Here is a 109,829-nt window from a genome sequence, read left to right on the forward strand (position 1 = left end):
AGAAGAATAATGGCATGGCGCACACTCTTGAAGTTTTGCCATACAGAATAAACTCACTGAGCTTTCCTTGAGTAAGATTCAGCGCATGAGGCCAGTTCAAACAAAGCTTCGATGGAACACTTGTAGTTACACAGCCGTTTGGCTGCAAATGGAGACACAGAACAGAAAAGTCTTGTCTCACACAACCTGCCTGCTTCCTTGTTTGCTATGGACCCTCTCCTTCAGGCCCATGCTTCTTCAGATGCAAGCTACTTTCTTCCAGGTTTGTTTTTAAAACTTAAAAAAGCTGGATACAAAGTCTGTGCAGAAGAACAGCAGAGGAACAAAAGCAGCTTGCACAAGTGACATTTTTGAACTTTAAAAGCAAGCAGAAGGGAAAGAGTTAAGCAGCCTCTCTCCCTACCATCCTTCTTGTGCTCAAATCCAGCCTGCTGTGGGGGTTTTGTTTGGTTTTTTGGTTTTTTTAAAAGGAGGAAATAATCATAGAACTCCATTTAACCTGTTGTTTGAGGTGCTAATACTGAAAGAAATGTTAGCTAATTCTCATGACACAATAGGGCAGGGTTTGTTTTCTTTGGAAGGTGCTCTGTGTCTTAGTGGGAGCCCAAAATAACTAATCAGAAATTTGTTCTAGAGGGAAAGGTGGGGATTTCAAAACATTCAACGGCAGCCAAGTTGCCAGGAGTACATGCAAATGAACTACATTCATGCTCTGAAACTACATATACTAAATAGATCAATGTATAGATCAAATAGATCAAAGTACACAAGAGTCCTCCTTTGCATCCTCAACTCTTTGCAACCTCACTGACCCTCTTTCACACACTGAAGTACAGCCACTCCTCATCAAAGCCTGTGCTTGAAACCTTATGTTTGAAGCTTTCGTTAAAATCTTGTGAAGTTGGCTTTGAGCAGTCCTAGTTATTTTGCAATGAGACTAGAGTAACAGGATCTGGTTTTGTTTTTTAAACTTACCTTTATTCAGACCCAATACAATTGCTACGTTTGGTTGTGGTGTAATGACCACAGGAGAATTTTACAACCTTGATTTCACATGCAGAGCGTGTCATTTGGATCACATGGAGAAAGCTGGAATTTAGCATCCCAGAGCAAATCGCCAAAGACTGGGCTTCACCATGTGAATCTCTCACTATGGGAAGGCACATTTGTAAACATATTCACCAGACCTGTACCTGTGGTGAGCAAGAATCTCCCCATCCCCTGGAAAGGCAGATTAACAACAACAAAAAGTGTGTTATATTCTTCTTTTTCTAAGTTGAGGCAATAACTGAGGAACATGGGTATATATGGGAAGACAAGGTAGTCATAGAGTATGTTACTTTTGCAAGCTGTTTTCCAAGGCTGGCATTGACCACGTGGAATCAACATACATTTGTGGCAATTGTTCAGATCCATTAAAAGCCATACAGCCATTTGATAATGAGGTATGGATTGCATTCTGTGTTTCTATCCCTTTCTGGCATGGCCATGTCAGAGGGGAAGCAAAAGCAAGTCAGGATTCACAGCTGTCTGAAGGAAAAGGCAGTTGTGTTTACAAATACAGTCTCGAGTCACCAGTGTTGACTGTGGCTCCAGCCCTCAAAGCACATAAGAGCTCCTATCCACTTTTCAGTGTATCTCCACTGAGGTTTTTGTGGTAAGCCATGAGAAGTGTTCCTAGAGTTACACTATCTAACCACACTTGTGTTATCCCAGCATGGCTGTGGTTTGGTCTTCAAATAATCTCAGAAATCAGCAAACATCATCGTACCTTGCATGACCCCTAAGCATAATGAATACTACTGGATGAAAGCAAGCAATAGTTTAAAACTGTGATTCACATCATTCATCTGAGCGCTGATTCAGCATTGCAGTTAAGTATTTCTACATCCAGGTCAGTCCTGCCCACCTAGCAGTTTGAAAGCACATCAAAGTGCAAGTAGATAAATAGGTACCACTCTGGCGGGAAGGTAAATAGCATTTCCGTGTGCTGCTCTGGTTCGCCAGAAGCAGCTTAGTCATGCTGGCTACATGACCCGGAAGCTGTACGCCGGCTTCCTCAGCCTTTAACACGAGATGAGCGCCGCAACCCCAGAGTCGGACACGACTGGACCTAATGGTCAGGGGTCCCTTTACCTTTACCTTTTACATCCAGGTCAGACTCCCAATATACACAACCAAGAAGTGGTGTAGAGGGCAAATAAAGAATGGTCCTTGGGCTTTAAAGGGACCTAACGCTGGAATCCAAATGTCACACTACATGTATAGGCTGCATCAACTGTTGTGCAAAAAAGCATCGCTACTGATTTTCTCCCCACCAACAATATTCAATGGTGGAATGTGTTTTGCTAAGTTAGGCTGCAGGAAACACACAACTAATAAGATACTTCAGCATCTGATCTGCCTGGCTTGTTACACTCACTAAGCCTCTGAGCAAATTGGTATCTTCTTTTTCATCAGTCACCAGTCATCAGTCACACATGTCCAGTTATTCCATACTGAAAATATTACATTGTTTAAATTCGTTTTTAAAAAGTGGTGGTTTACTGAATTATCAGTGGCACTCACTTTGTGTCCTGTCAACTATGTTACCCCATCCTGAATAGGATGACAACTAATATAATGATGAAAAATTACATCATAGCTTCATACTGTGGGCTACTTGACTGTAGCTACAGTGGCAACTCCTGAGGGATGTGGACAACCTATCCCATTAAATCGCATATATCCATGGCTACCACCAGCATAAATCAATGTAGATTTGAACGTGCATCCAAATGCAGATGCCATCTAGCTGCTCCATACTTTCAGTGAGATGTGCATTAGGAAAGCACACACAGATGAGCATCCAAATCAGCATCTGACTTCAGATACTCTCTTCTACTCCATCTCTTTTAACAGGATGTATATTTGGATACAGCTTGTGTAAGAGTTTCTATATCCTTTTGCTCTTCAAAATAATGTGTGCAAGAATTTGTGCTTGCAATCACCAATAATTTTTTGTATTTATCTTGCATTTATTAATTGATAGATTTATATACCAATGGATATATGAAAAATAAATCAGATAGAATCATACACAATTGTTCACACCAGTAGACTATGATACTCAGGACAGAAATCATGGCATCTCTAATAGAGAGCTGAAAACCACATTGGCCCAAAACTTGAGCTTTTCAGCTCATAGGAAATAATTTCTAGATGTCATTCCGTACCTTGATGTTTGTTATATCTTATATACACACTCTTGCATATCAAAGATTAAGACTTCGTTCTTCCCAAACTTTTCAACCTTTGCAAGACCAACATATTGATGGTGATACCCTTTCATTCCTTCCATTCTCAGCCCCAGCATGTTCTTCTATACAATCCCCAGTGTTCCACGAATACAGCGAAGCTCCCAGTGAACAGGAATGTAGGGGGGGAATCCCAGCTGACTCTTACCTTGTGGCAGGATGGGCAAGCTGTTGCCTCCAGTTGTTGCCAGGCTCCAACTCCCATCATCCCTGAATAGTGACCATGCTGGCTGGGACTGATGGGAGCTGGAGTCCAACAACATCTGGAGGTCAACAACATTCTCATCCCAGTCTTAAAAAGTAAAGTATTGTTTATTTACTCTTACACACACACACACACACACACACACACACAGAGAGAGAGAGAGAGAGAGAGAGAGAGAGAGAGAGAGAGAGAGATGCTTTAAGTATAAGGAATCCATTCCCATTTAGTTGAGTGGAATCAGGATTTTGCTGTTTAAATATTTTTCCTCTCTTGGGCTATGCAAATATAAAGTTGTCCTTAGCAACCTAAGATTAAAATATGGTTCAGAGTCCTTTTTTTAAACAAAACAAAACAAAAAACATGATGATCTACTATTTCCAGTAATCATTCCCTTTTTTTCTAAGCAACCCTTACATTGGAAATTCTTAATGATAAAAACAATATTCTCGGTGATTAAAATACACTTGTGATTATTTATGAAAACACAAAATGATTACCAGTGTTTCTTCCTAATATTTCCAGGCTTAAAAAATGTATTTGGTGAATGGATTTATTAAAAGCATGCATATACATAAATAATACACAGTGAGTTAAAAGTTTGCCATGTCGCTTAGGTCCTGTGTTTCCAATCCACAGAGCAATAAAATCAGTTAATATAGAAGGTTATAAGGGGGTTTAGAGAAATGCACCACTCACTTGGCTACCACACCCAAAAGCCATGTCCTTCACTGTCTGATATATTTGGGATACATCAGAAGGGGCCCTATGTATATGCACTGACAAAATTCCATTGGGGAGATCCTGGTTGGTCTGGGCCCTGCACCCCTTGTAGAATGATAAAGGTTCACAGAGATCATATAATTACTGAAGGGACCTTGGATGCCATCTAATCCAAAGTTCTTCAGTCTTGAATCCCCAGATGTAGTTAGACTACAACTGCCAGGACATAACATTTCCTGCATGTGGCTGATCTTCTCATTGGCACCACCTCTCCCTAATATACTTTGGGTTAGCTTTACCTCAGTCTACGAATGGAATCCGAATGGTGGAAGGGCACCGGCAGCGGGAGGCCTCATTATGGAACGCACACCTCAACTTAAGAACGGCTTTGGTTTAAGAACGGACTTCAGGAACGGATTAAGTTCGTAAACCGAGGTACCACTGTATTTCCTTAAATAAAACAATGGGGAGTAGAACCATTGAAATGAATGGCCAAACTTAGTAACAGTTATTATTATCAATGTCTACTCTGATTAAAACAAAGTTGAATACCAGCCCAAGGGGTGACAGTTCTAGAATGAAGCTCATAGGCCTACTGTGTATATTAGGGGAATCTGAGTACAAAAATGAATATATTAGGAGAAAAATTCATTTCAGATTCAACTTTTTCGAAGATTATGAAGAACATTGGACCCAATTCAATGAAGCCTCATCATGCACCTGGCCGAATGGGGGTGGGGAGAGAGAAACCAACCCCATGCAAGCCTGACTTGCGAAAACTGTAGTATTTATTAATCCATCTTTTGTCATTACTGTAGACAAGCACACTGACAAGAGGCGATGAAGTATTTTTCAATTTGCATGGCTGCATTAAAAGGAAAGGTGATTAATTGCACAGAGGTCTTGGTGTGAGAGTCATTACTCAAAAAGGAAACACCCAGGAAGAAATCTATGACTGCATGAAAAAAGGGAGGGAGTCAACATGCAAGAGGTGCAGTCATGGGGCAAAATATTATACCTTTCCTAACTAGCCAAAACCACAATAAGTGGCTGATTTAAAAAAAAATAAAAACCTTTTGAAAAGAATTCCGAAAGTAACTGTATGTACATTGTGGTTACTTCCCAGACAATACTGTACATTACTAAAGAAAAGTTACTTCCTGAGGTTTAAGAAGGAGAACTCTTCAAGTTACGGAATGCAGACATACATCATGTCTGTAGAGATTGAGGCGGGGGGAGATCAAATGTAATATTTTCTTTCAACACAGACAACTGCTTTGAGATTTTCCACCCAGACAGCCTTGAAAACTGCCTGCAGCCTTTGCCAATTACTACTGACAAATACCACTTGGTCCTGAGTGATGTTTTAAGTGAAATAAAACAGTGAGGAAAACTGAACATGATGAAAGGGCTCCTTCTCTTTTCTTCCCCCCCGCCCTTTCCTAAGAGGCGACTACAAGTTATATATTCACAAGGAAAGGTATATGCTTCCTATCCATGACAAATTCCATATGAAGTCAAGAGCCGAGGCAAACTTTGTTTGACAGTAAGAGGAAAGGAAGACTGAACTCATTTTCTTGACTTCTAAAACATATATTCTTTTAATTTTAAACAAAGGAAGAGAAGCTAATACAGTCCCCCTGTTCAACATCATTCTTCACAATATCAGGGCTCTAATGGGGTAAACCGATTCCTTAGTGTGTGTGTGTGTGTGTGTGTGTGTGTGTGTGTAGGATGCATGCAGGATCTTTGCCATACAGACTCTCAATACTTTTAGCATTATAAAATGCTTTGAACACAACAAACCAGCAGCCATTTTAAGAGGCTTAATTATCACGGGCAACTAAAATAAAGATACAGATATAGAAGTAGTACAACTCCTCAAATTGTACATGAACCTTTGTTTGCCACCGGGAATGAGATGTCCTGTGCTTTATTCAAAATCACAACACTTAAAACAAGCAGGAATTAAGGTTTCTTTGCCAAACTAAACAGCCACTATGCCAATCAACACTTGCTACTGCACCCATATATTCAAATATTCATCACTACTCATTTCTTTCTACTATTTCACTTTAGAATAGACTGTTCTAAACAAGAATAATACTTTATTCTATTCTCTCTCACACACAAAAACACAACCCTTAGCCTGCTGCTTGCAGCTTTTATTACCAGGAAGGGGAATCAGATGTCATTAATCCCAGTTTAGCTGATCCTTGGGCATGAAAATACAAACCTCTGCTGGTCAATATAGCACAACCAATTGCTCCTAAATAGCAGCATAAGAAAACAAAACACATCCTGAACCTTAGGAAGATTCTGTGGACTAAACATGTTAACAAACAGGCATGGGTGTGCAAAACCACACACCACACATCCCTTGTATGAGGGACTTGTGGAAATTCACAGCAATGTGTTCTTGTGAAGGTCAGTATTATAACTAACTGGGTATACAAGATCAATGGGTTATTGGTTTTCAAGCTCTGTTGCTGGGATTCCTCCAAAGGTTATCAACATGTTCTCAATGGGAAGATCAGTGATGGTATACATGCTTCCCTGAGATAACTTACTTGCTGCTTCCAACCTGAAGGCAAAAGTGAAGTTTTGTGTGCATGCTATATATAGCAAAGCCAACATCTTGAGTGAACTCACTTCTCTCAGCAGTCACATACAAAAGAATTTCCTCAATAAGTCAAGGTGCAAAAGGTTTCTAGGTTGGTAAAATATTTGAAAATTACTGATTACAGGTTGGAAGCAGCAAATTTACTTGTTTGTAAATAAAAGTGTTTATATACAGGCATTTCATCAAATATCAGCTTGGCATACAACAAAAGGTATACAACAAAGTGCCACTAAAAACCTGTAAATCCTTAAAATGACTGGCTAAGGCTTCTGAATGACAAGAATTTTAAATACGTCAAAAAGCAGGACAAGATGGCAAAATAGCCCTCTTCTGTTGGGACTCTCAGCTGACATATATTGCCCTGGAAACGATAGGCATCTTAATTAGTAGCTACAGGTGCATCTATCCTGCAAGAGCTACCTGGGCAGCCTTCATAAACCTCATGACCTCCACATGTTTTGAACCACATCATCCCTAGGCAACATGGCTGTGTTGGCTTAGGTTGATGGGAGGACATTAGGTGATCATTTTGCTGAAACCCCCAGTGCTATCCAATTGTCTAATTTGGTATTTACAGATTCTTTCATGAGCCCCTGGACAAAAAAAGAACAACTGTAATTTATGTTCTAGGATTTTCTGCAGACATTCTCACTACTTTTCATTATCACAAAGCTGAAGTGCTGTCATGAACTGGCAGGACAATGGGGAGGAGGAAAAGGAGGAAAGGGTGTAGCCAGGACTGAGACACACTGGGGCAAGCTGGGGGAGGAGAAGTTGGTATAGAAAGTACTCACTGGTTGACAGAAGATGGCAAGGGGATGGGGGTTGGTGCACAGGAACCCATCACCAGAGCCAAAGGGGCCCCATGTCTCCATGAACACGACAGGCTCTGAGGCATAAGGAGCAGCAGGAGGTACACTCTAGGAGGCTGATGCAGGCACAGGCCCACAACCCAGCTCCCTAACTGGCCAGGTGGAGCTTGCTAGCTCTGGGAGACAGTATGTGATTCCTCGGCTGGAGTGGGCTTGGAGCAGCTAAGGATCACATGACTTGTCAAGCCCAGATGCTGCAATCAGCATGCAAAGTATTCAAGGGAAGCAGAGCTGAGGGACTGTGTCTGCTTAACTGCCCACGTTGATTGACAGTTGGATACACCAGGATCTCTATGGGATATGGGACATGTGGATTGACCCTGGACTGGAGACTTGACACGCTGACTTGCCGCCAGGTAGGCCAGGGGTTCAGGACAAGCAACAATATTTAGGACTTGGATTTTTAAGAGCTGGAAGGCTCTTCTATCAAAATTTAACCCCCAGTGTGTTTGGGTAACTGGAAATGTTGTCCAGTGAACAAGCATTTAAACTTTCTCACTCTTCCAAAACCTCAAAGAGCTATTACGGTTGCATGCTGCAATTCCCTGCCAAGACCATTAATGGTCAATTTAACTGGACTCCACTGGAAAGAATTGCAGACCCCTGTGATGAAAGCTATCAGGAATCACTATCATGTTGTGCTTTATTGCAAATATTATATAATGCCATTAGGAAGGATTTGAACCTCCCGCTTTTAAAGCAGTTGCCTGGTAGACTGATGGGCATTATGCCAGAATTCATTTGAAGGGGGAGGATAAGTAGATAACCAGAAGGGCAGCCTTTTTAAGGTTGGTCATGAAGTTGAGAGCTCAGATCATCTCACAGTGAACTTTAGATGTATGTAACATTTTGTATGTCTTGTTTGCATTATGCTTCATGTGATGTTTAACATTCCATGTTGTCTGGAGTCTGTTACTTTACAATGAGCCCATATAAATAAATCCAATCTGACCTGACCAACCCCTAGTGCTGTCTACTTTTTTTGGGGGGGGACTTAATATGCTGTTCACTTATTAAATTGGGCAAACAATTCTCTTTGAAGAGGTTTCAAGAAATACATTTTTGCCTTATTTTTTCTTGAATGGCAAAAGTCAGTGAAGAACTTCACTAGTGAAAGAACAAATATATTTTCAAGCATTGTTCTTTTTAAAAAATTAGTACAGTAATAAACTTTCGGTAAAGGGTAGTTTCCACTGCAGTATACATGTGCCCTCTAGTGCACTGCTATGTAAACAGCAGTGGTTTTTCAGAAATTGACTTGCCAATGCCTTCTGCATTTGTCTTGAGTTTAGCACATTGCTTCCTTTGTGAGCAAGGCAAGCATGCTTTAAGTACATGGCTTCCTCCCCCTTCCAAGAATGCTGGGAACTGTAATTTGTTGAAGGTGCTGAAAGTTGTAGCTGTGATGGGTGAACAGAGTTCTCAGGATGGTGGGGGTGATTTAAATGTTTGGTGTGCATGTGACATGGTGAAGGTCGACATGTCTTGCAATTACTCCTTTTAAAAAGGTTTGTTTCTTATGGCTTGTGAGGAAGACGACACCATGATTTAACTGACATAGTAGCTAAAAACAAAACCAAGCTATTAGTAATAGTTTCTTCTGCATATTCAATGGGCAAGATGTTTATTCACTTTTGCAATGCTTTTGCAACCTAAGATGCTATGCATAATCTTCAGCAGCAGTGCTGAGGCTGGGACAGCAATTTGCTGAAGACCAGGGTCACTGTGGCTGAACTTTAGAATCATAGAATTGTAGAGTTGGAAAGGACCACAGGGTCATCTACTCCAACTGCCTGCAATGCAGGAATATTTTGCCCAACATGGGGCTCGAACCCATGACCCTGAGATTTAAGGGTCCCACTGCCGTGCTGACTCTGTGTATATATTCAAGCAAAAAATATAAAACACCTAAAGCTATTTGATTTACATTTTTCACCATATATTGGAATAAATAACAAGCTTCATCAAAATGCCTTTCGTCAGTACCCCCAACCTACTAGGACAGTCCAGGACAGACCCACCCTCAAGCGGGGTGAGCAGAGCTGTCTTTAGCCGGGGGTGCAAGGGGTGCAGGGCACCTGGGTGCCGAATTCTGGGGGGCTCCAAGCACCCACCGCTGAAGCTGCCTAAGCTGTTAACTATCTACCTGTTATGAAATAATAATTTTGATCAAGCTAGAAAAACAAAATACATATATACCTAGGTATTACCAAAATGTATACCTCCTGTTTCACTAAAGGACTTTCGACTTCGTGCGCTCATTTACCAAAGACGCGCCACGCCAGCAGCGGCGCTTGTCAGACGTGGGGGTGCTGGGCAGATCTTTGCACCCCGGCACTGCATATGCTAAAGACTCCCCTGGGGTGAGGGGGCCATTTTTCACAGGTAAGCGGTCACTCAGCTGTTGTCATATGTCACAAAGGAAATGCACTCCAAGTGCTCTGCTGATTCCTCCATTCTAGCCCTTTCAATTAACCTTGTGCTGCTTTCCCTGTCAAAAGCATAAACCACACTCAGCTCAACCACAGCAGTTGTATTTGTGGCCAAAATTTAGAAGGAAATTTAGAAGGTGCAGAATGCAAGTTCTGCTTACAGAGGGACAATTGGATGCACACTGTAAGATTCCCAACCGTTTCTCTGCAGCCACAGCTGTACCTGCCCCACATACGGCATCAGGTGAGAGGCAAGTCAGCAGGGTTGTGGGGGGGGGGGAACCCCGGCAAGCCCAATTAGTCCCGCTGGCAAGAAACAGCATCATTAAAAGGCCCCAGACCTGGGCCACTGGCAAGGGACAGGTTTCTTTGCCCTACAAAGGAAGATTCATTCTACGTTCTGATCAGAGACATACTTGCATTGACCCAGTGTCAGCCAAGCAGATAGCAGAACACTGGCTCCTGCGATATTACTTTTTCCTTGAATCATTCAGCCTCCGCTCTGATCCTGTCTTGTTTCTTCAGCCACACAGTCCAACTTTAAGGAGAGTGTAGACAAACAAACTTCGCAGCTTAATTGCTTCGGCTGACTTTTGCATTCATCTCTCCGCACCACCAACATCACCCACCCACCCACCCCACCTACAGCATACCTTTCAGAATTCCAATATGGCCAGCAGCACCCTTAAGCAACAAATAAGGACAGGGATTAAATTCATGCTGTGACAATAAAATTCAGCCCACAACGTCCATTTAAACTGCTTTTATGCTTATCAAACTATCTTTAAGGTTCTCCTGGCTGCACATTTCAACCATAAAATGCTAGGAATTTGTGTGCGCCATTAGCACAAAAGCAAAAATAGCCCCAGGTGGATGTGAAGCATAGCCTATGTTTACAGACCCTGTAACAGGTCCAGCCTGCATTTAGTTTGCAATTAAAGCAAGCTAGGCATGTTTCACTTTGCAGCAGGGCTAACCTTTTCTTCCATTCTCCCAGTTTATCGTCTCCATCTACACTCATAGATGCACCATGCTGCAAATTGCTTCATATAATTCATGCTGTAAAAAAAATAGTCCCTTTCTTCTAACGTGGCTTCATATTTCTAAGGAATATTTCACTTCTAAGAAAGAGTGAATCCTTAAAGACATCACTTACAGATCTTTTCCCCTTAGTGTCATCTTTTGACATTTCATTCATAATGTACTTAAAAGCTTTAATTAACAGAGTTTGAAAGTTGATACTATCTTATCTTTTCCTGAATAGACAGGTCTAAAAGCACTAACGCAAGATGAATGATTCCCACATTTTATAGCTGAAGCTGGGAAACTAAAAACCATTCTAATGATAGCTGTAAAATGATATCAAGGGAGCTTCTGAGATCACCACCCTCCCCCTTTTTTCATGAGTACCTGACTAGTAATAACCAGCAGGGGGAATAAAGCACAGTGCCTTCCATTGGCATAACAGTGTAGAAGGCATATGCTCTTTCCTGTAACTTTATTGTAGCTAACACAATTGTTTTGCTGTTAAATTTAAATAATGCGCTAAAGTGAAATGTAACAGCATCGCACGACGTATCACTCCTCTTGGCCTTTTAAAAAAATATGTAGTTGCGAAAAAAATGCTAAGTACCAGAAAAATTCTTAGCTATGCAATATGCTAGCTGCTTCATGATCCCTTCCGGGATAAATAATGCTAAAAAAGAGTAAAATCTGTCTTTGCTGGGGAGGTTTGTTAAGCCTTATAAACAGATGGAGAAAAGTCAGGTTACTAAGCAGCTCAGATGAATTCCTCAGACACAGGAATTATGAACAGATTGCGTAAAAGGAAAATTGCCATATTGTTAAGGATGCCCTGCTCTCAAAACTAACAATTCAACCTGGTTCATGGGAATCCTAACACAAATTCTGAAATTCACCCTCCCACATGAATCCAGGAGTTTTGCTCATCTTCCAAGTCCCTTCTTACTGTCTTGCTTCTGATGGAGGTTTGGCTGCTGGGGATAAAAAGGCCTCTTTTTATCATGGTCTCCCCACTGGCAAGTGCAGCTGACCCCCCACACCATTGTCCACTTTTAAAACTGTCTTGTTCCTCCCCACCCCCACCACCATTAATGGTAACTCTTAGGATTAACTCGCCAATAAATAAATAAATATTTTATTATTTATACCCAGTCCATCTGTTGCCCCAGTCACTCCGGGCAGCTTCCAACACATATAATCATTATCATAAATTATTGCTTTGCTTTCTCTTCCAGTGTTTTCACAGCCGCTGATATATCCAACAAGTAAGATAAGTCCAAACAAGCAGTATCACTGTGTGATTTTAAGTCTGTACTCCACATTCCTTCTTTCGTTTTGCTGGTTGAAATCCAAAAGTCGTATTTGTACAGTCGCCATTTTCTTCTTTATTATATTTCGTATATTTTCCACTTTTAAAAGTCCCGATCTGCACCAAGTTATAAATCTTTGGAGGTTAGCCGTCTCACTTATAAATCGTCACGTAAAAAGAAAAAGAAATGCAGCCTTGTCCCTCCTACGATCTCACGTTGCAGTCCGGGCATAATTCTAACTGCGTCATTTCTTGGCAGTCAACCAAATTCTTCCAATTAAAGTCCGTCAATGTCCAAGGGATTCATTTCATACTTCACACATTTATAGATTATAGTTCATATATTCTCCTCCATATTCAGTTTTTCAATCATTCAAATCTCACTTGTTATATAAACGTTGGGTCTTCTGGGGGGTATTTGCCCAATATAAAATCATACAATCACATAGTCCAGGGCTCCTCCCCCCCTTCTGTCCCGTTTCACATATTTCACATACCGATAGTCGTAAATTCTCATCCTCTTCTTTTCAAACAGTGGCTGGATTCTTTAGCAAAATACTTTCTCCTCTTTCGTTTGAAGCATGCCCAAGGCAACTCACTAATTTATATTTCTTAGCGTTGGGAATCCCGGACGGACAGGCCGGTCGCAGGAGTGCCGAACCTCAGGGGGGCTATCTGCCCTGACTCCCCTGCCCATTTTCCCGAAGGGTCAGAGCAGGTTTTGGAGCACCGTGGGCGAGCTGCCCTTCCCACATGCCTGGGAAGGTTGGGAGGCTGCATACTCCCAAAACAGCCTCAAAATTCCCCATGGAGGTCGGGAGCAGATGGAATTCCGACCATACCAGTCCGTGCCGGAAGCGGAAGCCCAAACACAAAAATCCTGATACAGGGCTGCCTTCAGATGTCTTCTAAGAGTTGCAGTGTTATTTATCTCCTTGACATCTGATGGAAGGGCGTTCCACAGGGCTGGCGCCAACACCAAGAAGGCCCTCTGCCTGGTTCCCTGTAACCTCACTTCTTGCAGTGAGGGAACCGCCAGAAGGCCCTCAGAGATGGACCTCAGTGTCCAGGCAGAATGATGGGGGTGGAGACGCTCCTTCAGGTATACAGGGCAAGGCTGTTTAGGGTTTTAATAGTCAGCACAAACACTTTGAATTGTGCTCAGAAACATACTGGAAGCCAGTACAGATCCTTTAGGACTGGTGTTATATGGTCCACTACACACCAGGTTTTCTATTGTGTGATGCAACTCTGTTCCAAGGAGGTCAGATTGTGGTGGAATGTAAATGCTGAAGAATCTCCGCTGACATTTGCAAGATCTTTAGGTCTTCTGTACGCAGTGCCTCAACCAAAGTTAGCTGGCTTGCAAGATGCTGGCAATCACTTTTTAACAGAGAAATCTGAAAAGTGAAAAGGTAAAAAGATCATTAATAAAATCCTATTGGCTAGAGAGGCCTGGGGGGGGGGGGCTTTTGTCCCCACCTATGGTCTAAGGTTCCCCACCTATGTGTGATGGGAGTGCAGAGAACCAGTATTCATGGCTCCTGCACAATTACACAATTATCCATTGAAAACTGTAAAAGCCAAAACAAAATAAAAAATAAATAAATTCCTTCCAGTAGCACCTTAGAGACCAACTAAGTTTGTTCTTGGTATGAGCTTTCGTGTGCATGCACACTTCTTCAGATACATGCATGCACACGAAAGCTCATACCAAGAACAAACGTAGTTGGTCTCTAAGGTGCTACTGGAAGGAATTTTATTTTTATTTTGTTTCGACTATGGCAGACCAACACAGCTACCTACCTGTAACTGTAAAAGCCAAGTTACAGATCATAGATTGAGAATAACATTCTTGATGGAAATCCATTAGCTAGAGGTATGGTGGGCTCTCCCCCTTGCTGGAAATGTACAAGCAGAGGCTAGACAGCCATCTACTAGGGATGTTCTAACTCTGGATTTCTTGCATCAATGAGGAGGAAGATCTACACTGCCAAGAAGGCCCCTTGCAACTTCCTTATTATTATTTGCATTTCCTTGTCACTTACTACAAAAATGTCTCAAAGTGCTTAGGATTATAGAAGCACACATACAAATATATATATGTGTGTGTGTGTGAACTTAAATTAAAATAATTCTATGATACTGTTTTCTATACAAACTGAACCATCTTCATTTCCGAGTGTTAAGGTGGTATGACAGAAATCAGTGTGCAGGATTTTCAGTCTTTTGGGGATCCTATTGCTCTTAAATGCAAGTAGGAAAGGGGTTTTTCCCCACGTGAGTTTCACCTCCAGCCCTTGTGTTTCAGCAGGCTAATTCATTCAAATAGATACCTTCTGAAGGGCATGCTGGGTCTCCTCTGTCAATGACATACATATTTTTGTTGCGAGATCCAAACTCTTCTTTTCATTCCTCTTTGAAATTACATTGCCAAGCAGCACTTTCTTCCAGGAAGTACTACAGTCAGTAAATGTAAACACATTTCAGGTATTTTGCTTCTGATCCAGCCATCAGACAGCTAAACGAAGTCCAACAATGGCATTCAAGAAATGCAACTTTTGCATTAATGGTCATTTTCAGCAAACATTTGCTACTTACAATTGGTCTGCTTCGAGACATAGCAGCTTGAGAGCCGTAAGAAGTCTCCAAGATGGCCCATCCCAGTCAAATGTCAGATTACTAGAGACAAAAAATAACAAATCATTTTTAAAAGAATCTATATCAAACATATTTTATAATAGCAGCCTTGTACCCAGCACCACTTGGGAATTCTAAGCAGCTATAAAACTTAGTGCAGTTTTGAAAAGTTCAGTCCAGCCTCTTGAGTCAAAATAGCAGCATCCAATTGTACCCTAACTTGGAAGAAAACCTGCTCCTTGTCCTCATGCAAAATATGGTTATGGTATGTCCAAAGTGAACGGGCAACTTTCCAAAATATGTAGTACGTACTGCATACGTAATGTGTATGACACACACATTTATTAATATTAATATAATTTATAAAAGGGTTTTACTTGATTATATTTTATCCAATTTTTGTCTAAAGTTTAACCATGGGAGCCACCCACTGATCAAAACATCCTAACCTATCTTCTTTGTTGACCTGAAGTTATAAACTAAAATCACAGGAGGGAGGCTATTGCGTCCCAAGATGCATATGCGTACTTAACTCTAAAAGGTTGTTTTCTTGTAAAATTGAAAGTTTCGTATGCCTCTGCTTATCTTCTGGAAGGATATATTTGAGTAAGGTTTCTGAAGAAAAAAAAAGTTTAAAGCAAACAAGTTATGAGAGTTACAGTAACAAAGAAGCACTTTTAACTATTAGCATTTCTGCTGAAAATATTTTAGGAAACAAAGCCAAGAACACATTCACTCTCACTTGTGGCTGGGTGCTCACACAATTTTATCATGACTGACTGACTTGATTGGCGTAGGGGGAATCTAGAAACACACATGTGCTGTGGTCGCTCAACTAGGAGGAAAAGCAGGTTTTCCTTTCCCCAAAAATGGTCATGTCCACACCATACATTTAAAACACTCTTAAAAGTCACTTTAACCTACAAAGCTATTCCTACTGATCACATCCACACAATACATTTAAATGGCTCTTTATAATAGTCATGGATTTCTCAAAATAATCCTGGGAACTGTAGTTTGTTAAAGGTTCCTGACAGCGTATTTCTGTGGCAAGCAAACTACAGTTCCCATTATTATTTTGAGAAATCCATGACTATTATAAAGAGCCATTTAAATGTATCGTGTGGATGTGATCAGTGGGAGGGAGAAGGAAATTGTGTTTGTTTAAAATGAATGTATTTTGATGGAATAGAATATGATCATTTTGTGGATGGTTTGGCAGGGGGTGTACTTTGAGTTGCCTTGTCTTTTGAGGCTAAAAGCCTTCCCAACACACACTGACATGACTGAGATACCATTCCATCAGAAAAACTTCAAAGAGATTTGCATAAAGCAATGTTAAAGAAAATGCTGATAAAATCAAACTTTAAACACAAGTACCGTAGACATAATAAAAATTTATCAGCCGAAGATACAATCTACAGTTTAAAAACAAACATGCACAATAAAATTATGCGTCTGGGTAGGCTTGCCTCCCCCCACCCACCTCCCAAAAAACCTATATAAAACAAGTGGCTCCAGCCTAGATGTGGAGAGTTGGAAATGAAAAAACCAAAACAAAATGCAAAACCCTAGAAAAGAAAAACCAAGGAAAACTGAAAACAAGCTGGCTATTTAAAAGCACAATAAAAAGATGGGGAATCTGCCTACAGCTTAGATTTTCCCTGCCAGCCTTAACCAGAGTGTGTGGGGGTTGTTATTATTTAATTGATTTACAATCCAAGTTGAAGCAACAACATTAGCTGCAAAATATAATAGCTGACCGCAAAGAGCACACGGCACACAAATACCAAAGTATTAAACAGAGTGTAAAAACCAGCAGCTAAAACTTAAAAGGAGAAACAGATGCTGAGTGGTAGAACCAATTCCATAGCTAAGCCAAGATGACCATTAGCACTAACAGCAGAGTGCTAGGATAATGTGTGTACCAGAATAATGTCAGCTCTCAACAACAAAGGATGATGGCATCCCCTTCAGCGATCAAAATTCGCCTGGCACATTTTGCACCTAGCTATCGACCACTTGCAATCAAGTGAAGATGGCCGGGTACCAGGATGATGGCTGACATCTCCACCACCTGGAGGTGCATGTCTGGGGATCCTTGGATCTGTTTTCACACACTAGCAACACATCCTGTCTAATTCTGTTATATTTCATTGGCACAATCAGAATGAATTTCAGGAACAAAAAAGTTGCATCGAAAAATACGGCTTTTGAGCCATCTGGCCCAAAAATGGCAACTTGGCATTCCATTTTCATGACTAATCCTGGTTTAAGGAACCATTTGGCACCTAACTTTTATGTCCCGAGTTTCTAACTCTGACCCCCATCATTCCCAGAGCTATAAGCCAGGGGTGGGCAGACTTTGGAGATGTGATACTGCCACTAATAGTTACAAGTAAAGGACAACCTCACTGTGGTCTTATCATTATTTTACTACACCAGGCACGTCCAACAGGTGGGTCATGATGTACTGGTAGATCATCGGACGTCTGCGGTAGATCACTAGTACATCATTGGCTCCGCCCAAAGAAGCTGAACAACTGTGGCTCCCCTAAAAAAAGCTCTGAAAAAACTCAACAACTTTGACCTGAACCCCCCAAAAATGGGTCTTCCTCATTCCTGAAAAAAAGCTCAACAACTTTGACCTGAACCCCCTAAAAGGGAGTAGATCACTGCCAGTTTTTAACTCTGTGAGTAGATCGCAGTCTCTTGGGAGTTGGCCACCCCTGTACTACACAATGCATTGCTCTGGTTGCTTTTCAAAGGCAGCCCTGCCCAAGACTTGCAAGGTGAACTGAAGTCAGGCAGCTACAGTGCAGAGCTAGTTGCAAGTGGGAGCTGGAACCCTTACAAAATGGTAGTGGAATAATAAGCTCCACCCACTAAATGGCAGGTTGGCCCTGTCCTAAGCCTCCAGTAAAACTGCATCACCCATCAATGTCAAGATCAAATCTCAAATTTACCTGTCCCAACATGCACACTGCTGTGTGGATTAGAGTTTGCAACAAAACCATATTCGAGAAGCAGGCGCTGATTATCATGTGGGCCATAACAAATAAATACTTCTTTGTATTTTTGACAGCCTGAAAGTGTTCTTATTTCATAACACTTTGTCTTCTCATTAAATGCAGCTTTCACCTTGGAGGAGGAGGAGAGAATAACGCAGTTTTATCTGAAAAGAAAGTTCATGAGAAGAGAACAGACCAAGCCTAAAATGTTTCAAGCTATTTGTAAACCACTCTTCTTCCCAACACCAAGGACAACAGAAAATATGAACATGTGGAAATGGCAAATTTAAATGCCAGTTGGAGGAAATGTTTAATGTTTGGTGTCCATCTCTTGTGTGCCACAAACGGCGCCTTCACATCTTACTCACGTGGAGCGTCCCTGTGTGGTGCAAGGGAATTATGACCGCAGCTCCTGGCCCATGCATTGAACATGGATGTCTACAAAAAGGCAGCTATGTGTGAACTCCTGCATAGGAACTCCATACAATCACAACTACCACCACCCCAATACACACACAATTTTGAGTATAAGCAGCTGTTCATGCAAAGGTGTATTTTTGCCAATGCTAACACACAACATGTGGCCATGCCCAGGAGGGTCCAACGAGTTGGTAAGTTGTCTGCCCTGGATGGGGTTGTGTATTCCCTGGAGGAGCAGGTGCAGAGTTTGGGGTGCTCCTAGATCCAGCTGGGTCACTGGAGGTACAGGCATCCTCAGTGGCTAGGAGTGCCTTTCTTACTAACTTCTATTGGCAAGACAGCTGCAGCCGTTACTGGGTCAGGTTAGCTCGACCACAGTTGTGCATGCATTTGTAGCCTCACGGTCAGTTTACTGCAGTGTGCTCCATGTGCCCCTGGGGTTGGTCTGGGGGCTACAGCTGGTGCAGAACACAACTTCTATCACCCCTGAGCGATGGGGCAGATTGCAATTGTAGTTCAAAACAAGTGGAGTGCACCAGGTTGGGGAAGGTTGATCTACTTCATAGTCAAAGCAGAACATTAAACACAATGAGCCTTACAACAATTAAAGTACTATAGTCAGCAGAATGATGGATGGCCCTTTTTGCCTTTTACCTGGGCTTTGGCAGAACACACGGATTAATTTGGGAAAGTATTAAAAGTGGATTTTTTTGTGCGGAACACAGAGAGGAGTAATGAAAGGAGGCATGGCTGGCTGGAACCGTTGGCACTGCACAGTTCAGTTCCTATTGTTCATGCCAATCTCCCACCCACATATTCTAGAAACCTGGCTTCAATGACCTTACCTGGACAGCTGGATTGTGATTTAACAGATCCAAGTAAGGGGCCAAGGCGTATGTATTTGACTCCATAGAAAAACAGTCCCCCTGAGAATGTTTCATATACACTGTCCTGGTATTAACGGTGCACCAGGCCCACCGAAAGGCACTATAGTTAAAGACAGATGCTACGTCTTCAGAAAACAGAGGCTGTAAGGAGAAGAAAAATGGCTGGGACGAAACAAACAGCTCCTGGACCCGTTTTCTTTGCTCACGGGCTTTTCTTCTTAAGGGCTCAGGGAAAATGTTCACTGTTTCTTGCTCCAAACAAACAGGGCAGGTATATGTTTCAGGTAGGAGATCCAGGTATGGCTTCCACAGAGATTCCTCCTTGCAAGCACACTTTTCTGCTATTAAAAATGTACACAGTGCTGCCAAAGGAGAAATGGGGGGTCTCCATCTAAAGGTAGAAGAAAACATGAGAACCACAAACACTCCTTACTACATTCCTATAGCTTTAAATGACACAGAAAGCTGCTCAGGTAGCATTAAGACTTACTTACGTCACCATCGCCCATGCAAATGCTATGGACGCAGCACAGAGTAGGGACAGCCAAGATGGCACCTTCCAGATGTTGCAGACTTTGTGACTCTCAAATGCCCCAGACAGGGTGGCCCCAAAGATCAGGGATAATGGGAGATGTAGTCCACAGTATCTAGAGGGCACTACATTGACTACTCCTGCTCCAGAGTAAGCAAATTAACCAGAGGATCCAGTTTGTCCATATGTGATGGATGGGCCTTGGGGTCATCCTCATGGACACCCAGAAGCCAGTCATGGCTGGGCAGAGTGTCAACCACTCAGGAGGCGGTGGAGAGTTAAAAGACGGAAAGTTTAACTGTCAGGTCTTAAATAGGGCTTAGGGTGTGGTTGATTTCAGAAAGGGTTTGGCTGGGGATTAGCTGGGCTTGCTGTAAAAAAGACTCAAGATGCTTTATGCTGAATAAATATTTCATATTTCATTTAATCAAGGGGAATATTATATAAGCAGCTGAAGAGGAGAGGACAGAGGGTGAAGAAAGAGCGGGGGGGGGCTCTTCACATCCTCTGGATCCCCTAGGAAACTCAGCAAACCTGCTGCACCTGGAATTGGGTGTGGAGAATGGGACATGGCTGTGGGCAGCCTGAGGAAGTACCATCCACCTTGGGTCTGCCCATAAAAGGAAGCCTAGAGTGAGAGACTAGGGTGATGTCTGTGGCTTCCAGGAACTCTTCTCATTGTGAGACTTTTGGGGGTGAGCTGAGAGTTTGTTTGAACCATGGGTGAGAACCTGGAGCCTGAGAGGGAGGAAGTGTCAGAAGGAAAATGAACCGATATTCTTGATGTTTATATATTAGCAACTTTGTTTTCAAATAACATTTTTATATCCAACTGTATTTTTGTGATGTTTTGTTTAAGTCGTCTGTTGTTGCTTCAGTTTTTTGTACACCACAGATATTTTTATTATGTCCTGCAAATATTTTGCAAGAGCATAAATAAAGAGATAGAAACCAAATAAAACCAAATTGGAGTCAATGATTTTTAATCACTTCAGTCTTGTTCATCTGCTAGCACCTTAGGATACAATTCTATAACTACCTACCTGAGTGCAAGTCCTACTGAAATCAATGGGGTTTGTTTCTAAGTAGACTATAAGGGCAAGGACATTTGCAGCACATTCCTACCCGGGGCTAGTCAGAAGTATGTCCCACTGTGTCCAATAGAGCTTACACTCCAAAGTAAGCATGTATGAGGTTGCAACCAGTTTTTGTTCTGAAGTAAAATACTTTTTATGCTTCTATTAGTTTTTATTGTTTTGAAAGTTTAGCATATATGCTGATCAATAATTCTAGAGAAAAAGAAGCAGGGAAAGGGTAATTTTATTTTTAATTTCCATTAGCTTTCCCTTGCTTGTTTTTCCTTATTACAGTGGTACCTCAAGTTAAGTACGCTTCAGGTTAAGTACGCTTCAGGTTAAGAACTCCGCAAAGAACAGAAATCATGCTCTGGCAATGCAGCAGCAGCATTAGCTAAATTGGTGCTTCAGGTTAAGTACACTTCAGGTTAAGTACAGACCTCCAGAACGAATTAAGTACTTAACCCGAGGTACCACTGTAGATATCATTATAAAAATATTGTGCAATACAATGCTATGCATGTTTCTTCAAAAGTCTTGTTTGCTGGCTAGAGTATATTTCCATGTTGAGTGCATTTAGGGTTGTGGCCTAAATATTTGAATTTCCTGCGGACATACTTTATTTCACTGTTCTTTTCATATATGTGTCTTCAAATATATAGCATCAAATAACTTCTCTATCTGCATGGCTATGCTGAAAGCGATGGCAATGGTTCTGATAAGAAAACGTACAGAGGAATGCTAAGAGTAGGTTCAAGGGAGAGCTAGGAATTCTTGATAGACAGAATACAAAATTGTATTAAGGGATTGTAAACTTACTTTATGATGTATTCTCCAAGGTAGCTGCTAAGGACAGTATCAGTGGTGAGCAAGCATTTTTCAGGCAATGAAATAATCAGCTCTTCTGCCTATGATTTTTAAAAAAGAAAGATATCAGAGTTAACATACACCCAAATATAATTTGCAATAAGAAATGTCAAAATACACACATAATTAGCACTATTGGGTCATTGCACTGATGAATCCAAGAAAAAAATATTATGGCCGGTCTGCAGCTTAACAAAGGGCATTAACTTCAAAGAGGCATTTTCCCCCAAAAGACTGAAAGTTGTCACTTGAAACAAGACAAGCACTGGACACTTCAGATACAGGCTATATTACTCAATGGAGTGTTGAAAGATTAGTAGCCCTGGTTATAAATCATTGGCAACAAAGAAATATATTTCTGTTCTGATTAATAGTTGAGTAAAAATTAGATGAACTATACAGTTTTTAATTGGTTGTCAGCACCTTTCTCCAGTTCTTTAGAAGTTATATTTAGCCATGAATGTATGAATTGAAAGTCGAAACTTCTATTCTGATTTTTATTGTGGTCAAACCATCACAAGATTACCTCAATTTTGTTAATTTCACATGCTGAGTATTTCTAGCAAATTGACTACTAGGAGCTGACCACCTCTTATGCCAAATATTTCATAGGAAGTGGTAGATACCAGCTTTTACCACCTGGGGGAGCAAAATCATTCACAAGAAATTGTTCCACAACAAAAATGATGTTAAGAAACTGGCCATACACCAATCTACAAAGCTCAGAAATAATTGGTTTAAAATGGTTGTTCTGTTTACCACCCACTTCAGAATTTGAGCCTGTGAATCCAGTATAGTCTAGTGCAAAGGCAGCTTTAAGACAGTTGTTAATACTATACACAATGTTACAATGGGCGGGGGTAGAGGGAGAGATCTCATATTTTCAATCTGGCCCAGAAGTTGTGCACCAGCCTCTTCTTTGGAATACAAACCTGAAGAGCTTTTGTGGTCATCAATCCTCTTCCTGTCTCTAAAAGACAAAAGAGAGAAAGCTGCAATGAAATTGACTCATGGGCTCTCCAGAAACTTGCAAATGGTTGTTAACTGGTGGTCCAAGAAAAGAAACGGGGCCGGGGGGGGGCCAAGAATTTAGAAGTGGTTTATATGTTCACTACCACTAGGTTCCCCAGAGATATGCAGTCTTAATTATTTCATTATCTGACTTATGAAGCACCTCAAAGCAATTTGACATTACAAGAAAAGCATGTACTGTATAAAACAATTCCATACATAGGCATACTGCATATATAAATAGACTGCTCAGGCCTCAAGGAAACAAGGCAGAAGGAGGGGAAGAAAGAAGAGTTTTAGAAAGCATAAAAACTCATGGAAGGTTTAATCAGAGTTATAAATAGGGCATGGAAGCTCCTGCCTTCAAACTTTTGCCCCAGAGGGCGACATCCCAGCTCTCCCCAGATCAGCTGTAGTTTCAAACACAAACAAAACACTCAAATACAGCTGCAGTTTGTCAGAAAAGTCTTATATCATTACCTGAAAATTGTGCTGGCCGTAATTTATTATCTTCATAGCCTCTTTCTTTCAACCATTTCTTTAGAAGCACATATTCGTCTTTGTGGCTAAGATTTACTGAAATCATTACACAGAAATTATTGTGCTATGGCATTCTTTCATTAATGCTGATTCACCAAAAGATGTTTTTCACAGCAACGTAACTACTATACATGCAAATCACAACACTGGGGAAAAAAATGGATGCCATGAAAGTACTTTGGCTTAGAGCACGGGTGTCAAACACAAGGCCTGGGGGCCTAATCCGGCCCGCCAGACCTCGTCATGTGGCCCGCGCGCGCCTCCCTCCCTCCCGCCGCCCGCACCGGGGAGGGAGGGCGCGCGCGCTCACTGCACGCACGCAAACACACGCGCACAGGCGCGCGCACACAGAGCAACCTCCTTCCCCTTCCCCCTGATCACGTGCCCCACTGCTGCCGGGACGGTCACCAGCACCACCCCCTCCCTGCATCTACACACACACATACACACACAGAGAGAGAGAGAGAGAGCTGCGCAGCTGGCCTCTCTTGTTCCGTCCGCAGCCGGCACAGGCGCTTCCCCTCCGGGAGCCTCGCGGAGAAAGAGGCGCCGCAGCGGGGAGGAAGAGAGAAGTAGCAGCCGGCGCCGATCTCCTCCTCCTGTTTCGCCACCGGCGGAGGATCCTTCTCCTTCCTGCTCCTCTTTCCTGCCACCACCGCCTGGAGGTAGCTTTTCTCCTTGGCGTTGCCGGTCGGCTCTCCTCCCTTTCCCCGCGCGCCCTTGCGCCGCTCCCTCAGGGGGCCATGGGGCTCCTGTCGCAGGGCTCCCCGCTGAGCTGGGAGAAGACACAGCGCCACGCGGAGCACGTGCGCAAACACGGCATCCTCCAGTTCCTGCACATCTACCGGGCGGTGGGCGAGAGGCACAAGGACGTGCTCAAGTGGGGCGACGAGGTGAGTGAGGGCCGGGGAGATGGAGCTGAAGACCTGATGGATCCAAGAAGCTGCCTTCCTTCCTTTCCTCTCCTCTCCTCTCCTTCCTTCTTTATTTTTTTCTCTCTCTTCTTTCTTTCGTCCACCCACCATGGCACGCTTTTGCTGCTGCTGCTTCAACTTCAACACAACAACCTTGGGAGGTAGACTGCTGGCGGCCCTGCCCTCGCCCAACACCACTGCACGGTGCACATGTTCATAGCTGTCAACTTTTCCCTTTTCTTGCGAGGAATCCAATTCGGAATAAGGGAATTTCCCTTTTAAAAAGGGAAAAGTTGACAGCTATGCATGTTGCATGGGGAGCGAGTTTACTGGGCGTCGACGGGGTTTGCCCTGAGGAAAAAGTTTGGGGTTGTTATGGTTGTTATTGTTATTTGTTAAATTTGTTTGCTGCACAACATACATAATAAAGCAAACCAATAAGACACACACACACACATGGGTTCCCTTGCACCCCCAATTCTGCTGGTTCACACTCAACCGAGACCATTTTTTGCAGTGTGAAACCTGTGTCACCTTGGAAAGCCACAAGCACATCTGATTTAAAGCTTGTGTCTCACATTCGGTTTCAGAAGTGGTTTAAAAGGCTTGTATAGCATCACTTATGAAAATGCCCTTCAGCTTCCCTCCTGCATGTAACAGATTGCTTTGTGCCTGGGTCTTCTCACATGGTGACTATTCAGTAGGCATGGTGCTTGTTTACTAATTAATGGGTTTGTATATGCTAGTCCTATCAGAAGGGCCATGATTTACACCAGTGCCACCATGCTCTCCTTTCACCCCAAGTTAAAATGATTGAAGTAGTGCACGGAGTGGACACATAGTCCTACAGATAAAACCGGCCCTTTGAGGGTGACCAAACTGCTGATGCGGCCCCCGATGAATTTGAGTTTGACACCCCTGGCTTAGAGGAATAAGCAGAGTAACTTGGCAGTACAGTAGCAGGACTGCGCTCCTCCCTGATAAAACTAATGTATCAATGTTACTCTATACACAGATAAAAATAGGGGGTAGGAATTCCATCTTCCTACCTGCACTGTTCAATGTGCATTGGGGTTCACTAATCACTTAAGCTGCAATCCTTAGCACACCAGACATCGGAGTACATCCGACTGAACACAGTGAGGCTCGCTGCTCAGAAAACATGTACAAGAGCGTATTGTTACACTGTGTTGGCTCAACGGCTTTTATGAACATTAACCGCAGTTACAATACTGAATTAACTGTTCCCCAACCCCCCTCTCATAAGCCAGTGTTGTTTTCCCATGTCACTGGTAAAAAAATCCAGTAACAATATGGTTTGTAAGAATGTAGATCGGCTTTCCAAAAGCATTTGCCCTCCAAATGTTTTGTATTACAAATCCCATTAAGTTGTATTGGCTGAGGTTAAACATCTTCCACTTGGGGAAGGCTATGCTAAATGATGGGATCCTACATCTCAAAGCATTCGTTGGCCCAGCATGTGTTAAGATAGGTCTTTAGGTAACTTTGTAACCTTCATTTTTAGACTTTGTTTAGCTTTCCGAGGTTTGAGGGTGACTTAATAATAAAAGGCCTTGAAACAAACAAACAAACAAAAAGAAATTACCACCACATAAAGACAAACTTCTCGATTGTTTTCTTTGCCTCTTTCGACATGTTCGACCTTTACTCTTCTTCATGTTAATCAAAGGCCTTCAGACTCTGTACATCACACTCTGCATGGAAACAAAATGCATTTCTTACAGTAGTTTTTTCAGTTGCTATAGATACAAAAACGTTTTGCCCCATGATAACGTTGGGAAGAAACTTTCATGGCCAACACACTCATAGATGGCTTACCATGAAAAACACCAAATGTGCAAAGAAACAAGGAACAAAAATCTCATCCTCTTGCATCCACTGAACTAACTCATTTTGGAACAGACCAATAATAGCCGACTAGCTTGCTGCATGGCTATCTTCATATTGCCAAGACAGAGTCATTGGTAGGCTTTGGTGACCCCACAAGGTTTGAAGAAATACCAAAAAAAAAAAAAACCCTCACAACTATTGTGGGGAAGAGGTTTTAAGGGGGTGGGTGAGGAGGGAAAAACAGAAAACAGCCAATAAACACAGACCGTGTAAATGCAAGTCACATAATAAATCAATAATATTTTGTTTGTTCTTGTAGGATTGAAAGGGGGCAACTGACAGGCCACTGCAGAAAGAAGAACTAGAGACAGCCTTCCTATGAGGACTCTTAGGTTGCTAACCATTATTGGGGGGGGGGAATCCATCAATATGGGGGGGTTGTAAAGAAGCAGAAGCAAATCGTCATTTACTATTCCCTCATTTCATTACCATCATAAACACACGAAGACCAATCCTATATATTATATAACAGTGCTTTTTTTCTATTTGAAAAAGTGTTTAGGTACTCTCATTTTGACTCAAGAGAATCACCATTTTATAGTTCAAATCGGGGAAAATAAGTACAGTACATGGGCAAAAGTACAAAGATTCACAAAATGTTTAGGGGTATAAAAAGCACTGCATCCAACAGAGCTCCCGCCTATGTAAAAACAGCGCATGGCCAATGCTGCAACACAGAGCGACGCAGCCACCCGAAAGTCTGCAGGGACGTCTGCATTGCGATTTGCTGCCTCCCTAAGGAACAAGCCGCATGGCATCTCAGCGCACCGGCAACTTCACTCACCGAGCTCCCCGCAGCCCCACGCGCCCCTTAGCGGTCGCCGCGCTTCTCTCTTCCGCTGCCACCGCCCCCACACTCTCGCGGGCTCCTTTCCCAGGCTGCGAGGGACCGGAAGAGGCGGGCCTTGTCCTTTCACGGACGCCGCCTGTCAGCCAATCCCCTGGCGATTCGAGAGAAAGGTTCGAAAGAGCGCCGCTTCCCATTGGGCGGAGAATAAAAAGGCGCACGCTTTCCTCCTTCTCCCCAGCGGCTGCGTCGTCGATTCTGGTGGGGTCCCAGCTTAGAACAGGCGCAACTCTTGAAAGCGCCTCCTCCAGATCTAGTGGGAGGTCGAGCAGCTTTGCAGCAGCCTGGTTTCCACAAAGGTCTTTCGCGCTAATCCTGTATTATAACGTTTGTTTTCCTAACCTGTAGCCGCGGATCGGCACTAAGGAATTTGGACCGCAGTTGTCGCTTGGTGGTATTGGCACCTCTGGATCCTAATACATTCAGCGAGTGCGTCGGTTATATGCTGGGTGTGGCTACTAGGAAGGCTGCAGCCGGGCAATTCTGCTCTGCTCTAGAGAGCATTTTACAGTCCTTCCCTTATTCCTTTTTCTGGACTGATCTAGGATGCAGCGTCACGGTAGGGAGTGGCTTGTAGGCTGTACAGTGACGCGAGAAGTTCCCTTGACCCTGAGTCTTCTTTCTTTGTAGTCTTCTTCTTTCTTTGTAGTCAGCTATCTGTTCTATGTTTCGAGTTACGCCACTGAGAGATGTGCTTTTGACAAGAATGGGTACAAAGTGATAACACTAGAAAGCATGTTGCCAGCTTCGTACTTTCGGCTTCCCCTCCTGCATTGCAGGACTGCATTTGTAGCTGAAAGGTCTTTTCCTTCCCCCTTCGTTTGGCCTCCCTGTTCACGCTTAGGTTACCCCCATTGCAAGGTTATGGTGATCTAAAGCAGTGCTTCCCAAACCTTTGGGGGCCACTGCTCCCTTGGTTGTATAAACACATCCTCAATGCACACTGCCCTGCACTGTGAAAAGCATTTTTTCAGAAAAGCGGTTTGCAGGATCCATTAAGGAAGATAACACAGTAAAACTCAAAACAGTAAAAAATAAATAACATATTAATTGAAAATCTAATCCAAACTAGTTTAATTCAACAACAAAGTGGATGAAGATGCAGTGATGCCAGTATGATAGTCGTTTACACCTCCAGTGCCACTCCTGCTACCCACTTGCCTCTTTGCACACACACAACACCCCATAGATACAGCCCACTTTGGAAACCACTAATTTAAAGTGTAGATGGGATTAATGTTGACTCATGGCACAGGGTATGCCTGTCTACTCAGAAGCAAGGCCCACTCTGTTCAGTAAGACTTACACCTAGGTAGGTATTATAAGATTGCAACTAAAGTGACGTACCACTTTATTATTTCTTAGCTTTTCAAGCAGCTTACAAGGGGTAATTTATAGCACCAAAATCACACAAAATTAAAATAAAAGCCATTCAATGCTATTGTTGCAAAAGGTTTGATAGAATCACCTTTTTAGCAGTGAATAAATTAACCATCTCATTCTTTTTGATATTAATGTTCCTTTTGAGTTACTTTCAAATTTGCTTGGCAGGGAGAATGTCTAGTACTCCAGTAGCTGTGGTGACTGGCTCCAACAAAGGCATTGGGCTGGCCATCGTACGGGCTCTATGCAAGCAGTTTTCTGGGGATGTTTACCTGACAGCCCGGGATGTGGAACGGGGCAAGGAGGCAGTGGCCAAGCTGCAGGAAGAAGGGCTGAAGCCCCAGTTCCACCAGCTGGACATCACTGATCTGCAGAGTATTCAAACCCTCCGTGATTTCTTGAAGGAGAAGTATGGAGGATTAAATGTGCTGGTCAACAATGCAGGGATTGCTTTCAAAGGTAAAATGCTAGGAGAGGCATATATCTCGGAAACTGGAATGTTACATATTTGTTCTGAATTATAACATAAACAAGTAACATATACACTGGTTGTATGATACATTTATAGTCTTTGGCTGCAATCATGCAGTCTGGCTGCAGGTTAACTCTACTTCAGGTTCCAGCCTTTGTCATTTTCTCTCTTGGTGAGTGGATGTGTCACTTTCTGGTACTTCCTCACTTTAATTGCCCAGTTACCTGCGCTATGAACAGGTTGCTAGGAAGAATTATCCAGAGTAATAGGCAGAGCAATTCTAATTGCCAGCCGCAGAGTGTGGTGGAGCAGCATAGCCATACCCACAGTGCTTCTGCTCATGCAGGCTGGGATAGAAGTTGAGGGGAGCAGGGAAAAAGTCTAAACTGGCATAGCAATCAGGTCCAGTGCCATATAGTGACAGGAGAGGCACTGGATCCTGGTCCGACTCAGCCCCGTCGCTAGTAAGGCTTTTTGTGGGACATCAGCTGTAGGAATCCTGTCAGTGGTACTTCCAGTGGGTTGATTTAGGGAAGCTTTTAATGTTTAATAGATTATTGTATTTTAACATTTTGTTGGAAGCCACCCAGAGTGGCTGGGGAAACCCAACCAGATGGGTGGGGTATAAATATTATTATTATTATTATTATTATTATTATTATTATTATTAAGCTCTGTGCTGGAAGAGGGAGGCTGGTGCCATATCAAGGGCTGGGGCTGGCCGAGCTGTATTGGACCAGGTGGACCTCTGCTTCAGCCAAACCCCCTTTCTCCCCCAGTGTGTCAGATGGGAGAAGGGGTTGGATTGCAACTTAAGGTTCTCTAGCTTCTGCTACTTGAAATACACATTTTGATAAGATCTCAGTTGACTCATTAAATCATTTTAGATTCAATTTTTAAAAGTTCATTTAAAGCCTCACTGAGCCATTTCCTAACAATGGTGATTGGAAACTGTATTTTGGCATAATGCTGTGATTACTAATAAAACCTATTTAAGTATTATTGTGTGATCATCTTTCCAGTTCACTTTTGGGTGGACCCCCTCTAGTACTTTAATTGTAATGGTGTGCCATATCTTCTGGATATAATATTTTTCCCCATAAACTGTTTATTTGTTTTATTGATGTTTAATCTCACCCTTTAAAAAGAAATGTTTCTAACGAATATTCAAAATAACTCTAAACTAATGAAGGAACAAAAGCAGGTTTTTACAAAGTTTATATTTTCATAATGTCCATTCCGATTTTTGTTTGGTTTCTCCCTGCCATCCGGCAAAAAGTTGCAGATACAACTCCATTTGCTATACAAGCGGAAGTCACACTGCGAACAAACTTTTTTGCAACGAGGGATGTTTGCAGAGAATTGCTACCACTGATGAAACCTAATGGTAAGTGCACCACACTGACTTTAGGGGGAAATACATTAGGATTTAGGGCTGTAAATACACACTTACCTGAGATCAAGGCCTATTGAACTCAACATGAGGTGGAGTGGAGGGTGTAACCAGTGGTATAAGGCAACAAGCTTAACTAAGGCTAGTTTCTTCTCCTTCACATTTTCCCTTTTAATAGGCAGAGTGGTGAATGTATCTAGCATGTGTGGGGCTTCAGCATTGTCCAAATGCAGCCAAGATCTGCAGCAGAAGTTTCGGAGTGACACAATCACTGAAGAGGAACTAGTGAAACTCATGAAAAAATTTGTAGAAGACACCAAGAAGGGAGTGCATGAGAAGGAAGGTTGGCCAAATACAGCTTATGGCGTGTCCAAAACCGGATTAACAGTTCTGTCCAGGATTCAAGCAAGGCGTCTGAATGAGACAAGGAAAGGTGATGGTATTCTCCTGAATGCCTGTTGCCCTGGGTGGGTCAGGACTGACATGGCAGGTCCCAGAGCCCCAAAATCTCCTGATGAGGGAGCTGAGACTCCAGTGTATTTGGCCCTTTTACCCCCTGGTGCTGATGGGCCTCACGGCCAGTATGTTAGTGAAAAGAAAGTGCAGACGTGGTAGTTGTTCAGTGTATACTGAATAATGCATTTGTATTGTTACTACTAGCTTGATTACTAGCAGTAATAATGCAAATGCAGAAGTGGGGTCTTCCACTGGGATCTGCTGTAACAGTCGTGGCAATCTCCCATGCAAGGGAAGAAAGTGTTTCATAAATGCATCATATTGTCTGTTAAGTGCCTGTGCAAATAACTATTTTGGTTTGCTATGTGCATGTGCCAATTTGTGAGCATCTTTTTGCTACATTTGCTCGTCCTTGGATTTGGGAAGCTGTCTTGGCTTAATATGTATTTTCCAGCTATTTTGAATTATTTTTGTTTCACAATGTGTAAAAACCATTTGCTTTTTGAATTTTAAAATGTGTATACATGATTTTCTCTCTTGTGCAAGGCTGTTTTATTTAATACAGAAATCAAGCCATTACAGCCTTTACTGCAAATATGAACGCATGAAATCAGTAAAATGGACATGATGGCTTAGCAAATTTAATTTGGGCTGCTCTTGTGGGGAGGGTGCACATGGGCTGTATAAAGAGAACCAATTTGCACTCTTAAGCCCCTAGAAACAATGTACCCCACTGTTAGCATGGTGGAACATATCCTCCAAGATCAGAAAAACACAAAGGATTGTTATAATACATTATATAATTGTTAGAAAATAAAAGTTGAATACTTTCTCTGTAAAAGGATCTCTTAACACCCGTGCAAATGAAACTGAAACTAATATTCATGGATCTTTGTTTTTGATTAATAAAAATGTCTTCTGAACAATGTACATGCATGCAATTTTCATATGTTTGATGATAAAGCACATATTTAAAAATAAAAGGCTTGTCCATGTTTATCTCTGTTTTTTTGTTATATTTTAAGGGGTCTGCATAAAAGCAGAAGGGGAGAGATGCACTTACCCTGTTTTGTTTTGTTTTGTTTTGTTTTGTTTTGTTTTGTAAAAATTATACAAGTGATGGGAGAAATTGTGTTTTCTACATATAAATGATCTTATGAATGCCATATTATACAGACCCATCTCAGGGACAATGGAAACACTACCTGTGGGAATAATTTCACCTGCAGTGCTATACCTTCTTCTCCTGCTCAGTGCCAATAGACTGGAATGATTTTTTAAAAAACCAATACTTTTTGATTAATTAATTTTAATTTTTAATCTTGAGAATCATATCTAGTATGCTCATAGGAATCACTTCTCCAAGTACTTGCCAAAACAGTACCATCCACACACAAGAAATAAGTAGCAGTTACCTTGGAGAAAACCTAAGATTTGCGAAAGTGGGCTGGGCTGGAGGGCTCAGTGGAGAAAATAGCCTAATGGGAACTTACCCTAAATGGACATAATGCTGACTGTTGGAATGGAGGTGGGGACTGGAATCCTGAAGTGGAATAGTCCATGCTTGAACATTTAGCTGCAGATCCTACTTCCCAAGCAATGAAATGCAGAAGCATGTTTTGTTCGTTTTGGTAAGCCTCCTTTTCTAGACTAATCAGATCTGCCAGATCACTTTCAAAAAATAGAATCACACACCCCCAAACTTAATCAGAAACACGTTCCTCTTTTATTATACGCTGATGGCGCTGTCTTGCTATTATTAACGAGCTTGGGTTTGAAATGTCTTATACTTTCCCTAACCCTCTACTGTGAAATTAACAAACTCTCTATAAATTATGAGAAGACAAAAAATTTGGTCTTCTCTAATGGCTGGAAATTAGAGAAATGGAAAATAAGAGAGCAAGAAATCCAACAAGTGAAGATGTATAGATATCTGGGAATTCTAGTCCAGAGCAATTTAGGGTGGTCTATCCATCGCACAAATGCTATAAAACAGGCAAAGTGTACCTCATCAGTAGTTACTCGTTTTTATTATCAGAATGCAGGAGGCAATGGAAGACAGGAGTGCTTGGCATGCTCTGGTCCATGGGGTCATGAAAAGTCATACGCAACTAAACAACTGCTGGGCTGCCCTCCCAGTCCCTTTGGGCACCACCTATGGCTGCTTCTGCTAGTACAAGATTAAACACCCAATTTTCAGCAATCGTACCACCACCCACTCGCCCCACAGCCCTCTGTGCCATGTCCTGAGTAGTGTGGTGTAGTGGTTAAGAGCGGTAGACTCGTAATCTGGGGGAACCAGGTTCACGTCTCTGCTCCTCCACATGCAGCTGCTGGGTGACCTTGGGCTAGTCACACTTCTCTGAAGTCTCTCAGCCCCACTCACCTCACAGAGTGTTTGTTGTGGGGGAGGAAGGGAAAGGAGAATGTTAGCCGCTTTGAGACTCCTTCGGGTAGTGATAAAGCGGGATATCAAATCCAAATCCAAACTCTTCCAACACTTTTGTGGAAGATCTGGCAACTTTCAGCAGCACAGGGGCTGCAGTGAAATAAGGAGATGAGCTTGGATGAGCAGAAATGCTTTCCATAATCTCAACTCTTCTGCTCATGTAATTTTATTTTCTCCTCATTTTAGTTACAGTACTTCTCTATAGGTTTCCCTTTCCTGACTTCCTCTGTTGCTTCATGACAGATTTCAACTTCTTCTAGCCGCTAATCAACCTTATGGCCTTGGTGCTTCTTTGTTCCTTCTCTATTCTCCTTAGCCTCTTGGTTTGCCAACCACAAACCCTTCCTTTGTGCTAGTTCCTGTCTCCAAGGTTTATTTCTTGTGCTAACTTCTTCCCTAAGTAATTATTTTGTATTTTTATGTTGTGAACCACCCTGTGATCTTCAGATGAAGGGTGGTGTACAAATTTAATAAATAATAATAAACTCATTCTCTCTCTTCCATTGTCCTTGGTCTGCCCCCAACAACACCACTTTCTTTCTATGCCTAGGCTAATGCGTGCGCTCTCTCTTTCTTCTTTTTACTTTCTTCAACCTTTGCAAAGTTTTGACACTCCCTCCAATTCCTCATTCCCTTCTTTTCTTATTTTTTAAAAATAAAACCCAATACAAGTTCCTGTTTTCAGGTTCACCACTAAAAAAAATAAAAATAATAGTGAGCCTGCAAGCAGGAACTTACATTGGGTTTTGTTGTTGTTGTTGTTTACAGCACCAAGCACATATTAGCCACATTATAAATGATGACTTATAATGAATTTGACACATGATATGAACGGTACCATTTTTTAGCTTGTTTACGCATAAGTCTGAACACGGGCGCAAACTATTTTTACACATCTTCGAGTGTTTGTGTGAAGAGTGTGCACTTGTTGAGTTACAGCTTGTGTGTGCCGCTACACGGGTTGTACACAAGCTGAATGTAACTTGCAAACACCCCTATTACAAGCACATTTAATTTAAGAAATGATCCACTTTGAACTCAGTGGGATTTATTTCTAAGTAAACGTAAGGCTGTGGAAAGTGCTTCTCCCTTCCCTCTTCCTGAGGGCATACTTGCAAACATAAAAGCTGCTTTTAGGTTTGTACATGTCTCTTCTCCCATACACAGATAATACTCCTGAATGTGGAATGTGTTACCTAACTTCAGACTGTTGTATAAACAAACAAGAGGGCACAAAGCTAATGCTCAGAGGAGCAGATTTACTTTGCATCTGTTTTGTTTCAGATTCTCCTATAGGCTACATTCTAATATTCCCCCTCCTCCTGAAATGCTCGAGGCTCTATACAGCTGCCAGGAAAGGCGGGCCTCCAGCCTTTCCACCATAGCAACCTTGTCGTGCTTGCTCTGTGCAAGGGAAGGAGGAAGAGAGTCAACAGCAGGCGCTGCACAGAATCAGCCGGGTAAGTTCTTGTTCTTTTTCTTTGATTGCGTGAACCTGCTCAATTCTGTTGATAATCTAAAAAAAAACAAAAACAAAAAAACAGGGTGGATTATCGCCTCCCTATGCCTCTGTAAGTTGCAGAATAAAATAATGTGTAAAATAATGTTCAAAGGTCGGGAAGAGCCAATAGGCACCTCCTGGGAATGGAGGTTTCAAAGCAATACTCCAAACCACATGCTCCAAATCAGGCAGTCCTTCATCTTTGCAATCCAGTGAAGTTGCCACTCCATGTGTCTGGCAAATTGGCTTCAGACCAAAAAAACACAATAAATTCACAGGTTGTTTTTTTAAAGGTGCCACAAGATTTTTTTTGTGTTTGCTGCAAAAAAACATGTTTATGGAATTACTCCAGCAAATTGTTTTTGAAGTTTTCTTGCTGATTATGCTGTGCTATCCCAGAGTAAATGCTTTCAGGTAGCACAATAATGCTGTGATGTTCTGACGCCATACAGAAAACATGCTCGGTTATGTGGATGTTTCTTCCTAAGGTGTCTCCCGTCCTACCTGATCAGAATCCGCTTGGCAGAGAGGATGTCTAAGAGCATTCCAGTGGCTGTGGTGACTGGCTCCAACAAAGGCATTGGGCTGGCCATCGTGCGGGCTCTATGCAAGCAGTTCACTGGGGATGTTTACCTGACAGCCCGGGATGTGGAACGGGGCAAGGAGGCAGTGGCCAAGCTGCAGGAAGAAGGGCTGAAGCCACAGTTCCACCAGCTGGACATAAATGACCTGCAGAGTATCCAAACCCTACGCGATTTCTTGAAGGAGAAGTATGGAGGATTAAATGTGCTGGTCAACAATGCAGGGATTGCTTTCAAAGGTAAAAACAGTGTTCAGTTTCTAGAAAGAAAGTATACAGGGATCAGGTCTGCCTGGGAGCACCACAGTCTGATATAAAAATTATCCTGTTGGTCCCTGATGAGTGGGAAGTTGAACTCACTGCAGTTACTTGGTGGTCAGGAAATGTTCACTCACCTTATTTCATATATTCTGGGGCTGAGCCTAGGGCTAAGAACAGATGCTGAACTGAGCCCTCTGACCCAAATTAAGTACTGGGTAAAAGTACTTTTAACAGTGTACATTGGACCCAGTGCAGTAGTTAAATATTTGCCACACTGCTTGTGACTTTCATGGGTGCTGCTCCTTCCTGCAGCTCAGGGCAGCTTCATACATTACTGTTTTCCAACACAGAAAATGCATCAATAGGACTAAGCATGAGAGCTGCATGTAAAAAATCCAGTGTACCAATCTTGCATATGAGTACAGTGGTACCTCTGGTTACAGACGCCTCGGGTTACAAACACTTCGGCTTACAAACTCTGCTAACCCGTAAGTAGGACCTCGGGTTGAGAACTTTCCCCCAGGATCAGGGGCGTTGCTGGGGAGGGGCGGTGGGGGCGGTACGCCCTCAGTGACAGGGTGAGCAGCGGCGGGTGGGGGTGACAAGCGGCGGCCCCTCCCGCCACTCCCACGCGCCGCTGCTCCCTCCGTCACCCCGGGAGCAGCAGCACACGGATGGGGTGCTTCCCCCGCTTTTTTCGGCGGGGGGGTCGACCAGCGAGGGGGGGTGTCACGCTTGTCACCCCCTCATCGCTGGTCACCACCCCCCGCCGAAAAAAACCGCGGGGGGGCCGGGAAAGGAAGCAGAGCAGGCGCGTTTAAGCGCCGCTCTGCTTCTTTTTCCCCTTTCCGCCGCTTTTTTTCGGCGGGGGGGGGACCAGCGAGGGGGGGTGTCACGCTTGTCACCCCCTCCTCGCTGGTCACCACCCCCCGCCGAAAAAAAGCCTCGGAAAGGGGGAAATCCCCCCTTTCTGCATACACGTGCGTCGTGATGTCATGATGACGTCACGACGCACGTGTCGTGCCCCTCCCCCAGGGGGGTGCCTCTGCGCTGCCGCCGCCCCCAGCAGCGCAGAGGCTAGCGACGCCACTGCCCAGGATGAGAACGTAAATAGTGCGCCGGCAGCACAGCGAGGCCCCATTAGCGAAAGCGTGCCTCAGGTTAAGAACGGTTTCGGGTTAAGAACAGACCTCCAGAACGAATTAAGTTCGTAACCCGAGGTACCACTGTATTCACTGCATGTACACATGTGCAACTTTGTGTCTGATGAGCTACACTTGAACCTATGTTTCTTAATACATGAGAAAATCTTTTGCACGCAGCAAAGGATAATCTGTGATGGAAAACTGCAAAACATATACAATTAATGTTTGATAAAAATGCAATTTGCTTCTTGCATTTCCTGTGGAAACTATAATCAGATTAGTTAGACAAGCAAACAGTCATTCAGAAAAGGTACTTTGCAGTTTGATTATTGGTTTGTTGCAGAGACAGAAACAGCTAAATTTTTGTTAGTGATCTTTCTCATTATACAATACATAACTGTCACATGCAGGAAGTAAGTAATGAAAAACACAGGGTACCTGGTGGATAGCTGGCAACTATCTATTATTATTACTAATTAGCAGTAGTAATAGTAATTCTGAATGAGAGGTGATACTTTTAGCCTGCTCTTAACCTCATTCTTGCACACAGAAACCATGCGTACACAGACATAAAATCAATTGCACTTATCAACAAGGCAAATATAATTTCATGTTCTACAACATAAATGAAAATTATTCCATCTAGATTTAATGTGGGTTTGTGTGTTATTGTTATTTTGTAATTGAAACATCTGGACACAATAAAATATATGTCATTCCCTCTCTTGGCATGTACAAGCAGCCAGAACTGCGGCAAACAATGCTAACTCAAGTGAATGCAGATGGTGTGGGAGCTTTGTACACCTTCAAAATGTTTTAAAAATTGTATGACATCCTAGACAGTTTTGCCGTGTGTGTTTGTGACAGCCACCCTAGGTCTTGTGCCATCTGGGAAGAGGATGTTCCCGGCTAGCATAGAGTGCACCCCTCTACTCAGCCTAGTCTCCCCCTTTAAACAATAGGTACCACCACACAAGGTGTAAATTATTTCCACAAGGCTGTCCTTTATCAGCCGGCCTCCCAATTTCCCTGGGGTCTCCTCGAAGCCTCGTAAGGTAGTGTGGTATTCTATTTTCTAAGCTTGAGGGTGTTAAAAATAAGCCAAGACCACACAGGGTTATGAAACAAGTTCTAAAGTTTACTAAAACAGGAAAAATGTGGAGATGTAAGAAAAAGATATGCAGTGCAAAAGTTACAGAAAAGCAATATATTCCCTTTAAAGCAAAATGGATTAAATCACCACCTACTTTCCCTGGACTAAACAGTCCCTTAATCCAGATTTACAAAGTTTTTCCTTATCAGGTTGAGTTCCACATTGAACTGCCCATCTCCTACTTTTACATTGTTATGAGTTGGGAGGAGGGGAGGCTGTATGCCTGAGCCCCTCTTCTAATTACTGGATCCAGCACATTTTCAGTTACTGAAATGGCTCGCTAATGAGTCATTATGGGAAGGGAGTGGCTCTGTGCCAGAGGGCCAGGGTGGAGGTTTGAGTGATACGGGTTAGAAGCTGGATGCAAAAGCTGCAGGCTGGAAAGTCAGAGAGAAAGCGAGGCCTGATTTCTGCTGGAATCCAAGGCTGTGGCTGCGGGAGAAGCAAAGCTCTCTTAGGGCATTAATGCTATAAACCCCTCCATTGCCTCTTGGGCTTGCCAATCAGGTCGGCAGTTCAAATCTGCACAACAGGGTGAGCTCCCATTGCTCTGTCCCAGCTTCTGCCAACCTAGAAGTTCGAAAGCACACCAGTCCAGTGCAAGTAGATAAATAGGTACCACTGCGGCGGGAAGGTAAACGGCGTTTTTGTGCGCTCTGGCACTCCTCATGGTGCCCCAGTAGCGGTATAGTCATGACCCAGAAAGCTGTCTGTGGACAAACGCCAGCTCCCTTGGACTGAAGCGAGATGAGCGCCGCAACCCCATAGTTGCATTTGACTGGTCTTAACCATCCAGGGGTCCTTTACCTTTACCTATGTATATATACTGTATATCATAAAGACATCACAGCCTCTGCCATGCTTTATTCCAAAAGGAAACATGAACCCTGCATAGGCGCCTGAACCCCTGGAATCTTGCACTACTCAGAGATTGGGGTGGTGTGCAATAATACAGATTCCTGTCAATCACATGAAGCACCTTAGTCAGAGATGAGGCAACTCTCACATACCAAACAGTTTTAATTAACTTGATATTTGAGCCTTGAGGTATTTGCTAGGTTTCCATGTTAACCCTATAATCCCCCAAACAAGCAGACAGGTTATCAAAATAGTAAAATATACAACCGCTGGCTGGGGGTTGATAGGATAGTCTAAAAAAAAATCTGGAGGGCACCAGGTTGGTGAAGGCTGTAGTAAGGTATAGGTGGAGTTTTCAATAATGTTACAGCTGCACAATGTAATTTCAACTAACGCTGACCATAAGTGGGCTATGTTGTTTGCCTTTTTAGTGTATGTACTGGAAAGACTGTATGCATTTGTATCTTAATGCATGTTTTTGTATTTCCATTTTCTTTGCCCAATAAAAAGTGGAGGACCCCGCACCGTTTCCTACACAAGCAGAAGTGTCCATGAAAACGAACTTCTTTGCAACCAGAAATATTTGCAATGAGTTATTACCACTTATTAAACCACAAGGTGAGCTTTGCATTTTCATCCTGCAGGGGTAAATATTGTATTTTTAAACAGTCACAACCCATCCTGGGACCTTATAGTAGGGCAGGTAGGAAATCAAAATGAATAATTATCAATAACAACAGACAAACAGATAGACAGACAGACCAACTGAGCTTTTCAAGTCTGATCATGTTCTTTACACCCATCGTGTAAAGAGGATAGGATAGAACTCTTTGTGTAGTACATGAGACAAGAGACAAATAGAAGCTAAACTAAGCCAGATAGGGCTTAGTGACGTTCATCACATGGATTTATTGAAGAAGAAGGGAGGGGAGAATAAAACTGGATTTGTTTTCTGCTCTGTGTGATACAATATTGTAAAATCAGCAGCCTCTCAGATGATTCATATTTCTAGCTATTTCGAGAAGCTAGGGAAATTACTGGCATAATACTGCACTATTGATCAACTCTGAGTAACTGCTGCATTTTATCTTGAAGTGTCCAAACATTGTATACATTGATTTTTTTCTGCGTACCCTTGAGTACCCATCCCCAGAAAAAAGCACTGTGTGTATGTGTTAAATGCCACTGTGAAAACCTTCAGAGCTATTAAACTCAAATTACACAGTATATATATTTTAGATTTTCTGTCAACCGTTTCTTAGAAAGGTTTCTGTTCTCGTGTATGCAACTTGCTTATGATTTATTCTTCATGATTTACCGGTACTTACTGTATGACACTTACTATTTCTACTTGCTCTGCAGAGTATTGGGTTGTACGCAATCATGGGCGTAGCCGGGGGGGGGCAGGGGGTAGCAGCTCCCCTAAAACAATGCAAATAAATACAAATCTGAGGTTCTGCCCCCCCTAACAAAAATCCTGGCTACACCCATGTACCCAACGTTAGTGTTACTCAGTGGGGACCCATTATAAATACAGTAATTGGCTTGCCTAACTTAGGTCTGCCCAGTATGTCTACTTTGAGAGCAACTGAGTTGGATATGGTCCATTGGTTATTGTGGAATTGTCATTTTTTTGTCACAGGAAGGGTAGTGAATGTCTCCAGTGTCATGAGTGCCCGGGCCTTGGCCATGTGCAGCCCAGAACTGCAGCAGAAGTTTCGAAGTGACACTATCACTGAAGAGGAACTAGTGAAACTCATGGAAAAATTTGTAGAAGACACCAAGAAGGGAGTGCATGAGAAGGAGGGTTGGCCAAATACAGCTTATGGCGTGTCCAAAATCGGGGTAACGGTTTTGTCCAGAATTCAAGCAAGGCGCCTAAATGAGACAAGGAAAAGTGATGGTATTCTCCTGAATGCCTGTTGCCCTGGGTGGGTCAGAACTGACATGGCAGGTCCTAAAGCACCAAAATCTCCTGATGAGGGAGCCGAGACTCCAGTGTATTTGGCCCTTTTACCCCCGGGAGCCGATGGGCCCCACGGGCAGTTTGTTAGTGACAAAACGGTTCAACCTTGGTGAATTTTGGCATGTGCCCAATTTCATGGAGCTCCATTCTAGTTGAGATCAGACAGGCTCCTGCTCCCTACTGAGCCTCCAGTGCCTACTGAAGACTAATTTTATTCCAGCAGGCATTTTAGTTGTAGTTTTTGTTTATAGTTATAACTGATTTTTATTTTTTGTATTCTTTGTAAATCACTTAAAAGGCTATTGTAGTAAAGTGCTATATAAATTGTTTTAATAATAACTAATAAATAAAATAACTGGAGCTTATCTGCCATATTGCAGCTGGCTCTTAATAAGTAGAGCTCTTGATAAGAGGAGGATGGATGGGGAAAAAATTAACCTTCCTTGTTGCTCTGTGGTTAGTTACAATCACAATACTACTCTGTACAACTTCATACGTAAGGAAACATGTGCATCTCTCACACACACATACACAAATGCCTCCTGTTGCTACTCCCATGTGGTGTGTTCACCCTAGTGCTGCCTTCATCCTTAATTTAAAAAAAATAGAGATGCTGGGTGTTTAAATGAGGGCCCATGCCCTGTAACCCTAGATTAATAGCTGCCAGCTGTAATTATTCCATGTGGAGGAAAATACAGACATAGCTAACATAGTTAAACAAAATAAAATAAAGATCTCTGTCATATGAGCCCTTGCATTGAAAACCAGCTGCTGGCTAAAATGACACCCTATAATTAACCTCTTAATTCCTACTATTTTGTTATATTCCCTCCTGTAAAAAAAAGAAGTGGAGCCAAAAGCTTGCTGTTCCTTCTTTTACATCTCTATTACTTGTAAGAAAATGAGAATGCAAAATCACTTTGCAGGAGAAATTAAATGCAATTATATTGGTATGGCTAACCTATTCTATATATGTAACTCTGAATCAGGCAAACCATATTTTACATGAACTTTTGTGAGATTTGAATAAATTGTGAACTGTTACAATGACCTGCTTATTTAGAGCTTCTTAACATCATGATTAAAGTTTTTTTAATTAGTTTACTTTTTTAATATTCTTTGTTTCAAAGCCAAGTTACCGTATGATCAACAAACCAATCACAAACCCAGCTATCCATGTCCCTAAAGATTGAATCACCCACTACCATGATCAGAAAAGGAAACCAGAACTGCTGCGTTGGGAGAAACAGGCGAGCTTTCCAGAGAAGCCCCCACCAGAATACAGTACTTCCCATCTCACTGATCTGTTCAAGCAACTGGAGCAGATTTTCAGGATCAAAGCTGTTGGTGGAACAAAGATTGTCGAGTGGGATGCAATTATGTCCTATGAAGGTCTCATCTATGAACCTCCCTGAGGTCCAGGACTGATTTGCACCGAGTACACCACCCCTGATTCTGTGCACCAGGAAGACATGCAACATTCCGTGCTACACTGGATAGCTCCCCCACCTCTGCTGGCATTCTACCAGCAGATATTGTTGTTGAGCGAGTTAATTTACTTGGGAACCTGGGGTTTGTAAGTTCATTAAGGGGAGGGACACAGTAGTCTGCCCTGTTGCTGAACTCGTTTGGCTGCTTTACTCACTTTGGCTCGAGGCTCAGCTCTGACACTTGGGCATGCAGAAATGCATATTCAGCCTAGTCTCTATTAGGTTGTTCTACATTTGTAGCCCTGGCTAAATTCCTCCAGCTGCTAACGCAGGAGGTCCTCATTTGAAAATCACAGAGAGCTGCTGCTCAGCTACTAGTTTCATCCAATCCTAGTGAGCAGGTATATGAAAGGTGTGTTAGGTTAATATACTTACAGTGTGTGCGTGTTATTTCTGAGCAATGAATCATTCAAGGGATACAGCAGTCAGGCAAGGTTCAGCTCACTGGAGGCTGAGTTTTTTTTTTTTTTTGCAATATATGGTTTATTTATAAAGTGGTTTACAAAAAACCCAAAAGTATCTCTAAAAATCTACAACCATAGTTTAAAACATACAAGTCCACTGTAGTAGTAGTAGTAGTAGTAATACTACTACAAAGGGAAATCCAAATTCTTCCCCCACCCCTAAAGCACAATCCTCAATTTTGCCAATAGTGAAAATCGGGTAACATTTGCTCTTCTTGTGGAAATAGCTGCCCACATGCCCCAAACAGGAAAAGCCAATGGCGGATAGCACCGAGTAGTGACTGAGCGGAGAAAACATAGCATGGAAATATTTCATCGGGCCACCCACTGATGGCTGGGGAAATAATGGAATGTGTGGACAGCAACATGTCAGTCATACGTAGATAAAAATTAGACCCGAGTGACCTGTTTTTCAACATAAAGCCCCCTCTAAACACCTTTACAACCAAAAGCCAAAGAGTTGAAAAGGATCGCTAACCTTCATTTCCCAACCTTTCAACAGTATCATTTCGATTTTTTTGCAGGATCCAGCCTTTCACAATGGATCCAGGGGCTCAGATTAAGCCCCTCTTTTAATTACGAGATTGGCATTTCCCAAACTGCCCGCAGCAGCCCAACCTGCTCCGAGATTAGTGCCACTGTTGTTGTTCAGCCGTGTCCGACTCTTTGTGACCCCATGGACCAGAGCACGCCAAGCACGCCTATCTTTCACTGCCTCCCGCAGTTTGGCCAAACTCATGCTAGTCGCTTCGAGGACACTGTCCAACCATCTCATCCTCTGTCGTCCCCTTCTCCTTGTGCCATCCATCTTTCCCAACATCAGGGTTATTAGTGCCACACTCGAACCAAAACAACCCTGCAGTCTCCGCTTCTGCCAGCAGGTGGAGCTAGAGACGTGCCCCAACGCGCGATGTTGGGATGCACCATCTCATCTGGGCGGAGTGGGGGTGGGCAGCTGCGCTTTTGAGTCCGGCTTAAACATCGCCAAGGCGAGCTGTCCACGCTAAAGCGGCTGAGAAGGCGATAACGGGGACGAGGCGAGGCTCCGCGCCACTTTACAGAAAAAGCGGGGTCCTGTAAATCTTGCTGTCAACATTCTTTCCCCCCCCCCGCGCGCGCTTCGAAATGGTACTTCCCCATCCGGCAAAGGCAGGGGGAGTGTGCGAAGAGGAGGCGTAGCAGCCCGGCCGCCATGGCGACGGGAGATTCCGCCCCCGCCCTTCCTTGTAGTCCCTGGCGCCCGCCTCGGCCCCGCCCAGCCGCGGGACACGTCGCAAGCGAAGGAAGCGGCCGGGGAGGCTCAGCGAAGCTGCAGCGGCGACGCGCGCACTTCCTCCGCGGTGGGAGCAGCAGCAAGCAGCAGCAGCAGCCAGCGCGACGCCTCTGCCGCCGCCGCCGCCTGCCCTTCTTCATTTGGTGAGTGGGGAAGATGGAGGACAAAGTGCTGCTGCATTGAAGAGGTCCAGCCTGTCAGTGCTTCCTCCTTCTGCTCCCTTTTCTTCATAGGACGGCTAGGGGGGACGGGGACCCTTATTCCCTCCACGCAGGGGCCACTTTGCTCTCCGACCAATGAAGTGCAGATGGGGAGAGGGGGAAACAAAGCAAATGGAAACAAACCCTTTTTCTCCCTTAAGCATCCCTTCAGGATCTCTCTATATATTTCTCAAATGGTGCTTATCCCTGATTTCACCCGAGGAGGGAAAAAGGTGGAAGCCAGCGCTCTCCCTCGCTTCTCCACATTAGGCAGGCGTAGAAATGTAGAGGGCATAAACACGTGTTTGTTTGTTTGTTTACGTGTTTTGCAGTGCCTGCGATTCTACAGGTTGTCTGTATCCTGCTGCCCGCCCCCCTCTCGGGTGCTTCTGCAGCTGCCTGGTATGTTGCTGCTGCTGCTGGAGAACAGCTGTTGGGTTGTGTTTGCTATGTAGGAGCAGCAGCCTGTCAAAGGCGAGAAGAGGGAGGGGAGGAGGAAAAGCTGTTTTGCTGCATAATCGATGCTGTATCTTTCCCCACCTCGCCTTATTTGCACACCATTGTCTGAATAATCTGGTAGAGCTGAAATGAAGGGGGTGGGTGGGATGATTTGAGAGAAGCACTGATTTTAGCACCAGTAAACAGGCTCGATAGAACAGGTTTGGCTTCCGCAGGACAATGCATCACTGCCAAACGCTGCAGTCTTTCCCTGTCTGTAAGCAAAATGGAGAGAAATAGAGGGCATTGTAACCATATTTACATGAATGGTCTATTGTCCCCGTTCTATGAGTCTTGTGTGCGCTTTGACCAGAAGTTGGTCAGGTTGCTGTTTTTCTTTTAGTGCAGTTTGTTTTATTCTGTACAGTATTTCTTTTTTCACTCCTTGATATTTTTTCCAGAATAAGTTCCTAATTGTCCTGTGTTTTTTGTTCATTTTCAAGGCTGTCATACTTGGATAACTAACCCTCAAAGCACTATGTGTATAGTAGGCTGCAGAAGCTGGGATTTCTGTATTAGACATTAGCCATGGTTCCCAAACCTTTAGTGGCCTTTTAAAAATAAGAATTTTAGCAGTGCAGTTTTACATGATGTAGTGCACCATTTGATTCAAGAGGTTATGATTGATGAAGGTTTTCCCTTCTCACTTACTGATTGAGGCGTAGGGACTATATCCAAGATATAAGCTGGCAGTGGGTGAGTTGCCAGGCTAACAGTGATTGGCAACACTCTTAATGAGGGTTTTGAAAACCAGACTTCAAGTTTAGTGTATGCAAAGAGCCATCAAATTTCAGTGACAGAATATATACCTATAGAGTAGTACCTCGGGTTACAAACACCTACAAACACTTTGGTTAACAGACTCCACTAACTCGGAAGTAGTACCTCGGGTTAAGAACTTTGTCCCAGGATGAGAACAGAAATCACATGGTGGCAGTGGGAGGCCCCATTAGCTGAAGTGGTACCTCAGGTTAAGAACGGTTTCAGGTTAAGAACGGACCTCCGGAACAAATTAAGTTTGTAACCAGAGGTACCACTGTAATTTGGATTAGGGGGCAGATCTGATCACTTTATTTCTTCTGCACATTTCTGATAATAGAGGTTGTTTGTCCTTGCAGCCCTTGACCAGGAATATTTCTGCCAGCTTCGCAGGAGGTGTTGATAAGAATGCAGCTGCTTAGAGGGACTTCTACTAGACTAGAGTCTGCATCGGCTAGTGAAATAGGCTAGTAAAATGAGAAAAATAGCAGCTGTACATTTTGTCTCATATCTCAGTTCCTTGACTGCTAGAAGCTTACTCTTTTTAAAAAGATGATAGCTGGTCACCTGGGGCTCATGCTGTGTGGGACAATTCACCTCCACACACACAGATACTTTTGCTGGTGATCTTTCTTCAAACTGGTTTCTGGGAGGCCATTAGGGTTTCCAAATAGCGGTTCTGAATACTGAGTTGATCTTGTCTCTTTTGTGGCCTTTTTTGACTGTGTCTTTCCCTTATTAAACTCCCCTGCCACCATAAAGTCATGGCCATTTGCTTGAAACATACACAACACTTTCTCTCATGGTTATTCAAATGTGGCACATACAACAACATTTTCTACGTGGTTGATAGTAATGAAAGCTGCTGAAAGGCCCAGCATGTAGATTTTATTGACTATTAAAATATACGGCCCATATTCAACAAGGACATTGCACTTGCAGAAGCCAGGACAAGGCCTTCTGCTAGCACAATGGGATTTCCCTTGAGAGAACCCTTAGAACAGTGTGCAGGGGAAGGAGAGAGGGCGTATTGTTACATATGGTAAGCAAAAATGCTGTCACCGATGGAAAGATACCCTTAGCCCTACAGCAAATACAGGCCATAGCTTCTAAAGTCATATGATAAGAATGGCCGGTATGTTTCTCCAATATCCCCCACTAAATAATATAGCATACTGAGCAGCTTTCTTAATCTAAGAAAGCAACTCCTTCTATCTACATTTGCTTTTGCCTTCATAAAGAGTTAATTGTTAACTTGCTCACTGAGGCTTGCGGGAAAGTGTTCTGTTCCTGTTTACATCTGCCTCTGTGAATTAAAACATATCTCAGTTTCCTGACAGATGGACAAAATAATAATCACTACATTTATTTCATTAAATGTTAAGTAAATGAAAACATAGTATAAGAAGCAATATATACAGTTAAGTTTGGCAAACCTATTAAACCAAGTCAGGCTTCCTCAACCTCTGCCTTCCAGATGTTTTGAGACTACAATTCCCATCATCCCTGACCACTGGTCCTGCTAGCTAGGGATCATGGACTCTCATCTGGACTACAACATCATCTGGAGGGCCACAGGCTAGCCACACCTGCTTCATTTTCAATAAATGCCTAAAACATATTTTCTTTTAGTAGTGAAGAGTGTACTGTTAGACCCTAATGACAGGCTTGCCATATATAATTATGGATTCCTTTCCATTGCTGCTGATTAAAATGTTTGATATACAACATAGCATATATACTGCCTTTTCCTATTATGTTTGTTAATTTAATCCCAAAATATGGTTTGTAATTATGTGCATGAAAAGGTTTGGGTGGCAGGCTCGTGTGCGCGCCCTGCCTCGAGTTGTCATATTGTCCAAACTGTACAAACCATTGCTTACTTGTTCGCCAAAATCAGTCCTTGACTTGTAGGCAAACTGTGATTTACCCCAGTTCAGACAAAATGGCAAGTTATCGTTTCCTGAGAATCCGGAAACAAGTGCCGAAATCATGTGCATGAAGTGGTAGAGAGTCCACACAAACCTGAGGCTCTTTGAAACTGAACTACAGCCTCAAAGCAGTGGAATCACATTTTTTGGTAGAATTTAATTCAGCAAGAAGAGCATTAAATCAGCTAATCTTGTGTGTTTAGTGACCCTCATTAAGGATAACCGCATACACATTTCACAAATAATGAGTACAGTATATAAAATGCCATTAAGATCTGATCAGAGTTTGTTTTTGTTTCTGTTTCCAAGAACATTTTGGCTATGAAAATTTAAAATGGATCCTGAAGAGCAGGAGCTGCTTGGTGATTATAGATACAGAAATTATTCTTCAGCAATTGATAAAGCTTTAAGGAACTTTGAATCATCGAGTGAATGGGCAGATCTTATATCTTCTCTTGGTAAACTTAACAAGGTACAGTATCTGGTTTTGTTTTTGTTTTTTTGCTGTTCTTACTGTTGTTCAAATAAATAAAAATGATTTTTTAATAGCACATAATGACAGCTAGTAGATAGGTTTACAGTTTGTATATCATTCTGACAAGCTGTTGATAAGCAGATTCTGGATGGTATTGTAGTGCAAAAGGCAATTGCAAAATGAAACAAACCAATTTTTACAGAAGTACAAAAAGCAGCTGCAAAAGATAGTTTGCAGGGACAGATAGTGGCAGAGCAATAAAACCCTCCATGCTGGATTGTGTGGACAACTATGCCTCCAAAAATCTAGTTGATTCTCTCAAAATTGTAGCTTCTTTGAAATTTCCTAAGTTATGAATTGCTGTGAGACAACTTCCCATATCAGTGACGTGAGTTAACAGTGTTTTTTTTTTACCCTTTGTAGTGTGACAACTTTGAAGAATGCTTGGTCACTTTTCTGTTGTGGTTTGAATGCTTTGTGATTGAACCAAGTTACACATATAACAGCAAAATTCTCACTTCGTATTTCATATCACTAAGGAGCTCAGCTTTGTTGCCATCTTAAGTGTACCACTCAGTGAAGTGGGGGAGGGAGTCTCAGGGTCAAACACCAATTTCGGGCCCTCTGGGCCTTTCTATATGGCCCTCAGCTCTCCCCAGCCATATCCCTGTCCTGCCTTGATTTACACGCTCAATTATTAATATTTTTTGCCTGGCTAGAATGTGTCCTTAAGCTTGGATAATGCTTCTTGTTTGCCTGGATGTAAGATACAAGAAGGGTGTGTGAGTATGTGTAGAAACTGCCGGTAGTTTACTGTACAAAAGTAAAATTCATGTTCATTGCTCTGCCTCCTTTAGCCTCTGGCACTGCCTACCACAGGCATGTGCCACCTTGCAGAAGGTTATCCAAAAAGGAATGTGGCACTCGGGATTAAAAAGGTTCTTCATCCCTGCCTTAGCACTTTGACTCCAAAAAAGCATCATTCTGGATGCAACTGTGCAAAGCAAGGGCTTATAGTAGTTAAACAGTAGCATATATAAGCTATCTTCATAAACAGAATATGTGCTTATGCCAGAGGTGGGGAATCTCTACCCTGCAAGCCTAATTAGGCCTGGTGCTGGTCCAGATTTGACCCATGAAAGAATTTGTCAGAAACCACTCCTACCTAGGTACATACAGGTATGCAGCTAGAAAGGAACTGTCAGGATCTTAAAGAGAGCTCCTGATTCTTTCTTTGTAAGAGAAGCTTCCTATCAACACCAGTCAGTTGGGATCAGCCACCCTGGGGAGTTCCCTGTCTGCAGCTCCCTAGTGCATCCAAGAGAGTTGGGGAAAACGATTCACAGTGCTTTCAATCCAAGCCATTTCCTGTGCAGAGGGGGAAATGCCCTGTTTAAAACAGAGCATTTCTCTCTCTCCAGAGCAAGCCCTTTTGAAGGCACTCTCCCAGGTCCTTCCAGCTGAATAACACCTGTCAAAGCTCAAAGGAAGTCTGTGTAACTCCCAGTTGGTGGTTATGGCAACCCATTCTGAAGATGCATTTTCCGTGCCAATCACCTGCTGTCATTACGATGCAAGATGATGGCTCTGTTGACCTTGATCCTCTGTCTAGTTATGCACATGGAACCTGCTTCCACTTTTTCACTCGGTGCCAGTAGCTGAGAGGCTTGCGTCCAACCAGCTTACCAAATACTGTAGATCACTTCATCTTCCTTCGTGCTGGGATAAGCTTCATCCCAGGGAAGGCAAAATCTTTTAAGAGTTCTCTCTCCAGGGACCCTGGTGTTCTTCAGTCTTCATGCGATATCTCCTGAGACAAATTCTCCAACCCTAATTCGGTGTGCTCCCCTTCCTACCTCCTTTCCCCCCATTGTTTCCTACCCTTCTTCTATCTTTGACTTGATTTTGATCCAGCTGTGTACCTAAGGGGAATGTACAGCCTCCTGCTCCCCTTTCAACCCATCTCTTCCTTTCCCCAACTAAGGGGTCTCAAGGGAAATGTGTTGCCTTCCTTTAGAGACTGAAGGGAACCTTTTAAAACCTTGCTTACTTTCAGTTTCCCATCATTGCCTTTGCCTGCATGACACTTGTTTCTGTAGAGTAAAACCATGACCCATAATTCAAAATGAAAAGTTCCCGTTAGCTCTGGTAAATCAGTTGTTGCGATTAACTCCTAGGTCACTGTGAGGCCTTAAGAAAAGACTTCCACACGTTCCATTTTCCCCTGAAACAGGGAAATATCTGTGCTTCCTTTTTTCTGTCTCCATAGTAATTCCTCTAGTTTCACTGTTCCCTGCCCTGTCCCAAACTTCATTTCATTTTCAGCTTGAGTTAGTCCCAAGGGAATTAGGTCTCCCATGCAGCCTGACAGTTCGGTTCCCACCCCCCACCCCCTCTGAACCACTTGAGAATTGCTGAAGGTCTTGGCCAGGCATAGGCAAACTCGGCCCTACAGTTGTAGTTTTGGGACTACAATTCCCATCATCCCTGACCACTGGTCCTTTTAGCTAGGGATCATGGGAGTTGTAGTCCCAAAACATCTGGAGTGCCGAGTTTCCCTGTGCCTGGTCTTGGCAGACCACTTAATGAGTTTTCTGCCTGTTGCAGCAATTGCAGCTTCATAGAATTCAAATGGTAAGTTGTACAATGTAAGAAGCAATAAAAATACAATGCAATTAAAAATCAGTATGAATCTTCAGTATGATGGATGTGCTGTCTTTCATATTCAACCACAAATTCAGACTAGGTCTGGGCAATATATCAGTATATCACTGAGTGAAACCGCCATCCCGCTCTGCCCTCATGCTACAGAGGGAAAAACAAGCTGTATCGGCAAGATGCCAATACAGCTTGTTCCTCCTTCTGCATCTTTAAACTGCTCGACTGAGGACGTTCCCTCCCCGCAGCTGAGCAGCGCAAACAAGCTGCATTGTCCCAGCTCACAAGCCTGGGTGAAACCACCTCACCTCTGGAGGTGAGAGCTGGGGCAGTTTCACCCAGTGTCTCACAGGCAGAGGCCAATGCAGCTTGATTTTTCAACATCACGGTATATTGGCTGGTGAAACACTGCGATGTTGAAAAGCTGGTATTGCCTAGCCCTAATTCACCTGAAATTTAGCTCATGGAACACTGGGGGTCCATGGACCACAGCTTAGGAAACCCTGGTTTAGGCTATGCTTTGCTTGCACATTCCTCAATACCTGTTTGTTCCACAGATGCATACTTACTAATCTTTTCGTTGTTTTGCAATGACCTATATCAGGGGTGGGAAACTGGATCCAGAAAGTGTGCTGGATTGTTTATCTTCCCCAGTCCCTTTGGGTGTGGCTAGAGGTGCCTGCCCCAGTGACATCAAGTGCCCCAAGTGGGCCAAGGCAGTATCTGGGGTAATGAGGTGGTGCCATATTACCATCCTTCTGACAAAAGCATTGCTGCCACTTACCTAAATGGTGCAGGGTAGGTCAGGGTGGCAGGAATGTAGAGACTGCACAGGCACATTGGTGGGAGCGCCAGATTGGCACTCCTGGTGCACCCTTGTAGCCCTGACTTCACAAGCAATCTGCCCCATCTCCTCACAATCCTGATAAGCTGCAGCTCTTGAGAGGTCAGTGGTGTGGCACCGCACAGACCAATCCCAGTTTACTCTGTAATCCTGTAGACTTTGAGCTTGGTCTGAGTTAACAGGCATGTGCAAAAACATTTGTAGTAGCTAATCCTAATAGCGGGCTGATAGTCCTAAAATATATTTGTTGATCAGTCAGTGAGTTTTTATACAAATTGTATTGATTGACTGTTGGTAATTTTTGAATCGGGATTGAATCCTTTTGTAGATGAATTACACGTATTTATAGCAGGCATCATCTTAGACATATTCCCTCCTATATGCTTGCCAGCTGCAAGTTTTATAACAGCATATATAAAATATTTAAAAAAAATCTTTGCCATATCTCACTTTCTCCATTGCCACTGTGAATGTGCATACGCCAGCTCCTATTGCTTTCTTTTCTTCACTGTTGTTTCTTGAAATTTTCTGTAACAATTATACCACGACCTTCTTATCTATTTTTAATATGGGCTTTTATGTACTGACTATTCACGTTGGTGTGGGAATGGTAGCATTTTCTTCTTATTGGCAATGGAGTAGAAGCATGCAGAGCAACTCTTATTCATGGCCACAGCATATGTTATACAACAGATGCATGTAACAGTCTCTTGGTTTTGTGTGAGTATGTTTAATGAAGAACAGCTCTGGGAGGTTACAAGTTACGGTAAGTAGAGGAACAGCAGGGGAAAGGAACTGCTTAACATCCCCATCTTTGGAGAGAGAAAAAGAAATTAACATTGGGGACCATACTCAGCTAGTTTGTTCTTTGCTTCTTCAGTTGAAACTACTCTGTAGCTGCTAGGCACTGGCATAACACAACAGGAAAACCTTGGAAAATAAGAAGTTTTTTCTTTGAAATGTTCGCTGGAATGTGATCCATTTGCTTAGAACATGGGTATTTGTGGCACATAAATGCAGTGGTCAAGGCAGAATGATTACTTGCAAATTAATCTTAGTTTGAGATACACACTTAATTTATATGTGCCAAGCAAAGCAGTACTAGCTTGTAACTCCTTTGCTTAAATGTGCATTAATATTCTTTCCCCCATCTGCTTCAAACTTGCATGTGTAGGGGGTTTTTCTTGTCTTTTTCTGCTGCAGGTAGTAAATCACATGCTGAGCTTCTGGGTCTTAAATGTTCCGTTGGTGTTACGGGCAGTTATTGTAATTGGTCTTAATTAGTTTTAATGGTATAAACTAAGTTCTCAACAGGATAGTGGGGATTTTCCAGTTGACAGGTCTTGATGTTGTAGCAGATGTTGACCAGGCTAACTTGTCATAGTAATGTTGAACAGTGTTTGATTTACAGTATTTCAAAATTTATTTTGCTACCTTAAAACTACTAGGTCGTTTGCTTTAAACGATTTTTTATGTTGCAGTTTAAATTGTTGTGACCTGCCCTGGGAACTAGACAGAAGGGTGGGTTATTCTTATTACTATTACTGTTGTTATTAATAATAATAATACAGCTCATTGCTTTTCAGGCAAGAGCTTAACTATCAGCCAGGTTCTGATGACACATTAAGAAAACCTTATCTTAGCTCATCCCTGCACCAAAAAGGACAGAGTGAGGAACAAAGTGGCTGTGAGCTCCTTCCTGGGAACCCGCACATTTTGCACTGAGGCAAGGCCTGGCTTAGCATGATGTGTGGACCCTTGCTTCATACTACTTCCTTATCATGTGACAAATAGGGTAACTGGGTCCTTCTGATAAGAAGTTTTAGTGCCCCCATGAGCTGTTCAGCTGAATGTTTGAGAGACATAGCAATACAGCCCTTGCACACCCACACCCATTTGTTTGTACAAATGAAAACGATTAGCAAAATTTTCAAGGTGGGTTTAAATTTGTAATATAAAACAAGGGGGGGGGGACCTTGTTGAATGAATTTTTAAATATTTTACCAATGTGAAATTCTTTTGCATTATGCATCACAAATTAGCTGAATGCACATGAAAGCTTATACCCAGAACAATCTTAGTTGGTCTCTAAGGTGCTACTGGACAAAAAAAAAAAAAAAAATATTTATTTCGACTGCGTCAGACCATCACGGCTACCTACCTAAATTAGCTGCAGTTATTTGGATCTTTGATCAGTTTACTTTTGCAAATGCAACATGGCAATTCACACACCCTTAACAAATAGTCCAGATGTTTACACTCTGTCTACTTGCTCCCAACCCAGTGATATATTCTAGCTTTTATATATTCTGCCTGTTCTAGGACTTCCATGAAGAGACAACTATTACTATACTATGCCACTTAACATGCCTTTGTTTAACACAGTTCTGTCCTTCTGAAACCAATCCCTAGATTCAGAGTGGTGAACAACAGTTTAAGGGGGCGGTAGTGCAAACTGTATACTTAGTCAAAGTGTATGGGGACCACATGTTGAGATTCTTGCATTGCAGCAGGGTGGACTAGATGACCCTCACGATCCCTCCTAACTCTACAATTCTATGAAATAAACGATAATCTGCAAAGGGCTGAAATACTTAAGAACTCTCTCTTGCCTTGTCTGACATTTCAGATCCCTACATCCCAGCCACTGCCATTTCTGTACTCAAATATGTAACCTTCCCAATTAGTTTAGCCATGCATCTGATAAAGTGGGCTATGAAAGTTATGCTGCAATGCCATTTGTTAGGGTTTTTATTTTGTAATGTGCTACAATATCCTAGGCTGTTTTTCATAAATTAAGATGACACCCGTGCCTGTTTATATGTGGCCATCATGATGTTTAGTTAAGTAGCCTGAGATCACGTTTTACTCACACTAAGTGGGTGCACACCTGGGCGCTTCAAGCAAGGGGAGGAAACATACATAATATAATATATATTTTAAAAAGCAAATTAGCTCTTGATGGCCAGAACAAAAGAGGACAATCCTCATGCCATTCCAAGGAATAAGTTAGGCTCTGGGGTGATTCGCATCTTGCCATTCTTAAGAACAAACGAGGAGATAGAAAGCAATAAAGCTAACTGCACTCCCAACTATAAAGCACAGATAGAATATGTGTGGAATTGATACTGAGGGAGAGATTTGCAGGAAGCACTGTGCAAAGGAAAAATGTGACTAAGACAGGGAGGCATACTATGTGGAAAGTATTCCCTCATCATGCCAAGTATCAAATCAGCAGTTAACTGTCTGTACCAAGTAAAGAGCAACAATTAAAAGCTAAAAGGGTAAAGCACCCCTGGACAGTTAAGTCCAGTCAAAGGCTGGAGCTCATTTCGCTTTCAGGCCCAGGGAGCCGGTGTTTGCCCACAGACAGCTTTCTGGGTCATGTGGCCAGCATGACTAAACTGCTTCTGGCACAACGGAACACAGTGGCGGACGCCAGAGCACATGGAATCATGGTTTACCTTCCCGCCACAGTGGTACCTATTTATTTACTTTGTACTGGCATGCTTTCAAATTGCTAGGTTGGCAGAAGCTGGGACAGAGCAACAGGAGCTCACCCCATTGCACGGATTCAAACCGCCGACCTTCTGATCAGCAAGCCCAAGAGGCTCAGTGGTTTAGACCACAGTGCTACCCACGTCTCCATAAGTCTACTAGTAACAACATGCATACATAATCTGATTTCTGTGCTGTCTTTCCATACTTAAAAAGCATGCTCAAGGTGGCTTACAGCATGAAAAAATACATAATTACAACATAAGAAAAGCCATAAATAAAACACCAAAAATACACAACCAAATTGAAACAATTTCCACATAAGATCTGAAATAAAGGTAAAAGGCAAAGGTAAAGGGACCCCTGACCATTAGGTCCAGTCACGGACGTCTCTGGGGTTGCGGCGCTCACGGAAATAAAGGTACAAAACAATTATCAGTGACAGCAATAGCCCCCTCACACACACAAACAGTACCCCAGCCTAATAGTCTTTTCAGCAGCTTCAGCTTTTGTAGCTGGAGTCAGTCCGGGCCCCACCCTCTCAGGCCATGTGGGAAAAGGCCAGCAAGGCAGGGAGCATGTTCTCTAGGACTCACAGCTGAGATGATCTTTGGCCTCTTCAGCAGCCTCAGCTCTCTGAAGGCTAGTTCTGTTAAGTAGAAGATTACAGTAAAGCTTTAGCTAAGTTCATTTGCTGACTAATGTTGATATAAGTTATAACATTTAATTCCCACCATTATTTTACAGGCTCTTCAAAGTAATTTGAAGTACTCCCTTTTACCGAGGCGTCTGATTATTAGCAAGAGGTTATCTCAGTGTTTACATCCAGCGTTGCCCAGTGGAGTGCACCTAAAGGCACTAGAGACCTATGAAATAATATTTAAAATCATTGGGACCAAATGGCTTGCAAAGGACTTGTTTCTATACAGGTAAACATTCTACAGTACTTAAAAAGTAAGACTGGAATTTAATACTAGTGGCTGTGCTTGCAGATCATTTTAAACTCTGGTTTAGCGCTACAAGGATGAGTTGCAGAAGGGCCTCAAGCTCATGCTTCCCCTCCCATCAAGTGTGACTGCAAAAAGCAGATTGGGAGCTTCTGTTTCAGGTGAACTGCAGTTTAATGCCATGTACAACCCCTGACCTGTAGTTAATCTTCACTATTGTTGTTGAAACGAGTCAGCTTCATAAAGTGTGGTTTGAGGTTAGTCTGTTTGAACAAATAACTAAGATTAGCCAGTTTTCCAGGTTTCAGTCGTCACGAAAAGCTGTGGTTAATTTCAAATGGGAACAAATGTTTCTAAACTTCCTCATAGCTGCCTCAGGGGAGAAGAAAGTGCACAAGCCCAAGACCCCGTTCAACTCATCCTTGTAATATTAAGCCATAATTTAACATTACAGTGGTACCTCGAGTTGCGGACATGATCTGTTCCGGGGTGCCATTTGCACCCCAAAAAGTTCGCAGCCTAAGTGGTGATATCACGCATGCGCGGAATGCTTCTGTGCGCGCGTGGCGAAACCCGGAAGTAAACATTTCCGGGTTTGCCGCGTTCATAACCTGTGCCATTTGTAACCCGCAGCAAACGCAACACAAGGTACGACTGTATGTGTGAATGCAACCAATGGCTGACACCCACTCCCCCTTTTTAAATCTCTCTGTCTCTTTCTGTCTCACCAGCTCAGGCTTGTTTCCATTGCTGGCAAATGCAGCAATGTCGGTGAGGCCTGTTCTTCTTGGCCTGTACGAGAAATACTTTATCCCACTGCAGAAGTGCCTCCTGCCAAGTCTTCAAGCCTTCTTAATTGGGCTCCTGCCCGGTTTGGAGGAAGGGTCAGAAATCTATGACAGGTTGGTATCACTTGCTCTTACAATAAATGTCATTGCATTTTTTAAACTTCTTTAAAAAAATATTTATTTAATAGAAATCCTCCACTTCCAAGAGTTGCTCATCTGTGCAGTATGGGGTATGTGGAAAGGCTCTTGGTGGGGTCAGAGAAGACAAGCTACTGAAAGAAACGGGAAGGGCAGAGCTGTAAGGATTTAGAGTTAAGACGTTCTGTTTGTATTTGGCAAGGGCCACAGCACAATTTGAGCAGGAAGTGCCTGTGGCTGCAGAATCATAAGTGCAAACAAGCAGGTTCTTTTGGGTACAAATGGAAATGTCACTGTGCCAAAAGGCATCTGGAAGCAGCAGGAAAACCTCCCTTCTGCTTAATGTTTACAAGCTCTGTCAATGGAATTTAGAGAAAGCCTTGTCTGTTTTCAGAATTTTATGGAAACATTTGCTTGAGCTTTGGCTAAAGCTCCTCTAAACTTACACTAAGCATTTGTGTTTTTTTTCTTACAGTCTTATAACAGTGTAAAGTATGTCACTATTGCCTATTGTAGATAGGAGTGGGGGATGAAACATAGAGACTTAAGGCCTCTAACAAGATTATGACTGGTATGAGATTTGGAACATCAGTGATGCAGAACTGATGCAGTGTAGTTGAGAGTCTTGTCAGCCATCAAATCTGTCTCTACTATATATATTATTGAAATATGCACATAATTTGTGTGGGTGGTTTGCTTTTGGTTAAGCTCTCAGGATGTGGGCTTCCTTTCTCTGGTTCTTCAAATTCATAGTATATGTTAATCCAGTTATGTAGACAACTGAACTGTCAGAAATGATTTTCAAATATTAAAGCCTTCTCAGACACCAGATCTTCACCAAAATCCACAAGAGGCGGGTTAATGGGATACAATTAGTATACTTAACCTTCCAAGATGTTTTGCCACCACCACATGTTGGTACCCCCCTCCCCCCCAAAAGCCAGGTCTTCACAAAAATCTGGAGTTGAAGGAGAAGAAACAAAGATGGGAAGCTTACATCCTGTTCTTACCAGCACTTCCTGAGGTGATTACTTCTTTCCGATCAAGAAATTCTGTCCACTAAATTTATTCAGAGTATGAGCCATCATTGGGTGACTTGTACATTAAGTCTTGCCCATTAGTGATGTGACTTGGCGGGGAGGAGAGATCTAAACCAGATGGCCATAAGTAGCCCCTTATTATATTGAAATTCTGACAGCATTAAATAATTGGCAGCCAAAAGGTGAACTTTTTTATCTAAGTTGTTTGGTTGAAGGCATGGTCCCATGATCCTTTGAGTCACAACCCTAGAATCATTTCTCCATATTCTTCCTTAACACCAGTCCCAATTTTGAGTAACTGTGACATACATGAGTGGCAATACTAATTTACTATAGAAAGAGCAGGCCTAGACTGGGTATAACTCGTGACAGAGGGACAAATTATGTGAAAATGTGAATGCAGTGACAGTCCCAAACTGGAGTGAGCCTGATCTTTTCTAGATTAAGTTTTTTTAAAAAGAATGGTCATTTGATTGAAGTGGTATAGAAACTTCCATTTTTCATTTCCACTTCTTTTTGTTTTCACAGGACAGATGCTTTACTTGTGAAGTTGTCTCTAGTAATTGGAAAAGAAGTGTTTTATTCAGCATTATGGGGGAGTGTCCTGGTTAGTCCTTCCATAAGGTTGCCTGCCTCCCTTTTTGTTGTTAGTCATATCAACAGAGAATTATCTGGAAAACAGCAGAAGTATATGCTGGGAACTGATGCTAAGCTCATGGTAGGTTACACAACTGGTAATGTGTTTTCTTTGTATGCGTTTCTAAACAAACAATTCAAGAAGCATGGGCAAACTGCAAATTAATCATACACTCATGAAGGTGATACACAGCCATCCTTGGGTGTCCTTTCTCAGATCCTTTTCTCTGGCTAAGTGTTGATCAGCAGCAACAAATCTAAGAATAATAGGGACCATGTGAAATCTCCCCCAAATTGACTGCTTTGGAAAGGAGGCTTTTGACACGGAGTCTATATGCACCTGCAGAACCTTGAACTGAACACTGCACTGAGTCCCTGTTTGGAGGAACACACTTTTCGCTGAAGACAACCACAGAGTCTTGAGCATAGGAAAAATAAGAAAGCTACATTAGTTAGACGAAATGCATGTTTGAACGAAAGCTGGTCCTAGTTCTGTCTAACTAAGAAGGAGATGTGGAGAGCCATGCTTGCTCTGTCATCTCTGCAGAAGAGAGAAGCAAAAAGTGGGATCAAGGAAGTGGGAAGTAGGAAGTGAGGTCAGCAGTCCTAAGAGTCTGGCATCTGAAGAAAATCACTACAGGTTAGGTGAGAAAGACCGTCTAGGAAGCATGGGGGTTACTCCCTCTTACCTACTTTATCCCCATGCAGACCCCATCAGCCTTACTACACCCCAACACTTCCAACAACTTCCCATTCCCTTTGCCCCAAGGGAAGATTGGGGAGAGGGGAAGATGAGCTGTACTTCATTCTCTCAGCCCACACAGAGCCCCCCACCTCCTTCCACATGGGGCTTGTGCCTCCATCATGCCTTCTACTACTAGGTATATTCCTTGGCAGCAGAGGGGTGTATTCCTCAAATGCAATTCTGTTCTTTTCTTACAGGTCAAAGCTTTTTGTGTGTCAATGCTGGATTCAAATGTTCTTGTGCAAAGGAACACTTTGGAAGTGGTTCTCTTCTTCTTCCCATTTTATTCCTCTTTGGTAAGGAAAAGACTTAACTTTTTTGTGCTCCAACTCCTAAGGCTTGCTACACTGACAGGCAAGTGCAAGGGGAAACTGCCTAGGCCTCGTACATTTTCTGTACATGCAATTGGTGCCTTGGTTTACGGTTGGGTTTATTTTTTAGTTCTCTGCCACCCATCCCAAAATCAAACAAACCATTGGTCTTTGTGTAAGTATTCTGAAGATGTTTAAAGGAGGGCCAGCTCTGTACAAAATTCTGGTTCTCTAAGGAGTTCACTGCCATATCTACTACCAAAACAACATGCTGCTTTAGAAATTGCAGTTTCTTGGCCAGCCTCAAGGAACATTTAACGCAGATAGCATTGCAATAAATCAAGACTTGAAGTTGCCAGTATCAGAACTACTATGGTTAGGCTGTCTTGGTCCTGATAGACATGAACAGATGGCAGCATTAAAGTGAGAGGAGTTTTATGTTGCTAATTTTTTTATTGCCACAGTGTGCTGGCTTTGTTTGTTTCTGCATTTCCTGGTTTTTGTTTGAGGAAACTCACCTATATCTGACTTGTCTGTTCTTTGTTTAGGATCCCAGTGAAAGTGCTGTTAGACTATCTAGGTCTGATATAGTCCACCTTCTCTCAGCATCTGCCCAAACTCTCTTAAGAAGAGATATGTCACTTAACAGAAGGTTATATGCATGGCTGCTAGGTACTGTACAAATTATGGCCACATTATCTTTGTGTGTATTTTTGCTATTGGTGTTCAAATAACTTTAGTGCACTTTAGTGAAATAGAATGTTTAAAAACTCCAGGTTTCATCTGTATTAATGGGCCATCTACAGTAGAATACCGTTTTTTACAATATTTTTGTCCTAGGATGTTCAGGGAGTATACAGACATCCCCAAACACTGTATTATATGCATCTTTGCTGGAATTGCCTTACACAGCTACAGCTGCATTCCTAACCCCACTTCCCTGGAAATAGGCCACACTGAATGCAATAGGACATACTTCTGAGTAGACGGGGTTATGATTATACTGTATGTAGAAAAGTGTCCTTTGTGTTACCTTGCATAAGATTTTGTGTGCACAAGTGTTTCCCCAATGGAAGGGGAGTACCACAGAAGTATCACTTAGACCAGGGGTAGCAAACATTCCCCCACCCATCACCTGTGGCCAAGCTGGTTGAGGCTGATGGGAACTGTAGCACAACAACATCTGGAGGGTACCACATTGGCTACCACTGCCTTTGTCTTTATTGTCATACATTGCTTACTCAGTGACTTAATTGACAGCTTGCTTTCTCAGTAATTCCTTTGGGAGTTCATCAGGAGTACCAAGTAGAAAGTTTAAATTAATAGAAGCCTTCGTGTCCTCTGTATTATGAACTACCTGTATTTTGTGAAACAGAAATCAATACTAAGCTGGACAGTTGATTATTCACTTTGTAAGACTGGTGGGATTAAATGTCTATATTTCACTTACCAGGTAAATGCCATGGTTCAGTAACAGAGGACATGCTTTGTATGCAAAAAGTCCCAGGTTTAATCCTTGGCATCTTCAGAAACAAACGCTTTTGTCTGAAACGCTAGCAATCTGTGGCCAGGCAATGGAGATGATACTGAACTGGATAGAGTGAGTGGTCTGGCTGTGTATAAGTCAGATTCCTATCCCCAGGTCACTATTTTACATCCATAGTATATATTGCTTGTGTGAGGAAAAAGTGTAACCAACTGCATGTCAGATTTTAATAGCACGAGCAGAAATCTGACATCCTGTTTATTACATTTTATTTATTCAACCATTTATGGTCTGTTTACACCGTAGTCTAGTAAAGGTACACAATAAGGTCACAAAAAGATACAATGGAGATAAAATCAGGTTAAAAGAAATCAAAAAGGGTACTGCTAAAATAAAGCACCAGACATTCAAGAACCAGCATGCCTGTCTGAACTGAGCTGGAAGAGAGCTCCAGAGAATTGGGCCCACAGTGCTGGATACACAGCTCCTGGTGGATGCACTTTGGTCTCAATATAACTCACAATACATGCATGCTAGCTTCCTGTATCTATAGTAGTAGGTCATATTATGGGCTTCCACCATCTACAGTATCAAATGTGACATGTACCATATGTGACTCTACAAAAGACCAAAAAAAGTTTAAGGTACTGCCATACTGTATTTTAGATGGGTCCCGCTGTCAAATTAAGCCCCTGATTCCACACTGATGGCTCAAGTGCTATTAATGTCAGAAGGGAAAAGCAGTTCAACCTTTGTCATAGTTGTTTGTGCCATTGATTTAAAAGTATATTATATTGCATTCATTATAATATTTAATCCACTTTCATATTTTCTTTATTTATGATGTTCTCAGGTTCTGATATCAAGGGAGGTACTTTTCTACCAGATCCGTCTGTTTCTATGTCCTTAGAGGACCATGCCTTCTACTTTTTTGGGAAATATTCCAAAGATCTTTTAGTTGAGGTGCGTAATAGTCCTTAAAGAATGTAACCTATATTATAATACATTCCCTGAAAGATACGTTCCTTGTTGCCTAATCACCCGTATGCAAGCTCAGCAGCTCATAGGATCACATATGGGAATTTTGGTGGTAGCATACGATCCCAGTCTCTGTGTGTTGGTACTGCAGGAAGAAGTGGCACAGCCTTGATGTCAGCAACTGCATTTCATTGCAGACATCATTCAACTGTCTCTACATCGTTATGCTTCTGTTTTGTAGCTCTGAGTGCGAGGAGGAAGCAGGTCAAAATACTAGAACTGCAGAAAAACCAACATATCCCTTCAATTCATAGAGTCATAGAATTGTAGAGTTGGAAAGGTCCCCGGGGGTCATCTAGTCCAATGCAGGAATTTCAGCTAGGCAGCCTTTCTCAACCTTGGGTCTCCAGATGTTTTTGGCCTACAACTCCCATCATCCCTAGGTAGAAGGACCAGTGGTCAGGGATGATGGGAGTTGTAGGCCAAAAACATCTGGGGACCCAAGGTTGAGAAAGGCTGAGCTAGAGCATCCATGACAGATGGCCATCCAACCTCTGCTTAAACACCTCTGATGAAAGAAGAGCCCACCCGCTCTTGTTGGAGTCTGCTCCACTGTTGAACAAAAAGTTCTGTCTGATGTTTAGTTGGAATCTCCTTTCTTGTAACTTGAACCCATTGATTTGGGTCCTTGCCTCTGGAGCAGGAGAAAACAAGCTTTCTCCTTCTTCCATATAACAGCCCTTTAGATATTTGGAGATGGCTATCATATCTTCTCCCAGTCTTCTCTTAGCCAGGCTAAACATACCCAACTCCCTCAGCCATTCCTCATCAGGTTTGGTTTCCAGATCCTTGATAATCTCATAGCTGTCAACTTTCCCTTTTTTTGCAGGAAATTCCCTTATTCCAGCACCGTTTCCCATTGCAAAAAAGGGAAAAGTTGACAGCTCTGTAATCTTGCTTGCCCCCTGCACACGTTACAGCTTGTTAATATCCTTCTTAAATTGTAATGCCCAAAACTGAACACAGTATTTCATATGTGGTCTGACCAAGGCAGTACAGAGCGGTACGGGACACTGTACTTTTGTTGATGCTGATCCCTAGTTCTAAAGGCAATGTGGGGAAATTGTCTGTTGTGTGTAGGAGCTACTAGCTATGCTCTTTCCCCCGTCCATGCCAAACCACATACTATTTTAGCCGCTGCAGCACAAGCCACTATGTCTTCTCTGCAGTTACAGGAGAACCACAATGTTAGGTTGTAAAAGAGGAATTCTGAGAATGGCTTTGGAATCTGGTGTCAGTTTTCCACCCTTCTTTTCAATTGGGGTTTGGCTGTGTTTTGAGATCTTTCAAGCAGTAAGATTAGAGTAAGTGAAAATGTTAATACTATTTTTGCTTCCAAATTCAACATTTGATTGTTTTAACAGGCGTTGATTGAAATACTGCATCAAAATTTTGCGGAATCTGACTTGGAGGAACAGCATCATGCATATTTGAGACCATTCCGCATTCTCATAAGCCTACTTGACAAACCTGAAATAGGTAAGAAGGAAGTCTCCCCAGAGAACTAATACAAAAATATACTTGGCTACGGTATATTTGTTTTCCATTTGTTTTAGGTTTGTGCCTTTAGCAAGCATCTGACGTGGGATGACAAATCATGGTTAAAGAAGAAAGTTAAAAGACACTACGTCACAGCTAAAACAAACCATAGCCAACAACAAACCCTGACTTCAGATTGTTGTTTGTTGGTTATAAACAAACCATACCAATTAATAAACTGTGGGTTAACATTACATGTGAACAGGCCAATAGACAAACTTTACACCTTCTTTGCCGATAGGTAGCAGGATGTCTTCTCTTATCATGATGAGTCCCAATAAGGCTTGTGCCCAGATCATTAGTCGTGTGCTTCAGTATGCCTCCAGGATATGCAGGAAGCACACTAGGAACAGACCTTTGTTTTCTCCATATCAGCTTTATGGCCATAGCTTCATATTGGTTTTTAAAACAATCTTGTCTCTAGATTATGTTCTGATTGGCTGTCAACCTTGGCTGCTTGAGTAGCTCTTGTGGATTTCTATTGCGGAAATAACATTTCTATTCCTAAATGTTTACAAGTAACTGCCAAACTAATGTTGCATTTTCAGGGTCTCTTATGGCTTAACTGTAAGATGTTCTGCAATCCTGCTTTTTCCTTCTCTCTAATGAAATAAGGAAGTATGTTCCATTGGTATGAGCATGCTACTGTTACTTCACTTTTAAAAGCCTGACATATAATAGAAAAATACTACCATTATTTCATACATCTGTGCAATATTTAAATATAAGAGAACCCCTGGCATTATTTCTATCCTTTTGAAATATTGCTTGAAATTGGTGCATAGGCTATAGCAAGCAAGATCTCTCAGAGTATATTTTGAGGAAACCTAGTGCAGATATAATGAAACACTAGCCCTTCTGCTTTCAAAGGAATGGGTTGTATCTGTTGCTCTGCTCAGAGTAGACCCGTTGAAATAAATGAACATGACTTACTTGGAAGCATCTATTCTTTGAAACTCCCAGCTTATTGACATCAACCTTGGATGTTCTCTTTTCAGTGCCTGCTTAAAACATTTTTGTTCAGATAACGAATCTGTGATAAGGGGAAAGGCCACAATAGTAGCTCAAAATAAATGGTGTATAATATGAATAGTTGCAGTCATGGGGGGGGGGAATACATATATTTCTAAGTACTTACAGTGGGTCTTGCTGAAGTACAACTTCAAATGAAGAATATAAAGTTGAAGAAAAGCTCCTGAAAAATAGTTGTATTAGTTTGTTGCAACAAAAACAATGATCTGTTGCTTTAAAGGCTGAAATGCATTGTAGGCTAAAGCCTACTTCATCTGATGACCTGAGACCAGTACAGTACAGTGGTACCTCAGGTTAAGTACTTAATTCGTTCCGGAGGTCCATTCTTAACCTGAAGCATACTTAACCTGAAGCACCACTTTAGCTAATGGGACCTCCTGCTGCCGCTGCGCCACCACAGCACAATTTCTGTTCTTAAGCGGAGTTCTTAACCTGAAGCGTACTTAACTCGAGGTACCACTGTACTTGGCTTCTCGCTAAGAATATTAAGGTTCTAGGAAACCATTCTGATCACATTGTTGGTTCTTAATCATTCCAGTGAAAATGGAACAGGGCTTGACAATTATCTACATAATACATTGAGCCACTAAGAGGTTGGGTTTCTGTTTCCTCCTCTTCTATTCTGAAATAAAATATTGCCACTCATTATGATCAGACGTCATTGTATTTTTCTTTTGTTGAAGGACCACCAGTTGTTGCGGATTTGTTTCTTGAAGTCATCAGAGCATTCTATTCTTATTGCAAGGATACACTGGGTTCTGATCTTAAACTTAGTTACAGTCAAACGGGAAATGTCCTTACAAGGTATGCTTTGGTCTTTCTTTTTCTTTTTTTGCTCTGACATTAATCAGGTGTCTGAAAAACACCACTGGGATTTGATTTATCTCCCCACCCCCCTGCTGGTTTCCTGTTGACCATGACTATTGTGTCATTGCATTGGAGTGCCCAAATTAGCATTTCCGTGAAAGTAAATTTCATTGAAATTGAGCATTGAACTAGAATAGTTAGACACACTTAATATGTTGATCCTTTTTTTATAAGTAGTGGTGAGTGAGCACCCCTGCACTCAGTGTAGAATGGGCAGACTGCAAGCAAGTTGTAATTACAGGTTTTGTTTTGTTTGAGTCTGCATCAAGCTTGGCCTTATTCTGAGCTGAGGCCTCTCAAGTCTCTTGATGGTGACAAAGGGGGAAATGGCTGCAGGGCCCCTTGTTGGATTATCAGCTGCAAAAGTCAATTGGAAATGTAGGTCCATTGATGCTGGTAGTCCAGTAGGGCTTTTGGTATCATGGGAACTACAGTACACAACCCATCTTGTGGCCAGGATGCTGTCAGAAGCATATGCAGCAGAAATCAACAACAGCCAATGAGACATAGTTCCCATTACCCTGCTAGATTTCCCTCACTGCGAGAAGCCAAGTTACAGGGAACCAGGCAGAGGGCCTTCTCGGTAGTGGCACCCGCCCTGTGGAACACCCTCCCACCAGATGTCAAAGAGAAAACCAACTACCAGACTTTTAGGAGACTTCTGAAAGCAGCCCTGTTTAGGGAAGCTTTTAATGTTTAATAGATTATTGTATTTCAACATTCTTTTGGAAGCTGCCCAGAGTGGCTGGAGAAACCCAGCCAAATGGGCGGGGTATAAATAATAAATTATTATTATTATAATATATTTGTTCTTTTACTTCTGTGCTTAATACTTCAGAATGCTTACTGCTGAATATTTACTACATTTGTTTGACTCTTGCTGTTTTTAGTGCAATCAAAGAAAACAAGAATGCATCTGAGATAGTTAAAACAGCTAATCTGCTGATCACATCCTTAAGCACGGATTTTCTCTGGGATTATATGACCAGATGTTTTGAAGACTGCTTCAGGTAGCGCTCTCTCTCTCTCTCTCTCTCTCTAATGCTGTTAGAGTTAATCTAAGAGTCTGAACTTCGCTACTTATTCTTGACCTACTGTGTGTTGTATGTATTTCCTATGAAGTTTTATTGTTGTACACCACTTTAATACATTTTGTGAAAAGCATTATAGAAATCTTTCAGTATGCCATATATTTAAGTAAATAAGTAAATGGCTGAGAGAATGGTAGGAGAACAAATTTGAATTAAATGAGTTGGTTATTTAAAAATATATACATGGATATATCCTTATGAACCTGTTGGACAACTCAGTTGAGCATACTGTTTGAATCTTAGTTCTATTTGTTTATTTCATATTGTTTATGAATTGCTTCCTACGAAATTTCTTTATTTAACAATAAAAGCATAACTAATTGAAACAGTAGTTTGCATAATATGCAGGTTTTTAAAATCTTGTTTTGTTTGTTAACTTTTTATCTTATTAAAAGGAGTCAAGTTAACTCATCCTTGATCCTTAAACATGTATGTTTTTTCATGTCTTGGCATACAAGATCGTGGCCATTGATATAATATATAAAATTTAGGAATAATATGCTGCTGCTGTGTTCATTTTCACATTATTTAGCAGATATATAATAGGAAAGCCTTCATCTACTGCTTTCTTTACCATCTTCCTCAATGCTTGAGCTTTATTATATTTCAACCATAAATATCAAAACATTTCTTAGCTGCATTTCTACCAAAAGTTGCAAGCAAGATAAAACCATCAATACAGTTCAATTTCTAAAAAGTTTCTCAAAACCACACTTTCCCTTTCAATTGCAGAAATAAATCTACGCAGACACAACTTATGACGAGGAATGTTGCAACCGTTTCAGAACTCTGCACTCTACTGATATTTCTTCTAGATGTAATACCATTAGTAAGTCAATTTCCATGTGTATCCCTGCAAACAAACTAATTATTCAGAAAATACATTTTCAATTGCCAAATACCTTCTGGTGCATGGACACATTTGTCATTTGAAAAGTGTTTTTTGCATACTAGGGCTTTTGTCTTATCTTTATGATTTGCTCGACTTTCATGACTAAATTTCACACAATTATTAAAGAGCTGTGGAATGATAGGTTTTGTTCAACTTTTGTACATTTATGGGCAGCTTTTGTGCCCTAGAAGAAAACAAAAGATTGATCATGGGAGTGGGGGGTGGAATTACTTCAGTTGAAATAATCTGCAAATTTGTTTTTACAACCTCGTTTAATATTGGATAACTACCGTATGTATGTATGTATGTGCTGTGTTCTTTAGTTGTTCTTTGGGTTAAAGTAAAGTGACTTCTCTAGGGTCTATAAATTATTTCATTTATTATTTACTTAAATTATTTAATATAACCTGCCATTCTTCAACAATGCCCAGAAAGTTAGCAACGTGAGTAAAAGCAGTTGTTAAAAAAATTACATCAAAGTGTACAAGAATCAATCTTTATTTTAAAATTTTAACATAATAAATAAGATAAAGATGTAATTGATTGCATGTATATACGTAAAACTTAATAAGCAAGAAGAACTGATTTCTAAATTAAATGTACGTCATTTAAGAGATTTGCTTATTTGAAGTGTCTTGTTTTTATAGGAACTTTATTCCGAAGTGCAGTCTCTCTATCTGCCCCAGATGCTCTGCTGTGTAGTGCAATCTCTCCTGGAAAACATGGAAACACTAAGTTTACCAGAGCTCACTCATGCCTTAAGGACATGCTTCAAAGTACTTAGCAAAGTGCAGATGCCCCCTGCCTACCTAGGTACTGATACAGGAAGCTCAGACACTGTAGGTATTAAGAGATGAGTTTATGTCTATAATACATTTTGTGAATGGATTAATCAGATTGTTAATGTGGCCATTCATTATGTTGTACTCTAGCTTTTGTGCAGTAATGGGAAGCTTTGCCCCCCCCCCTCACCAACCTAAGTATTAAACTGGGTATCAGTACTATGTTTCTTGCAAATAACACAACTATTCAGTTTGACTTGTCATGTCAAGAGTCTGCTGCTTATGGTGGCTTTCTGCACTTGGGCTAAAAGGCCGAATATTCAGTCTCATACATTATGAGAGGTGTAGGTGCTTCAGTACAGTATTTTGTTATAATAATATTAATATTGGAATAACTGTCAACCAGTTACAAATATCCGCTTCTCAGGGAAGGTAGTGGAGAGTTTGACTTTTACAGGGAGCAACCTTGCTCCTCTTTGCAGCTTTCAGTACCACTGACAGTGATATGCTCCTGGACCAGCTCCATGGGATGGGGATTGGGGACACTGTGTTACAGTGATTCTGGTCCTTTTTACAGGACCAAGTCCAGAAAGTTGTATTAAGAGAGTGCTTTTTTGCCCCCTGGTGGTTACACTAAGGGATACTTCAGGGCACTATTTTATCTCAAAAGGTATTTAATATTGATATGAAGCTGCTGGGAACATTCATGAGGGCAAAATGGCATCAGTATGCTGAAACTCGGCTCTCTTTCTCCGCAACATCTGAATTTGTGTAATACTTAAAGCAGAATATGCCTTTGTATTTGAATAGCACAAGGATAGTTCCAGACAAATTTAAATCCCCACTGTTCTCTACCAGATTTGTGTCTTTGTTTCATGTAAGGCAGTGTTCTACCCCACATCTGTTTATTTACTTATAAAAAATATTTATATGCCTATAAAGAAAATAGCAAAGTGGTTCACAGCAACTGTACATAAAGCCATACAATAAAAATCATATAAAAAGTTTACATCAGAAATTGGATAGCTGTTGTGGAAATATGTATTCTTGTTTGCTTGCACAAGCCTGATTGAATAGAAAAAAAGTTTTTACCAGGCATTTGAAACATGCAGTTAAAACATGCAAGGATATTTTAATGTTATTCGTGTATGGTTTTTGTATAAAGTAAACCTCAACATTCACATTTGGGTCTGCATCCTTGTGCTATTTCAGAGCCCCATGAGGGAAGAAAACCAGGAACTGACTTCAGAATCCAAAGTGCTCCAGAATGAAGATGACTGTCTTTTTCCTCCGCTCAAGTCTGAAGACAGTGGCATAGGCCTTAGCACTTCATCCCCAGAGTTTTCTCAGCACTTGAGAATACCTAGGGTAACTCCTGAGAAAGATGATGTCTGGAAAAAGGGTGGAAGCATGCAGAAGACCTTGCAGTGCATCCAGGAACTGGTGGCAAAATTTGCCAGTAAATACATATTTGTCGTTCATCTGCAAGATCCCAGTAATGTGCATGCAAGACAAGGGGAGAAAAAAGGAAACCATTATCAAGCTGCTGGAAATATTTCCAAGAAAAGGAGCTCATGGGACTCCAAGCAAATAACTGTGCCTCAGTTTAAGCAGATGCTAACAGACCTATTCACTGTCCGAGGGTCCTCTTTTAAACAGAAAGATCTGGGTCCTCCATCTCCTTCAGAAGAGCTTGGTGGTGAAAGGGGGAAAAAGGAAGAAGAATGGGACATTGACCAAGTTATGCTTGACTTGGGAGACATAAGAGAAGACTGTAGAGAGGCCTTTGCAGCTGTATGCTACCTGTTATTGGATTGTACTACATTCCCTGTTTATCTTTCTGAGGAGGAAACTGAGGAGCTCCATTTGTCTCTCTTTCAAGTGCCTGGTAAGAGGAACATTATAATTTGCAGGTATCTCCCTTTGCAGAAGAGTACATAATAAGGTAGTGTTGTGTATTCAAGAATCTTCCATTAGAATTGTGCAAAAATGGTAACATGAGAGTGCTCTAAATTTGTAAGTGTAGGGCAAGGACCAGTTAAGGCTGGAGGAATGTAGCTTTCAGAGTGCTGGCAAAGAGCAAATAAAGCCCTGGGTGAAGAAAGGATAGCCAGGTATGTGTTGGGTGGATTGAAGGTTAAAGGATCAAATAGGAACAATCTCAGATTTGCCAGTATATCGTTAAAGTGTTGTTTTCTGAAAGAGCTTGTGCTCTTTGACTGTATTCCAGTGCATATTTACCTAGGAGTAAGTCCCACTGAGCATATTTGGACTTGTTGTTAGGTAAATGTGCATTCATACCTTGGTTGCTTTCTTCTACTTGGCATGTTGAGGTCTGGATGAGAGCCCTGTCTAATTTGCATTTCCCATGCACAATTGGCCAATGACTTTCAGATGAAAAATGGGTTGATACTTCCATCATCTTGTTTAGTAATGTGTCTAGCAATGTAATGTGCTTACCTGGTAATGTTCTTTCGATTGTGAACACTGCCAGGGCTCTTAAGAAAGAAGACAGAGGTATCAGTATGTTTGGAGAAAGTACCAGTACAAAAAATACATTAAAAAAAAACTTTAATGGAATAAAAAGCAACCCCAAAGCAGCCCAAAGAGGACTAAACATGTTGAGTAACTAAAGAATGTTGACTGTTGGTCAGAAAAGAAAGTGGTGGTCGTGGGGAAAAGGAATGGCTGGACTGGCTAGAATCCTGAGCAGGATCACTTCTATTAGAGAAGGGCAGAGCATCTGTTTTGCAAACAGACGGCCCCATGTTCAATCCTCGGCATTTCTGGGTTGTTCTGGGAATGTCCCCTAGAGAGCTGCTTCCAGACAGTGTAGACAACACTGATCTAAATGCAGATTCCTATGTACCTATGCACTCATCTTATGAGGTGAGGATGCATTGTAACATTTTGTGGCACTTGCATATGTTAAATCATAAATGTTTGTCAAGGCGACAAACTGTTTCGAACAACAATTGTACTAAAACTGGAGCTAAAACTATTTGTCTGCTCTCCTCAGGTGGTTGTGAATCCAGTTTTCCCCTGTGGCTCAAATCCCTGATGACAATATGTTGCTGCGTCAATGACTGCCACATTCAGAATGTTGCCATCTCTGTACTGCTAGAAGTAATTAACCAATCCCAATCATTGGCACTCGTTATTGAAGACCGAGTAAAGCGGTATAAAGTTCCTGGGCAGAACCCCTTCTTTGGAAGACTGCAGATGGTCACAGTTCCTCCTATCGCACATGGGGTTCTCAAACTTATTTCGGAAAAAACTGATTTCTACCAGGTAATGTACTAAAATGCATGCAAAGCTGCATTATAAACTTTTCATCATGCACTGGGCTTTGTTGTTTTTATGGAATGCTTGCAATGTGAGCCTTGTGCAAGTGGTTTAATGTTGTTTACCGTATATCGCGGCGTATAAGACGACTTTTTAAGCCCGAAAAATCTTCTCTGAAGTCGGGGGTCGTCTTGTACGCCGGCAACATCATGACCCGGAGTTCCGCCCCGCCACTGGCTGCATGGAGCCTCTCCCCGGCGCTTCAGCCGCCATGGAGCCCGGGCTGGGCGTGGGCGGCAAGCGCGGAGGCTTCCTGTGCGGCGACGGGGAGCTTCTCCCCGCTGCCCCAGGCGTCGCTGCCGACGCCTCAGCAGCCGTGGAGGCCGTCCTGCGCTTCAGCAGGAAGCGCGGAGGCCTCCTTTGGGGCGACGGGGAGCTTCTCCCCGCTGCCCCAGGCGTCGCTACCGACGCCTCAGCAGCCGTGGAGGCCGTCCTGCGCTTCAGCAGGAAGCGCGGAGGCCTCCTTTGGGGCGACGGGGAGCTTCTCCCCGCTGCCCCAGGCGTCGCTACCGACGCCTCAGCAGCCGCGGAGGCCGTCCTGCGCTTCAGCAGGAAGCGCGGAGGCCTCCTTTGGGGCGACGGGGAGCTTCTCCCCGCTGCCCCAGGCGTCGCTGCCGACGCCTCAGCAGCCGTGGAGGCCGTCCTGCGCTTCAGCAGGAAGCGCGGAGGCCTCCTTTGGGGCGACGGGGAGCTTCTCCCCGCTGCCCCAGGCGTCGCTACCGACGCCTCAGCAGCCGCGGAGGCCGTCCTGCGCTTCAGCAGGAAGCGCGGAGGCCTCCTTTGGGGCGACGGGGAGCTTCTCCCCGCTGCCCCAGGCGTCGCTGCCGACGCCTCAGCAGCCGTGGAGGCCGTCCTGCGCTTCAGCAGGAAGCGCGGAGGCCTCCTTTGGGGCGACGGGGAGCTTCTCCCCGCTGCCCCAGGCGTCGCTACCGACGCCTCAGCAGCCGTGGAGGCCGTCCTGCGCTTCAGCAGGAAGCGCGGAGGCCTCCTTTGGGGCGACGGGGAGCTTCTCCCCGCTGCCCCAGGCGTCGCTACCGACGCCTCAGCAGCCGGGGAGGCCGTCCTGCGCTTCAGCAGGAAGCGCGGAGGCCTCCTTTGGGGCGACGGGGAGCTTCTCCCCGCTGCCCCAGGCGTCGCTACCGACGCCTCAGCAGCCGTGGAGGCCGTCCTGCGCTTCAGCAGGAAGCGCGGAGGCCTCCTTTGGGGCGACGGGGAGCTTCTCCCCGCTGCCCCAGGCGTCGCTACCGACGCCTCAGCAGCCGGGGAGGCCGTCCTGCGCTTCAGCAGGAAGCGCGGAGGCCTCCTTTGGGGTGACGGGGAGCTTCTCCCCGCTGCCCCAGGCGTCGCTACCGACGCCTCAGCAGCCGGGGAGGCCGTCCTGCGCTTCAGCAGGAAGCGCGGAGGCCTCCTTTGGGGCGACGGGGAGCTTCTCCCCGCTGCCCCAGGCGTCGCTGCCGACGCCTCAGCAGCCGGGGAGGCCGTCCTGCGCTTCAGCAGGAAGCGCGGAGGCCTCCTTTGCGGCGACGGGGAGCTTCTCCCCGCTGCCCCAGGCGTCGCTGCCGCCGCCTCAGCAGCCATGGGGGCCGCTGTGCGCTTGGGCGGCAAGCGCGGAAATCTCCTGTGTGGCGCGGGGGACGCTCTCCCCGCCGCTGCCGCCGCCTCAGCAGCCATGGATCCCGGGCTGGGTGAGTATACCCCAAACTCTGTTTTTTCACATTAAAAGTTGGGGGGTCGTCTTATACGCCGAGTCGCCTTATACGCCGCGATATACGGTACTTGTTTCTATCTAGCACTTGCACCTCTTAAACAAAACGGCAACTGTGACCCTGGAAGAGCAGCCATAATAGTGTTATGGGGTGAGGAAGGGAAGGGGAAAGACATCAATTTGCAGAAATAGCATGGGATAATATTCACTAGAGGTACAAAAACCAAACTATCCAGGATGAAGGTAGCTTAGCATTCCATTCCCCAGTGCTGATGGCCAAACCATTGCAACTGGCCAAGAAAGTAAATAGACACGTCCTGCTGAAGTACAAATCATTGCCCATTTCCTTGCCGTGTTAACTTTGAAAAGCACTTACAAATAATCCTTAGTAACGATTCTGTATTAAACTTTGCTTCACAGTCGCATAGACTGGTAAAATACAAAACAAGAATTATATTAATGTATACGCATATCCCGTGGGGGCTTCGCTTTAGCAGAAAATGATTCTGCTCGTACAAGTTGGGGCACCTAAATTCTGTAATTCTTCCTTACCTACTACATTGGGACAGGGAGTTTATGTGTGATGAGGGTGCACTGACTTGCTTTCTACTACAACAAAGTGAACTTTGGAAAGAAAGAAATTGCAACATTTTAAGGAAATTATTATATCTTAACTGCCCTTCAAAACAAATGTGCTTTCCAGTGGTATTCATCACTTAGATTATTCTGCTATATAGGGATGTGGGTGGTGCTGTGTATGTTTTAAAGCAGGGACGTCCCACTTCAAGAGACTGCGATCTACTCACACAATTAAAAACTGGCAGTGATCTACCCGTTTTGGGGGGGTTCAGGTCAAAATTGTTGAGCTTTTTCTGGGGAGGAACTCCCCTTTTGGGGGGGGTTCTGGTAAAAGTTACTGAGCTTTATTTGGGAAGAAAATATCTGTTTATTTAGGGGGCATCAAGGCAAAGGAATAATTAAATAAAAGGCTCACCAACAGAACGCTAATGAAAAGTCATCCTCACAGTGAGTGAGGGGGCTGGGCAAATGAAAGGGAGCCATCGATCGACTGCGATTTACCGAAACCTCCTGGGGATCAACCAGTCGATCGTGATCGACCTGTTGGACATCCCTGTTTTAAAGAGTGTTAACACCTAGTTACCGTTAAATCCGTTTTTGCCCTGTCTATAAAATGGCATAGTTTGACTCAAGGTTTACTGTTTTCCATGTTCACATTATCTTTTGATTGCATTAATAAACATGGTGCTGTATGATGGTGTGCGGTATAGAAAACTGTGAACTATTTTCAGTAATACAGATTTCTTTAAACCTACCTGAAATTCTGGTGTTTTCTTTTTTTAATTTCACTACAGAGAGTTGCTCAAGTGCTTTGGAATCAGCTAAACAAAGAGACGAGAGAGCATCACAACACTTGTGTAGAGCTGTTCTACCGTCTTCATTGCCTAGCTCCATCTGCTAATATCTGTGAAGACATTATCTGCCATGCATTGCTGGATTATGATAAAGTAAGGTTTATTGAAGGTTGTATAGCCTAACACAGCGCCCTAGTTTTGTGGGGCGGGGGTGGCACATCACAATCACTCCTAGAACAGATTTTGGGGGAGCATGTATATAAGAGGGAGAAAGTTCCTTTGCCCAAAGAAAAATCCTTGCTTGATAGGGTGCACTGGTTAGATACCACCCTATGTTTTTGGAATATCAGTGAAATATATTTTATGTTAAACTGCAGTTGTTTTGAAATCTGTGATTAACATTCCTTTCTGCTAAGACTTTTAAAGGGCTCCATTAGACCCCAGATTGATACTGTTTAAAAATAAATAAAAAGGTGTGTGAAGATTAAGGAAGATCAGTTGTGTGTGTGGTTAACATATGCCTTGCATGCTAAAGGTCACAGGTTCAATCCATGGCATGTCCTGTCTGCAAAACAAAACGTGTCTTGAGTAATGGAGCATTGACAAACCAACTGGAAACTCCTGAAGAGCTGCTTCCAACCAGAGTAGGCAGTCCTAAACTGAATCAGCCATTGGCTTCATGTAGTTTCAGACAGTTCTTTGGCTGCTGCCCTGTTAGATGTGGCTCTTCTGTCCAGTAGCCAGATGCTGTCTCAGCTCCACTCTTGGACTAGTCTCCTATCCCTCTTGAGTAAATATTGGTCGAAATCTTCCTACTTACACTTGCATAGGCTACCTGTAACCCTGGGTTGGCAAGCACTTTGGGTAGCTCATTATAGCAAGGACTGAGAAGCCTTTCCTGAAGCCACAGTTTATATTTTATCCCTTCTTCTGGGTTTTGAGGAGTAGATGTAATTAACTGGATAATGAAGAGCAGATTTAATTAACCAGCCCACTTGCTAACAATACACTGATTTTCTTCACCTTTGGAAGCATAAGTAACCACATGTTCACTGAAAGCTTTCCATCTAGGGTTCATATTTCTCAAACTAAAAGGAAATAGAGCTCAACTTTTAGAAGAATATAATGATTCATTTCACTTTGACTACTGCCATTTTCAAAGAGATCTCAAACATTTTTTCTTGTCTTGAGGGGCAAGTGCACATTCATCAAAGTATTCTTGTCTTTCCGTAATTATCACTAATATATGAAGGCTGCAATTTTAAATCTATGTAGTTGAATATATCAAACTAACTCATAAACATTCTTTTTGTTCTGATTTTGCTTTGGGTTTCTTTCCTTCTAAGGGGACAAGGCTGGAGGCATTGTTCCGGTTCTCTGTCATGTGGCATTTGACCAGAGAAATCCAAGGCAACAGAGTCACTTCCCACAATCGCTCTTTTGATAGGTATTGCTATTACTTTTATGTCTATTTTGATGGTGTAGGTTTAAATTAAATTTACTTTTGGTCATTGAACTGAAAAGACTACAGTTTCATATGTACCCAAAATATACCTAAGCCAAAAATATTGTTGTTTTTCGATGGGCATCTTTAACATTGTGCTTAGCTTGTTTTCCTATAGCTCTATACAGAAACCTCCCACATTTGCACACTTAAGCTTGCTTTCAACCCATTATTGCTGGCCAGCCATAGCTTCTTCCCTACCTGGTGTGAACATCCATGTGTGTGTGTGTGTGTGTGTGTGTACACATACACACACAAACAACATTCACCTGTTTCTCCAATTCAAAGATTCTTGTGTTCTCAACACCACCATAGAGGTTTCATTTTCTACTGCTGGTCCTTAACAAACAAATCGAAGAAGGCAGAGAACGTTACTGTTGCTGGAAAAGCTATTTTAAAAATGTGTGTCCCTTTTTGTAAACTAGTCTTCCAACTCAACATTTTAACATAATTCTAGCCTTGTCACCTTGAACAAATATTACTGTAATTTCTCCATCCAGGTCTCTGTTCGTTGTATTGGACAGTCTTAATAATTCGGATGGAGCTATTGGTGCTGCCGCACAGGGTTGGTTGATACGAGCGCTGTCACTTAATGATGTTGCACGAATTCTGGAACCCATCCTTCTGCTTCTGCTTCATCCCAGGACACAGCGTACCTCTATTCACTGTGTCAAGCAGAAAAATTCAGCAGGTAAGATTTCACTTAAGAAGATTCCTTCTCCTTCATGTGAAAGGTCTACCTACTCCAGCATTTGGTCTCCCAATAGATGCCCCTGGAGAGCCTTCAAACCATGCATGAAAACACACACACACACACACACACACACACGGCAATGCTTTATTTAACCCTGGAGGTTTCTTTAGCCATCAAGGCTAGCAGGAAGTGATAAGACTTGGCCTTCCATGAATGCTTCCAATTCCCTTTTCAATGTGGCAGCTATCACCACATTTTTTGGCCATGGATTCCATAAATTACATGTTGTGGGCAGTATATTACTTTTGCATTTCCTGAAACCACTGCTAGTCCTTTTCATGGGCTGACCCAGCCTGTAGTAGTTTGGGAGCAGGAGGGGGGGGGAATATTTGCTGCTGCCTGAAGGCTGCACCTTCACTACTGAATGAGTGGTCACTTTTTTAGAAAGGCAATTGTGCTTTCTTTCAGAAGACATGCATTTCTGGTACAAAAAGAAAAAAGTCCCTTTCCAGAAGTCCTTAGGGCATTCTGAAAGCAGCTCTGAAGAAAGTTTGCCATTGAGCCAGTTTACAACTGTGGACAGGGAAGCCATTTGGGCTGAAGTTGAAAAAGACCCAGAAAAATGCCTGCTTAAAAATGAACTGGCTGTAAGTGAACATTATCGGTGTGCAGAAGCTTCACAAGACGTGGACGAGGAGGATAATAGTGAACACACAGAGTCTGCTGATACCAGCACTGGACCTACGGATAGTGATAATACATCATCCTTTTCTCCTTCTCTGGACCATCAGGATATGAGCAATGATGAGAACTACAGTGGCTCGACAGACGACAAAGAAAGCATGAAGCTCGTTGGTTCTTCTAATGTTTATCCTCCTGAAAGTTCCAAATCCAGCACCATGCTCAATCTGGTACGCGCAGATTCTGAGAAAACTCAAGCATCAGAGTCTCTCTCAAGTGATGAAGAGGTGGATTTGGAGCTTCAAGCCCTTACCACCGCTAGGTTACTAAAACAGCAGAAGGAAAAACAGGAAATAGCCGAGGCTCTGTTTAAGCACATTCTTTTGTACCTGCAGCCGTATGATTCCAAAAGGGTCCTATATGCTTTTTCTGTACTTGAGGCAGTACTCAAAACAAACCCTAGGGAGTTTATTGAAGCTGTAGCCAGCACTAGCATGGATACTAGCTCCACAGCTCATCTGAATCTCATCTACAATCTTTTAGCCCGCCACCAGGAAGCTCTGGTGGGACAAAGCTTCTACGGAAAGCTTCAGACTCAGTCACCAACTGTGTGTCCCCATTCACTGTTAATAGAGTTGCTGACATACCTGTGTCTGAGTTTCCTGCGCTCTTACTACCCTTGTTACTTAAAAGTGACTCACAAAGATGTGCTTGGCAATAGGGATGTCCAGGTCAAAAGTGTTGAAGTCTTGATAAGAATGATGACGCAGTTGGCTACAATGGCCAAATCATCAGAGAGCAGGAACACAGAATTTATACGCAACTTGCTTGGCAGATGCAAAGTTCAAGAATTTGTCCTCCTTTCTCTATCCGCTTCTATGTATGTAAGTCAGAAGTGCTACAGACATACGATGGTCAATAAGACTAATGGGTTAAGTGAAGAGTGCATCCTTGAGGAAAGCCTAATCAACTTTGGTCCTGATCAGATTTGGAGCGAGCACCCATTGCAGATTGAGCTGCTTAAACTTCTGCAAGTGTTGATAGTCTTGGAGCATCACCTTGGACAGACTCAGGAGGAGGTGGAAAATCAACCAGGCCTATCTAAGGAATGGCAAAAGTCACTTAACTTCCAGGAGGCCATTAGTGCAATGCAGTATGTGCATCCACACCCTATAACCTCGCAGGGATTATTTGTGTCTGCCGTAGTCCGAGGCTTGCAGCCAGAGTATGGCTATGGCATGCATCCAGCTTGGGTGGGTTTGGTTGCATATTCCTTGCCATTCTTTGGGAGATCTTTAGGTTGGACAGTGGCACCGTTTATTGTACAGATATGCAAGAACCTGGACGAACTTGTCAGACAGTATGAATATGAAACTCTGAAAGGGTCACCAAAGTCATCTGTAAGGTAAGAAAATGTTGTTCATAAAATTTAGCTTTTTCATGTTTAGCTAATTTAGCCATTGGTCAGCATGGCTCATTTACTATTTGTAAGTTTCCTTAAATTATTTGTTTGGTTTCTTTGGGAGTGGAAGGATGTAGGAACATCATTTATATCAGGTCCGACTCTTGACTTTCTAGCCCAGTATTATCTACTCTGACTCGCAGCAGCTCTCAGGTCTCTGGAAAGAGACCTTTCCCAGCCCCAGCTATCTGACCCTTTTAATTGGAGGCATCTGGGGTTGAATTGGGCAGCTGATCTTCTGCATGCAACACATGCCTTCATAGCTCAGTGGCATTGCAAGACTTGTTTCAGCTTCTCAGTTCCACCAGTAGGGGAAATATCCTACTCAATTCTTGTGGTGTCTCAATCAGAACAGGCTTTTTCCTGCCACATTTTCATCATCTTGCAAGGTCCGTCTGGTATTCCCCCCATCACCCCACCCCAAAAAACCATTGTTGTTTTCCCCTCCCATCCAGGACAGATAATCTACACACAGCTCTCTTTGCTTTTATGAGTTAACCAGTGGATAGCAAAGCATCAGCAGATAACTGGGTGGGTGGATTAAAAGCATAGCATGCAAAGGAAAGGTTCTAGCTTAATGGAAGTGAATGGGGGCTATCCCCTAATTTCTTTACAAGACTGAAATAACCAATTGAATTGTTAACTTTCTCCCCAAAGCATAAATTCTAAAAGGGAAAACATCACACCAGATTATCCTCTTACCCTTTTGGAAGGACTAACCACTATTGGCCATTTTTGTCTTTTGGATCATCCAAACCAAACCAAAAAGGTAATGACGTTGTTGGTTTTCTTGCTTTCTTTTGCTGTCTAATATATACTTTTGACAGGTGATGTTTCCAATTATTAAAGAATATCCATTAAAACTATGTTGAACTTTAAGGGTGTTAGTGGATTGAAACCACGACAGCCTCATATTAGGAAAAGATGGAATAGTGAAATCTTTCCTTATGTGACCGAAAATGTTCTTCTGTATCAATTTCATGATTTCAAAGATAACTACTTTGAGTTTGTGATTTAAAATGCAGCCATGGGGAACAGCAAGTATTTTAGTTTAAAGTTTGTTTACATAGTCTATGCCTCAATATACTATGAGATGTGAAATGTGGCCAGACCTTCTTTTTTTTTTTAAGAAACCCCATATAGGATTTTCTTTAAAATATCAAGTGAATGTAAACCCAATTTATTAGAGGTGATATTGAAAATCTTTCCAGCCAACACATCTCATTTTCCATTTCATTTTTAAATCTGATTGCAAAGCCAATATGCCTAACCATTTTGAAGGTAGTAATACTGCTGAAACGGATTCTGATTTGGAACCCTTCTTTTGCAAATTATAGGAAGTGGTGGTGTATAGTGCAATTGTTTGTACCCCTATATACGCATAAACAAGGCTAAGCAAAAATTATTGAATGAATTTTAAAATGTGGTAAAACAGGGTCTGATTTATAATGTCATTATTGCAAAGAACACACTTGCTTATTTTTTATATATTATATTGTTTAGGATTTTGAATGTGTAATTTTTTTTCTGCATATCTATACTGTGGGCAATCTCCAGTGTTGGTCATATTTGGATTTAATGGATTATTTATTTATTTTTGTATTCCCAGTCACCGTGGAATGTTGACCCTATAAACCTAAAAAATGCCAGGAATGCCATTTTGGAAGAGTTTCCCCGTATCATTAACACCATGTCTCTCCTTTGGGGTGTCATAAAAAAGGAAGATTCTCAAAAAAGACCAGCTGACTTCCTTGGAACAAAAGGCTCTTCTTCGGTTTACTTTAAGGCAACCAAAGTACGTAAGCTTTATTAAGCCTGGGTGATCTGTGGGCAGGTGCACCACATCTGGATAAATCTTGTCCACATTTTTCTGATAAGAAGTTGCTTAGATTAATAGGCATTTTTGGAAGTGATTGGCAGTGCTTCTGCAGCAGCCATAGAGATAAGGTTCAGGTGCCTACACCATTTTTTTTCTCCCTATGGGTAATAATCGAATATCTCTGTATGTCAGAGAGTCACATCAAATACAGAGGAGGCTTATCCTTAATCTGCATTGCTAGTGTCGACCCAGGATATGGCACTGTGTAGGATCTGTCATCATGGGGGCTTTGCCTTGTAGGGCCCTGCTGCCCCAATGACAGCGCAGGCTATTGACAGGAAGCCACCAGCAAAGCCTGGTGTAAGGTCCCCAAGTGAGGTGGTGGGGGGAGGGTGGACTAGCCATGGATCCACTGGACAGTAGCCAGAGACAGGCCTAATGTAAGCCTCAAACTAGTACCCCCCCACACACATCCCATCCACTCTGGACAATGTGAATGCCAGAGTTTCAGATTTGTACATAAGAAAAGGCTTGCTGGATCACACCAAAAGCCCATCAAATTCAGCATCCTGTTCTTGCAGTCACCAGCCAAGTGCCTATGGAAAGCCAGTAAGCAGCACCCAAATGCAACACCACTCCTACTTGTGCTTCCCAGCAACTGGTAGCCACTGATAGCCTTTTTGATAGCGATAGCTCTCCCACTGTGTTTATTCCCCACAGCTCCCTTGCTGGGAGTTAGAATTCCTCCCTGAGTAAGCAAGCCTTGCTTCAACAAATGTTGTTGTTGTTGTTGTTGTTCAGTCGTTCAGTCGTGTCCGACTCTTCGTGACCCCATGGACCAGAGTACGCCAGGCACGCCTATCCTTCACTGCCTCTCGCAGTTTGGCCAAACTCATGTTAGTAGCTTCAAGAACACTGTCCAACCATCTCATCCTCTGTCGTCCCCTTCTCCTTGTGCCCTCCATCTTTCCCAACATCAGGGTCTTTTCTAGGGATTCTTCTCTTCTCATGAGGTGGCCAAAGTACTGGAGCCTCAACTTCAGGATCTGTCCTTCTAGTGAGTACTCAGGGCTGATTTCTTTGAGAATGGATAGGTTTGATCTTCTTGCAGTCCACGGGACTCTCAAGAGTCTCCTCCAGCACCATAATTCAAAAGCATCAATTCTACGGCGATCAGCCTTCTTTATGGTCCAGCTCTCACTTCCGTACATTACTACTGGGAAAACCATAGCTTTAACTATACGGACTTTTGTCGGCAAGGTGATGTCTTTGCTTTTTAAGATGCTGTCTAGGTTTGTCATTGCTTTTCTCCCAAGAAGCAGGCGTCTTCTGATTTCGTGACTGCTGTCACCATCTGCAGTGATCATGGAACCCAAGAAAGTGAAATCTCTCACTGCCTCCATTTCTTCCCCTTCTATTTGCCAGGAGGTGATGGAACCAGTGGCCATGATCTTAGTTTTTTTGATGTTGAGCTTCAGACCATATTTTGCGCTCTCTTCTTTCACCCTCATTAAAAGGTTCTTCAATTCTTCCTCACTTTCTGCCATCAAGGTAGTATCATCAGCATATCTGAGGTTGTTGATATTTTTTCCGGCAATCTTAATTCCAGTTGGGGATTCATCCAGTCCAGCCTTTCGCATGATGTATTCTGCATATAAGTTAAATAAGCAGGGAGACAATATACAGCCTTGTCGTACTCCTTTCCCAATTTTGAACCAATCAGTTGTTCCATATCCAGTTCTAACTGTAGCTTCTTGTCCCACATAGAGATTTCAACAAATGGCCTTGGTATAAAGCACACGGTTATTGACTGTGTTTTCTCAACAGCAGCTGTAATGTTCATTTTCAGAAGCAACTTCCAGGTGCCACATGGAAAAACTGCTGCATGATGAATTCTTGCTTATAATGAGAAATGAATGCACAATGGGAATTTAGACTCCTTTTTCCCGCAGTATGAGAACAGAAGGTGTTATTTAAAAGTAGTGAGTTGCTTATGACATTTTATCAGGGCAGCTGTCTGTAGGAAAACAAATTCTATCCAAACCCATTCTAGTATTTGTTTTTGTTTTCTATAGACATTGAAGAATAAAATCCTTGACTTCTTGAATCCCCTCACTGGGCAGCTTGGAGTACAACTTATAGCTGCAGTAGCAGCAGTGTGGAGCAGCAAAAAATCTCACAGGCATCAAAACAAAACAAAGGTAAAGAAGAAGGAAGAAATCACAAATGTGGTGTGATAAATAGTTCATTCCCCTGCCCAATGATAAGGGAAAACTTCAAAACATCTAGAGGGCACCAGGTTGGCAAAGACTACTTCAAAGCATTTGCTGGACCCACCCCGCATGCAGTATGCCGGGTTTCTTGTTTTTCCTGTGTCTGAACACCACAGTATCAGCTCCTGTGCATGCTTGTAGAATAGAACCAGATATTTCTGAAAAGGCATGTTACAAATTAATATACAAAGGGTGGTTCTTTATATTTTTTTTTAAAATGTGTTTTTGTTTCAGATTCCTCCCGCAGCTAGTGCATCTCAGCTTATACTTCTTGATCTAGTTTGTGCCCTAAGTACTCTGAAGACAGACACTATATTGCAGCTTGTAAAAGAAGTTGTAAAGAAACCATCCCAAATCAAAGGTGAAGAGGTAAGTGTTGTTTTTACTCTGTCTATAATCTATGTTACTCCCAAATTAGGAAGTTTCAATTGCTCATCAGCCTACTATATTGAGGCTAAAAAATGGTGTATTTGTGGTTGTTGTCCCCCCACTCCATGGAAAGAAAAAGCTGTAGTTCTGAGAGATATCTTCACCTGATAAATTCCATAAATTGATTAGATATTTAATGAAGGAGTTAGTGAGGATAAAATGAGCAGAAAGGTGTGACTCGACCAGGAGCTTTTGGTTTTTACCTCATCACTAAAGGATTGTGATCAGCATACAGACTTGATAAGTATTCAGATTTGGTCAGTCGCATAGTAACTTGAGGGTTATCCAAGACAGTAAACAAGAGGGTATAGTTTTTTTTTAAAAAAACTAGGATAGCAATGCTAATTTGGGATCTCTATTCAAACACCAAGTGTCTTTCAAGGAACTGCAGGTGTCCTTGGTTTTTGTAAGCAACTTGTAGGAAATTTCAAATTACAGGTTTTTTTTTCTACACAACCACTACTTAAGCAAGTTTACTTAGAAGCAAGTAATCACTGAAATAATTTGTAGATGATTTTGTCTGTAATATTTTAAATTTGCGTTATTGTGTTTGCTTTGTAATTGGGTAATAGGGTTTTTTCTTTCTTTCCAGAAATCTTCTCTAGTGGATATCCCAGTGCTCCAGTTCTGCTATGCTTTCATACAAAGGTAAATGAGCTTCTAGGCTGTTAAACATTTCTTTTACTTTTTGAATCCAGTAACTACAAACATTAATGCATTTGCTTTCTGTTCTTCCCTTTTTTTAAAAAAATGCACAGCATGCTTACAGTGGTTTTTTGGTCCTGATGCTGAGGAACTATAGAACTGCTTTGTTCAAATAGCATGAGCTGCAAAAGAGTTAACTAAGGATAGAAAGATAAGGAGTGACACATCTTTGTTTTCATTGTAAAGACTGCTTTCATTTCAGATCATTTCCAGCAATGAGGTCATTGGTTCTTTGTGTCTTGTTTCACCTCTGAATAATGTACTACTCATTTAAATGAATACTTAATTTATGATGGCAGTCTCCAGCTTTTGGATTGTCTATTCTTTTCATCTTCATTGTAACCTGCGCTCCTTCAACTTCGTTATCGTAACTGAGTCGTAAATATTGTTGAGACCAAGAAGAGGAATATTGACACTATTTGGTACCTGGCTGAGAGAGAGGTTGTAAATCTTTCCCCTCCCTTTGTCATCCTAATTGCCCAAACTTAACGGTGTTTACCTCTAAACAGGGAAAATACGCTCTTTTTTAAAAAAAATTAGTAATTCTGTACTGTCCCATATGGTGGGATTTATTAAAATGTTTGGGACATTTCAAAACTTAGGCCATCCAGCCCTCTCTTTTAATAAAGTAAAATAAAAGATTAATTTCTCCTGAAGTACAAAGTTCCCAGTTTTGACAGCAAGGCAGTGTGAACCTTCCAACAATAAAACTGTAAAAGAATGACCCCCTGTGCTCAAGAATTTAAGGAACCATAAAAACTCCTTAAAGTAATAGAACATAAAAGAAGGGAGATTGACTCACTAGAAATTAACAGGACAATGATCAGCATTCTGTTCCCAAAACAACATTTTTACAAATTTGAAGGGATAAAATTTGAAGGCTACTAGTAAACAGATGCAGGAAAAAATCACTCAAAACAAAAATACATTGCCTCTCCCAGAAGGATGGCAATGTAACATTCTCCTCCAAAGAAAGAATCTCAGAATTTGTTGAATTGTACTCCAATATATGCACCTCACAGAACCTTCCCAAACAGGGAATAAAAAATTTCCTGGCAGGATTGCCGGTGGCAACCTTATTAACAGCAGAGGAACAAGAATACATGGACAGCTTTATTACCCCAGAGGAAATAGAGACTGTCCTCAAAGACCTAAAACAACACAAAGCCGCTTACCCAGATGGCTTTACAACAGAATTCAACAAGAAATTCAAAGAAACCCTGATTCCCCACATGACCAGCCTGTTTAATGACATCATAAAGGGGCCCTCATTCCTAAAACCTGGTCCTCCTCCTCCAAAATAGTCTCTACCTCAAAGCCGTTCAAAGACATCCACAAAGTAAAACCATGCCGCCCATGGGATACTGACACAAAACCTTTCCCTAACAATAATGTATCAAACTGAATGTAACTGACCTATATGAAGAACTCGACCTATATGAAGAACTCGACAAATGTACATTTGTTACTCAGAATTTTTTTTTTAATAAAACCCCAAAAAAGAATGCTTAGCCGGCATCTTTTTGCTCCCAGGCCTTGTGGATCACTATTGCTTCCTGAAACCAAACTTTGCTTCACGCCCTTATTGGGTCTTCTCCTTCTGCACAGAGCTCAGAAAATAAGTCCAAAAAGGTCATAATTAACAATGATTTCAGTCCAATCTTGGATGCCTACATGATTGTGTAGAGAGGATTGTAAGATGTCTGGATAGGGGACTTATGCAATTCATGTGATAGATACATTATTGTTGCACAATAAATGCTGGCTAGGAGGACAACACTTTCCTCCTCACTTTAGTTTGGCATTGCTTTATTTTTCTATGTACATGTTAACATATTGCATGAGTGCAACAAACATGTATCACACAGATACAATTTTCAGGCAGCAAAGAACCATTACGTGTTGGCAACAATCTGGTTTACATATTCTGTGCGCAAAACTCATGGTCCTTTTGGTGTGATTCAGTGCCCTTAGGGTCAATAGTGCCCTTATAATAAATAATAATAATAAATTTTTATTTATACCCTGCCCTCCCTGGCCAATTCTGGGTTCAGGGCGGCTAACACCAAATATAAAATACAGTTTTAAAAAAACAACAATTGAGTAAAATATAGCTTAAAATGTAGCCTCGTTTTACTGGTGGCCCATAAATCATTGGCCTTAGGGCCAATGAAACAATTTTTAAAAATTTCTTTCCTAAATCATACTTTTATTATTGATGGATCAGATTTTATGCATTTCAAAACTTGGTTTTTAATAGGGTACCCAACATAGTGTATAGCTGAAGGCAGTGTTACTTTTGCCATTGTAAATGTCCCAGAAATGTATTTGCTTAGGGATTCTTTTATTCCTCCCTTCATCATGAAGGCTCTGAAGTAAGTTAGAGCACTTGTGTATTCACTGCTACCCCAACGAATTTCATAAATTGCCTAACAGCAACAATATGTAGGAATGGTTAATCTTCAAAATGAAACTGAACTAAATAGCCTTTTCTGTAAGCCCCTATCTGATACTTGCTGTGTGCATGGTTTCAGTATTTTTCAGCACTGGAACTGATGGCTTTGTGTGTGTTTTTTGTTTCCCCTCAGACTTCCTGTCATAGCCTTGCAGGAGAACTTCCAGTCATTGTTAGGAGTGTTGAAGGAGTCTGTGCAGCTGAATTTGGCACCACCTGGTTATTTCTTGCTTCTCAGGTATGGCAGCAGCAGTTGTTCTTGCACACTACAATTGTAGCACTAACAGTGTACATGGTACCCTAACTTGGGCTTATTCTTCTGCAGCACTCTGAATGATTTTGTGACTAGAACTCCAAACCAAGAAAACAAGAAGGATCAGAAAGACCTGCAGGTACTCCATAGCATGTTTTCAGTTCATACATGTAGATCTTGACTTCTCCCTGCTCCCCCATGTCATGCGCCAAACTTGACTACTTAATGGAAGATATACGCTTAATAGTCCCAAACTACTAGCTTGTGAAAAACGGGTTCTAAATTCAATCCATATAAATTGACTGCATCAGTAGGGGCTTGCATTGAAGCAGGTACTAAGACAAAAGGAGAAAACCTTAGTTTTAGCAGGATCTTGCTACCTGTGAGGTACAAATTTGGGACTTCAAAGCACTAAGTCCCATGATGTCAGCTGACTGGCAGGTGGTTAGCCCCATCCACCTGCCAGATTTTACCAATGAGGCAGATCCTGATCTGGCCCATTTGAAAAAGGTTCAGCTCCCGTGGGGCAGAACTGGGGGCTTTGGGGGATGATAAATCAAAGGTCCATATCTACCAGACTTGCTGTAAGTGAGGGTTTCCATTGGAAGATTCCTAAGCAAAAATAGGGACAATCAAAAAGATAATGAAACAGTAAACACCATATGAAAAATCTAGCCTCTATAAGCCTCTTAGCAAGCAGACAAGCTTGCCCAAGGAAATGCAAAAATGACAGACCTGTTCTCCCCCTCCCCATAACACCAAGTCAGCACACCCTCATGGAAGGTGCTGTTGAGAGAGGGAGGGCAACCACTGTAAGCTAAAAGTTGTAAGAAAACATCAAGAGAGAGTCCCACCCCTTCCCAAAGTCTCTCTTCTTTGTGTTTCCCTAATAGAAAAGCCCCTTTCATTTCAGATCTCAGACCACACTCTGGGTACCTCTGAACAATTTTATTTCTCATTAATAATTAGCCCTTCATTAATTTATGACTTGCAGCAAGATACTCACCTTCTTTGTTTCTTTTCCTTCACTTTCATCCTTAAATATTTCAGCTTTCCTTATCACAGCTAAGTCATAAATTGTGCCAAAGAATGGATGAAGAACATTGAAACCAACTGGTTTCTAATTAAGATCTTGCCCTACTGTCTTACATTAATTGCACAAAACAAAAGCTTCTGTCTCTAAAATGGGAATAAAATGTTGATAAAAGTAAAAATAATCTTCTGATGTAACAAGCATATGATATAAAGGCATCACCAGGGACATGACAACACCACAACCTTCAAGTGCCTAGTTCATATCATTTACCCATCTCCCCCCCCCCCCAAGTTTATACTTGGGGTGTTTTCCCTTGAATACTCTTTCCCAGTTTAATTAAACAGAGGCATAGGTAATTCTTAAACACTGAACAGGAAGCATGGTATCAAAAGGTACCCAAAGATAAAAATGGATGAAAGTAATAAGGTATTTCATTCCTGATTAAACGAAGTCTGTTTTTGTTCCAGCACAAACTCAAAAGGATCACAGAGATAAATTATCTTTTTTGTCTTATTTTTAATTGGCATAGGGAGTATCCAGAATTTGCTCATCTAGGGGTCCCTTTGGTGCTACTATCAGAGAACTTTCAAACACCCATCTTCAAAGGCAGATATAGGGCCCATTGCTGTGTTTATCTCAAGCTCTGTATGGTAAGGATGATACTTGTATTCAGGGATGCTTAGCCAGCATCTTTTCTGCTCCTCAAGCCTGGCCATAATGATCATCATAGCTTCTTCTAATCAAACAGCAAACAGTTCTTACCAAGCTTTGGTTCGTACCATAAGTGGAGCTCTTCCTTCTGTACATTACTGTTGTATCAGGCTGGGAACCTTAGTTCTTAATAAAGCCAGAACTCAAAAAGGAAAGATTGAGAGTAAGTTTTTATTACTTGAAGTAATAAGGTCCAGCAGAGTAACCTCTTTAAAAGACTGGACATTGATCACAGATATCCATACGTTTTTATAGATTCTTCAAACATTACATATTCACGCCTTGCATTAAGCATCAAGCCAATAAGCATAGTCCTGCACATAACAGCATCCCAAAAAATCCAACCCTCTTGTCCCCAGAACAAACTCTGACTTCACCCTAGTTAGCTGAGACAAGGAGATTCACTTCTGCTTTCTTGTAACGACCTGTTGGCCTTGTGACCTTTCCTCTAATTCTTCTCGCTAGCCATCGGTTTCAGCATGGTAAGCATATAAATCACATTATGTCATCTTGTTTGAACTATATATGTATCTCAAGCACCCAGCACATTTCTTCTGCAGACATCCTGTTTCCTGGGGACACAGAACCCTAGACTTGAACTTTCTTCTGCGGTTAAACTGCCTGGCTAAATATTTCTGCTTAGTTCAGCTATAACTCATAACTCTTTGTAAGAGAAGTCTTCTTACAAGGCACAATCTTATCCATAAACCGTTACAATATTGCAAGCATTGATCAGATAAGCATACAGAATAAGAAAAGTGATTATACACCCATTTCAGGTTACTACATTTCCCCCCTTTTCGAGCTGAGAAACAGACTGCATAAATTATGCTTCTGTTTCTGAGCCTCGATCCTCATTGATAAAACCAGCATACACAACTGCATCAGAAGGGGAATCAGTGTGAACAGACATCCTCTCATAAATTCCTGACTCTTCATTTGGAATGTGGGAAAAGGTGCGATATACTCCCATTATGTGTGTATCAGTGATGTTCCTAAGCATTCGTGGTTACCATTCCCTTTACCATGGAAATAATGCAAGGAATAGTGCATGCAAGTATTGGCAAGACTATCACTCCTGCTATAACAGCAGACAGCAGACCATGCAACCATCCAGATCCTGACAACCAAGACCACATCCAATTCCAGGCTGAAGGGTTAACGTGGTTATCATTTATAAGGTCCTGAAGCTTTTGCAACTCATCCTCAATTGTCTTATTTAAATCATGGAACTTTACCATGCATTTCCCTTGTGGCACCACCTTACAAAACCCTTCTGCTCGGGCTAGGAGCAGTGGCGTTGCTAGCCTCTGCGCTGCTGGGGGCGGGGCACGACGCGTGCGTCGTGACGTCATCATGACGTCACAACACACGTGGGTGCAGAAAGGGGGAATTTCCCCCTTTCCGAGGCTTTTTTTCGGCGGTGGGTGGTGGCCAGCGAGGAGGGCGTGACAAGCGTGACACCCCCCTCCCTAGTCGACCCCCCTGCCGAAAAAAAGCGGCGGAAAGGGGAAAAAAGAAGCAGAGCTGGCGCTTGAATGCGCTGGCTCTTCTTCCTTTCCCCGCCCCCCGCGGGTTTTTTCGGCAGGGGGGTTCGACTAGCGAGGAGGGGGTGACAAGCGTGACACCCTCCCTCGCTGGTCGACACCCCCCCCCCCCCCCCGCCGAAAAAAAGTGGCGGAAAGGGGGAAAAAGAAGCAGAGCCGGCGCTTGAATGCGCTGGCTCTTCTTCCTTTCCCCGCCCCCCGCGGGTTTTTTCGGCGGGGGGGTGGCCAGCAAGGAGGGGGTGACAAGTGTGACATCCTCCCTCGCTGGTCGACCCCCCCCCACCGAAAAAAGCGGCGGAAAGGGGGAAAAAGAAGCAGAGCCGGCGCTTGAATGCGCTGGCTCTTCTTCCTTTCCCCGCCCCCCCGGGTTTTTTCGGCGGGGGGGGTGGCCAGCGAGGAGGGGGTGACAAGCGTGACACCCTCCCTCACTGGTCGACCCCCCCCCGCCGAAAAAAAGCGGCGGAAAGCACCCCTTCCATGTGCTGCTGGGTGACGGAGGGAGCGGCGGCGCGTGGGAGTGGCGGGAGGGGCCGCCGCTTGTCACCCTGTCACTGGGGGCGTACCGCCCCCACCGCCCCTCCCCAGCGACGCCCCTGGCTAGGAGGTAATCCAGAGCAATCCTGTGGGTAACAACTATTTGATTTACATCTTCAATTTCAGCCTGAAGTTGTCTGATAATGTTCGTTGTTGCATTGACTGTTTTCTCCAATCTACATGTCAGCGCGAGGATAGCTTCTCTATTTTATTCTGAAATGATTCCAGGGTATATACCTACAGTCAGTACACCCACGAATCCCCCTCCCACTGCTCCTATAGATGGGACAAGATAGATGTCATCACTACAGTGTTCACCCTGAACCTCTCTTTTCCTTCTTTCCAATCCTGTATTAGGCATGGATGGGTATGTACCTTCCACTGTAACTGGAAAAGTGAAGGCACCTATTCCTACGCACTGGTAGTTGCCAGGATGAAAGTTGGTGGCAATACCATTGAACCCAGAAAACAAGTCCAAAAAGAACATAGCCAACATGTAGTTATAGATCTAAAATATGTCCAACAGAACTTTTAGGATGGATTTTTAATAGGAAAATGAAAATTTCATTATTCTAATGGGCCAATAGGCATATTACAAATGCCTTGCAAACTGCACATCACACATTAGCCACACTGAACCTCCAGCAAGAGGTTCAGTATTTGGTGGGGAGGGGGAATGACTCTGTAGCATGCACTGCCTTCACGGAATTCAAATGGAGTAAAGTGATGTTTTGGTTTGCCACTTACCGGTATCTCCTTTCTCACAATAAAACAAATATTACTTCCGTAAGACAAAATGCCCTGAGTGATGTCTATATGCATGAATCACTTGTCTCTCTTACTCTGCTTTTCCTTTCAGGAGGTAACCCAGAAAATATTGGAAGCCGTCGGGAATGTTGCTGGTTCTTCACTAGAACAAACTAGCTGGCTGAGCAGGAATCTGGAGGTGAAAGCTCAGCCTCAGGTTGCTTTAGATGAGCCCATGGCTGAAGATGATTTCTGCGGTAAGAAAAATGGAGACAGTTCTATGGGCTAGCTATTGTTTTATACAAGCATTATAGTCCCACAGGTCTGCTTAAGGTGGAGGGAAGAAGTAGGATCGGACAATTATAAAACACTGGCCGTATAAGGAATGTTTAGGTTTCACACAATGCTCTTCCACCAGCATCCATTTTGGAGCACAAATTCATTTAGCTAGATAACTGATAATATAGAACCGGAGAGGAGAAACAGCAGAGCTTTTCCATCACATCTGCTGAGACCAGTTGCCTTTAGCTCTTTCCCAGTTGTTCCCTAGAGGCATTCATTCGGTCAAGTTACCGGTACTTGAACTATTTCAGTCTCACATAGTTACTGTAAGATATGTGATTTTGAGAAGTAATACCTGAGATTCCCTTTCCCCCTCCTCTCACCCCATTCATTTTTCCATGTGTGTCTCATGCCTTTGGGACTGAGAGCTTGAAGGCAGGGACTGCCTTACTACTAATCTTTGTAAGCCCCTCTGGAACCCTATTTTTGGCTTAAGGTGGGACAGAGATGCTTCAAATATGCCTTTTCATATCTGTCTGCCCCTTGAGTACTAACCACAGCACACAGACTCTTTAGAAGGTAGATAATAGAAAAAAAAAGGAAACAGTAAAAGTCATTAGGTTAGCAAAGCTGGATAGGTGTGTGTGTGTGTGTGTGAATTTTGAAGATAAATTAGTTATAGAATCAGTAGAAGATAAATGGATTGATATTCCCTAGTCAGGTTGAAACACTTTAGGAGGCGAAATCTCCTCAGAATTGTGCAGGCATTTGATGTCACAAATATCCAGCAACTTTCTTCCTTCCATTATAGAGCTTCTCTCTTAAATAATTTACTTGATTTATCAGCTACTCTTCAGCCAAAATATGTGACTTGCAAAAATAAAACCATAAAATGGATCGCTAAAAGGCCAATATAATTGAGAAGGTTTTCACTTGGTGCCAAAAAGAAAATGGGGATGGCACCAGGCAGCTTCCCTTTAAAGGGAATTTTAAACTGCTAAATTCAGGGACTGGCAACACATTGCATTTAGTGTGCATAAATAAAGAGCCCCCAGCAGCTGTTTTTTTCCATAAGGAAAGGCATCTTGGGGTCTTTGTGGTACTAACTACACATTAAAGGCTAATGTGTTTAAGGGGGGGAAGCAAAGCCATGAGGTGGAACTTTAAAGCCGGAAAGCCATTGAGAGCCAGGGGTACTTAATCCTTTATTTGCTTTTAATGCCCCACACTGGGTTCTGAACAGGGCCGTCTTAAGAGTATCTCACACCGTGGCGCGAAGATCCCTCCAGTGCCCCTCACGCTGCGGCGGGTACGGCGGGCGCGGCATGGCGGCCACAGCAGGGCGGGTGCGGCACGGCGGGGCGGGCATGGCTGAAGTGCCCTCCAGGCCATGGCGCCCTGGTGCCTTGTGCCAGTAGCCTCTATGGCTGAGACGGGCCTGGTTCTGAATGCTTGTTGCCTTCTGTTTTGTGAAGAACAGGCTGCTTTGCTTGTTTTAAATGCATGTGGCTAGACATTCAGACTAGATAAGTCTTGCCCAATGTCTTCAGAACTTTCTAACCATTGGTCTCCCCCCCCCCGCCTACCCCCCAAAACCACCTACTACTAATGGGGGGAAATTTAAGGGAGAGCATGGAAGAAAAATAAAATGTTCCTTCTTCTACAGATACATCAGCAGTACCTTCTTCAATGGTCTCTGCCTCTGCTCCATCAGTGTACAGTGTTCAGGCCCTCTCTATCCTTGCAGAGGTGAGTCCTGGTTTCTTTTTACTCTGAGAAGGAAACTGTTCTGTAGCTACTGTCCTTCCTATATATATGTTCCATAAGTGAAAGCTCTGCATGTTCACTGACCCTCCATTAACAAGCAGAGCTGCTTGAGCATACAGCGTTATGCCAGCCATGGAGGAGGGAAAGGGGGATGCATCAGTGGCATTCCTAATGTTTTGGAAATGTGACACTTCGCAATTTTCAGGATTACTATGAAATCAGAAGAGCTGTTCTTTTTTAAATGGAACTTTCATTCTCTGTAGGTTCTTGCTTCTCTCCTGGATATGGTTTACCGGAGTGATGAAAAAGAGAAAGCAGTGCCTTTGATCTCGCGTTTGCTGTATTATGTGTTTCCTTACTTACGCAATCACAGGTAAATAATTTTTTTTCCTTACACCACGTATATGTAACTCATGCAATATGCACACCATACTTGGGGACCCAACATGGGCAGATTCCTTGCTTCAAGGTCAAAGCTCTTCCAAGACTGTCGTTCTGTAATATACTTCATAGATCTGCCAAGCATTAAGTGATTGCCACCTACTGCCAAGATAGCTTTCATGTTTCCTTGTTGAAACTTGAGAGTCAAGAGCATAGTAATTGTGCTGCTTTTTTCTGATGGTGGGGAAATTGATGCTTGACTGGCATGGAAGTATGTGGAAATTTGGGATTGTACAAGATGAGAATTCGGGATCAACTATGGAAACAGGTACTCCTCTCCAGTTGACAGTCCTGACTTACAAGATATGACTTGGTTTAAGGTTGCTTCTTGAATACAAATTAGCAAAGCAGCAATTTTATTGTCAGAGGTTAGAAATGTCAAAAGAGGAATATACTAATTTATCAACCACGATAGGGTTCCTCTGCTTGATGGTGGTGCTGACTCCAGATCTGAGCTTAGAAAAGCTAACACATGAATTTTCCTTGCAACTAACGTAAATATTTTATGGAAGGTTAAAGTAGAATGTTGCTGTGAAGTCTGTCAATTTGGGAGCATGTGAGTGACATGCATGTTTGGAAAGTAAGTGATTTGTCTATTGTGTATGTTTGTTTACAGTGCCTACAATCTTCCTAGCTTTCGTGCTAGTACACAGTTGCTCAGTTCTTTAAGTGGCTATGCTTATACCAAGCGCGCATGGAAGAAAGATGTCTTAGAACTATATATGGATCCAGCTTTCTTCCAGATGGATACTTCATGCATTCAGTAAGGTGTATGAGTCGGGCAGTCTTGTTGTTGGCTTCTGAATGTACAAATGGATGAACTCCAGTAAATGAAGTTGTACTTTTAATTTGGAAATTATAATCTCTAAAAACTAAGTTGCTAATTTTCCAGTGATTTCATTCAGAAAAAAACATTGGTCTTTAGAAAAAGAGCAGGTTATCATCACTGTGTTGAGAGAGTATTTTTCATCGAAACTTGATTTCCAATACTTCTGCATCTATTCTAATACATTATTTTAAAGATGTGCAATGCATAGTAATAAACTAAAGTTGTCCCTCAAGACTGTTTTGATAACAATATGAAATTTTCTAAAGAGAAGTAGACTGTCATGTGTAGGAAATTGTGATAAACTTTGCTGCTTGGAGTTGTCAGTGTCTGCATTCATCATAAACTAAGCACAAGATTTGCACAGTTTTACTGCCCAGCACCTGGGTGACTTGAAAGAAATGTCATCACACAAGGTGCTAGAGGATTTAAACTTAAATTACACTAAACTTTACTTAATTGTTAAATTTCTTCAGTTGGCGAGCCATTATCGATCATCTTCTGACACATGAGAAAACTATGTTTAAAGATTTGATGAGTAAGTATTTTTTTATAATTATTACCCCATTACTTTTAATAGAAAGTTCAAATCAAGAAGAAAACAACCAATTAAACTTTTTATCAAGGTAGCAGCTGTTTTTATATATAAAAACAATTTGATGTTAATAGCAATTCTGTTCTTGATTACAGCTATGCAGAGCAGCTCTTTAAAACTTTTTCCAAGTTTTGAGCAAAAGGCAATGTTGTTAAAGCGTCAGGCCTTTGCAGTTTTCAGTGGAGAAATTGATCAATATCACCTTTACCTTCCTTTAATACAAGGTGAGTATTAAAGTTTGCATTGTTCACAGATGTTCAGTAAAAGATGTGAATGGAAAGAAGCATACATACACATAGGCTCAGTTCATTTAACAACAACAAATCATTGTGTTATGTAAACAGTCCACAGACTCATATCCTCCTGCACTTCCTCTTTTACACCAAATCATGAAATGGAAAGCAGAACTGCAAATCAGGATAAAACAGGTTTGAAATTCTGATTTGGAGGGCAATCAGAGCATGCAAGAAGGGGGATGGGGAGGGAGCATGAGCCTGATGCTTGCTTAAGTAAGAGCCAAATTATGATTTGCTATTACAGATGAACTGAGCCAAGTGAAGGTTCCAAGTTGGCAGTGAGGTGCATTGCTCACAAAATGAGGGTCTGTTGAGTTTTGACTTTCTCTAAATCTGAGGGATGCAAATTCATCTTCTGATTTTAGAGACAGAGCTCTATACCCTTCAGAATAGTCTGACTGGATTGGAAATTGGAGGCACTGTGTTGCAGCAGTTCCATCCTTACCTAGATAGGCAATCTCTGGAGGTGGTTCTCCCTTGTCCCCCATTCTATTTTCTATCTACATGAAACCACTGAGTAAAGTCCTCTGGTGGTTTGGGATGAGCTGTCATCAAGAAACAGGTGGCACCCATCTCTATTTCCCATTTTCATCAAATCAAGAAGTACTAAATCAGTGCTTATAATTTCACTAATACACTGGATAAGGACCAATAAACCCAAGCTTGAAACAGACTATATAGAAGTAATGTGGATCAGTGATTCTTCTGTTCAAGGGAGAGGTGTTTGTCCTGTGTTAAACAGCCTTGCATACCCTGGAGGGACAAGCCTACAGCCTAAGAATGATCCTTGGTCTATCATTGATGATAAAGGCACAAGTTGCTTCTGGAGGTTCCTTTAACCTGCTTAGACTGGTATACTAGCTGTGACCCTAGCCTGGCTTCAGTTATCCCTGGTAACCTCTATGTTGGAGTCGAATCACATTTGTGGACTGCCTTCTGAAGACTCTTTTGTATTAGTGCCAAATATGGCTACCAGGTTGCTATCTGGAACTGAGCATTATGATCATATTATGCAGTTGGACATTATTTCGCAACTGTAATTGTTATCCTAGTTCATAAGTGTAATTATTTTCCAGTGGGTAAGAAGCTTGATCTGTCCCACGATGATATAATTAAGCAAGCCTGATGCATTTTAAGTGTTCCTGATTTGTTACAGTTCAATACAAAAGTGTCTTACATCTTTTTGTAAATTTTATTCTAGAGCGACTGACTGAAAACCTGCGTGTTGGACAGACTTCTGTAGTAGCTGCCCAGATGTTTCTGTTCTTCAGGGTTCTTTTGCTAAGAATTTCCCCTCAGCACCTAACTTCATTATGGCCGATCATGGTGACAGAGCTGGTAAATGGTCCTTAGAAACAAGATGAGACAGCAGCCTTCAAATTTTCAGAGGAACCTCCATTCTATAGTCCATACTTGGCCCCCAAGGTCTTGGCATTTGGCTTGCAAGCCCTTTTGTAGGAAGCCATGGCCACCCACCCTACAGCTGACATCATGCTTGGCATCATGTCTGGGGCAAATAAGGATGGGGCTTGGCCTAAAGAGGCTTTGCACAGCAAAACCCAGCACTAAGCAGAATGGACCTTCCCACATATCATTTCATGCTAGGACAGGTAAATCTGCTTAACAGAACTCAATGCTAAGCAGTAAAGAAACATTATTTGAGGCCTTCTAGGAAGGTGCCTTATTTTAGTGGAATCATAATATATTCCTGTGTAGGTAGCTCTCTAGACCACCAGACTTGTAGACTCTAGGCCTTGAGGGGAAATAGAGTAGCCCAGTTAATCACCAGTTCAGATCAAGAGTAAAGAATTATTTGTTGAAGAGTAAGAGTAACATTGCAGAAAAGAAAATTTATAGTGTTAAGGTTTTGCAATATCAGCTGATTTTCAATTTGAAAGCCGAAATTCTCACCAGGATTGAACCCTAAAGATAAGACCCTTATCTAAGTCCAAACTTAGCACCATTTTATAACTCCAAAAGCCAGCCCTCAAAAGGTTGTTCCCATTATATACCGTATATTCTGGCGTATAAGACGACTGGGTGTATAAAACGACCCCCAACTTTTCCAGTTATAATATAGAGTTTGAGATATACTCGACCACAGATTTTTCCACCCGGCATATAAGACAACCCCCGACTTTTGAGAAGATTTTCCTGGGTTAAAAAGTAGTCTTATATGCCAGAATATACTGTATATGCCATTTCCATTATATCTTGCACTTCTCTTTCTTCTTACTTTAGCCAAACAACCCTAAATAGAATGGCTGAGGAAGCTGTTTTGCAATAAAGCACTAGCAAGCAGATTAAAGAAGTTAATTGTCTCACTACTGAAAAGATTAAAATGAATGACCCACGTGAACAGACCTATAGCACTTTTATCTGGGGGCAGATAAAAATCCAGCGCACCAGGCCAAAAGGTTCTCCCACCGCTGGTGTAACTAATAGAAAATTTCAGTAAACTGTTGACAGTTGAGCCTTGAGATAGTTCCTATATGCATAATGTAATGTAAAGCTGATTTAATATTGAATTCCATATATTAATACCTTGTTGATTTCTTCTTTCAATTCTGCTGCCCAGATTCAAGCATTTATACAGCTAGAGGAAGATTTAGCTGAAGAGGAGGAACCAGCAAAGTAAGATTTTTTTTTTCTGTACTGTGGTACCTTGGTTTGCAACCACTTTGGATTACAACTGTTTTGGATTACAACCACGTCAAACCCAGAAGTGTGTGTCCCCCTTTTTTTATTACAACCCATTTTGGGAGGATTACAAGCAATTTTGGGGGGAGGCCCCATTGGCGAAAGCACACCATGGGTTACAACCTGTTTTGGTTTACAACTGGACCTCCGGAACGGATTATGGTTGTAAACCAAGGTACCACTGTACATAATAAACAGATGATCCTTGGCGAGACCACTCAATGTGACAGTTGTAGTTGCTTGCAAACTTGTGTCCTGTTTCATAAATTGGCTTGCTTTGGGAAGTAGCCATAGCTCAGTTGGAAGAGTGTGCATGCTGTCCTTGCAGAAGTTGTCTGGTTCAGTACCTGGCATCTCCACTTAGAAGGACCAGGTAGCAAATAATTGGGGGGGGGGGCATAATCTGCAGAGCCACTTTCAGCCTCAATAAGCAATACTGGGCTAGATGGATTGTTAGTCTGACCCTGGTATGAAGTAATTTACTGTGTTCCCAGCTTTGCACAAATAAAATAGGATGTTCTGAGGATCATTGTAGGGGAGACAATGGGCTGATTCATGCATGCATTTATATATATTTTTTCCCTCAACATCTGATAACTCAGCACCTGATGATAGCTGACAGGTGTGGTCAGACTAAAATGAAAAGAAATGTACTTGAAATGACTTCGAAAGTTCTCTGAAAGTTCTGTCTGAGAGCCAGCGTGGGGTAGTGGTTAAGAGGGGTAGACTCGTAATCTTTTGCGTCTCCACTCCTCCACATGCAGCCGCTGGGTGACCTTGGGCTAGTCACACTTCTTTGAAGTCTCTCAGCTCCAATCACCTCACAGAGTGTTTGTTGTGGGGGAGGAAGAGAAAGGAGAATATTAGCCACTTTGAGACTCCTTTGGGTAGTGATAAAGTGGGATATCAAATCCAAACTCTTCCTCTTCTCTTCTACTAGACTGCAATGGCTCATTCACAAATGCAGATCATAGTTTTTAAATTGAAGTCATTAGGGAATGAATTTTTGTTCTCAAACTAGGCCAGTAATTTCAAGGGAGGAAAAGATAAGCCAAAGCTTGCAGATACGCAAAAGATTTGGTAATGGAATAGCTCCTTATTCAGAAGTTGTATTTCTGAAAGCTGAAAAGTAAGATATGTGGGATAGAATAGTGATGTGCCCCTTTTTTGCTGGATGGGTTGGAATATTTGATAAAAGATCAAATTTCACATCATCAGAAATTTGAATGCTATAATGGATACTGCTCTTGCCGATAAATTGTTCTGGCTTAGCATTTTACTTGAATATCAACTATTTGCTTACATGAGAGAAAGTCCCTGGGAAAACATTGAGGCCAAAGTGGACCTGTCCCTGTGGAGCAGAACCTCTGGGGGCTCAATAACTATATTCCAAAGTATTTTCAGATGTAGCACATTTGTTTCATAAATAGCATTTATAATAGCTGCTACCTCACAGAAGCAAGCTGCAGGTTACACATAAAGTCCCAGCTCTTTCGTTTTTCATAAAAGGACTGATTTTGAGTAGGGAGCTCTTTGGGCTTTTCCCAGCTTGCCATTTCCCCCTTTAAAATCACCTCCCTCCTTTTCCCATACGTGGGCATCAGATCTATATGTATGTACCTGTTAGGCAGGGCATCACCCAGGGTACGGTAAGAAGGCACATGAAGTCACCAACTTGCTGAAGTTAAACAGGTTTCTAGTATGTGGCTGGATGGGAGACCTCCTAGAAACCCTCAGGGTCTCTCTGAGGTGCATGATGGAAGAAAGGTGGGGTATAATTGCAAGGATATAAATTTGTAAGTCATTTTTTTGTTTGCCTCTTATTCAGCATTTGCATTAAAATAAATAAATCCAAGAGCAAACATAGCTAACCATGGATGTGTTTCAGTCCTTCATTTTCATATTTATTAATTTCACAGGCACAACAGCAAAATAAGTAAACAGAAAACATCAGAGGGCAATGGCCCGTTGCTTGGTGACATACAGCAGAACGAGCTCTCCTTGTATTTATCAGCCTGCAAATTCTTGGACACTGCACTTTCTTTCCCACCTGACAAGATGCAATTGTTTCAAATGTAAGCATGCTTATTTTTATTCCTATGACAGTCGGATAGCGCAGTATGTTGAGACACAAGAGCATGTGACGGTCCTCAGGTACATCCCTTTGCTGCATTTTTTTCCTGGCCTTTTTCTGTTTGTGAGCCATCCACACGCAGGGAGGCCAGGTTGTATCCTGCTTTCCTAGTGTCGCATTGCCACCTGGAGACTTCACATTTTCAGTAAGCCTTTCTTTCTTCTCTTCTCTTTGCTGCATAGATGTGTTTATTGACTCCTGGGGATTGATGGTTTTTGTGTTTCACTTACTGATTTTGTTTCGTTTCTTCGGGCACCTCCCTTTTGGTGGCTGCATGTGATAACTGAGTACACTCTTCATCTGCAAGATGCAAAGCAGTCCTGCGGTTTTTTGTTATTATTTTTCAATTCATAAGTAGAAAATGTGGTGGGTGCATTGTTGCCTTTGTGGTGTGATAGTCTAGTTTATGCTGTTGCCATAAGAATAGGCACCCCACTAATGTCCTCTGCACAGTTCACTGCCAAATCTACAGCAGTTGCTTCCACCCTGATGGCATGAAGGAAGAGAGATAGTAAGAGCTCTGTCCATTGGTCATGTATGCTGATCCGAAACGAGTTGAATGATTGTGCCCAATAACCTATTGGGTGATTGTGTGCTGTCAGAAGTTCAGCAAAGTGATTCAATTTCCCACAGCAGACAAAGTGTAACAGAGGTTGTTTTACTTAATAAATACAAAACACACTATGCACAGTTACTTCAAGAACATATAAATACAAAAGTGTTTGGATGAATATGGAGAAAATGTCAGTATATAGGTTCTGCTCTGCCAAATGAGAATCAGGAAAAGAGGGAGCTGAGCTACCATCCTTCTCATCAAATAAAGCTGCTTCTTGACAATAGTTGGGCAAGGATGTTTATTCTTTTCTTTATTAACCAATGTTCTCAAAATGGTTTCCTCCTGTGTATGTTTCCTTATATCAAAATAATTTTGTTTCCAGGTACAGGTGGGCCTTTGTTCCAGAGGTGGACACACATGCTTACAGCATGACATCCTCAGATCTAATGGAAAATCATCAGGAATGCAAACCGCATATTGTTAGAATTGTGGACTTAATAAAGCGGAAATATGGGGTAAAGTCCAAATTTCAGTTGGTTTTCATAGTTGTAATGATTTCATAGTTTGTTGCAAGGATTACCTAGCTACATTTTGAAACCTAAATGTCCTGACTGTCCAGATTATATTTTTATATAATATATTTGTATCATGCTTCTTCCTTGACAACAATATAAATAAGCCTTCTAAGTCAGAATAGTGGCCTAGCATATGGTGCAACTAGCACAATCCATGGCCAAGCATAGTAAAAAAAAAAAAAAAAGGAAGTACAGTTGTACCTTGGAAGTCGAACGGAATCCGTTCCGGAAGCCCGTTTGACTTCCAAAACCAAAGTGCGGCTTCTGATTGGCTGCAGGAATCTCCTTCAGCCAATTATTCTTTTTTAAAAAATATTTTTATTCATTTTCTATTTTTAAAATCCAATAGGCCACATTAATACAATTCCAAATTATAATATAATCCAAATAAAACAACCAATTACCCAATACCAAATCACATAACTTTGTGTGGCTTCCCATGCTCTGAGGTTCAGGGCATAATGATCTAATGACCTGCAATAGAACTTAGTCCAAATAATACAATTCTGGTGCTAATCCTTCTTTTATTTTGTCAGTCACTGATCCGACGACTTTCTTTTGCCTTTAAATAGTCCATCCGTTAATTTAGCAAGATGGTTAATCCTGAGTTGTTCTATGTAGAATATTTTCTGAGCTTCTTCTTAATTCTTCCTGTTGTCATCCAAAAGTTTCAGCAACTCTCTGTTGGTTTCATTTCTGCACACAAGGGTAATTCTCAGTGCATCATTCCAAGACAAAAAAGTCTGGCATCCTGCCATTAACCACGGGCAGATATCCAAGATTTTGTCCTGTGATCTTATTCCAACTGTTAATGAGCAGATTCTTCCCAAAACCCTGATAAATCTAGTCGAGAATTTTTTTTTATCATTCCATTTAGGGTCATTGCCAAATCCTGGTCAAGATTCTACACAGTTCCATCCTTTAGTTAACCCATAGAAATAATCAAATGGTTTTTAAATCCCGGTTGCGTTTTCAAATCATTTATCACTTCAGGGGAGATTTGCTGAATAAAACAGCAAATATAAAATGTATTGATATAGTAAAAAAAGGAGGCTCCCCCCCCAAAAAAATACCATTCCAATTGCGACAGAAGTCCTTCTCCATATTGAAACCTTAGCCCTCAGAGACTGATTCAGCTGGCAGGTTGTCTTATCTCCCCTAATTCAAAGCATGCCTGTGAATTAAGTCCAAATATCATCTTATAAAAAAGCGACACGGGTGGCGCTGGGGGTTAAACCACAGAGCCTAGGGCTTGCCGATCAGAAAGTCAGCGGTTCAAATCCCTGCGACGGGATGAGCTCCCGTTGCTCGGTCCCTGCTTCTGCCAACCTAACAGTTTGAAAGCACGAAGTGCAAGTAGATAAATAGGTACCGCTCCAGCGGGAAGGTAAACGGCATTTCTGTGCGCTGCTCTGGTTTGCCAGAAGTGGCTTAGTCATGCTGGCCACATGACCCGGAAGCTGTACGCCGGCTCCCTTGGCCAATAAAGCGAGATGAGCGCCACAACCCCAGAGTCACCCGTGACTGGATCTAATGGTCGGGGTCCCTTTATCCTTTATCATCTTATAAAACAGGAGTACTTCCACTTGTGGTGTTGGCTTTGGAGAGTTGTCAATTACAGTGCTCCCTGCGCCCCACATTCCTTTGGAACGGGTGGCAGGTATTGGACGATTGGCGGGTGAAGCTAGCCTCCCCCAGCCCTGGGGGAGTTTTGCAAGGATAATTACTCCCATGTAATACTCAGCTGCGCAAAGTGACTCCACTGGCATGGGCACAGCTGATCGCCATGGTGGTCAGCGCAAGGAGCCACTTTTTTGCTCCTGCAGCCAATCGGAAGCCGCAGAAGCCCCGTCGGATGTTCAGCTTCCAAAAATAGTTTGGAAACCGGGACAGTCAATTCCGGTTTGCGGCATTTGGGAGCCAAAACGTTTTAGAAATAAGCTATTTGAAAGCCAAGGTACGACTGTAGTCTAAAAAAGGTAAGCGATTGGAATTGTTTTAATTGAAAAACCTGTTATCTAAACTTTGGTAAACTAAACTAATTGTAGTGTTAAAAACTGCTGAATTAAAGTGAAAATCCCAGTATTCAATACATGTTTCAGTTTATATACTAAACAAAATTCCTGTAAATGTGTATTTGCAACTTTTTTATGTTCTTACAGGATCAAACTACCAATGAGAGAGCAAAAAAGCACTATAGCTTCCCTCTTTTGGACCTTCGTTCTATCTCGAGCATCACACAGTTAATGCCATTCTTCAGGATACTAAGCTGTGCTTTCAAAACTGAAAGCAACAAGGCACTGAATACGCATAGCTCAAAGGATTTCAAACTGGACTATCCAACTGGCAGTGGAACAAGGACACTGAAACTACTGGAAGAGTGTGTGGAGCATGACTTTATAGAAAATATGGAAAGTTAATATGCTTTAAAGTACTTGCATTATACGAAGGTTGTAATTGTCACTCAGTTTCAGTTGTATTGAAAAAATGTAAATATGAGAATGAAACATTTTAATGTTGACAGATTTTACTTGTTTTTTTTTCCTACTGTTGTAATCTTTCACCTGTTCTATGTATTGTTGATAAGTGGCATGTTGCCCTCAGGTTTTGTGGAAGCAAATTAGCATTATAATGTGCACATGTCTTAAGATGATTTTTGTTTGTTTGTTTTACTTCCAAAGTAAAACAAGCATACTTTAGTTCCTCATGTAATGAAGGCAATAGATAGCAAATCAATCTGGACAATACTATAATTTATAGGAAATTTTAAAGACAGGATCAAGATAAACATGGAATATTTATAACAGGCTTGTTGGCAGATGGGAACACTCTTCTGAAGTTATTTTAGTCCTGCCTCTGAACATCTCTGTAGTAAGCAGATGCAAACAAAATAGCATGCTGTACGAATATCTGTTAACAAATCTTTTCTAACAAAATATCTGTGATCCTTCTGCCGTAGCCTTTATAGCCTAAGCCTGCAAGCAAGAGTTGGCCTTGCTGATCTTAATGGAAATTGCTTTTTGGTAAATATTCATAAGATTTTAGGTTACAAGAGATATGTTTGCATAGGATATATACGACTAAGGAAAAAAGAAATTCTTGGAAATTTATTTGACTGGTTTTAAAGTCATTATTTTCTGTAGTTTGCTAAATTATTGCTGAATTATGTTTAGGCCTAGAAAAACATTTAAAAAAATCAATAAAATCTCTTTTTTAATTAAAAAAAGAGAAAAACATTAAAAATTGTGTGCATAGGGACTACAATTTTTGAAAGGCATGTATATATAATAAAATGTAGCATTAGAGGTACTTAATTTTCTAAGCAAATACTTTACAGTGCTGCACTAAAACATCTGTGCAGATAAATATTTCCTCTTTTAAAGTGTTGCAAAAGACTGGAAACAACTGCTTTTGTTGTGATTTAATTTGAGGGAGAAGGTTTTGGTTCTGCCATCTTTCTGGCACAGCATTTGTAATGCACAAGCAGAATGGGATTTGTGGAGGGTATTGGCTAGATGGGTGTCATGCTAGCTTCAACTGGAAAAAGTGTTAAAACAAGAAGTCTAGATAAACAGAATTGCTAGCCTGTTCTTTAAATGTATTGGATATTATGCTTTCCTATTTTTATAACTGTTGATGTAAATAATACTATTTCTTTAGCATGTATTTCCTTTTCCCTACAATATTGTTATATCTAGCACCTTCACTTCCTAAAAAAAAAAAAAAAAAAAAAAGACTGGGCAGAATCCAGCCAAACTTGAGCACTTTTATTTCCCATTTCCTTCAGTAGGAAATTTTTTAATCTATTTAAATCTCTTCACTGAAATCAATGGGGCTTAAAAGTACTTCTATCTGGATGAATTGTGCTGCAGGTTGTTTTTTTTGTGTGTGTGTGCAATATTTTTTGTGGAACACTTGGATTTGAATAATTAAAGCCAATAGGTGTTTTCCTTTTCCATTTCAGTGTTGTCACTTTTTAGAAAACTGCCCACCAGTACCCAAAACACGTGGTGTATAGTACAAAGGTTTCTGACCACATTCTTTCAACATTTTATATAGTAGACTATTTGTGTGTTCTTATCTACCGGCCAGTTAATAACGGGGTTTCTGAATTAATTTTGATACTAAATAAAATTCTGATACATGCATTACATGCTTTATTGTAATTATGTTAAAGGGACTAAAATAAGCATTTGCTTGTTAATATATTTGGTAAAGTAATGATGAAATTATGCTTCTAAGCTAAACCCTCATTATGAATGTGAAATTAAATTCATCTGAATGTAAATTTCATAAGTTACTTTATCACAGGTATAAAGGTGGTGTACCCATTTTAAAACATACTTTGCCGTTCCAATATTACGCATTCATTGGAATTTTAAAACAATTTCAAAACTTTAAGCAAATGTTGTCAACACTCAGGGAAACAGAAAAGTCTTAATTTGCAACGGTAGTTTTACAACAAGCAACTCTGTGTATTCCATTCATTCTTGCTCCTATTACTTGTACTGTGAAGTGCAGCTAATCTCAGATATTTCACAATACAGTTCACACCAAGTCCCATTTTCAACCCACAGAAGTAGGTAGATACTTGGCGTTTAGTTAGTAACTTGCTGTACCAGTCAAGATTACATCTCTCACTAAGCTTTCTTCCACTTTTATTCTTCTCCCCTTTCTTTGAAACCTCCTGAGGACTATCCTATTTATCAGTTCATGCCATTTAAACCTTTTCTTAATTTTCTACAAAATTACATCAACCTGTATACTAGAAGTGTTGTTGCTTGATGTCTACTGAATATCACATACTGCAGGTTCACATTCAACGTTACAAACAGCATCCTGCCTTTGTTTCTTCATGGCCAGTTTCCCACATCTTGTTTTGCAAAAATAATTCCATTTTGGGAATAGGAATAATAACACGGAGATTAGATTTGTGATTCTCTGGTCCACTATAATATTTCTGAGTTACTGTTCATAACCTATAGCTGCATTAGTTAAATTCATTTAAATATTTGTATTTGCTAATTTGGGGAATAATTTTTCATATTGCTACTGACACTTGTTTTCCTACTACTGATATAAAATATAAAGAAAATGCAAATTTGATTTGTTGCTTTAATGGATATTACTACTTTAAAATTACGGATTTTGTAATTGGCACACCTTAGAAAACATCTTCAAAGTACTAAAAAAAACTGAGGAGATGTTTGTGGTATTTAAAATGTATTGCCAAAGAAGAATCTAATGTAGTAACTGAGAGAATGGCTGCTGTGTAAAGTTGTACTGTGCAATTGAATGTAACTTTCATATTAAACATTGTGTTGAAATACCTCTTGGAACATCAAAAGCTTGTTGTTTTTCCTGTTAATTTTCCTTGTATTTTGCAGTTTTATTTATTTCTATTCCTTGCATTCCAACTTTCTAAATAACAATAAATGCAAATAAACAACAAAACGGTAAAATAACAAAATAGTCAAGTTGTAAAACCAAGATTCTCAAAATAATTTTCCTTTGCCAGTGTTAGCAAACACCACATTTCTTGGGTTAATTGGGGGAGGAGTATATTTTTGTATTTGCTGTTTTATAGCTCAGTACTGTTACCTGATATCAGGCTAAAGTCTAAATAATTATTTGAAGGTCAGCACTGAGTTTATAAGTCCAGTTTGGTTTCAGACGAGGAAGAAAAAGTGAGGGCTCATGCTGGCAAGCCAAAGGGTAGGGGTGTTTTTCGTGGTTGTCCTGTAGTGTGTTCCCCTTAAAACAGACTGCCTCCTTTCGGAATCAATGGAAGGGAAATCAATTAAACCAGCTCCGGGGCAACAAACGCCTGGTTAGATGAACCAATCTCTATAACAATATATCTGCTTTATCTAATATGGTGTACATCTGTTTATTTGTTTTCTGTCCATAGTGCCGATACTGGGAAGTGGGACTCAATCCAGATACAGGCTAATATGTGACTAAAGAGGGTGTGTACTCTTACTAAAAAGTTTCGTTTCCTGGCTAGTAGATTGTGACTCATGTGACCTTACAGAAATCCTCATTGCTTTATTGTGGCATTCCCAGGGTACTTACAAATTTATAGTCTCATCTAAAAGCAACTGGGAGTGCATTCTGAGATCTCTTTGATAAGATTTAGCCTGTTCACGAACATGGATTGCTGTTTCACACAGGCCAGAAAACTGCTAACAGAATTAAACAAATGTACATGTGTGCAGACATTTTTGTTTAATGTCTGCACATATGTACATTAGAAGTTCTATGCTGTAGGTGTTACACCCCTAGAATATATTCTCAACCATGGGACAGCAAACTAAGGTCCGCGGGCTGGATCAGGCCCAATTGCATTCTAGATCCGGCCTGTGGACGGTCCGGGAATTGCCACGTGGATCGCCAGCGGACGCATTCTTTCCCTCTCCCTCACACGGTAGCGCTTTTCTCCTTTGGGACAGAGCAATCTTGTCCCATGCCAGGCGCCATCAATGGCGGGAGTCAGTTTTCCCACCTGCCCATCTCAGCAGGGCGGCGCTGTGAAGGGGGCATGTGATGCCAGCTGCTGCTGCGTTTTCCTCCTCCTCCCTCTTCCTCAGCCCGCCCTTCTCTGCGCCGCTTCCTCATGCGCTTTCTTCTTCGTCGCCCCCTGCCTGCCTCCCTCCCTCCCTCCCTCCCCCCTTCATTCCTCCCATGGTGTTCAGGTGGGTTGTTGCGGTGGCCGCGGCCACTGCTTGCAGGTTGGCGGGCAGTTCTGTCTTACTCTCCACGGTGCTTCTCAGGAAGCAGCAGCAGCAGCAGTAGTAGTAGTAGTAGGTGGTTGGTAAAAGCTCCAGTGGCGCCCCGGTTCCCCTACCTCCATCCGCGGCTCCTCTGCCGGGGCTGCTGCTTCTGTCTTCGCCAGCCAACACAACCTCCTACGCCGCCACGGCGCCTGGCTGGAGAAGCCCAACTGCGGCTATTGGGATGACAACTGGGACAGGTAAAGCGAAGCATCATTAGGGCTCTCTGCGGGCAGGCGAAAAAATTTCCCCCCAAAATATAGTATGGCCCCACACAAGGTCTGAGGGACAGTGGACCAGCCCCCTGCTGAAAAAGTTTGCTGACCCCTTTTCTAAACCCTGTGATTGTAAGCTAGAATACTTAACAGTGGACCATGTCTGAATAAAAATGTACTTTATCTGTCATCATGAACTTGCTCTGAAACATGGAATCCATCCCTGGTGATCCAGCAGTTGCCATATACCCAGGATCCAACACTCACCACCTGCACAGTACATTGCTACCAGCCATTTGGAAAAATGGGTGAAATTATACTAAGTGCTTGGGCCATGGCTCAAGGAACCCATCCCCCGTGTCTGGAGCCTGTTTTAGAGAAAAACCCAGCTGCACTGAGTAGTTATAAATAGTCAAAGGTCAAAGGACTAAAGCATGACTCATGCGCACTCCCTTTCTCTAAGGAATGTGTATACGTGCAGCAGTGGGTATACAGTAATGGCAAGGCTAGATTCAGCAGTCTGCACGAGTGTGAGATATTAGCTCAGTGCAAGCCATCAGCGGTAAAACTGGAGGTATACAGTAACAATACTGTATACTATGATGAGCTAGTGTTGTAGACAAATGTCCAATTGAGTTAGGGTGAAGGTAGCCAAAGAATAATACCGAGGTGGGAAGCCATGGCAGAAGGCACAGAGTAGGCTAACACCCAAAGAATCTGCACAACTCCTCAGAGTGCATGGCAAGCACTTACGGGTATACGGTTGCAATACATTGTTACATGTGAAAAATGTGTGATCATAGATATGATTGGCTAAAGTCAAGCATTAAGCTTAGACATGGGTGTCCAAAGGAAACCCTTAACCTATCTTGAGTTAGATTTGAGGACTTAGTTCCTCAAAATCAGCTGTAAGCAATTATGTGATTAGTCTTTGTTTCTATCCTCTTCTTCCTGGACATTTTTTTTTTTTTTTGACACTCAATGGAAACTTACATCCACTAAGTCTGACTATTTACCGGTAACTTCCTGGTAAAAAGTCATTCAGTCGTTGGAAACAGAATTAATTGAACCGAACTCTAAAAACCTTTCCAGGATGTATAATTTGTTGCTAGAGTGGCATACGAAAGATGAAATGGTTAAGACTGTAATGATAGATTGGGCAAAAGATGTTGGACATAATATTATGATGGATGACTGGGAAAAGTTATGGAAGGAAGGTAT

General features: G+C 42.1%; 4 protein-coding genes across 7 annotated transcripts; 3 read left to right on the forward strand and 1 right to left on the reverse strand.

The window, feature by feature from the left end:
- Nucleotides 1–13,651: 13,651 nt before the first annotated feature.
- Nucleotides 13,652–26,115, reverse strand: SETD4 (SET domain containing 4). 3 transcript variants are annotated; one of them, XM_033146988.1, is made up of 10 exons: nt 25,985–26,115; nt 23,405–23,500; nt 22,846–22,883; nt 21,866–21,954; nt 19,397–19,829; nt 18,087–18,261; nt 15,654–15,735; nt 15,082–15,162; nt 14,817–14,940; nt 13,652–13,880 (listed from the first exon to the last, which is right to left on the reverse strand). In XM_033146988.1, the coding sequence occupies exons 1-10, from the start codon at nt 26,055–26,057 to the stop codon at nt 13,746–13,748; spliced, it is 1,326 nt and encodes a 441-aa protein (XP_033002879.1). In that variant the 5' UTR covers nt 26,058–26,115; the 3' UTR covers nt 13,652–13,745. The 3 variants fall into 3 exon arrangements, with proteins under 3 accessions (XP_033002879.1, XP_033002881.1, XP_033002882.1); XM_033146990.1 differs by lacking the exon at nt 14,817–14,940 and having other exon boundaries at nt 13,792–13,880; XM_033146991.1 differs by lacking the exons at nt 13,652–13,880; nt 14,817–14,940 and having other exon boundaries at nt 15,653–15,735.
- Nucleotides 26,116–27,318: 1,203 nt separating this feature from the next.
- On the forward strand, nt 27,319–31,839 carry LOC117045695 (carbonyl reductase [NADPH] 1-like). Its single transcript, XM_033146994.1, has 4 exons — nt 27,319–27,435; nt 28,688–28,978; nt 30,271–30,378; nt 30,563–31,839. The coding sequence occupies exons 2-4, from the start codon at nt 28,693–28,695 to the stop codon at nt 30,997–30,999; spliced, it is 831 nt and encodes a 276-aa protein (XP_033002885.1). The 5' UTR covers nt 27,319–27,435; nt 28,688–28,692; the 3' UTR covers nt 31,000–31,839.
- Nucleotides 31,840–34,662: 2,823 nt separating this feature from the next.
- Nucleotides 34,663–41,160, forward strand: LOC117045694 (carbonyl reductase [NADPH] 1-like). Of its 2 annotated transcripts, none has more exons than XM_033146993.1 (4): nt 34,663–34,749; nt 35,303–35,610; nt 39,298–39,405; nt 40,430–41,160. In XM_033146993.1, the coding sequence occupies exons 2-4, from the start codon at nt 35,322–35,324 to the stop codon at nt 40,864–40,866; spliced, it is 834 nt and encodes a 277-aa protein (XP_033002884.1). In that variant the 5' UTR covers nt 34,663–34,749; nt 35,303–35,321; the 3' UTR covers nt 40,867–41,160. The 2 variants fall into 2 exon arrangements, with proteins under 2 accessions (XP_033002884.1, XP_033002883.1); XM_033146992.1 differs by having other exon boundaries at nt 34,665–34,749; nt 35,279–35,610.
- A 6,497-nt stretch (nt 41,161–47,657) lies between these two features.
- Nucleotides 47,658–104,705, forward strand: DOP1B (DOP1 leucine zipper like protein B). The gene is made up of 36 exons (XM_033146995.1): nt 47,658–47,840; nt 55,591–55,772; nt 56,522–56,692; nt 58,285–58,474; nt 59,335–59,433; nt 59,997–60,120; nt 61,788–61,897; nt 63,337–63,451; nt 65,227–65,347; nt 66,301–66,420; nt 67,234–67,330; nt 68,041–68,232; nt 69,388–70,063; nt 71,195–71,466; nt 74,599–74,751; nt 75,945–76,045; nt 76,603–76,793; nt 77,265–78,882; nt 79,597–79,708; nt 80,549–80,734; nt 82,834–82,959; nt 83,266–83,400; nt 84,053–84,108; nt 86,754–86,858; nt 86,946–87,012; nt 91,561–91,705; nt 93,397–93,479; nt 93,761–93,870; nt 94,555–94,701; nt 95,241–95,302; nt 95,455–95,583; nt 96,857–96,993; nt 98,234–98,289; nt 100,275–100,430; nt 101,428–101,560; nt 103,783–104,705. Exons 1-36 carry the CDS (start codon nt 47,703–47,705, stop codon nt 104,038–104,040), a joined length of 6,873 nt encoding a protein of 2,290 aa, XP_033002886.1. The 5' UTR covers nt 47,658–47,702; the 3' UTR covers nt 104,041–104,705.
- The last annotated feature ends 5,124 nt before the right edge of the window (nt 104,706–109,829 follow it).

Source organism: Lacerta agilis, chromosome 4, assembly GCF_009819535.1.
Source record: "Lacerta agilis isolate rLacAgi1 chromosome 4, rLacAgi1.pri, whole genome shotgun sequence".
Lineage (NCBI taxonomy): Eukaryota > Metazoa > Chordata > Lepidosauria > Squamata > Lacertidae > Lacerta > Lacerta agilis.

What these genes read in the sequence shown, in the direction of transcription:
- SETD4 (XM_033146988.1), bottom strand. Translation starts at nt 26,057, where the DNA reads ATGAAGAAGAGTAAAGGTCGAACATGTCGAAAGAGGCAAAGAAAACAA. An exon ending in CTTGGAGAATACATCATAAA is followed by an intron (nt 19,830 to 21,865) that starts GTAAGTTTACAA and finishes TTCTACCTTTAG; the next exon opens with ATGGAGACCCCCCATTTCTC. An exon ending in TGTCTCGAAGCAGACCAATT is followed by an intron (nt 14,941 to 15,081) that starts GTAAGTAGCAAA and finishes TACTGACTGTAG; the next exon opens with TACTTCCTGGAAGAAAGTGC.
- LOC117045695 (XM_033146994.1), top strand. Translation starts at nt 28,693, where the DNA reads ATGTCTAGTACTCCAGTAGCTGTGGTGACTGGCTCCAACAAAGGCATT. An exon ending in TGCAGGGATTGCTTTCAAAG is followed by an intron (nt 28,979 to 30,270) that starts GTAAAATGCTAG and finishes TCCGGCAAAAAG; the next exon opens with TTGCAGATACAACTCCATTT. An exon ending in ACCACTGATGAAACCTAATG is followed by an intron (nt 30,379 to 30,562) that starts GTAAGTGCACCA and finishes CCCTTTTAATAG; the next exon opens with GCAGAGTGGTGAATGTATCT.
- LOC117045694 (XM_033146993.1), top strand. Translation starts at nt 35,322, where the DNA reads ATGTCTAAGAGCATTCCAGTGGCTGTGGTGACTGGCTCCAACAAAGGC. An exon ending in TGCAGGGATTGCTTTCAAAG is followed by an intron (nt 35,611 to 39,297) that starts GTAAAAACAGTG and finishes CCCAATAAAAAG; the next exon opens with TGGAGGACCCCGCACCGTTT. An exon ending in ACCACTTATTAAACCACAAG is followed by an intron (nt 39,406 to 40,429) that starts GTGAGCTTTGCA and finishes TTTTTGTCACAG; the next exon opens with GAAGGGTAGTGAATGTCTCC.
- DOP1B (XM_033146995.1), top strand. Translation starts at nt 47,703, where the DNA reads ATGGATCCTGAAGAGCAGGAGCTGCTTGGTGATTATAGATACAGAAAT. An exon ending in ATCCAAACCAAACCAAAAAG is followed by an intron (nt 79,709 to 80,548) that starts GTAATGACGTTG and finishes TTGTATTCCCAG; the next exon opens with TCACCGTGGAATGTTGACCC. An exon ending in TGCTATGCTTTCATACAAAG is followed by an intron (nt 84,109 to 86,753) that starts GTAAATGAGCTT and finishes GTTTCCCCTCAG; the next exon opens with ACTTCCTGTCATAGCCTTGC.